Source organism: Xenopus laevis, chromosome 4S, assembly GCF_017654675.1.
Source record: "Xenopus laevis strain J_2021 chromosome 4S, Xenopus_laevis_v10.1, whole genome shotgun sequence".
Classification (NCBI taxonomy): domain Eukaryota; kingdom Metazoa; phylum Chordata; class Amphibia; order Anura; family Pipidae; genus Xenopus; species Xenopus laevis.
The window spans coordinates 105,522,497-105,659,237 of NC_054378.1; the positions used below are offsets into that span (position 1 = coordinate 105,522,497).

The 136,741-nt window shown below is 40.5% G+C and overlaps 1 protein-coding gene across 2 annotated transcripts; it reads left to right on the forward strand.

Annotated features, from left to right (window-relative positions):
- The first annotated feature begins 6,875 nt into the window (after positions 1-6,875).
- On the forward strand, positions 6,876-84,253 carry sema3f.S (semaphorin 3F S homeolog). Of its 2 annotated transcripts, XM_018261304.2 has the most exons (19): positions 6,876-7,531; positions 31,174-31,312; positions 59,040-59,200; positions 60,084-60,146; positions 60,619-60,738; positions 62,669-62,758; positions 64,247-64,340; positions 66,720-66,839; positions 67,358-67,497; positions 67,753-67,867; positions 67,975-68,044; positions 68,128-68,272; positions 68,647-68,869; positions 69,440-69,528; positions 71,313-71,354; positions 75,246-75,403; positions 75,569-75,636; positions 76,707-76,840; positions 81,859-84,253. In XM_018261304.2, the coding sequence occupies exons 2-19, from the start codon at positions 31,204-31,206 to the stop codon at positions 82,258-82,260; spliced, it is 2,343 nt and encodes a 780-aa protein (XP_018116793.1). In that variant the 5' UTR covers positions 6,876-7,531; positions 31,174-31,203; the 3' UTR covers positions 82,261-84,253. The 2 variants fall into 2 exon arrangements, with proteins under 2 accessions (XP_018116793.1, XP_018116794.1); XM_018261305.2 differs by lacking the exon at positions 62,669-62,758.
- Positions 84,254-136,741: the final 52,488 nt, after the last annotated feature.

Consider the following 136,741-nt stretch of genomic DNA (forward strand, 5'->3'; position numbering starts at 1 on the left):
GTTTGGACTTGTACCTGTGATAAGTGACCACTAGTGATGGGCGAATCTGTGCCACGAAAAATTAGCGAAACGCATTGAAGTCAATGAGCGGCAGAATAATTTTGACGCCAGCAACAATTTTTTATACGTGTGACTATTTTGGCCAAATGCATTAAAGCCCATGGGCGTCTGAATAAATTTGACCATTTTTTTTGACGCGTTGGATTTTTGCCAGCGAACTTTCGCCGTTGTTTATTTATTCGCTGGCGGCGAAAATTTGCCTCAAATTCGTGCCTGCCGAATATATTCGCCCATCAATAGAGACCATCCGGGGAAATGTACACAATGTACACAAATGTGTGCAGTGTGAGTACTACTAGTCAATTGTTTTCTCACAATGGCACAAGCATGATTCTGAATATTCGTTACACTACACAGGTCAGAGCAGTAGCCACTGAAGTAAATGGAAAGTCATTTCAGGCATTTTGTATCTCACTAGCAGAGAACACTCGGGAGTTGCACCATCTTCCTCTATAAAAATGTCAACAATAAAAATGAGACAATTATAATGTTTAATGCTGAGGGCCTATCTCACTCATTTCTACAATTAAACTCCCTGGACAGAGGATTATACTTTCCGGGCAATTTTAGCATAACCAGCAGTTATTAAAGACAGATGTTAAGTTTCAGCTGACATTGGTTAATGTAATTTAGGATCTGCTATTAGGAATATTGATGTTGTTGCTGCTGCCTTTGATGGGAATACACCCGTTATCTTAGAAATATTGGTATGACAAATATGTATTAATGCTGTGGTGCTTAACACCAATCAGTCACCGACATTGACAAGAGTACTTTAGTGTTCATGGAGAACTACAGGTATGGGATCCATTATCCAGAAACCCATTATCCAGAAACCTCTGAATTACAGAAAGACTGTCTCACGTAAACTCCCTTTTATCCAAATAATTCAAATATTTGGAAAAGTATTTCCTTTTTCTTTGTAATAATAAAACAGTACAGGCATGGGACCTGTTGTTCAGAATGCTCGGGACCTGGGGTTTTCCGGATAACAGCTCTTTCTGTAATTTGGATCTTCATACCATAAGTCTACTTGAAAATCATGTAAACATTAAATAAATCCAATAGGCTTCCCATAAGGATTAATTATATCTTAGTTTGGATCAAGTACAGGCTACTGTTTTGTTATCTCAGAGAAAAAGCAAATCATTTTGAAAAATTCGAATTATTTGATTATAATGGAGTCTATCGGCAAGTATTTTGTAATCCGTAGCTTTCTGGATAATGGGTTTGCAGATAACGTATCCCATACCTGTACCTTGTGGCAACTAAGTTATAATTAATTCTAACTGGAAGCAAAATTAGCCTGTTGGGTTTACTTAATGTTTAAATTATTAGACTTAAGGCTTCAGGTATGAAGAGCTAAATTACGGAAAGATCTGTTATCCGGAAAACCACAAGTCCCAGCTTTTTGGATAACAGGTCCCACACCTGTACAAAAATTGCTATATTCTTGCTGCCCAAAGGGCCTGCCATTCAGCAGTCAGGCAGTGAGCACATTAAAAGCCGAACAGGAAAAGGAAACTGTATGTATTACAGCATAATCAGAACTGGGTGTGGAAGAGTCCAGGTGCAATATCCACAGTATGGCTGCCCCAGAGGGCAGAGTGCTGCTGGGCATGACAGAACATCTCAGGAGGGTGTGGATGGAGCCTCTGAGTACAGCTGAGTGTGATCCTGAACTACCACATTCCTACATTCCAGTCATTGCACTAACAGCCTTTATTACATGTACGGCACAATGAAAAAAGGAGCACAATGAGGAATGACAGAAATTCTGGAAGTGTCCTCTTTTTTCAGCCGGATCGAGATACGTAACTGCTTTTTTTTCCCGTTGCTGCTGCTTTTTCTTTAGATAAATGGCACTTGTCTATACGATCAGCGTATGGGCATCATCTCAGTGCATACAACTGGTCTCATTGATACCAGTTCACACTTTAAGTCCTGAGGTTTCTCAGTGTGTTGTGTGTGTGTGTGTCTTGCACTTGCTTTGCAGTTATTTAGCAGACAACACATTGCCAGGGAGCATTCCCCCGTCACACACAAACACACAGGGCAGGTACAATGACAACTGCAAATTGCCTCGGTGATTGCCACACTCCTGTCACCTCTGCAGTGCTTGGCAGGCATCCCCAGCACAGAGCCAGGGTTAAGTGAAGAGCATAGGCCAGTTCAAACATTGGCGGAGATGTAAATATTGACAGAATAATTGTCACTAATTGCATTCCTTATGTGAGCCAATAAGGAGGGTAAAAGAGGAGGGGGACATGTTACCTCCCAAACACACAGGCTCATTACTTAAAGAAAACAAAGTGCTCTGTATAATACTCTGTATTATTTCTGATGGAAAACAAAAATGTCTGCTTTACTCTGCACTGGCCCAGCAGTGATTTAAAGGAATTGTTCAGTGTAAAAATAAAAACTGGGTAAATAGATAGTCTGTGCAAATTAAAAAATGTTTCTAATATAGTTAGTTAGACAAAAATGTAACGTATAAAGGCTGGAGTGACTGGATGGCTAACATAACAGCTACAATACTACTTCCTGCTTTTCAGCTTCCTTGGCTTCCACTGACTGGTTACCCTGGTTACCAAACAGTAACCAATCAGTGACTTGAGGGGGGGCCAAAGGGTCATAACTGTTGCTTTTGAATCTGAGCTGAATGCTGAGGATCAATTGCAAACTCATTGAACAGAAATGTCCCATGTGGCCCCCCTTCAAGTCGCTGACTAACTCAGAGTTATAGAGCTGAAAAGCAGGAAGTAGTGTTCTGGCTACTGTATTAGACATCCAGTCACTCCAGCCTTTATACATTACATTTTTGGCTAACTAACTATATTAGAAACATTTTCTATTTTGCACAGCCTATCTATTTACCCAGTTTTTATTTTCACACTGAACTATTCCTTTAAGGCTACTAAATCACTATACCCCAGTATCCCAAAGCCATTAATCCATACTTAGTTTATGCCTCCCTTCTCCCACTGCCCTCCTCTGACTTTTTCTCGCTCTATGCCTAATACAACCTCTAATTATATAATAACATGTCTGAGCATAGTGGTTACTTCAGTAACAGCAGGACAATAAACCACTACAAACGAGGTGACAAATACCTAATTATGCAGAGGTAACAAACACTGAGCCGTCCTTCTGCAGACCCTGTACATTATACAGTGGTGCTTAGATGGGGTTTGTCAGATTTTGATGGGTGAGTAAAGGACATTAATCCTAATGTGCTCTAGGTTCCTCACCAAAGGGGTTAAAGGATCTTGGAAATAATGCTATTCCTATATGCCATCTGTTGGGCTTATACAGTCCTTGTGTGTGAAGGACATCTCATTGGATGAAATGTGACAGGTTGGAGCTGTAGCGCTGTACACAAGATGTGACTTTCTGCTACAAATACACAGCCATATATACACTTGTGACTGTAGTTATTTTTCTGCCTGAAGGAAGGTCCTTGGTTCAGCACCACTAATGATTCCCTGTGGGTGTCCCAATATGAACAGCAAATTGCCGCAGGGTTAACAAGAAATAAATACCATCAGACCAAGCACTGCTCAGCCTCCTCTGCTTTCCTCAGGGGCAGTGCCACTTCTCTGCCCATTCTCTACTTTACTTCTACTTGCTTTTAATAATTACAAGTTAGGGGTCATTTAAAACCGTTGAGAATCGCTGCATTGCTTTAGTGGACCTGGATACATTCAATTAGACGTTACAGAACTATGTCAATTAAAACGTAGCCTATAGAAGTATTATAAATATTACAAGAAAGCATACATGATCAATAAAGACTAGATGCAAAGAACAAATGATGAAATGTTTTGATCGATGTATTGCTAAAAAAAAAGGCCATAACCATTGACCTTCCAGTATGCATAGCAATGCCATAGATTTGTTTTTTGTTTTATTATCATATTATGATATCAATAGGATCAAATTAGTGAACATGATTGGCTGACACCATTCTGGGCCTCCACTTAGAAAAACTCTTTGCATTATCTGATTGTGGCACAAGCTCCCACCACTGGGGTATTTTATTGAGAATGAAAAAATAAAGCTGGTGCCCCGCAGCTGAAATGCCAATTCTTGCACTCAATGGGGGGCATGTTTACTTAGGTCAACATTTTCACATTGGAAAGCTTTGCCATAATGTGCACAATTGCGTCAAGCGTTACTTCGCTACAGCTATGCATTTTCAGCAAAATTCGTCACTTTTTTGCTAATGAAATTTACTTACCTCTGAAAATCCGCCAGCGCTGGCTTTGCGCACATTGCAACACCTCGCCAGGTGTAAACTCGCATGGACAAAGCTAATTCAAGAATATACGAAGTTGCGCACAGGGTACCGAACGCTTGTGAAGTTGAGCTAGCGATAATACAATCAGCAGTTCGAAGTTGCACTAGCGTTGGCTAATTTGCATACCGCATGCAGTTAAAGTACAATGGACGTATATGTTGCAGCAAATACATTACACTACACAAGGCCAGGGAACCTTAATAAAATAAAATAGAGTTGTTATATTGCCCTACACATGTGCCCACTGTATAGTTTAGGTGCCATGTGTTATCAAAAAAAAATAAATTTATGATCTTTTTCAGCCTATCACCCTATAAAAAGGAAAAGACGCCAGCGTTTTTTGGGACTTAGAAACACTTTTAAATTTATATGGACCATGTCCTATCTACTCTATTACACTTCACTGGTCTGAGCTGGCGAAGTCAACTCTGGCGCAAGAGGTAACGTTCAGGAAAATCCGCATCTTAGTGAATTAGTGTAGTTACGTCCATTCACCAGTGTGAATATTCGCCTGGCGTTAGAATGCGAAGTAGCGTTAGAGTCTATCTCCTTCACTAGCGAATTTACGCCAGGGACCCTTAGTAAATTGGCGAAGTGGCAAAATGATGTCACTTCGACCTTTTGTAAATTTGCCCCTAAAAGTTTCTTAAAAGTTTCTTCATTAATGTACTTTAAGCTTACATCAATTTAAATATGGTGGCTACATAAAGGCCATAGGTCATATATATATATATTTATTGGTGATGTTGGTGAAATTGCTGGAAGTGGCCACTTATCATTAAAAATGTCCAAGGATTGGCTCTTGACATGAGCCCACCCTAAAACAAATGTGGCGTTTTAAAATGGTTAAAAAATTATTAATACTATATATGTCATGGTTACAACTTATAAACAGAATCCCACATTATTATTCAATTGATTTTTTAATGACTTTTTTGGAATACAGGATATGATGTCACTGACATAGTAATGTTGAGGATCTCGTTTCTTTGGCGAAAAGGGTAACATATGGGAAAATTAACATTTTACATATCCACAACTTCGGGCAACTTCAGAAAACGCAGCGACTTTTCATTATAGTGGATGGGAAGACACGCGGAGGCAGTTCGGGGAGATTGACGCCCCGAAAGAAGAAGAGGCGATTAGTCGCTGGGCGACAAAATCTTGCCGTATCTCCTCGTGTGAATTAACCCTAAGGCTGAGCAACAAATCAAATAACAGTACACATGGAGAGCCAACAAAGACACTTATACACAGTGCAACTCCATCCTCTTTCAAACAGGTTTTCAGTCTGGAGGTTTATGTCCAATTAGAATTAATTTATCCCAAACAGATTACATGGGTGACTGACTAATTGACCAAGTTGTCAGCCACTGAGTGACCAGCTTAGCCATGAGCTATCTGCTGCTTTAAGTAAAATAAAATGAAATAAAAAATAGCACATTCATCAAACAGTGGACTTCATATCATTAAAATGCTACACTTTCCAACTGTAAACCAAACCACAGGGGTTCAATTAAATCAGGCTAGGAACAACAACAGGTACTAAATTTGTTTTGTCTGTATTCCTTAACATTGCCTCCCCAAATAACTTAGTATTAGACCAGGGTTACGCAACTACAGTATTGTAAGGCTGAATCTGTTTTTTTTGGGTGTTATAGTCCTACAATAGCTGCAGAATGCCTATCCCTGGAGCAAATAATTCTATGACAGCCCTTGGTGGTTTTTGGTAGACACATCTGCATCTGGGATAACATATTACTGTATCCAGGTCTAATCTGCAGCTCTCAAGCTGCTGCAGAACTTCAATTCCCATTAGCTTTGGGCAATCACTGGCAATGCAGCAAAAACACAACTAAATATATAAACTATATGATTTATGAAAGATGTTTCCTTTTCTACATCTATGAAGAATCAATAATCAGTGTATTATAGACACACTGTGCACAATCAGACCACAGAACTAAGGAGGGAAGTGATAGAGAGGGGTGGGGTGTATAATCAAGACACTTGAACTTGGCACCCAAAGAAGTTGCCTTGCTAGAGCATGTATGTACCACACCCAAATCTTAATTTCTTGGAACTGGGGGGTTCCCTAAGAAACAGGGCAGGGTGGAAATGTATAAACATTAGATCATAACCAAGTTATTGTCTGTTATCAATAATACCAATAACAACAATGTCCTGTATATACATATGTGCGTGCACACGTTATACGTTATATTTATATGTAGGTAACCTGAATGATTCCCTGATTTTGGTTATTCTGCCCCAAAGTAATTTGTTATCTTTTAAATAAAAATGCTTTATATTGGCAGAAATCGGTAAATCTAGGACATGCAACAATGACCAATAGAAATGTGGCAAAGAAGTAGGAGGGCAGATATAACAATAAAACAGAGAATATGTTGCAAGACAGAAAGAGAGAGAAAGAGCAATCGAATGAGAATAGTTTCTTCGAAGGTAGATTTTAGATTCCTGCACCTTTTCTTCCCACATGAGGGATGGGCCAGGTAAGGGCACACAGTATGTTTTTTGCTGGGATTGGGGGAGGACCAGGCAGGTGAGAGGTGTGTGTGTGCAGGGGGTGGGGAGCTGTCTCTCTCTCTCTCTGGGAGGCTGGAGGAGGCTGGTTTATGTAAATATCTCAAGTTCCTGACTTTCTCAGCCTGGAGCTGCTCAGTTCCAGCGAGAACATTATCAAAAACGGCTGTGGGATTTGAGGCTGCCTGAGTTCCCTGCTCTGCGCATACAAGGCAAGGTTTTGGCTACTGCCCAGGACAGGTATCCAGCCTTCAGAGGAAAAGAAGAGCCCATTTGGATTTATCACTAGGTCCTGAATACTACAAGCCATAATTACAGAATACAGCAACCCTTTCAGGCTGGTACCCAGCACTACAACAAGCATGTGTTTCTGTCACTGTCCCACCAAAGTTTTTTCTTGTCTAATCTAATATTTTGGAGTGCAATTAAATTGCACAGATTTGTCTCTTGTTTTTGCTGTTTCTTTTTTTTTTTTTTTTTTTTTTTTGCTCGACCCTTTGGAATTGGACTTGGAGGATCTTACAGATTTTGTTTTCTGAGCAGCAAGTCCTGCTGTCTTTCTTCTTTTATTCTGTGGAGCCAGGGCATCTGCATAGCGTGGACAGTGGACATCGGGGGTCGTGTTAGGTGAGTGCAAGCTGTGTGTGCAATCAGGATGTGGGTTTATACCAGCGCTACTATGTTTCTTTTGGAGCCTGCAGCAGAGCAGCCAGTCAGATCCTCACTGCCTGTGGGTCTTTCAGTCTAGCACTCTTTCATGATCTATAGATTCTTCTATTTACCCTTCTAAGGAAGAGGGTAACATTTTCATTTGGAAAGGTTACCAATAGAAGGCTTTCGATTGGAGAACTTATAATTACTGTATTTATAAATGTACAGCAGTTAATCCTTTTTGTGCAGGCTATGTCTCCTTACATTGTCATTATTCTCTGCCTATATAAACCCTTACTTTTTTATGTCTTATTTTACCTGCTATCCAATTTTATTTTACTTCTGCCTCGCTCTCACTTGCTCATTGTCTATTATAAATGCACTTTTGCTCTCTACTATGAGTCATAATACCTGACAGGTTATATATCCGCTGCTGCCTTTGGCTGTCAGACTCTTTCCCTCTTATGCACTTTCATTCTCAATCACACTTAAATGTTCTGTACACTTTCTATCAATTCTCTCTGCTGCCTCTCTCCCCCTCCAGTCTCATTTTCCTTTCTCACCTATCTTCCTTCTCCCCTCTCTAGTCCTCTCCTCTGCTGCCCTCCCTTTCATTTCTTTTTCTCGCTCTCTCTCTCCCTTGCTGCTCTCTCATTACCTCTTTCTGCCTCTTTCTGCCTTTGTGTTGCTCTTTTTCAGTGATTCTTGTGTCAACAGAGGGAAGAAACAGAGAATCTGGGAGGCTGAAGGGCAAAGTGTACAAAATGCAGGCAGGGAGAGACAGAATAGGTAGTTGCAGAAAGAGAAGGGACCCAGAAAGCCTAATAAAGGTAGGAAGAATGAGAAGTGGAGCTAAATTAGAGCCTTAGACTGAGACGGCATTATCCTAGAGAAAATGAGGCACAGTGTTTGTAAACAGTTGAAAGAACAAGAAATATAAGCAATGGTATAATACATTAATAGGTTATTCTTCTGTTTTTAGCTCTCAAGCTCAGATGAACCCATTGCCACTCAAAAAGACAGACAAAGCATTGCTCCGTATTAAACAGACAGCCTGTAATACCCTGCTCAGCTCCAAGGGGTCCATACGGAATATGTCTCCAACTGCATTGAGCTTTGCTGCTTTTTGGGGGCTTCTACTGGTAGATCAATTAAAGGGAAAGTTTAGGGACCAAAGGAAAAAAAACGCACTATAAGACTATTTCAGTTTCATAACAAGGTAATATTACCCTTTCCTTTGCATCAGGTTTGCATGGATTTGGCCTTTACTCCAAAAAACTATTGGCAAAATCACCAGGGTTTATTAGAGATACAAGTTCACCTGTCTGAATGTTCTGCATTACGTCTCCTATTTATAACATAAAGAACAAGATAAGGTTCCATTGAACATACTGACTCATCACGCTCAGTCATTTTAAAGAAAAAATAAGTGGCAAGCTGGGATAGTAATAAGTACTGCACAAAAAAAATATAATTCTATTTGTCGCCTTGTATAATGTATGTATATATATATATATATACTCACACGTATCACTATATATAATTAATATTTAGCTGCTGCAGTATATCTGATTATGTTGGCTCTGGCAGTGAAAGAGTTACTTTATATTCATGGTCGATTTTCTTTTCCTCCTGCGCTTTTCTCCTTTTTTTCTGCTTTTGTTCACACTGTGAGATAACCTGTTTTATTGCACGTGGCTGAGAGAGGGGTGGGGGAGGTATGGAGAGACTGCCACAGAGAGAAAAGGGAGACAGAAAGGAGACAGCCACAGCACGTATATACAGTATGTGTGTCTGTGTTTATGTTTGCATATATATATAAATACATACATACATACATACATATATTTACATGTGCTCATTTAGTGAGGTAGAGTTGGCACAGGGAAGAATTAAAGGGAATAACAAATGCACAGTGGAGTCCAGCTGAACATTTTTGTAATTTGTAACATTTGTACATTTTGCAACCCAATATAAACTTTAGTACTTGAGTAATTCATACTCAACAATTCAACAATAGTCTATATGTAAATGCACGTGACCCATAAAAGTGATAGACACACCCCACAATACCCTCAGCTGACGTGAGTATGACAAACGGACCCACAAATGAGTGTAAATGCTGTCTTGTGACTGACAGTGGCCTACCTTTAGGAAAACTGCCATCCTATGGGGGCCACACTGCTACCCAATGAATGAAAGTCTCTCTATAGAGAGAGGCAGTGACTGTGTGTGGATATAATGACTAGCACTGCCTTTGAATGCACAAGGCTCTCCTTCAATAAGCTGAATTTCCACTGGCTGGCAAAACCAGTTCTGTGACCCAAAAGGACTTCCCAGAGAAGCTTTCAATCTAAAACATAGCATGAGTTTCCGTTTACTTGTGTGTCAAAGCCCATATATTACAAGGGACACTATTACCAAATGAAAAACAATAAATTGTACCTAAAGACCAAGTGTGTGTTATTCACTATAATCATCTTTTAGAGTGTGTGATATTTACATATATTAATATATTCAGTATATGGCATAGGGAAATGCATTTGAGTTGTCATCTTCTTTACTTTCAAACCATAGATGTTTCATAAACGTTTGTTTTATGTAATTTGTCCAGGCCCACATAAAACTGGCTATGAATAACATGCAAAGAAGACATAATATCAAATACATTGTTGTAGGCAAGCCTAGTCATTCAGCTGCCTAATGCAGAATAATCCCGACCTCTGCAACCCCTCTTACCTGTCCTGCAAGGTGAACAGATACCAACTGTATGAATTTTTTTTTGTAATATAGGCCAATACTATATGGTTTTTGAAATGTATTAAATAACCCACAAATCCTTCCCTGAGAGTTATGTAATAAAAGGTAAAAGGTTTATTACAGGCCTAATAGCAACCACTCAGCAGGTTGCATTTGCTGGTCCTCTATTTAAAAGCAAACATTTTTATTGGTTGCTATGGATTACTGCACCTGGGCAAACTTTGTGCCATGTATTATATCCGAGAACTTGATGCCACTACAGGGACAGTGCCCATTAACAGATAATTTGATAGTTTAGTAAAAAAAATAAATCACTATTTGGCAGTTTCTTTTGTGAATATGGAATTTAGCAAGATGTAATTAATGGATCGAATCTAATGATGGTTTTGGTATGTGACTAAGTTAATGCATACCTCCCAACTGTGCCGTTTTTCGCAGGACAGTTCCGATTTTGACAGCTCAACCAGCAGTCCCAGATTGTTACTGAAATGTCCCAACTTTCTCTTTGATCTCCTGCACTGAACAGCCAGAAAAAGATACTGCTTTTGGCAGAGCCCAGCATATGTGGCAGGTGCACTTAGATATATTTGTAACAATTTAAGAGAAACAATTGTAACAATTTAAGAAAAGCAAAGAAACAATTGTAACAATTTTAAGAGAATCAAACATACAATTGTAACAATTTTAAGAGAATTGTAACAATTTAAGAGAACCCAAGAATCAATTGTAACAATTTAAGATAAGCAGGTCTCTTGGTGAAACTGTGACTTGCAGTTTAAAGGAGAAACAAACCCTTAATTAAAAAAAAAAACTAGCTTCCCTGCCCCTGGGCAAATGCCCCTAACTCTTTACTTACTCCGTGCAGATTCTGTCCAGCAGAGTTCACGGACGCCATCTTCTTCTCTTCTGTAATCTTTGGAATGAGACCAATGCTTCGGCAATTTTCGTGAGTTTCAGAAAATTGCTCCAATTGCGCATGCTCCGATACATCGGCCTCATTCCGAAGATTACCGAATAGAAGAAGATGGCTGCCGTGAACTTCGCTGGACAGAATCTGCATGGAGGAGTAAGTAAAGAGTTAGGGGCATTTGCCCAGGGGGGAGGCAGCTAGGCTGGGGGGAGGAGGGAGTTGGGTCTATATAGGGTAGGGGGGTAGGGTTTTTGTTTCTACTTTAAAGGGCAATTCACCTTCATTAGCAAAACTGTAATAACACATTAAAAACCCCAGAAATATGTTCAAACTTTCATAACATGCCAAATTTTGTAAAATTAACATGGTAATTAAGGGGTGTGGCCACAAAATGTCAGTGGTTAAAAAAAAACTTTGCTACACTCTGCGTGAGAAATCTTTCTATTTCCAAAATGTTGGGAGCTGTGGTTAACTAAAAAAATGTGGTGCTTGCTTCTATGTAAGTTTGGTATCAATATGTACTGCATATATTAATGTAGTATTCTATTATTAAGTGCATAAGAATGCCAGGTAATACCGTAACACATGTTTCCATTGTAATGTTGCCTAAGACAAAGCAAGTATCTTCTTTATACTCGCCCTTCAGCCACAAACTTATTGTGGATCCGATCGTACAAATCATCGTATGATCGGACTTCCCCATCTCCCGACCTGCCACTAACCATTCCGATCAAATAAAGTAGAAAAGAACAGATGAGCCGATGTTCTGCCCCTGACAGCAATCGTACGAAAGTTGTGTCCGACAAAGCTGGTGACAGTCTCCCACTGAAAATCGTACGATCGGCAATACATGCAGAGATATTACCAGCAGCCGACAGAAATCTTTTAACTTGTCCGTTCAACCAAACGACTGATCTCTGCCGAACGAAAAATGTCGGGACTCTCCACACACGGTCCGAAAATCGTACGATCAGATCTTTGCGTCTATGGCCAGCTTTAGGCAGAGAGTTTCTATAATGACCATGTAGATCTGAGCATTAATGGCTGAAGCCCCATTGCCGTCATTACGGAAACAGCTCAGAAATCATCCAGTAACTAGTTACCTTGCCAGAGGCTGAAGTCAGTATTTTTATTTTCTTTTAGTTCTATAGCTAAGCATTATCTGCTAGAGGGGGAGTCTCAAAGAACACACAAGAGCAATGCAGAACTAAAACACACAGGGGGTCATTTATAAAGTTTGCACAGTGCATATTTTTCGCAAATGGTTGTATTGCGCATGTTTTTTGCTGAGCACTAATATATTGCACTGCTCTGCCCGTCTTTCCGGTTTTTGCGAATTCGCAGTGTGAATAAATTTTCGCAAATGAGACAGGAGTTTGCGCGAGCGCACCCAATGTGCGAGGTTGTTGTGCGCGAAAATAGCGTTAAATTCGCAGTTTGCAAAACTGTTTTGCGAATATTTTATCCGCCACCAAAGTTGTGGCGTAATTGAGTCGCAGAGTGTGCGCATAAAGATTTTGTGAATTGTGACATATTTATAAAGCCCCTTTAAGACATTCGCATTGTGAATAAAAAAATCGCAATTCTGTATGCAGCCTCTTATTCAGCTTTATAAATATAACCATGCGCAGGGCAAATATATTCACTTTGCGAACCAATCTGCCCTGCGCGAAGTTTATAAATGACCCCCACTGTGTGAATGCACCAGGCAGGGAAGCACTCGGTTATTCCCCCAGGCAATAACAAAGGATCTTCAATCTTTACAAATTTTTGTAAACTTCAAAACACCCGATCAAGCGATTATTTTGAAATCGAAAATTGCGCTGTGGTTCCTACAGAGATTTTCAGCTTTGAAGTAATAACCATTTAGAAAGTAGATATTATCACCTCAGGACATTGCAGAACTTTCCCAACTTAGTGGAGTGTGACGGTTGTATTTGAAGGGTACACTATTAATCCAACATGAAAATCAAATAGTAATATTCTCAGCTATAGATAGAAAAGATATTGTCCAATAATTAGATATTTTATTTGCTATTTCTTGCACTACAATACTTTCTGTTCCCATTGCTACACTGCGTAACATCAGGATGAGTGGAGCATACCTCCCAACTTTCCTATTTTCAGCAGGACAGTCACGCTTTTGACCGCTCAACCCGAAGGCACGGGTTTGTACTGGAAAGTCCAGATTTCTCTTCACTGAACAGCTAAAAAAAAAGATACATTTCTAACTTAATTGGCTTTTGGCAGAGAGACCAGAACATCTGCAAGGTACAGATAAGTTACTTTTTAACAATTTTGAGATAAGCAAATAAGTAATTGTAACAATTTAGATTACTGGTCTCTTGGGAGATGTTAGACTCACAGCTTAAAGGGCAAATCACCTTCATTAGCAAAACTGCTAATGATGCACATAGCATTGGTATGTTATTAAACTTAAAAGGCAACAAAACTCCTAAACACATTTTGTTGTATTGCTATATTAGATTCCAGGGGCAGATTCACTGACGGGCGCATTTTTGCCAGCGCCAGCTTCACACCCACCACCACTTTGCCAGGCGCAAATACGCTACAAATACTCTAATTCATTTGGTGCGAAGTTTTGTCCGGGATCATCGAACGCTGTCGACTTTTCGCTAGTGTTACTTCGGCTGTGCGCGCATTTCATAGTGAAGATACTTTAGCATTCGTTTGTGCCTAGCGAAACTTCACTAGTGATCTTGCGCTTAGGTCAATTTGCATAGGGTGGGAAATTTAAAGCTGTATGGACGTCTTAATTATAAATGTTGCTGCAAATGGTTTGTTACCGGTTTATATTACAAAAGTCCAGGGAACCTTTATAAAAACAAGAGAGTTAATATAATGCCCTATACATGAGCCCACTGTAAAAATAATGTTCCACATGTAATAAAATGTGTGGAGTAAACCGCTTACCCAAAAAAAGTAAGTTAGGACTTTTGCAGCCAATCCCGCTTAAAAAAGGGAAAAGTCGCCAGCGTTTTTGGAACTTTAATGCATTTTCAGCGCACATGATATGATGTAAGTGACCATTAAGGAAGATCTAGCTTCTTTTTAGCACTTGGCCTGGTCTGAGGTGGTAAAGTCAGCTCTGGTGAAAGAGGATACGTTCAGTAAAATTTGAATTTGTCGAGTAACGATCATTCGCCAGACGGAAAAGTTGCCTGGCGATATAGAGTGAATGACCGCTAGGGACGGTTCCACTTGCTAGTGAATTGACGTCTGCGCCTGTTAGTGAATTGGCGATGTCCCTGTGGGTGGCAACGCTGGCGAAAAGTTGCTAGCGTTAGACACTTCGCTTTTTAGTAAATCTGCCCCCATGTGATCTAGGCAGTAAACAGCAATGTTCGTTGTAGTGAGGCTTGATTTAGCAAGTGTGGGTTCTGCATAAGGGTCAGGCAATGACACGCAGCACAAGGCGACATCGCAACAGATTCTTAAACCAGCCCTTGCACACAAGTTATTTATAGTCCTATATACACTAATAGGAAACTTCTAGTAAAAGTGAATGGAATGTGATATCAACTACATCTGTATAGTTAACAACTTGTATACGATTAAGTTACCCCACCCCCCCAAAAAAAATATATATTTAAAGGGAAGCTTTAAAAATATTACATTTGGGGCAGGAGAATAAATTTGGGATGGAGTTGGATGCAACCTGAATTAATTAATTACAGTTTGGCTTTAACAGAAAAAAAGAAGGCCTAAATTCATACAGAAGGAAAAATCATATTGTATGGTCCGATGCATTAAATTACATTGATGTTTATTTAAGCTTATCTATATCATATTGTATACCTAACCAAGGACCTATCTGACACACAACATAGGCAGCAAATTAAATCTTGATCTCCTGGGTGCCTTACACTGTTTGGTTTCTCAGATCTCTTTTATCCAGACTGAGACAATTATTATTTTTAACTTACTCCGGCCCAGTGCCTAAAACAATATTTTGGAAAATCTCTGAAGCTGATGCTTTTTCTGTCACAGATATCTATCATTCTTTTCAACTTAAAACCAGACAACAGGCCCTTAAGCCTATGATCCCTGCGAGAAAAGATCTGATTTTCCTGGCAGGATTATAAACAAAATAAAAACAGAAATACAAGTGCAATTGGTTTTGATTTGATATAAAGAAGGAGGTCTATAGAAAGGACACAAAAAATAAAGGAGTGCCAGGTAAAAAGACTGGGTGCAGGGAGGGCTCACTCAACCTAGGACAGGTCTTCAGACTTTCTTTGTACAGCCCATTTGTTGTACCCCTTTTGGATTCCCCCTTAGTTTACAGATATATACACACACACAAACACACATGTTTATCGAATCTGAGAATGTGTCTCTGCGCTTAAAAAATCAACTTTAAGTCTGATCTGGTTGTGGGCCTAAGGGCGCAACAATCAAATCACAAGATCAGGAATGCAGGAGGTGAGATCAAGGACAGAATCAATGAACCAATGCGGCCCTTGGTCCAACAGGAATTTTAAGCCTACCCAATCGGCTTCTGCCCGATTTTCAGCCAGATATTGATCGTGGAAAGCTCCATACGCTGCCTAATAAGCTGCCAACTTTATCCGTCGACAGCTTTTCTCAACCCGTGTATGGCCACCTTAATAAATAAAGGTGACCATAGAAGTAACAATTACGATCTTTCTTTGAAAAGATCTTTCCAAGAAAGATCGTTCGCTTCAATACACACGTGTAGAGTTGAATCATCAGATATACAGGTAGAAACAATAGAATTCTACCTGTATCTGACGATTCAGCACTAACAATGGCCGATGTTTGGGCACCCGATCAAAATTTTCCGTCCAGCCCGATCGACGAGCCAACTGATATCCAAGTCTTCTGCCGATATCAGCTCTTTTCCCCACCATACACGCACAGAATATCGTACGAAAATTAGTTTGTAATTTGTCTGTGAAATACTTATTATTCCAGCAAACTTTTTGATATGAGTCAACAATGTGATATACACTATGTGCATGCACTACTTCATTTTAAAGTCACACAGATAAGTCTGTGGAACCCACGGGAAGGACAGAGACTAGTGATGGGCAAATTTGTCTCGTTTTGATTAGCCGAATTTTGCCGCCCACGTCAGTTCTGACACTCACATCAATTTTAACACCAGCGTTAAAGTCAATGGGTGTCTGAATAATGTTGATGCACAACCGTTTTAACACGCACGACTTTTCCGACACACATCCAAAAATGTATTTTTTTTTGCTGGCGGCGAAACGTGAAAATTTGCCGCAAATTCACGCCTGGTGAATTTATTCATTATTGAAAACAGTCTAAAGCAACACATTCAAACTGTGGCTCTCCAGCTAGACAGCCCTACCAGAGAGTATTGTTCTTTTTACAGGGCATAATATTAATTATGACTGCATAAATAGTTTAACTGTATAAAAGCACAAAATGTTCCTGTATATATTATTCAGTCCTGACCCTAGTAGGGCATCAAAAGGCTGCAATTTGCTGTCACTAAGTGATCCCACAGAAGCCCTACAGCAGTTCAACAATGACAGTGCAATTTAATTTGTGCACTTCACAGACTCACTCGTAAAATTCTGCTGAATGAAAGTTAATGGTGAGTGAGTTCATTCATAAAAGGCTAGTGAATGAGCGAAAATACATCTGACATTCCAGCCTCATCTAGGAGCCTTAAAATTTTGTTTAATCCCTGCCGTTGGCAATCTTGATTTGCAGAAAACCTATACCTCCAGTAAGGAACATAATGGGTTGATTTTTGGTGATTTGTATAAGAAACAACATTTATATTTTATATAGTAGTTACACATTTTTAGTATTGTTTTAGTATTGTCCTGAGATGCAGAACCTCTTTCTTATCTATATAAAGTTATGGCACCTGTTATCCAGAATGCTCAGAACCTGGGGTTTTACGGGTATAGGGGTCTGCCCATAATTTCAATCAACAAAGTATGCTAAAAAAATGATTTAAACATTGATTCAATCTATATTGATTTGCTACCAATACAGATGAATTATATCTTAGATAGGATAAAGTCCTTGGTACTGTTTTTATTATTACAGAAAAAAAAGGAAATCATTTTTAAAAACGTGCATTTTTTGCTAAAAATGGATTCTATGGGACATGGCCTTCGAATAATTTGGCGCATTCTGAATAACGGGTTTCCGGATAACAGATCTCATACCTGTACAATGACGTCATGATTCTTCTTTCTTGTGCTTAGTGGTAAAGAATACAGAACTCAAATGATATAATAGGAAATTCCAATGATTACATTGTTGCAATATAAGTTAATCATGTATTGTCCTATATTCTATGGCATTTTTTTTCTTTCCTGTTGATTGGAAGATCCAGCCGGCTATAAAAAACTAATAGAAATGTGTCTTGCCAGGGATTAATTGCTTTCAATTTATTCACTGACAACTCCAGGTATGGGACCTCGCTTTTTCCGGATAGTGGATCTTTCCGTAATTTTCATACCTAAATTCTACTAGAAAAATATTCAAACATTAAATAAACCCAATAGACTGGTTTTGCTTCCATTAAGGATTAATTATATCTTAGTCAAGTACAAGGTACTGTTGTTTTATTATTTTTAAAAATTTGGATTATTTGGGTAAAAGGGAGTCTATGGGAGACAGCCATTCCGTAATTTGGAGCTTTCTGGATAATGAGTTTCCGGATAACATACCCCGTACCTGTATTAGCAATGAGGCTGTCGATGGCCTGGCCCCTGTTATTCTCCAACCATAAGGATAGGACTGCAAGGACGTTTTCAGCGCAAGCTGCGACAAAACGCTTGCGACAAGTCGTATGCGACAAAAATAAGGTAAGTGAATGCATTGTCACATGGTGTCGCATCTTTGACCTGACGCAACACGACTGTTGGATGCAAGCTGCATCTGCATCCGACAGTCGGATCACGCCGAAAATGTCCATGTAGTCCTACCCTTACGCATAGCATCCAATCACTCCTCACCTGGTGTTGCTGTATTATATTAGGTGATGAAAGTGTCCTCATGTGACATTACTCTTAGCTAAGCAGGTTAGCTGAGTTGAACTTGAATGACTAACAATGGCATACCAAAGGAAATGGACCTGAAAAAATGCTGTATGTTTAAAGTTCATTTCATACAGAGGTGTATTCCGTCGCTGCAATTATTGCATTTGACTCTCTTTAGCGTCCCACTGTCAACAATGTACCGTGCTGACTGCCTCTTGCTTTGCTTTTACCCGGGTTATTTACAGGCCTTTAGAACACGCCTAAAATTCAGAGGAACAAATGACCATAACTTGAAACCTTTATGAATCCAAAAGGTCTGCTGCATTATTCAAGGTCTCCTTTTAACAAAGGCTTCTGTGATTCATTTGGGGAAGGTGACCCACGATGAATGTACAACTTTAGCAAAAAGCTTTTTAACTAAAAAACAAGTGGTTACTGCATCGACACTATTTCAAGTCTTGTAAAGAAAACATGTACTAGTGGGGTAGAGAAATGGTTCAAGACTGAACTTCAATGGAATCCTGTGATCCTCTCTCTTCTTGTTGTTAATTATTACCAACATGCCAAACAAACATACACCCGGCTTAAGCAAGCAGCTATTACTAATATATGCTAGAATTTAAACAACTGAAAGGGAACTCTAACCTTGAGATTCAATGCAGTCAGCTTCTGAATAGCTGTGGCTCTTTCTTTACAATCTTTGTCCAATGCTCTTTCTCTTCCTTTATATTTGCAGGGAAATTGTGATTGCAGTGCCTCTACACACTCATGCTTCACAGCTTTGTTATATTTTAGTTGCCTTTTTGATTATTTACTAAGGGGGCGCTTCACTAACTTCGAGTGAAGGATTCGAAGTAAAAAAACTTCGAACTTCGAAGTGTTTTTTGGGCTACTTCGACCATCGAATGGGCTACTACGGCCTTCGACTACGACTTCGAATCAAAGGATTCGAACTAAAAATCGTTCGACTGTTCCACCATTCAATAGTCGAAGTACTGTCTCTTTAAGAAAAAACTTCGACCCCCTAGGAAGGTCCCCATAGGCTTTCCTACGTTTTTTTGATCGAAGGATATTCCTTCGATTGTTGGATTTAAATCCTTCGAATCGAACGATTCAAAGGATTTTATTGTTCGATCGAATGAATAATCCTTCGATCGCACTATTTGCGCTAAAATCAAAGGATTTTAATTCCCAGTCAAATATCGAGGGTTAATTAACCCTCGATATTCGACCCTTTGTGAATCGGCCCCTAAGAGTAAATTCGTCCATGCCCAACAGATCTGGATTTCCGACTCCATTTCTGAGCAGTAAAGATGGACAAGAGTTGCCTCCTTTCTCAATCTGTAGGGTATTTGCAGATTATTTTGGGTACCAAATGCTTTTATTCCAAATAGTATGGTTTTAGCTCATTTGTTTTGCAACAGTATCATAAATGTTGATTAAATGTGCATTGCGTCTTATAAACTCTCTGTCGAGTTTCCATATACTGGACCAATTATTAACCCATACTATATGTTCAGGGGCCAGACTATATATAATAATATGATGGTTCCAAAAAAGTCTCTGCTATAGAAATCTCTTGGAGGGCCTGTCGTCATTCAGTTGGACACGCCTACTATATCCTACACACATACATAGGGGCACAGGGGCGTAACTACAGAGGAAGCAGACCCTGCGCCTGCAGGGGCGCCCAGGAGCTTTAGGGGCCCCATGAGGCCCTAATTAATAAACCATTACAATATATATTGGTAAAACAGGGCAACCTCTCAATTTGTTGGGGGCCCTAAAATTAATTTGCTGTGGGGCCCAGTAACATCTAGTTACGCCACTGTAGGGGCACATTTACTTAGCTCGAGTGAAGGATTAGAATGAAAAAAACGTCGAATTTCGAAAACCTACCGAGCACCGATGTTAGCCTATGGGGACCTTCCCCATAAGCTTCCTAAGCTTTTTTTGATCGAAGGAAAATTCTTTGATCGATGGATTAAAATCCTTTGAATCATTCGATTCGAAGGATTTAATTGTTTGATCTAACGATTTTTCCTTCAATCGAAGCATTTGCTGTAAATCCTTCGACTTCGATATAGTAAATGTAAATGTGCCCCCTAGAAACCAGTTATCCCGAAAGCTCCGAATTACGGAAAGGCCATCTTCCATAGACTCCGTTTTATCCAAATAATCGAAATTTTTAAAAGTGATGTCCTTTGTCTCTATAATAATAAAACAGTACCTTGTACTTGACCCAAACTAAGATATAATTAATCCATATTGGAAGCCTCTTGGGTTTATTTAATGTTTACATGATTTTCTAGTAGACTTAAGGCATACAGATCCAAATTATGGAAAGATCCCTTATCCGGAAAACCCCAGGTCCCGAGCATTCTGGATAACAGGTCTTAGACCTGTATATAGACAAATACCTCTGCACTCAACCTGTTAACAATATAAGAAATGATATACATATCTACAGAGAAAGAGAACTGAACACTGCAGAACTAGTTATCCTGTCCTTTTGCATTAAATAATGTGTTGTCATATCTGAAGACAAATTATGGGTCTGACCTTACTGACCATAGCGTTTTTTTTAGCTTTTACTGGATTACTGGCAGTCTGTTACATTATGTATCCCAGATTTCTCTAAGTTTTTATTTGAAGCTTCATATGGAGCTTTTTATTGATTTTAGTTTTCCAGAAAACATTACATTATACCATAAGGCACCATTTCTGTATTTTTACATTTTTATGACTTACCATATTTCCATTTCTCTGTTTCTAAATACAGAACAGTCTCTATTCGGATCATGGTAATTGTTATAACAATGAATTAGGAGATTTGTGTGTCAGGGTTAGATGTTAAATGTATCTGCATTTACTTTATTTTGAAGAAAAACAATGCTGATTGTACAGTTTTATATGTAGAGTGGGACTGTGGAGCTGTATTATTTCTTATTTGGTGGACGCTTTTCATTTTAGATTCGTTGTTTCACTTATCTTTCCTTACAAATCATTTTAGCTTTGCCTTAGGCCCTTATAGGTGTAACTGCAATAAATAATCTTTTTGTGTGACTTTTCCAGAATATTATTAAATTCCACACTGCAGAGTCATGAAGTTTCTCTGAAACAAGGTTGGATTACCCTGACCCTAAGATTTTTTTGGATGTTGCAAAGATACGTTTTCTTTGACTCCTACACTGGTAAATAGAACTACAACATGTTGGTGAGCCACTGAGACTTATTCTGTACCATGGCACTGGATTACTTATTTCTATTTCTGTAATACCACAAGGAATATCTTACCTTCCTGTATGAAACAATTCAAGGGATGTACAATTCATCATCTTATTGAAAGCAGCTTCCTAAAAAGAAAAATATATATTTTATTGTCATGGTAACATTAAATAGAACTTTTAATATGCCTCTCTGGTTTGCCAGTCTACACTTGTTGCTTCTGTTGTTGTTCTTGGCCATCAAAGGGAACATAAACATGCCTCAGAACTGCCCCGTTTTTTAGCGGGACACTCCCGATTTTGACAGCTCAGCCCATAGTCCCTTGTTTCTTACTAAAAAAGAGGAAGCTCCATCCTCTACCCAACACTATACTGAAGTGTGGCAGCAATTATACACATTATGCTAATAACATAACTCCCAACTGTCCCATTTTTCATGGCACAGTCTCGATTTTGACAGTTCAAACCTGAGTCCCGGGTTTCTTACTGAGATGTCCCAAGTTTCTCTTTTGATCTTTTGCACTGATGCCAGAAAAAGATACAACGTTTCTGAGACTTAATTAAAATAAGAGGCTTTTTGGCAGAGAGGCCAGAACACTGATCAGCTACACTTGGATGCATTTCTAACAATTTAAGATAAGCAAAGAAACAATTGTAACTATTTAAAGGGTTACTGGCATGAAAAAAAATCAGTTAATAGTGCTACTCCAGCAGAATTCTGCACTGAAATCCATTTTTCAAAAGAGCAAACAGATTTTGTTATATTCAATTTTGAAATCTGACATGGGGCTAGACATTTTGTCAGTTCCCCAGCTGCCCCAGTCATGTGACTTGTGCCTGCACTTGGAATTACTTTCTGGCAGGCTGTTATTTCTCCTACTTAATGTAACTGAATCAGTCTCAGTGGGACTTGGCTTTTACTATTTAGTGCTGTTCTTAGATCTACCAGGGAGCTGTTATCTTGTGTTAGGGAGCTGCAATCTGGTTACCTTCCCATTGTTCTGTATTTAGGCTGCTGGTGGTGGAAAGGGAGGGGGTGATATCACTCTAACTTGCAGTACAGCAGTAAAGAGTGATTGAAGTTTATCAGAGCACAAGTCACATGACTGGAGGCAGCTGGGAAATTGACAATATGTCTAGCCCCAGATTTCAAAATTGAATATAACAAAATCTGTTTGCTCTTTTGAAAAATGGATTTCAGTGCAGAATTCTGCTGGAGCAGCACTATTAACTGATGCGTTTTGAAAAAAACATGTTTTCCCATGACAGTATCCCTTTAAGATGGGCAGGTCTCTTGGGGAAACTGTGACTCACAGCTTAAAGGGCAATTTCAGTTTCATTATCAAAACTGGTATTACACATAAAAAACATGGCCTTAAAATCCCAGAAATGTGTTCAAACTTTAATAACCTGCCAAATTTTGTGAAATAGACATGGTAATTAGGGGCCATAAAATGGACATGGTCAAAATGGTGCCGCACTAGGCGCGCCTAATGTTTCTATCCCTCTTTATATTTTTCAAATGTTGGGAGGTATGCATTAATATTGTTTATTATCTAGGCATTTTTCGTGAAGGGGCAAGTAATGTACATTCTGGAGCACACAGAGAATTTAGACTCGCCAAGAAACAACTACTGTACCATTATATGTATCACATGTTATTTTATTTCAGTTGGCAAGTTGTATTGTTTTGTAGTGGCTCTTTGCAGAAAGGGGTTTGACATGCCATGTGTACTCTATAGAACTTTTATTTAGTCTCTGCCTGTTTGAAAGGTGACCTTACAACTCAACCTACTCAACCCTCACTTCAATGCTGAATAAATCATGAGCTCAATACAAAATAAAGTCATGGAGACGGAGTAATGTGCTGTAATTCCAACCCAGTGATGCACCCTCTTAATGCCACATCTGAGCAGGTCACATTTACTTTCTTGTATTTCACTCCACTAAAACGATTTTACATTTTACCCACTGCTATTCTTCTGTTACTCAATGCAGGACTATTACTACACTAACTGTTATACAGTATCTAGTACATTTCTAAACTATGCAAACCTATAAGATACAAAAGCTGACGGCTGAATTGATATCGATGCTCAGAGCTGGGCCAGGCGCCCTAGGCAACCTGGCCGGTCGTGGGACACTGGGCGTGCGCATGCGCGAAGTGCTGCTCTTGTGCGCATACGCGTCACGAGTTGCCACTCACGTGCATTCTATTTGCACACATGGGCGGAAGTGCAAATAAACGGGCAAATAGAAGAGACAGTTGGAGAGAGGGGACCGGACATGGGGTAGGCGACAGAGAAGCTTTTGTGCTTTAGGCACGTGCCTACTCTGCCTACCCATAGTTCCGGCACTGTCGATGTTAGTGCTATTACCACAACCAAACTATTTTACACAGTACACATGTATATCAAAAATTATTGGATTTGTATTGAATATCTACCCTGGTATGGTCCAGATACAAGTGCAGTATGTCAATTACAATTTCAGATGCAATTTTCCATGTTTTTTACCGAAAAAAATGGCGTTTCCACTCAGCATGTTGCATGAAACAAGCAAGATTCAGCTTAAATATTCATAGTGGGTATCCCGCCACTTCCAATCTGTGGTGTTTAAAAGGCATTTGTGTGTGTGATTCTGTGAGCCCAAGTCTGGAGCGTTCAGATTGGTGGTCCCTCCATATTTACCCAGTGAAATAAGCTCACTTCTTGTGATCCAATGGTATGTTCTGGGACATATCAGATATATTTGCTTCCATGACATAATATTGATAGGATAAAGAATTGTTTGAGAAGAATAATGTCACAACTAGTTGTGCTCTGTGTCACAAACTATCACTACCATTTGGAGATATTTAGTATTTTATCTTGGTTTAGGTTCCTCTACTGACTTGAGTTCTAGGTCTATGCCAGCAGTTGTTTCTTTTAAATTGTTGGTCTCTAATATGCACTGAATAGTTACATGTATTACAGGTATGTGTGCTGTACATGCAGTACAGGTATGGGACCTGTTAACCAGAATGCTTGGGATCTGGGGCTTTCCAAATAACGGATTATTCTATAATTTGGATCTTCATAACTTTAGTCTACTATAGAATCCTTTAATAAACCCAACAGGCTGGTTTTGCTTCCAATAAGGATTAATTTTATCATTGTTTGGATCAAGTACAAGGTACTGTTTTATTATTACAGAGAAAAGGGAATTCATTGTAAAAAATTTGGAGTATTTGGATAAAATGGAGTCTGAGACATCCATTCTGTAATTTGGGGCTTTCTGAATAACGGGTTTCCGGGTAACGGATCCCATACCTGTACATGTATCATGTAACAGCTACAAGCTTGTCATTCAGAGTACAAAAAAAACGCAAAAATACATTTTCCATGCATAAAATAGAAAAGAAGGAATCGCGTCTAGGTCAGAAAGCTGTCTGGCCTGTGGGGAATACAAACGTAGAAATATATGAATTGCTCCTCCTCTGGAGTAACAAAGATACATCCTCCTCTACTTCAATGATTTCCACAAACAGAGCCGGTTATCCCTGCGTAACTCCCTTCAAACCCCTCAATCCAGTCTACTCCAATCTGTCAGTTCTGGGTTTCCTGGCCTCACAGGACGCTGGAAAAGAAAACATTACATAGGAAACACTGGGGGTTCTGCATTGCTTTAAATTGCTCTCTCACTTTAGGCCTCTTATTCATTATACACAGTTTACATTTATAACTGTTCTATAAGGAGAAATTCTCTACCTCCCTATTTCAGCCAAAAAACTATATCCAGACCATACATTATTTTTTCTTCTTTTTTATTATTTCATGTCTACAGTACCTAGATTACACGCCCACAGTATTTGTTCTAATATATCTCTAAAACCTAAACTTTTAAATCAGACAAAGATCTGTCCGTCATTCAGTCTTCGTGTTTGGTAGAGTAGTTTGGCTGAATTCAATGCTAATATCTTATCAAGAATTGGAATGTTCCAAACTTCTGGATTTGTCCAAATGCCAAATACTACACAAAAGATTTGGCAAATATCAAACCAAATCTGAGCCCTAACCAAATCCGAACCCTAATTTGGGGAATCTTGCAAGCCAAAATATAATTTTTTTGAAAATGCAAAGCCAGATTTAAAAGAACCTGTGATACAATAGGGTGTTAATTGTTGTTTTTAAGTTACAATATCATCCGCTGATTCCTCATTTCAGCAGGTGGATATGGCACCAGAGAATACAGAATTGGAAAGGTGAAGCATCTCCCACTCACATACAACCGGATACAAGTATTTTTTTTTGGCCTGAACAAATAAATGAAGCCTATGTATATACACCTTTAGTGGAAATGACCACTCCAGACCTACTCTCCTTTCATGCTCCCTGTACAGCTCTTGTCTATGTAACCACAGACTCACCGAGTGCACAGCCTTCCCAACTGTAGTCCTATATCATTCAGGCCAAAAACAGGAGGCACTCCAGATTGCAACAGGCTGTAAAACAACTATACCTAACACATTTCGGGAATGACTCCTTTTATCATAAGCATCTTATTTTATATATACCTTAAGCTGGAGGCAAAGGAATAGCTTTCCTGATTATTTTAATCACATTGGCAAGTTGTCCAAATAACAAAAGTATCCAATGCAATCCCGTTTTTCCAATGTCTCTTCTAGATCAACACTATGTTTGTTAAATAAAGTGAGTGATCATGTTTTCCATGATTTGTGGCAGCATGACTGGAGGCTAAATTTCACCAATAAGTAGACTGCATGAAACACTAGCACATTTGTAACTAACTGTATGAGCATGTGTGAGATAGGAAGTACTGCATCATAGACAGAACAAGGGTCAGAGGAGGTAAAAAAAAACAGCATAGCAACAAGCAGGACAGAGGACAAAACCCCTTCCACAGTTACCACCACATTACTTAGGCATAAAAGTGTTCTTAAAGTAAATTAATAGAGCAATACTCCTCTTAGTGCCCATCACCTATTCCTTCATAGTTATTTGGCTCTTTTGTTGGTGTATATTAAATCTCTTTTGTTTCCAAATTCTTTATAATTCAGCATTGTGGTGACATGTCTCTTCTGTCTGCTCCCCCTTCCTTTGTGAAGACAATGTCTTCTTGTTCTGTTTGCCTCTCCTAGACTACTTCTTGTCACCTCGAGCATATCACAATACTGTTTGTCCTCCAAAAGTATGTACATTTCAGGCTCCTTTTCCAAACCTATTGCACTCACATTCTCACCTTATACTCATTTATATATATATATATATATATATATATATATATATATATATATATATATATATATATATATATATATATATATATATATATATATATATATATATTAAACACACTTTGTTTTGTAGACCTACCATATATATAGAACAACCATTTCCCTAAATTTAGTTTGGCAAAATAGGTTAATATTTTTAATTTTGTGTATGTTAGACAGTTTGTGTCAAGATGTCAGGATGAACTTTATATGTTCTTAAAGGAACAAAAAATAGAAATGCTTTTAAAGGAATATCAATAGAATGTAGCGTTGCCTTGCGCTGGGTGGGTTTGCTTCAGAAACACTACTATAGTTTATATAAACAAGCTGATGTGTAGCCATGGGGGCAGCCATTCAAGCACAGGATACACAGTAGATAACAGATAAGTTCTGAAGAATCTCATTGTACACTACAGAGCTTATTTGTTATCTGCTGTGCATTTTCTCCTATTTCAGCTTTGAATGGCTGCCCCCATGGCTACACAGAAGCTTGTTTATATAAACTATATTTACGTTTCTGAAGCAAATACACCAGTATTACCAGTGCAGCACAACAGTACATTATATTTTCATTAGTTTAAAGGCCTTTCATTTTTTGGTGTTAGTGTCTTTAAGGCTGCCATAAGTTCATGTCTCTAATTAATGGTACACTTGCTTTGCAAAGTAATCTATTACTGCCCAGTAATAATGAGTTACGTAGGGCATCCTAAATATGAAGTATAATTCCTCTTATTTTCTCACCAGGGAATGCCTCTTCTATAAATAAGATGAGGAAGGGAAGCAGAGGGTGGAAGGGTTAGAAAGAGCTGGAGAGAGGCAGACTTTGTTTGTTTTTGTTTTGGCTGATTTCTGTCACTCTTAGTAACCACGTGGCCTGTTCTTGAGGAAGCCAAATCACACATTGGGAAAGTGCTCGAAAATTGTGACCCTGCTACATGCAGTTCTTCCCTCTGGGATCTGTCTATTAACTGCAACTATACTGTGTGAGGAACAACAGATCATTACAGCAAACACTCGGAGAAATCCCTACACTGTTGAATTTTAAAGCCACAGTTTGAATACTGAACCAAGCCAGCTGAATTCCCCCTTTAAACATAGTCATTGTGAATGAACTTTTGCCAAGAAATAGAAAGAACCTTTTAGTGGCACAAAAATAAAAGAAGCAGTGACAGAATAGTTAGTAGAGAAAATAAACAATATAAGCGTTAATATCAAAAGAGTGACATAAATAATGACATAGACATGTAAGCAGCAGTCCATTACATTACATTAGGTTAGAAACCAAACTGGACAGCAATACTTAATGACCACCCACATAACAAACGTAAGGTTTAAGTGATAAACAAATTTGGGAATATTAATGAAGGACCAGACAGCAATGGGCCATCGAAAGCAGCTGCACAATAAATGATGTATTATACAATACACACAAATGGATCAGTTCTGTCATATAGAATATATGAAAGAAGGTATGAAAGATACAGTACTGGAAATATATTAACATAACAAATCTGTAATACAAGAGTGACAGTTAAACTGGGAAGGTGGCATTGGCAGATGGAACCCAGAACTTAATGAGACATAAAATAAATATTTTGAACATAAAGAGGGAGAGGGAATGGTAACAAAAATAGGGTTGCAGGGATGTAGTGTAAGAAAATTCAGACAGAAAACCGTAAAAACACCTAGAGATAAGGTGACAAACATAAGTGAATTACTGATGAAAAAGACTGGGACAATGGGACCCAAGAAGAAGTAAATGAAGTGTTAGGCCTTTGGAGGCAGTACTGGGATCTGAAACCCTAAGGGGTAAATTTACTAAAGGGCGAAGTGACAATTCCCCAGCTTTACTACTTTTGGGCACTTTGCCGATTTATTACCGGGCGTTGGTGACAATACGCTAGCGAAGGAGATAGACGCTAGCGTTGATTCGCACTCTAACATCAGGCAAATCTTTGCTATGGCAAATGGACATTATTCCGCAAATTCACTGAACGTTACCTCTTTCGCCGGACATGCCTTCGCCAGCTCAGTCCAGGCGAAGTGCATTGGAGTACATAGAACATCCTTAATCTTCAGTTACTTACATCATCATTTTTGATTGTTAAATCGTCCAAAAAACACTGGCGACTTTTCAGTTTTGCAGGGTGATAGGCTGCAAAAGGCATACATTTTGTAACATAGGGAACATTTTTTTAAAGTGGGCTCATGTGTAGGGCATTAAAACAACTGTATTGGCTTTATTTAGATTCCCTAGACATGCTTAGTTATCAGAGTAAATGTAATGTATTAGCTGCAACATGTAACATACAGACCTCCATTCAAGTTCAAATTTCCCGCTCTATGCAAATTAGCCTGAGCGAAGTCCTCAAACGAAGTTGCACTAGGCAGATTTGAACGCTAGCGCTTCTTTGGTTTGATGTGCGTGTATTGCGGAAGTAACACTAGCAAAAATATGCCAGCCTCTGACGCCCAGGGTGAAACTTTGCATTTTAGTAAATTAAGAGTTGCCTGAGCGAATTTTCGCCTGGCGAAGTGTTGCGATGGCTACGAAGCCATTGCTGGCGAATTTTCGACTGTAACTAAATTTGCCCTATGAAGGCAGTGGCAGTAGCTCATAGAGAAAATTAGAAGACATAGCAGACGTTAAAGCAATGCTTTACCCTGGTATTTTATTCAGTGATTGAACCAACTCTATATAATCCTGGTTGATCATTGTTTCTCACTCCAACTTTATATTTAAATACAATGCTTTTTTTTTTTTTTAAAAGAATGAAATCAAAACAGGTTGTTCAGTTTGATCCCTTTCTAAATGATTGTGCAATCTCTTTAATGTTTGCAAATATATGATCTTATCCAACACAAATTTGTACAGCATTTTTTTTAAAGAATGACTTAAGATAATATTTAGGGAAATCGTACATAGGAAATTTCTAGTCTTTTTGGCAACTTTTCCCAAAGAAAACATTCCCAGACAAAACACTTAAGGTGCCTCTGAGAAAAGTCTATAAGAATTGCCATGGTTATGACACGTCGGCAATTACCTCTTCGAAACCCATGAATTCACATACAACTTCCTAAATCAGGGTCATTCTCTAGTTCTGTAATGGAAATGCTAAGGGGCACATGTCGAAGTTAAAAAAACTTCGAAATGCAACCATCGATTTTGATACTTCGATAGACGGCCGTTTTCGATCTAAGTAAAAATCGTTCGATCGGTTAAATCGAACGATTGAAAAGGATTTTACAAAAAAATACTTCTAAAAACTTAGCCAAATACTGGCTATAGTTTCTAGGAGGTCCCCATAGGCTAACATAGCAATTTGGCAGGTTTAAGGTGGCGAAGTGTCGAAGTCAAAGTTTCCCTAGTCATGCATAATAAAGACATTTGGCACCATATACTCAAAAAAAATACTGATTCTAGGACAACTTAGCTGCTGATGAATTTCCATTCAGCTTGCCTGATAAAAAGTAATTCAAACACAAATGGATTTATATCACAGAATTGGGGGTTGGAACCTTCAGTGACTTATGGATAAAGACTCATGGACCATACTGTCAGAAATGATTGATCCAGTGTTGGACTGGGACACCAGGGGCCCACCAAAAAACCTTAGACCAGGGGCCCACCAAAAAACTTCAAACTAGGGGTCCACTCTCAGTACTATTTTCATCCTCTCCTCACTCAACCTCCATTCTCCTAGTCTCTTTTCTTTACATACTATAATCTATTATTCCATCTATTAAGCCATTTTTTCTCATAGAAATAAAGAATGACCACAAAATAGTCCAAATATTTAGCAGCATGAGGGGCCACTGACACCTGGGCCCACCGGGAGTTTTCCTGGTATCCCAGTGGGCCAGTCCGAAACTGTATTGATCTTAATGTGACCTATATAACTTCTAAACTACTCACATAAAATTTACTGAGTGAAATAGAAAAATTGTGTTTGTGGTTTACCGGTGAAGCAAAACACTGAAGTAAAAAGTAGGTGGGTTTGGAGGTGTATTGAGTGGCCAGAGAAACGTGTGTAAAAGGCCTTAGGGGTCACAACACACACGGATGCAAATATGGGTCCCATCTGTCCAGTAAGAATACTTGATTCCATTTTATAGGGAAGAAAGCTATTAGAGGTAAGGCAGCTAGATTTTTTTACAGAAACCAAGACACAAATACTATTTTTACACAGGAATTGAAAACTATGGAGTCTGAAGGAAGCAACTCAAATGAAATGATGTATGCATGTCATGTATGAGAGTCAGAGGTGGGGAAATTGAAAAACAAGTTAACTACTGATAATAAGGAAGAATATTTTGGACCTGGGCCCATGTGCATATAGAGTAATACACAGTAACAAAAAAAACGTTATTTTTGCCTTACCTTGACTTTAAAGCTGATAAATACTTTATGAATTCTTTATTTATAACAGGATCCCTGAGTGTCCTTCTGAGCTCCCGCCATGCTAGCTCGGGAACCAATCGTGTGGCTGTTTGTCCTGCAGACCTTATGCTCCGCCTTCTCCAGGGACTTGGCACCACCCACTCCACGCGTACAGCTGTCTTTCAGAGGTAAGTCTGAGAGAAACCAAGTCACCTGTTGAAAAAATCAGTCATGACGTCACTAATAAGTCCTTGACATTGATTTGCTCTTTCTGTGGAGTAATTTGTTTGCTCTTTTTGACATGTCGAGGAATGTAACTAATAAAATCGTGTGGATGACACGTCTGCAGGCGGGATTTGCACAAGGGCAGTACCAATGTAGTGGAGAGGAAGGGGTGCATTTTTTTCCCTATGACCATCGAAGGTTTTTACTCCTCTATGTTTCTGTTCTCCTTTATGCCCTGTGCCAGGTCAGGCCTTCTGCAATACCAGATAGCTATGGTCCAGTGGGATAACTAGACTTTTCTAGTCCTTCCCTGCAATTCTTTAAATGGAGGCCCGTTTGACCTATTGTTCTTGGGGCTAGGAGTTGCTGACTGCCAGAGGGAGGGGGTGGGGTCTCTCTAGTTGTTGACTTTTCTGGTCCATCCCTGCAAAGAAAAATGGTGGGGGTTCATGAATGTTAAGTTACATTGACCCCTTCATGGATGAGAGCTCATGGGTGCAGGCAGAAGGAGGGTGCTATGATGATGATGATGATGGCTTCTCCTACAGGGTCTGTTGATGTATTTACACCATTGGTGTGGTCCAATGTAGATGCCATACACATAGCCATTGTGTCTACTTGTGATCCTGCATACGGTGCGCTATGCCATTTGTATTTACCATAGTGCAGTTGTCATTACATGCCTAGAGGCAAGTACAGACTGGCAATGCTGTTGTGAGGTGCCATAAACAGTCACTGATCACTATGGGGACTGTTTAATCCTTTGTGTGTGTGTGTGTGAAATGCCAGGGCCTACTTGAGTTATAAATGTTACCTGTAAGACTTCCCTTGCATGTTTCAGGTATAGGTTCTAAGTTCTACAAATGAATCTCATGCAATTAAAGGGAATATTTTTTACCTTCCTTAGACAATGTCAATTTCACCCAGTTCACTGTCCGGCAACTCCTGAATGTTTGAATGAGATTCTCTGGCTGGTCTGAAACTGTCTCCTCTTTAATCGTTTTCTTATCTTAGCCCAAATTTCTCTCCTTTGCCTATTGAATCCCTCGCTAGTCTCTCTCTAATTTGCCCAGAATATTTCTCCCTTTTAACCCTTTTCTTCCTCTCTGCCTTATGTGTTTTTCCCCTCCTTCCCTCAATGTTTCCTTTACTCTCCCTCATCCCTTTTCTCTGTCTCTCGCTTTCTAGTAATGACTGAGTGTAGGGGGTCCCCTGACAGCCGCAGAACAAGTAGTTATAATTATCTGCCAAGCTTGGGCTTTCACTCTCCCACTAAGAGCTGCCTGTGGCTCACCAGCCTTCCTAACCTGATATTAGGCAAATAAAGCAGTCTCCCCCTCCCTTGTTTAGTTATGCTATTCATGCTGCCTCGCACTCATGTAAGGAGGAATATCTGTATACAAAATAATATCATTTTAATTATACATTCATGATGTACATGTGGCTTAATCATTATTCTTTACAAATCATTTACAAATTATTTTCCTTAATTTCTCCTTTGTGTGTGTGTGTATATATATATATATATATATATATATATATATATATATATATATATATATATATATATATATATATATTTTCTTAAGGGACCGAAATGTTGGTGATACATATGTTTTAAATACAACTTTTTTTCATATTCAAAGTCCCTTGGTGCTGGTTTTTCTTGTTTGTTTTATATATATATATATATATATATATATATATATATATATATATTATATTATAGTTTATATTTGCATGTCAATGTTGGAAAATTCACAAATGTATACAGCACTGCAGGAAAAACGTTGTCTTTAATGATTGTACTATTTAGCTTGCAGTACACTAGGAGGGTTTATAATGAAGGTTGATAAGAGGCAGAGGCAGACCAGAGCCACAAGCAGTCACACAAAAGTCCAGCCCTCATTTGGCTGTTTCAAACCCCTCCATGACGGTATTAAATGTGAGGTTCCAGCACCAAAATATAGACCATTCTCTGCTTGTTTTTCCTCTTTTAATCTAAGGCAGGAGGGGTATTATGTGCTACAGATTAGTGATGTGTGGGTTTACCCACGAGTCGGGTGGGTTCGGGCCGACCTCGCACTCTTCTTCACGGGTGGCGAGAGGGTGCAGGTTGAGCTCTTCTCCTGCTCTCCCTGCCTGTCACCGTCAAATGCCTGTTTCTGACTTCTTCTTTTATAGACGCTGCCCCTGCTCGCCCCTTTTGTGACTTCATCGGTGGGGCAGCGCGGGTCTATAAAAGGAACCCGTGCGTGAGTGGGTGGAGGGAGGGTGGATGGCGTGCAGGTCGGGTCGGAGACTCCAGCTGTTGTCTAGAATTTATTTTTTAATGTAATTTTCTCTGACCCATCTGCAGGTGCCAGACTTGATAACTTAGATCCATATAATACACAAGAGCCACGAGTATCCTGTAAAGCATATCTCTATTAACTGTGCTTAGTGATGTCATGAGTTATAGTGATATCATTTCTGTTACATGACTCACGGAAACTTCTGTAATATAATAATGTACCCCCTGTTGTAAAATATGAGTATATTTAAAGTCACCCCCTTATAGTTCCATGACCTGTATAAAAGCACATGGCCTTTGGCCTCATTCTTGTTATGGTCATTAAACTCATTGGTGATCTATAATATCCTTATATCTTATATTAGGGGGTACATGATTCCCAGTATAACATCACTTTTATGGTTCTGTGTTCCTCTTTAGTTAGACACCTCTCTCTTTAATCCCAGTACTGAATAGAAACAAGCTGTACCGCTTTATTATGACATTTTAGCCCCATGTAGGTGGCTCTCTTTTTATTCATCTCATTTCTCGCATGTCTTCCTATCTGGCACACGCTACTGTTTAGCCATGCTCAGGTAATTCTCTGCGCCAAGAGATGCCCCAGTGAGAGTTTATTGACTATAAACACTGTAATGTCATTTACATGTTAATTATCTCTCGAGCATTACAAGTCCATAATTAGAAGCTAATTGACACAAACACGATGTAATGGGTTTTCTTGGCTCACTGGTTTCAGAGGGGCCCAAATCACATTTATTTAACCTTTTCACTTCCAGACTGGCTGTGGATCCTAATTTCTTTCTTTATGGAGGTAATACTCACCTACTGTATATAAAAAATTATTCAGTATGAGCACAATAAACAGGAATTTCCGTGCAAAGGTATTCTGGTATTTTAATTGGAAAAAAACATTAATTTCTATCATAAAGCACTGGCCATGGTTTTGTTTTTACCCTTTCTCCCCCCACTCTTCTTACTGTAATGAGTAAGGTTTATTGTTAATAAACAAGCCACTCCCTTTGCGCAGCCAGAAAAGAAGGAATTCATTTAGGTCTATACTGTATGTCATAGCACATCAGAACGGGTTTTGTCTTATAATCCTTATGGTTTAATAGAAGCGTCAGCTCTTGCACCAGCCAGATAACCAAAAGAATATGATGTTTAGTTCACTTATAGCTAATGAAATATACACTTGTACGCTCCATGAGGATTGGTTCATTTATTAGGTCAAGAAAGAAATAAGCTCAATATTGTGACCCCTTACTTAAATCGTTTTGTATTTGTAACACAGAATCAAATTACTCCCAAAACCATTTAGTTGGGATTGATGATATTTGCTTCCCAGCTTGGTTCAGAGTCCTGCTTAGCCCATTTCTGTTGCCCACAGCAGGACCCTCAATTACACTATGAGATTTATGGCAGATTAGCTGAATAACATATGTTTGTGCTAGCCTACTTCTAAATCCCCGGATACTCAGCACTGCTTACTGATCCAGGGAGCCCTTCTCAGCCCACTTCACCAGATTTGCATTTTCCCTAAGAGCTTTCAGGGTAACCGTTCATGTATGTCTTGCATAATAACCTCCTGCATAGAAATGTCTTCTCTCTACTGGTAGTTGTTTTCAGGGAAATCCGGGATCTCTTTTGGGGCATATAGCTCAGCAACACATGTGCATTTCCACAGGTTTTTTTAGGGCTGGGACCAGGTTTTCTAGCCTTTCTATTTACCAGCAATACACCTCTGTGCTCATTTGCCATTGTCCCCAGTGCAGGAGCACTGACAGCCCATGCACTTACCTGCTGCAGTTGCAGCTTTTCCAATCTGTACACTAAACCTTGCAGGGATTAAACATTGGGGTAGACTGAAGGGAACAGCACAGTTGGGGAACAAGGCAGCTTTAAAGAATAAAGATGTATGGCGGGGTTTTCCAAAATATTCAAAAAGCAAAAGTGTATTATTAAGTATAAAGTCATTTATAGGGACAAAAAAGTGGCCTAATGCCTGTTGGCATAGGCAGCCAGCCATAGTCAGGGCTCTGTAGCACCTTATGCTCATTGGCATCCATAGTATGTATGTCTCAATGATGCACAATCTAGGGAGCATCCAAGAAGACACAAGCTAAACCCTTACTAATACTCTGTCAATTATTTATACCTGATGTATTTCCAGACTGGTACAGCAGTCCTAATTTGGTACAGCAGTCCTAATTGGACTAATTCTTTTTGGACTTATTCTGTTTCTGAAACTCTACTTGCTTTTTAAGATTTTTAGAGTATAAAGTCTTGGGTTTAAATTCTGACCGGCACTGTTGCGGTATATTTTTTTTTTCCTGTGTTTGCTTGGTTTCCTCTTGGTTCTTTGGTTTCCTTCCACAATTTAAAAACATACCAGTAGGTTAATTGGCTTCTGATGAAACTGACCCTAATATGTGTGTGTGTGTGTGTCTGTGCAAGGGAAATTAGCCTGTAGGCTCTGCTGGCTCTAATGTGACTGATTAAATATCATTCTATTTAAAGCACTGTGTAATATATCAAAGCAATGTAAATAAATAGATGGTAATAATTGTGGAGCTTTGAGTAGACGTCTGTCACAGTTTAAAATACATAAGCAGGTTTAATCAAGAAAATCAACATGCCCAAGCATGATCAGCGACCGCAATCCTAACCACCATTGACTTCAAATAGGATTAGGGCCCACAGCTTGGGCCCCACTGCCTGTGTTCTTATTGAAGACAATTAAAGAGCAGATCTTGAAAGGGTGGGGTGCTTTTTACTGCATATTATATATGAAAAGAAAGCCTGATGCATATAGTTGATATGAGCTACATATAGAAGGTATCACATTGTTCTTGAAGTTGCCTTCTATCAGGGTTTAGCATTGACTATGCCGGTGTACGGCATATTAAAATGAGGAGATTTATAGATTTACAGACTAACCCACTACAATGTATGTTGCATAGGGATTTATTTCTACTTCTTATCTGGCCCCAAGACTGTCATGGGTCACAGTTTGGGTTTATCAGTTCATCCATCACTTTTACAAAATCCCATAAATCTCCCCAGCTCCTAAAAAATGCTCCTGTGAGGGGGGAGAGGTGGGAGTGACAGCTGTCAGTCATCACTCTGTTGCTTACTGCCCTCCCTATTGTGTCTCTTCACTCTACTCTCTTTGATGGGGTTAGAGCTGGGGGAGGGGTTAAGTGAGTGGGTGTCACCCATCTGTCAGACATTGACACCCTCATTGTAACCAAGGACTGAGGGCATTTCTGGGATTTGAATTAAGTGGGATTTTACTCTATTTAAATAAATGAGGGTACTCCATGGGGTAGGGTAGGCTTTGGGCTCTTGGCCTTTTTGCATTGAGAAGTAAGTAATCCTCTTTGTAATAATATTAGCATATAAACCTTTTATAGCCAGGAGGGGGCTAAGTGCCATAATTCATCCACTAGAATGACCGACTGCAGAGTCTGCTGGACAATGGGCTTGCCAAGAGGTGTTTTACAAGACATACTGGTGCTTTCAAAACTATTACTATGGCAAAAGAAGCGCTGCTGTTGTGCAACTGACGGCACAGTAAAGCCATACCAGAAAAGACATTCAATATAAACTATTTCTATTATTAACAAGCATATATAAACCGCCTTTTGCAAGCAGGTCATTTGAAATATACCAGATAAAGGCAAATAGTACTGTCACCACAGCTGCAGGGTGCCAGGTATACACAAGGGCCCTCGTCGGAGGGGCGGATACCACCTTAATCATATTTGCTTCTTGGAGTCCTTTTAATTGGTTACCTAGCTGCATGTCTCCAAATGCTTGCTGTGCACTGTGGGATATAAATTATGATGTTTATATAGGGTTCTTGTGTATGATCAGGCCATTCTCCCACTATGCAAGGTCAGTACTTTGGAATGAGGACCCCACAACCCACCGGAAAAAGGATTCAGTGAGCCGAGACCCTGTACTAATGGCAAACCTAGAGCTACCATTAACTCTTCCTCTGTCAAAGAACCTATATTGGCTCATTATATTATGGGTTTGGATTATAAAAGTTAACGCTAATAGTTGTAGTTTCAATGTCTGGTAAATTCTCAGTGCCTGGCTTTACCTCTGGTGACCCTTTTGTGCAAATCCCACAGTCCTAGCCCTGTTTAACTCTGGAATACATATTGTCAAACCCTCTATTTATGTGTTCCTACTCTGTACACAGAAGTTGTAATCGTGCCCCACTTACATACAGTGTATACTTAACAGGCATGGGATCTGTTATCCGGAAACCCTGTTATCCAGATTGCTCTGAATCATGGGTAGGGATGTAGCGAACTGTTCGCCCGCGAACTAGTTCGCGCGAACTTCGACCGTTCGCATCCGCCGAATGTTCGCGAACGTTTGGGAACGTTCGCAGTTTGAGTTCGCGTTCGATCGTTCGACCATTCGAATTCCTTCGACCGCTAAAAATCGAACGATTTCCATTCGTTCGAACGATTGTAAGCATTCGATCCAATGAAAAGCATTCGATCGAATGGCTTCGATCGTTCGATTCGAATGAAAATCCTTCGATCGAACGATTAAAATCCTTCGATCGTTCGATCGAACGATTTTAGCTGGTGTTCGAAGTTCGCGAACTGTTCGCGAACGTTCGCATTTTTGCCGGTGTTCGCGAACGGCGTTCGCGAACACCAAATCGGCAGTTCGCTACATCCCTAATCATGGGAAAAGGGAAGGCCATCTCCCATAGACTCAATTTAATCAAATAATTCAAATTTTAAAAAAGGATTTTCATTTTCTCTGTAACAATAAAACAATAAAACAGTATCTTGTATTTAATCCCAGCTAAGATATAATGAATCCTTATTGGGTGCAAAACAATTATATTGGGTTTTATTAATGTTTATATCATTTATAGCAAACGTAATATTTGGAGATCAAATTTTGGAAAGACCCATTATCCGAAAAACCCCAGGTCCAAAGCATTCTGGATAATAGGTCCAATATTTCAAGCCACATACTGGCAATCTGTGACTTCTGGCAAATGCCAGAGGGACTGCTGTAAGATGCCATAGACAGTGACTATTTAGTCTGCTTTAGGGGGGGCCACCTTGTTGTACTCGGAATGCCAAGGATTATTTTGACTCCCAGTCCAGCCCTGTGCTCAAACCAAAAAGTTTTCAGAGCTTGCTGCATTTTCTTGTTGTTGTTCATGAGTACTAAGTGTACCTGTTGCCAGTGTCGGACTGGCCCACCGGTACACCAGGTAAAAATCCCGGTGGGCCCAGGTGCCAGTGGGCTCTCATGCTGCTAAACATTTGGCCTTTTTCATGGCCATTCAAAAAGGGGAGCTGCCCCAATATGTTTACATGTGTAAATGGGCATACATGCAGAAGAGGGAGCTGCCCCAAGATGCTCATATGTGTAACTGGGCACACTTGCAGAAGGGGAGCTACCCCAGGATGCTCACATGTGTAAATGGACACACATGCAGAAGGGGAGCTGCCCCAAGATGCTCATATGTGTAACTGGGCAAGGATGCTCACATGTGTAAATGGACACACATGCAGAAGGGGAGCTGCCCCAAGATGCTCACATGTGTAACTGGGCACACATGCAGAAGAGGGAGCTGCCCCAGGATGCTCCTGCTGAGCACACGCCGACACCTGCTTACACACTCTTGAAACAGGGGGCAGTGAGAGGCTGAGGGTAACTGATCCATGACTCCACTTCCTAAGACTCATTAAGTGCCAGAAGCGAAATGGCTAAAGCTTGCACAGCATTCCCAATAACTGGCAGACCCTTTGTTCACTTTGTGCACCTTTTTTATCTCTTCTTTTCATCCTCTATCTTATTTACTCCTCACTGCCTCTGTTTTTTTTAATCAGACTGCATCCCTCTGTAGTCTCCTCCACTGTCTCGCTCCTGCTTCCTCTTCTTCCTTACTTTTTATCTCCCCCTCCCTCTTTCTCTCTCTGAGCTGATTAAATGTGAGTTTGTCCTGAAAAGATAATTACCTGCCAGGAGGGATTGTGTTTTTATGTGCAAAGAAGCGTGAGTGTGTTAATGTGCGCGTTCAAGGAGCATGAGTATGTTAATCTGTTTGTGACTGAGGACTGTTTGCATTATACACAGGCAGTATTTGCATGCACATTTCACATGTTGGAACTTATAATAGACTTAATTTTTACCCCAAAGCAGTTATGGGTCAGTGTGAAAGTGTCATTTCTTTGATAATAAGGCGCATTACAAACTAGCTGCTGGTTTGGGTTACATCAAATCTCCAGCAATTAGTGCAGTGGTTTTTTTTATGCTTCTATCAGCTTTTGAAAGATAACTTGGAAAGGCAGCACAAGACTAATGATGCAAATAGTATAGATTATGTAACATTATAACTTGACCCTGTGCACCAAAATGCTTATATATCATGCACAGGCAGCGATAATTGGTGCAAACACGAAACAGTGCTATGTGCAAAAGATAAGGGGGCTCATTTATCATTGCAACATTACTGCCTGTGCAGGCTCAGTTATGTGGATTCAAGCTTCCAGCTGCTCATGTCTAGTCCGTTTACAGACTCTATATAAAAAGCCTAAATTATTCAGTAGGAACTTTTTTGAAATTGTGTATGTGAGGTTATAGGTGTACAATGTATGTGGCTATGTTGTTATTATAGTGCAGCATGCACAAAGGTAAAAAAAGATCCGATGTCCAAGTTTGGATGCAAAATTCAGTTTGTATTGGAGCTGTTCAGATAAAAGATATTTGCACCTATACATGCTTCACTGCAACTTGTTGGAGGTGGTAATGCACCCCTTCACCCTCCTTTGATGAATTACCCCCCATGAGTTACCCCCAGCCAGGCAAGTAATTCCAGTGTTTCCTTTGCAGGTTGTGTTAGTTACTTACAGCAACTGACTTGGTGCAAGTGAAAGTCGCTTACCGCTTGTGCTGGAAGTGTTGCCCTTCCAATACAAAATCTGGGGAATTAGCATGTGCCACAACTTGCATACAGTTTAGACACAATTTAGGTTGTATGTACCTGCAATTATCCAGAATTCTGGGGGAAAAACACTCCATTGTAGGTTAAAAAAGCCCACTCTGTTATTCAAGTTTTGGTGCAGAACAAACTGTACCAACTGTATAAACATCAATGTCATTGCAAAGGGCATTACAATTCTCTGTTCAATCTGTCTCTGCTGTTGAAAAGTAGGAGACGTATCTGTGGTTAGACTTTCATGTACAGGACATGCAGCTTTCATGTATGACGGACGTAAGAATTTCCGAAGCCCCACATTTTCGTGACGCATATTTTAGCATGGTATTGTGAGGAGTAGCTGAAATGTCATATAACAATATTAGCTTTGACAGATCCTTACATATACCAAGGAGGCTGAGAAATTATAACAGAACAATAAGGTTCTGCTTACTGTGCGGCTATATTTTGCTCAAAGCACATTCAACAGTGCCCTTTAAAAAGGAGGCCAGCATAGAATATGACAAGGACAGGGGTAAATTCAGAACATTATATACTGTAAATGTCATACCATGTTATTTTAAGGAAATAGGACATCTCTGAGATGAAGTAATTGCTGACGGCCTTGTATTGTGTTCTTCCTAAAAAAAAACAATGTCACACAGTAGGTAACAATATTATAATGCCTAATAAACAGAGAGCTCATGTTGTGCTTTATGCTGGAAGGTGTCTAAACCTTTGTCCTACAGTATTTAATGTCCCACCAGGGCAATGAGACCCACCATCATTCTTTTAACCACAATGCCTTCTGAAAAGAGCACCTATCTGAAATAACAGGCTACCCAGCTTTACATATCTTTATGTTGTAAAATTGCCTTAAAACTCTTCAGTAGAGTCCATTCATGCACTGGAAGAGGGCACAAGCATTCTATGGTGCCCAGTAAAAACAAGAAGCCCGGACTGAACTGTAAAATTTGCTGCAAGTCAGGTAGAGTTGTAGTATTGTTAGTTATGTTGTTATCTTTCACAGTACAGGTATCCGTTACCCTGAAATCAGTTATTCAAAAAGCTCCAAATTATGGAGAGGCCGTCTCCCATAGACTCTATTTTATCGAAATAATCCAATTTTTTTAAAAACAATTTCCTTTTTCTCTGTAATAATAAGAGTACCTTGTACTTGATCCAAACTAAGATCAAATTAATCCTTATTGGAAGCAAAACCACCCCATTTATTTAATGTTTACATAATGTTCTATTAGACCTAAAGTATGAAGATTGAAATTACAGAGAAATCCGTTATCTGGAGAACCCCAGGTCCTGAGCATTCAAATAACAGGTCCCATACTTGTATGTATGTATGTATGTGTATATATATATATATATGTATGTATGTATATATATATATATATATATATATATATATATATATATATATGTGTGTGTGTGTATAGTTCCAACATACCAGCATTTTCCAAGAATCACTAGACACCCATCACCAGTGTAACTTGCAACTAATTTCCCTTCCAAACATCCCAAAGAGCAAACCAACACTTAGATTACTAAACGAGAAGCCAAGAAACTTGCCAGTATGTTTTTGGACTGGTAGGAAACCAGAACCCACACAAACATGGGGTTTACATAAAATTAAATGCAGATGTTGCTTTAGGCTTATTTTAAACCCGGGACTCCAATGAACTGAGGAGGCAATGCTAACCTCTGTGCCAAAACTGGAATTTCTAGCGGACAGACTTAATAGATTCAGTCCCATAGTAATACTGATATGTGTAAGTGTATTAAAACGACACGTGTGCTTTAAATATGTATTAGCATAAACTACAAGACTAAAGGACCTTAGCCTCGTAATTTTTTACACGTATTTCCTATTTTAAAAAAATAAAGTTTATTCTATAAAAAGTCTTTGGTATTAATGAGGTTATGTAAAAACGTTGTTTGCCCAGGTGCAGTAACCCATAGAAAGCAATTAGCAGGTAGCACTTACTGGTGATCTGTTTAAAAGCAAACAACTCATTGGTTACTATAGGTTACTGCTCCTGGGCAAACTCAGTGCCTTTTATTACATACGGGGGGTAAGTGTCGTCTTTTCTGCTGCTCGGAGCCCCTTCTTGGATTTTTCCCCTGCAGCAGATGGCTTGTGTATTGTAATTGGCAGAAAAGGATCTAGTAGTCATACTGCAGCATTCTCCAGTGTCGGCCAAAATACAAAGGTCACCTGCTGCAATGGTTAAAGCCTGGAAGGGGCAACAACAACCTGCTGCCTCTTAAAAAAAAAAAAAAAAAAAAAAAAAAAAAAAAAGGAATTTCTTTACTCAAACTGTAAGCTTTTAAAAAGTAAAGTGGAGCAGCATCAGTTCCCAAACTGTTTGAGTGTAGACCTGGGCCCTAAAATATAAGAGGGTTGTTGGAGAACTCCAAGGTTGATTACAGTATAGTAAATTGAAACAAATGCTTAAAAAGGGGGAATGATCAGTGCACACTCCCTGACCCCAGGTTTTACTAATAATTCCTTGTAAATGCATATATTTTTAAAAACAGAGCTAGCCCCAGTAGTGATTAGTTTGAAAGCCCAATCTAGTCATCCATGCTCAGTATATTGTTTCCTTAAGCTGATGGTGTAACTATAATCAAAGTGGGATGAGAATCTAATGTTCAGATATCCTTGGACTGATTTATAATTATTATGTCATATCAAGAAGATTATCGGGAGCAATTACATTAATATAATGATGTTACAATGAAACGTTTATGGAATGTGCTTTTACTTGGTTTGTGAAAACCACATCCTGATATGTAATATTATGCGTCCATCACAATCTTTAGCTACAGGACTGCCCTGTTCCCTCAAATCAGTTGATAAGACGTACATCTCTGGTTCCGTCTTTACTTAGATCCTGTCATCTCATCAGACCATTTACGTACTTGGCTACTGCATATCTAATCTAGCGTCTGAAAAACAATATGGTGCCAAGAGTTGTACACAGAAATATTATGTGGCAATGGAAGATAGTCAACTGCCACTTCCTATAGATGAGATATATGGGTGTGGAGGTTTCCGTGTTTCCCATGCTACCACCCAGACTAGTGACCAGCATAGGATTTCCTCTTCCAGTAAGTGACTCACAGAGGTGTAACACATGTGTGACAGATTAGAAAGAGAAGAGACAAGACAAGGATGGAGAACCAATGCCAAATAACGGATATTTTGTATATCATTCAGAGAATGGAAGTCTTAAGGTGGTCATAGACGTTACAATTATGATCTTTTCTGGAAAAGATCTTTCCAGGAAAGATGGTCCATTTAAATACACGTGTAGGGCTGAATTGTCAGATATACAGGTAGAAACAATAGAATTCTACCAGTATCTGACAATTCAACACTAACAATGGCCGATGTTCGGGTGCCTTCAAAGGTGCCCAATCAAAAATTTCCAGCCATCCTGATCAACAAGCCGACCGATATTGGTTGGCTTGTCTCCTACCATACACGCACTGAATATTGTATGAAAATTAATTTTGTAGAATATTGTCTGTGCTCCTATCGCCACCTTAACTCTGCAAGGAACCAAACCATAGCTGAGTGGTTTATCTGAACATTGTTGTGACTTCCTAAAAGATCTCCAGGGTCAGTGACCTTTTCCTTCTATTGCCCACTTACATGGATTAAGCAAAGGATTAGCACCTTTTGACCTGTCCTTCTATAAAATGTGCCCAGATAAAACTCTCTTAGACCATTTATCTCTGGAATGCCACTTCTCACACCAGTGGCGTGTTTGTTCAATGGATTTTAGTCTCTGATTTAGATACCCTGTAAGTGCTGGGCTCAGCATGTTTATCCAGTGCTACCAGATAATGAAAGTATATAATAGAGGTCTGAAGACAAAGAGAAAGGCAAACGGCTTGTGTACACTCACCTTATGTACCTTTATTTCTCATAGGGATGCACCATATCAAGGATTCAGATTGGCATTTGGCTGAATTCAATCTTTTGTTTGCAAGATTTGCTTTAAACTATGTTGAAAACCTGACGAAACATAAGCTGAAATTTGGAGAATTGTGGTGAAAGGGGTATATACATTGTCATTCTTTTGTTTCTTTTTTATTTAAAATTTGCAGTTCAGTACTGCCTTAGATTTCCTTCTATTTTAACTTTTGCCTGAAAAATAAACACTGCAAACAGTGTAATACAGTGTAAAGTAGTATAGATCGAAAAGAAATCACCTGTGTAAAGAATATTGCCTTTTTATGTGCTTACATGGGGGTCAGTTCCTTCATCCTCGCGTATCATCATCTCAGGCAAAAACAGTTTATGTTGCTTTATGGCAGGGATTACAGATATTTAATTGGGGGGGGCAGCACCTCTTTAATACAGTAGAAAAATGCAAAGGTCCTAAAATGACACAATAAATTAAACACATTTTTAATATACACTATATTTACAATCAGGCCCAGAATCCCACAAGACAAAGGAGGAACAATTTCTTTACATGATAAGATTTCTTTCTTTAAAATGGGGCAAATTTTGGAGCAAAGGTATTCATTTATTACTGGGATTTCCTGGACATTTTAATAGGACAGGATGTTTTGGACATATTTTCACTCCTGACCTTCAGTTGGGATCATTTGACTGAATTATGGTTCCTGCTTCCTTCCTACTTTAGCTACTGACATTCTAATTTTGAATTTTCTCGTCCCTTGTGCAATACACAGTTATTTTAGAATAGATCATTACATGTACAGAGCAACATCCGCACATTCCATTTTCTATGTATGGCAATGTTTCCATCCAGTATTTTAATGTATGCATTGAGGCCTACATATGGTCCACTAACTACAGTATGTAATTATGATTATATCACATAGTGATATTGTGCATTAGGAATTTCATAGCACTAATATGTTGCCTCGTTTCTATCATGTACCGGTCTATCCCAATAAATTGAAGGACTGACTAATGCTTATACAGGGGTCCGCTCCAATTCTAATGCAGGAGCTGCCTGAGGTGGCTGCATTGGTAGAACAGAGAGCACAATTGCACTAGAGAAATGGAAATTTGGCCCCTAATTGTACCAGGAGCGGCTTTTTTGCCACCCCTGGTACCCCGCTTGGTGCTGCCGCCTTTGTCAGTGCTATAATATCTAAAACAGAGACTGTACTTGGAGCAGATATATTAGGGTATATTAAGGGGTGTCTGTAGCAACAAAAAATGGGCATCATATAAATGATGCATAGATGTATGGTTTCACCCCTAAACTATGTACAAAAGGAGACATGTGCGTGCCTTGTGCCGAATAATACAAAGGGATTACAGTATATACAATAATAGAGTAAAGAAAGGGATTGTAACTGTGGATAGCAGGTATAGTAGGGAGAGATGGTGCCTATAGTAACAGTGAGATAATAGTCTCTGGGAAGGGAGTGTGGCTGTGATATAGCAGGTATAGTAGGGAGAGATGGTGCCTATAGTAACAGTGGGATAATAGTCTCTGGGAAGGGAGTGTGACTGTGGGATAGCAGGTATAGTAGGGAGAGATGGTGTCTATAGTAACAGTGGGATAATAGTCTCTGGGAAGGGACTGTGGGATAGCAGGTATAGTAGGGAGAGATGGTGCCTATAGTAACAGTGGGATAATAGTCTCTGGGAAGGGACTGTGACTGTGTGATAGCAGGTATAGTAGGGAGAGATGGTGCCTATAGTAGCAGTGGGATAATAGTCTCTGGGAAGGGAGTGTGACTGTGGGATAGCAGGTATAGTAGGGAGAGATGGTGCCTATAGTAACAGTGGGATAATAGTCTCTGGGAAGGGACTGTGGGATAGCAGGTATAGTAGGGAGAGATGGTGCCTATAGTAACAGTGGGATAATAGTCTCTGGGAAGGGAGTGTGACTGTGGGATAGCAGGTATAGTAGGGAGAGATGGTGTCTATAGTAACAGTGGGATAATAGTCTCTGGGAAGGGACTGTGGGATAGCAGGTATAGTAGGGAGAGATGGTGCCTATAGTAACAGTGGGATAATAGTCTCTGGGAAGGGACTGTGACTGTGTGATAGCAGGTATAGTAGGGAGAGATGGTGCCTATAGTAGCAGTGGGATAATAGTCTCTGGGAAGGGAGTGTGACTGTGGGATAGCAGGTATAGTAGGGAGAGATGGTGCCTATAGTAACAGTGGGATAATAGTCTCTGGGAAGGGACTGTGACTGTGGGATAGCAGGTATAGTAGGGAGAGATGGTGCCTATAGTAGCAGTGGCATAATAGTCTCTGGGAAGGGAGTGTGACTGTGGGATAGCAGGTATAGTAGGGAGAGATGGTGTCTATAGTAATAGTGGGATAATAGTCTCTGGGAAGGGAGTGTGACTGTGGGATAGCAGGTATAGTAGGGAGAGATGGTGCCTATAGTAACAGTGGGATAATAGTCTCTGGGAAGGGAGTGTGACTGTGGGATAGCAGGTATAGTAGGGAGAGATGGTGTCTATAGTAACAGTGGGATAATAGTCTCTGGGAAGGGACTGTGGGATAGCAGGTATAGTAGGGAGAGATGGTGCCTATAGTAACAGTGGGATAATAGTCTCTGGGAAGGGACTGTGACTGTGGGATAGCAGGTATAGTAGGGAGAGATGGTGCCTATAGTAGCAGTGGCATAATAGTCTCTGGGAAGGGAGTGTGACTGTGGGATAGCAGGTATAGTAGGGAGAGATGGTGTCTATAGTAATAGTGGGATAATAGTCTCTGGGAAGGGAGTGTGACTGTGGGATAGCAGGTATAGTAGGGAGAGATGGTGCCTATAGTAACAGTGGGATAATAGTCTCTGGGAAGGGAGTGTGACTGTGGGATAGCAGGTATAGTAGGGAGAGATGGTGTCTATAGTAACAGTGGGATAATAGTCTCTGGGAAGGGACTGTGGGATAGCAGGTATAGTAGGGAGAGATGGTGCCTATAGTAGCAGTGGCATAATAGTCTCTGGGAAGGGAGTGTGACTGTGGGATAGCAGGTATAGTAGGGAGAGATGGTGTCTATAGTAATAGTGGGATAATAGTCTCTGGGAAGGGAGTGTGACTGTGGGATAGCAGGTATAGTAGGGAGAGATGGTGCCTATAGTAACAGTGGGATAATAGTCTCTGGGAAGGGAGTGTGACTGTGGGATAGCAGGTATAGTAGGGAGAGATGGTGTCTATAGTAACAGTGGGATAATAGTCTCTGGGAAGGGAGTGTGGGATAGCAGGTATAGTAGGGAGAGATGGTGCCTATAGTAACAGTGGGATAATAGTCTCTGGGAAGGGAGTGTGACTGTGGGATAGCAGGTATAGTAGGGAGAGATGGTGCCTATAGTAACAGTGGGATAATAGTCTCTGGGAAGGGAGTGTGGCTGTGGTATAGCAGGTATAGTAGGGAGAGATGGTGGATTTCCTTTTTCTTTCTAATGATAAAACAGTACATTGTACTTGATCCAAACTAAGTAACAGGTATGGGACCCGTGAAAAGCTCAGGAAAGGAGTTTTCCAGATAATGGATTTTTGGATCTGTAATTTGGATCTTTGTACTTTAAGTCTACTAGAAAATCATGTAAACATTAAATAAACCCAATAGGCTGGTTTTGCTTCCAATAAGGATTAATTATATCTTAGTTTGGATCAAGTACAAGGTACTGTTTTATTATTACAGAGAAAAAGGAAATCATTTTAAAAAAAAACTTGGATTATTTCATTATAATGGAGTCTATGGGAGACAGACATTCTGTAATTTGGAGCTTTCTGGATAATGGGTTTCAGGATAACGGATCCCATATCTGTATAATAAATCCTTATTGGAAGCAAAACCAGCCTATTGGGTTTATTTAATGTTTACTTGAGTTTCTAGTAGACTTAAGGTATGCAGATCCCAATTACAGAAAGATCAGTTATCCAGAAAACCCCAGGTCCAGAGCATTCTGGATAACAGGTCCCATACCTGTATATCCTTTGAGAACCTTAGACTTGAATCGGCTATTTGGTCTTTTTTCGATCTTCAGTTTATATTACAGTCCTCTCACACAAGTCTTTTGGGACTTCAGGGTACGGCCCTTGAAATAATTGTGGCTAATTATGAAAATATGTGTTTAAAATTCCTTCCTCCAACCCCAAAGTCAATTTTTCTTCACACAGTTTTTGGCTGGGAAAGGTGGTTTCCACTGGTATTATGAAAATAAATAATTCATAGCGTACATATTGCAGGCACACGATGCTGACGTTTGAAGCACAAAGCAGTAAAGTCTAGTGCACATTCCTTTTATTCAGCCTCTCCGTTCAAGTGCATGGCAAATGTCTTCTCATTGATATGGGACACTATCAAAGCAGCTGCTGAAATTCTTTCCTTAACAAGTACTTTTTATCACCTCTTCTTTTGTAGAAAAGAGCAAACAAAATACCTCATATTCATTCTGGTGGATTGTTCAATGTGCAGCAAAGGCTTCTAAGGATTTGGAAGTATTAAAAAGATCAGGTGCATGTTTATTAGTCACTTACTGGTACTGGTCTATTTCAATATCTCTGACAATATTCCTATTTCCTAGGAGGAAGTTATCTAACTTTTTTCCCCAAAGCTCACTCTGGAAAGAAGCAGTTAATAGGCTCTTTAGATAAACCTCAGATTGCTCTCCACCCATGTGATGGAACCCTGCCTGCCAGGCCAAGACTCATTGCTTTTGAGATGTCCCCATGTTATTCTTGGCTCCAGTGACGCCCGTGTGACGGATTTCTAGCACTTTGTACGCCTTTCTTCCTTCTGCTCCATATTAAAATATCTTATGAATCACTCCATTTACTCTTCATTTCCATTTTTACACTGGCAGTTTCCTCACTTGTGAGGTCATCAGTTAAAGGTCCCTTCACCCCCTACATTTTGCTGTAGTAGCAGTAGAACTCTTAGCTCAAGGGTGGTACCTTCCCAGCAAATAATGCATGCAGGTGGTCAGTATTGTCTTTCCAGAGAAGGTGGTAACCTTATCCCTGCAGTGACCCTCTCAAACTGTACCTGGTCACTATTACCTGCTTCTTCACTTTTAAACACAGCTACTGTTTATAATCTGTTTATCCCTAGTGAAAAATGCCCAGATATTCTATATAATCTTACATGCTGCTAGACAGGCGTGTGATTCAATTCATAGGCTTAACTTTTTAATGAACTACGACAACAATTGTTCTTTTCCCCTTTTCTTTCTCAGCTGTATCATTTCCTCCCAAAAGGGAAAGTTTTAAAGTCGCAGTTCTTCCAAGTGCCTACTTTGGGTCTCCCAACGGGAGTTTTCATTGGGTGTTTCCCTTTTCAATTTCCCGTATGATGACTGCCATTGCCAACTCTGCAATTTACTTTCAGAAGCTTAGTCCTTGTAACTGCAAGTACTTATTCATTTAGGAAGACTTTATACTTTATAAAAAATAAAAGAGTGATGGAGAACAATGGCAAACAGATGATGGCAGGGCAATGGCCAAGTACCAAGTCATAGTTATTCCTTCTTTTCATTCACCCTGTTATTATATAAATGATCTAAGTTTTCTTATAATGGCATAACTTGTATTTTTTTGTTTACCTTTGTTTTCATTTACTGCTTAATTTGATGCCAAAGAAAGCGTGAGATTTGGCATCAAATTTAATACCTAGTAAAATTGTGGCGTTTTTCCCCTTTGACGTACATGGCAAGTGGAAATGTTATAAATGTACCACACTATTTTGCCAAAGGTATCAGGACATCTGCCTGTCCGGCATCTTATTCCCCGGGTTTTATTATGAAGTTGGTCAGCCCTTTGCTTATAACCACCTGTGCTTGCTAGTATGGGTTTCCGCTTGATATTGAAATGTTGTTGGGATTTGCTTCCTTTCAGCTTCAAGAGCATTAGAGAGTTATTCACTGAGGTTGGGGATCAAGCCTGGCTAGACCTTGGTATTCTTATATCATCTCACAGGTGTTGAGTTGGGTTCAGATGAATGCTCTGTGCAGGACAGTTACGTTCTTCCATTTCCATCTCAGAAACCCAACTCTGTCCAAATTTGCAGAAATTAGAGGAATGATATAAAGACCCTAAGTGTTTTGTAATGGTGTGTCTTGGAAATCTGTCAGATTACTTGTGCAGCTAGACTGATGACCCCACCCAAGAACTATATCTGGTAATAAGTCATATCCTTCATCACTTTATTCTTGGCTGCCCAGATCCCCCTGCTTCATGCTTAAAACCATCTCACCCTGTGTTTAGCGCTTTGCCACTCCTATTAGAGTGCCTACTAAGGGAAAAACTGCTTAGACTGCTTTACAGCTGAAGCACCGAAGGTTACAACCAAAGCATTATTTACAATAAGTGACATTTGAAGGCCAAACCCAGGACAAGCTCATACATGCTTTGGTTGAATGTTGTTCATTGGTTGAATCTGGGCATGTGCAGCTCAAGTCGCTGATACCCTAAGGAGAAAGACATTTATTTTGTAACTGTTGTTGGAAACCCTCAATAGCATTATTTAAGTGGGGCTGTGCCTATAGGCACAACATGCAAGTGATGCCTTTTCTCTACTTGGTCAAGTCAGGTGTTAGGCTCCCTTGCATATAAAGTGTGCTGCATGCTGAATCTCATGCTTTCTGCACAAAAATAGACACAACTGTCTAGTGCATGCACTTTAGCTAGGATAAATCTGTGCCCGTTTGGTGCCTAGCTCTTAATTTCTTGATAGTAAATCAGCCCGTAGGCCTCTTTATTCAGTGCAGTGCAGTTTATTTGAAAGAACTTTGCTTTGTTCCGCTAAAGAAAAACACGAGAAGAGGGGTATTTTTATGTGCAGCCCCATTCTTTGTCTCTCTGGCACTGAAGTGACTTTTGTTAAGACTCTCCAGAGCCGATGTGGTAAGGAGTGTGATCTATAACAGGCTTCTACTTCCATGAATGAGCCTTGTGTGAGTGTGACCCCCAAGAGAGGTTAAGGAAACACTCTCACTGTGTGTGTGTGGTCTCTGGTGCACACTGTTGGCTTTGGTTAGCGGATGAGTGTGTTAAGGGGCATTGCCACTTCCCATGCTCTACTTGTGTTGCTAAAGGGAAAAATGTGTGCTGTGCTTCCAAGTCACACCTGCGCTGTGTATTTCATACACTTTCAAGAGATCTTGCACTGCCCATGCCACTTGTATTAAAGCAAGACGTACAGCTATTAACAAAACTACAAATCCCAGAATCCTCATCCAGCATTTCACAGGAGAGGGATGAATTCGGCATCTCCATGGTATTTATTTGAGTTGAAATGTGTTTGAACTGTACTGGGACAATGTTTGTCGTTAATGACATTCAGGGAAATGTATACAATGCATTTCATAGGCTTGCACATTATTAGCACTCTCCCTATTGAGAAAAGTAGAAGAATGACTACACCTGACCGGTGATTATTGTTTCACCCAATACATCTGAGATATGGGAGTAAATTTGTTTTAATCATCAAGTAAAAACTACAAAATTCATAGTTAATCACAAAATCCCCATACATTATATTTTTATTTTTTTGATTTGAAATCAATATACGACAATTAGACACTGCAAAATGAAACACTATCATCATTGTTATAGGCATCCTTTATAACAAGAAGGCTTTGGCTGGGAGTCCAGGCATGTTTGAGTACGATTTTGATTGGCATTATTTGCTTTCCCTTGTGTATCAAGGGGAAGTGTAAGCCAGCTGTATACCATGTGTACATCACTTGAACACTCGTTTTTGTTTGTCTTGGGTTGCCCCAGAAAATAATCCATTAGTCCAACCATTCTGCCCTGGCTCTGGAGAGTCTACCCCTTTAGTTTTGATGAGGTCTTCTCCAAGCTCTGTTGCAAATATCTTCTATTATTATAATAAATTCATAAATTCCTTCTTTATTCTGGATAAGCTGCTCCCACAATTTATTTCACTCAGTGACCCCTTGAACTTGAGTCTTGTAATGGTGTGTATTGTTTTTTGTATCATGCCTTTGGTTTCATGCACACTAGCAGCTGTCAGATTTGTCACACTCAACCGGGGCCTAGTAGTCACATCCCTTCCAATAAGGACATGACTCATAATGATCTGATTTAAATGGTTACGGTATCTATGGGTATCATGTTCCGAAAACTGTTTGGAAATCAGACTTCCGTGTAACTACATAGACATACATTTAGAGAACGCAATAACACTAGAGAAATTAGAGGAGATATATTGGACTCTAAGCATTTGAAGTGTTGTGTCTTGGAAATGTTTTAATTGCTAGTTTCTTGTGCAGCTAGACTGATGACCCCATCCACAAACTATATCTGGTAATAAGTCATATCTACGCCTTCTTCCCCCAATTATTGGCTGCCCAGATCCCCGTACTTCATGTTCAAAACGAGCTCACCCTGTGTTTAGCTCTTTGCCATCCCTAATAGATTGCCTACTGAGGAAAACCTCTTAGTCTGCTTTACAGCTGAAACACTCATGGTTGGAACCAAAGCATTATCTTTAATAAGTCAAATCTGAAGGCCAAACCCAGGACAAGATTATACATAGTCACAAAAATTTGCAGTCACATTGTTTGTAGTTAGATTGTGGTTACACTGTGACACCAACACTGTTTTACTCCATTGCAAATACCTTGAGGAGAGAAAGCCCTGTTGTGCAGGGTCCTTATGGGCCAGGGAATAGAGGCCTTGGTTTGAAAGGGTCTTAAATGATGATCTGTAGAACCCTTTGGGGATGACAGTTTAGAAGCCTTAGTGGTCTTCGTTTTCCTGCAGTGGCTTTTGAGTTACTGTGCAGGGGCAGATACTCAAACACATCAGTCATGTTGGGCATTGGGTCATAAGCTAACATGGAAACATACTTTCCCCATTTAGCAGACTAAATGGTCTGCTTTGGCTAATTTGCAAGATCACCTTCAAGGGTCCCAATGAATACAATCAATTTAATCTTTCCCATTAGATGTTTGCCAAGCATCCACTATAAAGGGTGCAGTGCATGATTACACATTCAGGGGTTAAGGGATATGGGTAGATAAAGGGTCTGGTTCTGGGTTCTATTAGGAGTATAATTTGGGTTGACAAGGAGGGGGCCCATTCCATGGTTCACTAGTTTCCCATTGGTATCTATTCAGTGTATATAGTAAATGCTACTTTCTATTATCCAGGGTGTGTTTGGGAGGAGAGATGCTGGCACTGCAGCTTTGTATAGATTAAATTCCTTGGGTTATCAGATCTGGAAAGGGTCACATAGTAAGTGTATCCTGGTACAGAGCAGACCTGACAGAGTTTGCATTAGCGATGCCAATTAGCAAAGTGAAGATACTGAAGGAGTATAATTGTAGGGGGATCTGTTTCATGTAAAGTCTTAAGTGTCTCCTCCTCGGTGCACACCCACTTATTATAAGACACTTTCCACCACCCTGGCCTTTAAACTTCTTTGTAAAGCATTACTACAGTAATTTACTAAAATAATCCTCTTACAGTGGTGAAGTGCAGCCTGGTGCATGTATTTGGATCAATAACCCAAGACAGTCCTCTGGAAAATCACTGTATTTTGGGTATGTTCTCCGCAAATACACAGATGTCCACGTTTTGGTCAAAGAATCGCCAAAACAATTATATTCTTGCACTATACTATATTCTTTTCACCTGTGATTCAGTACCCCAAGCTTTTTTAATTGTGCAACCACAATCATCTCCATGATCCCTTATAAAACAGTGGTGTTTCTTCCTACAGTATGGAATAATGACCCATTCTTGCTTCAGTTAATTGACTTAATCTGGGACACAATAGAGAAAGGTTAGAAAACCCAGAAGAAATCTAGCAATTACATGAGACCATGCATCATTAGTTTATTCTTTATTTTATAGAGTGCTGGCAAATTCTGCAACTCTTTATAGATATTGTCCCTCAATCACTGCCCCAGTGGAGCTTACAATCTAAGGTCCCTATCACATTCACATGCACTCAATGGTCAATATTCTTAGTAGGATCCACTTAACCTACCTGAATGTTTTATGTATGTGTGGGATTTATGTTCCAGCAGAAAACCCATGCAAGCATAGGGAGAGCATACAAACTCCTTGCCAACAATATAATTATATGGACTTTTTTGATTATGAGTCATACCCCAAAAATCTGTTTGTTCATGCTAGTGCCACATTTCTATATAATCCTAGTGAACTGATCTGTGAGTAAGCAGAGTTTCTCTAATGGGGAGTCAAGTGTGTCAGGATCCTATAGTATTAAACTGCATTGTACTGATTGGGGGATATGTATTACAGTCAGAAGGTTAGTCTATTCTTGCATAAACATCCATGGCCTCTAACCCCTCAAGAAGTCAATGACTGTACTCTTCTCTCCGGTTCCTAATTAGTGGCTCCTAGTCTAAGCTCTATAATTACAGCAGAATAGGCAGAGGCCAGAATGAACTTCAAAGCCCAGTGTCAACTGTCTTTGAGTAAGTACATGATGGAGCATCTTGACATCCCTTGGAATGGTTTGTCATTCTAGCCTCCCTGACCCAGGGACCGCTCAGTTCTGCTCTGTACAAGGCAAAGTTACAATGAGAAATGAGTCACGGGACAAGATGCTGGTCAGTTCTTTCCTAAAGGGAGGTCCATGCAAAATAACAGAAAAATGGTAAAGAAGACGAATCTCATCTCAGTCACCATAGGGAGACACAGAGAGTGAATAGCTGCAGTATTACACCATCTTTCCATCTGTCCCTCTGGGTGCCACTAATAGATTATGAAAGATTATGTCACCGTAGTTCTGCCAAACATTGCAATGCTTAACAACATATTTCCCCCCTTATACCCCTTTACTGAACACAGCCTGGCACTGTTGGATTGTTGGTATGAGAATATGCTTTATAGCCCTTGGAGCTATGACAATCATGATTTAATCTCCCTCTGTACTTTATGGGATCACAGACAAGACAACATCCCCGTCTATTCCAAAAAATGCTTTCAACCTCTCCCCCTCATCTCAGCCTGTTTCTCTCCTTTTGGAATTTGACCTGCTTTGAAGCCAGAACAGCCCTTTAACCCATTCCCTGTGCTTTAACATCCATCTTCTGTGATCTCTATCTGCATTATATTTATTCACTGACACATGACTGACACTCCTATGTATGGATTTGTGCCCTTTCTTTATTATTATTATTATTATTATTAATAACCTGTATTTATACAGTAGAGCACCAATATATTGTGCAGTGCTTCTTCTAAATGTTACTCCAGTTGTTCATTTTACCTAATCTGCTATGTATCTACTAGACTAAACGTGCAGTTATTGTCTAAATTTCAAATGTTAGGTTGAGGAACGCAATAATAAGAACTGTTTGTAAAGCAGGTTTATGAAACACCACAATTGTTTATTAAAAAGTTGTGTTTATTAAACACAATTACCAGTGGCATAACTAGATGTAACTGGGCCCCACAGCAAATTAATTTCTGGGGCCCCCCACATATCCAGAGGTTGTCCTGTTTTACCAATATATATTGAAATTTCTCATTAATTAGGACCTCGTGGGGCCCCTATACCTCCTGGGCTGCAGGGTCTGTTTGCTCTGTAGTGACATTCCTGACAACTACTATAGTTAAGTAATATTAACAGGGCCGGATTTACATAGCAGGTGCCCCTAGGCCCGCTGTCGTTCATCGCCCCGTCCCCTCCCCTTTATTCAATCAAATTTTCATCATTGGGACCAGAGAAATGGGGATTGGTGCACAGGATTTAAAAACTATTGTATCTCCTGCACCACCCCAGTGTTTTTGAACCAATGTTGGTGTGGTTGGGCAGCATGCCGCCTCCTAAAATCCTTCCGCCCTAGGCCCGGACCTTGGTGGCCTCTCCACAAATCTGGGCCTGAATATTAAACTATATGATCTTTGAAGATGCATGTAACACTCATTGCTGTTTCAATAGCAATGTTTTAATTGGGTCAGGCTATGGTGTTGTCCATGATATCTTTGTGAGGTCTAAAAATAACCAACAAACTCTTTTATATCTAATACAAAAGAAACACATGCTAAATCTGAGTCAGGATCTTCTGCACTTATGCATACTAAATTACTTCCAGTGCTAAAATGTTGCACTGATTTGAAGAGATTTGAAGAGAGGGTTGGTCATCAATATATTGCACGTGTGCCGGATTTTATATATATATATATATATATATATATATATATATATATATTTTCTCTTCTGTATGGTAATAGGTTTTGCCATATTGTTTTGTTCAGCTAAGCTATTCTTAAATAAATAAATAAAATAATAATAGAAGAATCAGATGGTGGTGATTGCCAGTAGAGGGCACTCTTGTGCTCTTTTATTTCTGTTTGTGCAGGAAGGCCTAGCCAAACTAAGTAATATAGCAAAGATTTGTATAAAACAATATACTGTATGAATGGTAAGTGTTATGGCTTGATAATTACGGTTTATTCGAGGAACGCTAAATTCAAAGTGACACCTCCGGTTAACAAAGGCTACTTTTCCTCTGGCTGTAGATCATTATTGCCCAAGTGGCTTCATTCCAGACACTGATAAGCTGCAGCTCTGTCCCAGTTAAACAGCTGGCCGCCGGAAGGTTGGGCAATCCCTATTTAAACTATGGTCTCCCACCAGCCGAGCCATTTAAACATATTCTAGCCGTATTTATTGTTCCTACAAAACTGCCGACAGTGCAAGGATTTTATAAATAATTATGGTTTGGTAAGGGAAAGCTAAAGCAGGGCATTGGCACAGTTAGTTGTTGAATTTAAGTTTTTATATTCATGACAGAGCATACAAATCAGCAAGTAGCTTTAGAGCTGTTAGCCAAACTGCCAAGACTTCTGAGGTATGCTGACAGATAGAGGCCCCATGAGTCATTGTTAGGCTGCCGACAAATATTCGTAGAGCCAAAGTGTTTTAATAAATGTATAGCACAGAGAAATATTCAGCCATGTGGTAAATGCAGCACTGATAAAGCACCTCAATGGTTTCATGCACTTTTTGTGTAGAATCTATATGAACTGTGATCAATTTATTATCCCTCACATTAATTCCCATGCTGTCCTTCCTCACAATGCTATGGAACCTGCTCCTTACTGAAGCCTTTCATAGCATTCTGTACAAAGATAGCACCACATTTGAGGGATCCAAAACAACAGGTTCAGAGATGGGTCAGTCTTTTTATGGCACTAATAAGTGTGAATTCCTGGTCTTTCACTTTTCACACTAGCCCAATTTCTTCAAATAATGGACACTTGGTCAACTCAAGGTTAAATGCCTTACCACAAGATGTTGATTATGGATCCATCGGCTGCTTTGATATTTCCCACTGCAGATAGGTTGAATATTTAGAGTTTCCTAAATGCTTGTAGGAGCATATCTGTGCACATTTCCAGGACGGTGATGTGTGGTATCATCATTATCAACTCAAGTTATGTTTTATTGTATGTTAGATTGTGGTGCAGGGAAGGAGTGGGAATTAAAGAGTATCAAGGCCTCCTACGTCTGTATGACATCATTCAACACAGCTGTTGTGGGCTTAGAACCCCTTCACACTTCTAATGAAGATATTTGGGATGTCTGGCATCCACCGGAGTAAGCTGAGATTACAGTGAGGGGGCTCACATGCCCAGTCCTAGCAATGTCTCTCTGTTTTTCTTAGATTTGGTGGGACACATGCTCCAGCCGTTTGTAATTCAGGAGGTTATACAGAGCTTGTTTAGCCTCTTCTTCCTACATTAGGAATGATTAAACACTAGTTTCATCATTTAATTAACCTCTAAGCCACTGATGCACCTGTAGTCAAGGGCACATCAGTCTCCCGCCTCTTATCTGTAACGCAGTTTGGTCCAGTATTGGCTGAAACATTCCTTCATATGCACGGCAGCAACATTAGAATGCTAACTTAATTTTTTAGGAACACTTTGAAAAACAAAAAGACTGGAATTGTCTCCTCCTTTAAGGCATTACCATATTCCAGTAGGTGATATTTGCCAAAGATGCAATAGAGTCTTATGCAATTTTTAAGCATTTTCTTTCATTTGTACTATACAAGGTAACTCCATAACTTTGTTCTTCTAGTCCATATCAGTCATAATTGACATTTATTACTTAATGATTTTATTTTATCGATTTTACTTAACCTGAATTTAACTTGTGCTGCATGTTACACTGTTTTTTGTGGTCCCATCAATGGATTTCACTGGTTTTACACAATTATATTCTGGTCCCATGAAAAAAGTTAAATAGTGGTTCTACTGTAAATCTGCACCATCTGGGTTTGTAGACTGGTTTGTTTCAACCACGGCTCAGTTGTACAATTCCAAGACCTTCATGTATATGTGGTTCACACTTTTTTGTCCAAGACAAGCTATTTAAAAATACTTCTGGGTAATTAATTTTTTGCTTAAGCTTCATGCTATGTTTTAACAGCTTATTTATTTTACAGATCTCAAGGCTTCTGGCACTGCTCACTTTCTAAGCTTTCTGCTGAACACAACAGACTACCGGATCCTACTAAAGGATGAAGATCATGATCGTATGTATGTTGGGAGCAAAGACTTCATTTTATCTTTGGACCTGCAGGATATCAACCGCGAACCTCTCATTGTAAGTATTAAATACTACAATGTATTCTTCTTGTGCATCAAATATATGCAACGGGACGCAGAAGAAAGCTGTACAGCTTTTAACCAGTGCATATGCTAAACAAAAAAACTACTTTTGACCATAAAAAAACCCAAAAAAGATACATTTGAGTAATGTAAAATGCGTTTGCTGATGGGATATTCACAGTCATGCAACAAATTATTTAATTATCAGTGTTCCTTCATTATGCTCTTGTATAATTTGTATAATTTGTATAATTTATGTTATGTGTTGATGATATGTCATGTTGATGATATGTCATGGTTGGTGGTCATGATTGGTTAGCCCCACATTGAACTAAAGTAACTTATCCGCTAAATTTGTGCAGATGATTTTTTTGGTCTACTTATTATTCTAAGCAGCTTGGTTAGTGCGGACAGCGAGGTATTTTCTTTTTCATCTACATTTATTTACGGCTTGTTATTATCACATTGTTTGGGCATTACAAGGCAGTGTTTGTATCCTACACTGTACAATCTGAACATCTCAACGAGTGACTTCATACTCGGCTAAGCCAGAATTCCTGAAGATCACATTTACATGAGTTGCTTTTTTGAAAGACAAAATGGCAACTTCTATAAGGCCACGGCATTGTTAAAATTCAGTGTATTGTGATTCAGTAGAATAATTATTGTGCTGTTTATTATTTTATTTGTTCTGTTTATTGTTTTAAGGAAACTTGTTGCTGTTACATGACTGGGTATGTATTGTATCGTTAACAAATATACGTGTGAAAGTGCCACAAATTTCAGTGTTGTTTAGGTCTGAATAAGCACAGTGGGGTACATGCACTGGCCTTTTTCTCTAAAGTTTCCTACCCAATTAACTGCCTCTTTGTCTGTAGATACACTGGCCAGCATCCCAGCAGAGGATAGAAGAATGCGTGTTATCTGGGAAAGACAGCAATGTGAGTATGACAGGACTGCAGATCTCAAAGTTTACAAGGGGATATGAGAGTCACCAAGCTAAGCACAACAAGCAGGTCGAACCAGGTCACACTGCCTATAAAAATATCCGTCTATCTATATCTATCTATCTATCTATCTATCATCTATCTATCTATCATCTATCTATCTATCTCTCTATCATCTATCTATCATCTTTCTATCATCTATCTATCATCTATCTATCATCTATCTCTCATCTATCTATCTATCTATCTATCTATCTATCTATCTATCTATCTATCTATCTATCTATCTATCTATCATCTATCTATCTATCTATCTATCATCTATCTATCTATCTATCTATCATCTATTTATCCATCTATCAATGGTTGGCAATTAGAAATCCTATGCTAGTATCACCCATGCATTTAAGCTGATTTTCTCAATAAACTGCGAGTTCTACAGTTATTCTCTGTTTCTCATTCTCAGGGGGAATGTGGTAATTTTATCCGTCTGATCCAGCCATGGAATAGAACTCATCTATATGTTTGTGGAACGGGGGCATACAATCCTGTGTGTACCCACATCAACAGAGGGCGCAAAGCTCAGGTACCACCAAAATAAACCTCAGCTAGGGAAATTAAATTACAGGGGCTCATTTATAAACACTGGGCAAATTTGCACCTGGGCATTAACCTACAGCAACCAATCACTGATTAGGTTTTTTCATCAAGAGTCAGGTTGAACATTGAAAGCAATCCTCTTATTGGTTACCATGAGTTAATGTCCAGGTGCAGATTTGCCCAATGTTTATAAATGAGCTGTACTGTCTTTGTATTTGGCTCAAAACCAGTGGAAAGTTAGTAACCTCAGCCTGCTCAGTGGGGCAAGTGTCAGTAACTTCACCTCTTAGTTGAGAATTGTCTTTCAGTAAAGAAAAGCTCTACAGTTTCCGCTTTTAGACACTTTGATTTGGATAAGGCCGTGGCATTTACTGTAACAGAAGGGTTACAGTATATCTCTGTATCAGTGTTTCTCAGAGTAAATACTTCTTGTTGTGCAGCAGAAAAGCAATATTAGGGTACTGGCAACACAAACACAAAAGGGAGCCTATTATTAAAGTATTATTATAGAAATCTTCATTATCAATGGTTTTGCACCTTGGTTAAGCAGTCTTAGAGCATAAACAATGTACATTAAATGGGCATGGTATATAATAACTAGTATACAGCACTTGTTGATAAGCTATTAAGCATTTAATAAGCATTGCAAAAACTCTGGGTATATATTAAGCAGTATTTGCCCATATTATATTCTAAGCAACTGTTTGGGACAAGCCAGAGAGAGCACAGAGTCAGGAGGAAGCAATACAAGAACACTGGAACTGGAATATGAAACAGTTCATAATATTGTGTCTGAAGTATGCTGTGTGTACACATGGAAAGCAGTTCAAGAGTGCTAAATGTGAGTTAAGAAGTACAACAGTCTGGTATGTGAGACATGAAGCATGGTGTCTGGGTTTGGTTGAAACTGAGATTGCCCACAGCAGTAAAGTAGCATTTAGTATAGGATGGAGAGCTCCTTGGGCATTTATAGAGGTATCTCATGTCAGATGACTACCAATAAAATGCACACTCTAGAATATGAGGTATAAAACATAAAAGTAGCTATAGTGTAAGAATTGAGGAAACCAGTGATCAGTCGATTACATACTCCGAATCACTGAATGTGGTTAGATGGCACTGAGAAAGAAGTACAGATGTGTCGGCTGTTGACCAAGAAGTGTTAGACTGTAGACGCGGGCATGACTGGAGAAAAATTTAGAAAGCGTCTCTAGTTTTTCTAGTGTTGGTAAATCTGCCCCAAAGAGTACACATGCCTTTCTGTGCTTGACTAATTGTGCTCACATAGAAGCCCAGATTTTAAACCTTGTGCTAGGATAATTATGCTCAGAGTTAAATTCAGCATTCAGCCAGAAATCTAAATATAAAGGACCCGGCACATCCCTGTTCATTGAGCTTTAGTCTTGGAAAGAGGTTTGCAAGTGCCCTGTGAGAAACTACTCTAGAATGTAATTAGAGTGTTTGTGTCTTTTTGCACCATGAGAAATAAAGAAATAAACAATGTTTTTTTACACTGATTGTAAAATATTGTTTTTATATTGTGTTTGTTCTGCATATACCTGTATTGCACACCTGTATGTCAGTGTGAATCATTTGTTATTGTTGCATTGTGTTCTGCATGTGCATCCTGTCTCCTGGTACCAGTTTAGTCTATGTGTCTATATGCATGTATCTGTATAACAAGTGTATGTCACATGCCTGCGCTCATTACATGACTTGTTGTGCCACATATGTTTCCTAGAAGCGGATCTGCATCCAAACTAACACCCAGTATTAGGGACAGAGCTTCCATCTGTGACCCTGTGTCTCCATCATCCATGTCATATGTCACACCCATATCCCTGGAGGTGTCCAACTTCCCGCCTCCTCTTGACCTTCTTTAGGTCTAACTCTTATTGCCATGCTCCTCTCCATAGGCCTCAGCGCTGAATCATACATTACTCCCTGGAGGACGAGGGAGCAGAGCTGCAGATTCCCTGCTCACCCCAACGCCTGCTGACCATAAGGTGGGGCCACTCCCAGGGGCCAAGGAGCACCCTTTCCCTCACCAAACAACATAGGAGTGACACAATATACCCTGTTTTATTCATGTGACTGACCCCTAACTCTTCAAAGACAATCACTAAAATATCTTTTGCAGAAGAGCCAATCTACCTTGTCCCCGACTGCATTTCCTAATGAAAACACATGCTGCCCATGACTGACCATGCTAAAGAAGAAAACTCTCATCCATTTGTTTCCTCTCAGTCCCTAACATTTCCCAATACTGTTTGCTTAAACCCCTGTTGTATTAGTGATCCAGACAGGGCCCAGAAACTAAAGCAATTTACCAAAATATGAAGCTACAGAAGTAAAGAAGTAACGTTGGATTAGGGTCCCCTCTTCCACAGCTTCATATACTCCCATCTTTCTGCTTGTTCTCTGAAAAATATGTAACCCAGACCAGCAGCTTAATCATCTTCACTCATCCCGGTACGCTCATATATCCCATCTTAATGTGCTTGGCAACTATCACATGAGCACCACCAGAAATATGTTACCATTTTGTTCCCCATAAAGGCAAATTCTGCAGCCCATCTTGTTCTTCAAGTACTGTAGATGCCCCCTTGTCCACAAATGGGCACCAAAAGAAATTTACCATAAGTTTCTGAAAACATCGGTACTAGATTGTAAGATCTAAAGGGCAGGGATTAAAAATGACTTTCTAGGCCAGAGCATCATCTATTTATCCCTTTATACTGAATGCAGCATAGACATGTCTGTTGTTTTACTTTGATGGCCTACGCTAGGGGTCCCCAACCTTTTTTACCCGTGAGCCACATTCAAATGTAAAAAGAGTTGGCGAGCAACACAAGACCCTTGGGGTGCCAAATAAGGGCTACTATTGGCTATTTGGTAGCCTCTATGTGAACTGGCAGCCTACAGGAGACTCTATTTGGCACTATACTTAGTTTTTATGCAATTAAAACTTGCTTCCAATCCTGGAATTTAAAAATAAGCTCCTGCTTTGAGGCCACTGGGAGCAACATCCAAGTGGTTGGAGAGCAACATGTTGCTCACGAGCTACTGGTTGGGGATCACTGGCCTACGCTATGGATGATCACCAAAATAAATGAGTAATGTTCCTAATGGTCCTAGCATAGCATGGAAACTGGGATATATCTACATACTGTAATGGGATCTGATGTCAGGATAAAAGGAGATTTTAAACCTTTTATTCTGACACCAGATCTCATTACCGTATGTAGATATATCCCAGTCTCCATACTATGCTAGGACCATTAGGCGTTTTAGAATTCCCTAAGGTGTCCTTTTTCATGCAGATATAATGTGCAAGGTAACCCAGGTTCATTTATACCGCCTCGTATTCCTGTATTCTCTTTCCACAACTTGAGGTCACCTGGAGTTACTCATAAATGATCAACTATGTTATGTACCAGCACGTCTACAACACGGAGTGTGATGAAATTCTGCTTTTTTTTTTCACTTTCTAGGATTATGTGTTTTATCTGGAGCCAGATCGGGTGGAATCTGGAAAGGGAAAGTGTGCCTATGACCCCAAGCTAGATAGTGTATCAGCCCTTATCAGTAAGTCAAATGCAAACTGTTAGAGAACTAGACATTTACTAGATCTCTTGCTATTCCGTATACTTCCCTATCGACAATAATAGAATTAATGTCTTTGAAATTGCAAATGTCTTTTGAAAGATTGCCTACCTTTGGGTCTCTTTTCTTGTTACCTTTTGACTATTCACTTTATCTTGGTCTCAAATCCGCCATTTAAAAGAAAACTATACCCCTGAACAATAAAGGTCTCTATAAAAATATACTGTACGAAACAGCTCATATGTAAAACCCTACTTCATGAGAATAAACCATTTCCATAATAATATACTTTTTTTAGTATTATGTGCCATCGAGTAATCCTAAATAGAAAATTGGCACGTTAAGAAGTACGGGCCATCCCCTGGGATCCTACGATTCAAGGTGCACACAAACAAAACAAACAAACCATACATGCAGGGCCGCTCCTGCTATGATGGAAGGTGAGAACCTTGCCTCAGGCAGCAGTGAGCAACCAGTTACAATGAGCGGCAAAAAAGCAGCCTCTTGTAACTTAAGAGTGGTGTCACACGCTAAGATTCCGGGGAGATTAGTCGCCCAGCGACAAATCTCCTCTTCTTCGGGCGACTAATCTCCTCCAGAAGAATGTAAATGGCCGGCGGGGTGGCACTCGTAGCACTTCATTTTTCAAAGTCGACCGAAGTTTCCGCTAGAATGTAAATCGCTGGGGGGATTGAACTCGGAGTGCTTTGTTTTCCAAAGTCACCTGAAGTTGCCTCACGAGGAAACTTTGGGCAACTTCGGAAAACGAATCACTCCATCCCACCGGCGATTTACATTATAGGCTGGAAGGTTTTTCGGGAGATTAGTCGCACGAAGAAAAGGAGATTTGTTGGTGGACGACTAATCTCCCTGGAATCTTAGCGTGTGTCACCATCCTTAACAGACAAATTTCCAGCTTTTAACAAGGGAATTCGGCTCAGCTAGTGCAGAGAGCGCTATTGCACTTATTGCACTAGTGATGCTGGCCTCTTTGACCCATTCCAATGCTGAATTTTAAGCACGGGGAGGGGGATTTGGGAAGGGGGTGGCATCTGGGCTGCTGCCACTTAATATTAAGTAATAATTTAGGAGCTATAGTTTTACTTTAAAATGGTTCTTCATGCTCTCCCCAAGTTTTCTGGATTAGTATATATTATCCCAATAAGATATAAAGGTCCTTAAATAAAAATGAAACAGAAAAACTTTTAAGGAAGTTGTATACATGGACATACACTTCAGTTTCAAAACGCAAACTTTATTGACAGACCTGTAGATTCATTCTGTAAATTTGCAGGTAGAAGATGAAGAGTTTTCCATTCCATGTATAGGTTTCAACTTGGTTATTATTAGGCCTAATGCCTATATGAATGGTATCCAACTTGTCAACATCTAATGATGCTCAATGAGACTCTAATGATCGCTGGAGCCTCACAAAGTGTAATCTGACTTACAATCACTTACATTCAAATAAAGTATACAAAGTACTTTGCTATATCCAGATGCCAAGAAACTGTCAATATAATACACTTTTATCAAGTGGTCTTAAAGGCTTTTAGGTTTTCGGCGGGCCTCTTAATATGTGCTGAGATCCAATAATTGTCTAAACTTATCCTGCAAGGGGGTTAAAAAGAGTATAAGGAGCAGCTGCAGGTCTAGGCGTGGAATGGAACGGAGAAGGACTTAGGACACTGGGCTGCCAAATCTTACTCCTGCTAATCCTCCCGCCCCCTTGGGAGGGACCCGCCATATGACCCCCCCCCCCCTTTGGTATCCCATCCTGAAGGGCTTTCGTTACAATCTGTGTTTTACAATCTCTCTAATTAATTAGGAGCAGCTGTCAGCTGTCAGACTGAGAGCTACCAAGATGAGCATCACACCATACACCACCTAGAGCTGTGAGCAAATATTGCTTGCTCCATTCAGGGCTTGCTCAAGAGAGTGTTACACCCTAGTTATCATGACTCCTTGCTACTTTAACTAATAGTTTCTAGAGGCTACCCCAAATTGACTACACCATATCAAGTATATTCTATTCTTGTCAGCACTATATAATTAAATGATGATGATGATGATGATTCTTGTATTAATTTCTATTCTGTACTTGTATATCACGTCACCGTAACTGAAGATAGTCTTTTTTAACTGTTCCAGAACTTTCCATATCTTCTCTGATATTTTAGTTTCAGATCCTCTCCACTTTCATGCTGTCAGTACCCTAGAGGGGTTATTGCTTGCTCTGCACTAGACACTTAATGCTGTCTGCATTCCTATATATCATATCTTATAACCTTGTTTTCAGTAAATGAAGTAGCTTTTTTTATTTGTGGTGTTACATGCTCCTTTGTCATTTGTTATCCATAGATGAAGAGCTGTACTCTGGTGTATATATAGATTTCATGGGGACGGACGCTGCCATTTTCCGAGCAATGGGAAAGCAGGCAGCAATGAGAACAGACCAGTACAACTCACGCTGGCTCAATGGTAAGTATGAATGTGGCCATTGCAATCACCGAATGCAAATGCCTTTGTGTTGCTCCCCAGCAGTGTGTCATTTGAAGATACAGTAGTTCACTCCAGGCAGAATTCTTTCTTTCCTTAAGGAGCACTAACAGTAAAACTGGGGTGTTTGTTTCAGAAAAGATTACTATATATTTATTATATATATTATATTTATATAAACAAGCTGATGGGTAGCCACGGGGGCAGACATTCAAGCACAGGATAAATAGTAGACAACAGATATATATGTAGAATTGCATTGTATACTACAGGGCTTATCTGTTATCTGCTGTGTATCCTTTTTTCCTTTTTCAGCATTGAATGGCTCTCCACACAGCTACCCAGAAGCTTATTTATCTATACTGTAGTAGAGTTTCTGAAGCAAACACACCAGTTTTACCAGTGTAGGGCAACAGTGCATTATATTTGATTAATTGAATATACTTGAATTTGTTGGTGTTACTGTTCCTTTAAGTCCTATGATGTGTTCATATCCACAGACCCGGCATTTGTCCACGTGCATCTCATTCCGGACAGCGCAGATCGAAATGATGACAAACTTTACTTCTTCTTCCGTGAAAAGTCTACAGATTCGCCTCACAGTCCCACGGTCTACTCCCGCATTGGACGTGTCTGCCTCGTGAGTCAAACCATTGGCCCTGCAACTTTTATTCCTAAGATAAAGCACAAATTTGTTGCACAGGCCTGTGGCTGATCTAGCAATTGGCACCAGCACTGGCTACTATGCCTGCCATAGTTTTACAACACTTAAATCAAGGTTTATGAATGCATCTAATGCACATTGTCAACCATCCATATCAGTTGTGTTGTGTGGGAGATTCTCCAGTAATTTCTGCTCTTCTGGTACATAAACTTCTTGTAATTACTTCTACAGAACGATGATGGAGGTCACTGCTGCCTTGTCAATAAATGGAGCACTTTTCTGAAGGCACGACTGATATGCTCAGTGCCTGGAGCCGACGGAATAGAGACTCACTTCGATGAGCTACGTATGTGTCAAATGAAAGCTTGTGAAATATTTTATGGTGTTACTGCTGCTATTCAGTAGAGGTGTACTAAGTTTTTTTGTATATTAACGTATTGTTTCTGTTTGCAGAGGATGTATTTATCCAGCAGACACAGGACAATAAAAATCCAGTAATATATGCAGTCTTTTCTTCATCGGGGTGAGTAGCACATTTTACCAGCCTGCTCTCTCTGTTACTCGTGGTGCCCTTTGCACACTCACCTTGTCCTTTGTTTTTGGCAGATCTGTGTTTAAAGGGTCAGCAGTTTGTGTGTACTCCATGTCAGACATCCGTATGGTGTTTAATGGGCCATTTGCGCACAAAGAGGGACCCAGCTACCAGTGGATGCCTTACACGGGAAAGATTCCATACCCACGACCTGGCACGGTGAGAGATGTTCTACTCTAATGTTATTGCTCAAGAATGCCTTTATCATGATCATTTATTTAGAAGTGCTGATATATTACACTATGCCGCAATCTATGCCTTATATCCTTTCCTTAAAAATCGGGACCTGGCACAATGGCCATTGTCTTCCCCCCTTAATCAGCCATGCCCTCTGTAAATCACTTATATGTTGTGTTTTATTTACTCAGAGCTGCTTATAGTGAGAAGTTGAACTAGGTATGAAATAGAGCACAGTGTTGATGCGACAAAGGAAATCCTCACTAGTTACATTCTGATCAGTTGCATCCTAATTTTCCTTATAAAGCAACTCAAGATAATTTATTTTGACCTTTGTATTCTACAATTCCATACAGTGTCCAGGTGGTACCTTCACCCCCTCAATGAAGTCCACCAAGGATTACCCAGATGAGGTGATAAACTTCATGCGCACGCACCCTGTCATGTACAATCCTGTGTATCCAGTGCACCGCCAGCCATTGTTAGTCCGCACCAATGTCAATTACCGATTCACAACCATTGCAGTAGACCAAGTGGATGCATCTGACGGGCGCTATGAAGTGTTGTTTTTGGGCACAGGTAAAATTAACATTATAATCCTTCCTTTAATTGTCACTCCAGTTGGACAAAAAAGCTTTTTTGTACTACGGCATAAATGAGTCTAGACCACACATGCAGTGCTTTGAATGTAAATATTGCAGAGCTTTTTCCTTGATGCCATAACAAAATCAATGTAAATATGTAGAAGTAGAGATTTTATATCTTATAAATTCCTTTTTTTTATACTTTTTCCGGAGTGTGAGCAGCGACTGTTATGGGGTGTTTTTATCAGTGTGTCCTAAACTTTGTATTGGACAGACCTGTAGCCAATCATAGTGTATGAATGTCCACAACTCTAGAGCCAATTTATTGGGGTGTTCTAATAGTATAGTCTATGTTTTATGGTACGTTCTGATTTCTGATTCATGTTGGTCATATTTGTTCTAAAATAAGCCTCTATACTTTTGTCCACTTTTGCTCACTTTGTCAGGTAGCCTTTTATTACCATTATCTCTTCTTCCTCTGTATTTTGTTATATGCTGTACATCTTGCCAATGCCCCGTTCTTCAGAATGTATCTGTTCTGAACTGATTTGTTATTTCTTCTCAGATAAGGGAACAGTACAGAAAGTGATTGTTCTTCCAAAAGATGACCTTGAGACAGACGAGCTAATATTAGAAGAAGTAGAAGTGTTCAAGGTGAGAACAATTTCCTGACAATAGTATTCCTCAAATTCTCTTGGGGACCAGCTGAGAGGAGGTTATGGGGGCAGTTTTCTTGCTTCTCAATGTGGCAATGAAAAATTATTATACTACAGGTATGGGACCTGTTATCCAGAATGCTCCGGACCTACTTTTTTTTTCCAGATAAGGCATCTTTATGTAATTTGGATCTTCATATTTTGTCTGCTAGAAGATCTTTTATACATTAAATAAACCCAATCAGCTGGTTTTTGCTTCCAATAAGGGTTCGTTATAGATCAAGTAAAAGGTATTGTTTTGTTAATACATAGAAAAAGGAAATCAAAACATTTTTAAAAATCTGAATTATTTGGATAAAATTGAGTATATGGAAGATGGACTTCCCGTAATTCTGAGCTTTCTGAATAATGGGTTTCTGGATAACAGATCCCATCCCATTCTTATTATGTGATAAAGATGTTTTTGGATGACCTTACATTCATTATACCAACATACATTGAAAAGAATAACTGGTCCACAATTATTAATATAACTGCAACTAAGCGGGAATCAGCCATGTTGCTCAGAGACTTAAAGGGGAAGTAAATTTCAAAATGGAATAAGGCTAGAAATTCTTTATTTTGTATGTTAAACATAAACATGAACTTACTGCACCACAAGCCTAATGCTTTCAAAGTTGGCCACAGGGGGTCACCATCTTTGTTTAACATCTTTGCAAGACCAAGACTATGCACATGCTCAGTGTGTCTGGGCTGCTTAGGGATCATCATAAATTATCAAAACAGCACAAGTCAAATAATATCTGCCAGAAGCCGATACAGCAAGACTGATTAATAATCAGAATATGCAGACTGCACTGGTCTTGTGTTGTCATGTAATCTAATGTGGTTTTTATAGTTTTTGTATTATTTAATACGAACTTTCTCCAACTCTGCAGAACCAGTGGCTGCAGAAAAATTCCTCCAAATAGAATCCAAGTTTATCTGTTTCAATCTGGTTCCATGATCTTTGTCCCTGCAGCTGGAGTTGGAAACAGTAAAGGGGATGTAAAGGCAAAAATGCAATACAAATCTCTACACAGTCGCCGACTGCTCTACTGGGAAACAAACAAAGCTGCTTGAGTTCTGCATGGCTGGGCAGTAAGGCAGGGGCTCCCCCTGCTGTTTATAAGTATGATTGTTTCCCTGCAGAGCAGTTAGGGACCGTCTGACAATTCCTATTCACAGCAGTAAATGAAGAGAGAATTTCACTGCATACAGTCAGGTTTCTTCTAAAAACAGTACACATTTTTTAATTAAAGTATATTGGAGATGGGTTTCTTTTTCATTAAAGAAAGTAAAAGTGGGATTTTATTTTTTTGCCTTTACAAGCCCTTTAAGGAGGCCATAGAAGCACCTACATTATTGTACGGAAATTTTCGTACGATATTCGGTGTGTGTATGGTGGAAGTCAAGCCGTCCGATATGGGCAGAAGACTTGACTATTGGTCGACTTGTCAATCCTGCTGGCCAGTAAAATTTTTATTGGGCGCCTTTGAAGCCACCCGAATATTGGTCATTGTTAGTGCTAAATCGTCAGATACAGGTAGAATTCTATTGTTTATACATGTATATCTGACAATTCAGCTCTACACGTGTGTATTGAAACTAATGATATTTCCTGGAAAGAGCTTTTCCAGGAAAGATCGTAATTGTAACGTCTATGACCACCTACTCAGCACCAGCTTCTTGTTCTCCTGTATGCATCTCATTATTTTTTATTCTTCTGTTCTACTTTCTCAGGTACCAGCACCCATTAAATCCATGAAGATTTCTACAAAGAGAGTAAGTAACATATGATATCTGGGTTTAACAATATCATTGCAGCTAACAAAGGATAAAGAGGATAAAGAGTTTGGGAAATTGAATATTGTTATTGGTAATGCAACACAGGTACCTTAATTTAAGGGTTTAAACACACGGGTAGATTTGGTGGAGATTTAGTCTCCTGGTGACTAGTCGCCTCTTCTGCAGGGCGACAATCTCCCCGAACTGCCTTCTCCCTGCCTGCCGCCTGCTATAATGACAAAACGTCAGCGCCAATGCACTCGCGACGCTTCGATTTCCAAAGTTGCCCCGAAGTGGCACCTTTGGGCAACTTCGGAGTGCATTGGCGCTGACGTTTAGTCATTATAGCAGGTGGCAGACGGGGGAAGGCAGTTTGGGGAGATTTTCGCCAAGCAGAAGACGCGATTAGTCGCCAGGCAACTAAATATTCCCGAATCTGTGTGCTTGAACCCTAAGAGTGTTCCATTGTTGTAAGCATGTCAGGCAAAGCAATATACAAGAATGCATTAAATCCTTTTTTTAATTTACCAAAGTAATCATCTCTACAACTAATCCGACCAAATCATTACTGTGTTAATTTAAAGAGGTGCCCTCTCACATTAACCTTTGTCTCCCCATCAAATGTGATCTTCCTATAAAGATTTTATTTTAGTTTCTTCGATTCATTTCATTGCTGACAAATGTTCCAACATATCTAAGTCAACCTTTGACTGAAATATGAAAACCTTCTTGGAAACGGTCATTTAAGAACAAGTTTTAGAGCAGGACTAATCAGATGTTAGTTTTGGGCAATACAACTTGCAGGTTGGATGCTTCCATTTTATATGCATTTAGCAAGATTAGGTTATTTATATGAGAAAAAAAAGTTATTGGTCTCTACAGAGAGGAGGTCAGTGACCCTGCAAGACAAAAGGAATTAGTAGTGAGCCAGTAGTCTGGGCAAGTGGCTAACATTTCTAGTTCTGTAGACTTAGGGTGGGGGGCATTCCATTTTTCCCACTACAGCCCGGTCACAAGCAAAGTGTACCATGGGAGACTAGAATTACTGATAGACCGGAGGAGGTCAAGGTCAGTAACCTAAGAGAAGGCTATGGTTATGAAACCAATGAACTTGCTCTTACATGACACAGAACAATGTATCAATAGCAGATGTGTAAAACATCAGTCGCATTTTTACTACACGGGATTCCTTACTTTTTAGCCTGCCATTCCCAGCACCTTATACATCTCCTTGAAGTTTATAGTGGAGGCAGCAACCAAACCAGACCACCTTTTCTAGTTGCCAGCTGTTTCTTTGGATCATAATTACACGTTTTCTCCTGTAATTTAAGACCACAAACCTATACATCGGGCACATTAACCTTGTCTTTTATTGCCAAAGTTAAATGCAATTCTCCTTTGTAGAAAAACTCATGCTGCCCCCCATGACAAACAGACAGAGCCTTAGCAAAAAGTGATATGCAAAGTTTACATTTCAGACTAATTGATTTTGTAGTGTACATCCACATTTGATCCCATGTCTATTAAACAAGTCACCTTGGCAAGTTCCACAGTGGGGCAAGTGACCTGTGATGCATTACAATAAAACAGCACAAGGACACAGACATTTCTTATAAGACACAGGTTTGGATTACAAAGTAAACCAAAATGTTGCTGCTGTTGAGAGTCTGGAAAATAAAGGAGGCCAGAGTCCTCTGATAAAAATCCCTTCTGAACATTATTAATAGGAATACTCTTCTACCTATACTTTTTTAACAGTAGCTACCAGAGCTCATGAACTATACAGTCACACCGGCACATGCTTTGATTTTTATTTGTAGAAGATGTTCTTCAATCCGAAGCCTCTGTATTTGCTTAATAATTGTGCTCTCATGGGAGCATATACTGTTTTTTATATATTCAATTTTATACAATTCTTATACTGTTCATTAAAGAATATTAGTCACTGGACCAATGGAACTTCTGCTGCTTTTTGCACATACTGTATCTCGCTAACACTCATCCTAAGGGAGGGGACAGTGAATGATACTGGGCAGACTGTTATTTTACTTATTAGGTGGTAACAGTGAGAGAAATTACAGTTTTGGATCTACAAAGAGAGGAAAGCATCACAAGTCAGTAGTATCCGTGGCCTTCATAGCTTTACAATTTATACAGTACACATGACCCTTAAGATGGCCATACACGATAAGATAAGCTCATTTGGCGAGGTCACTAACTGAGTGGATCTTTCTCCAATATGCCCATCAACGGCAGGGTTATATCGGGTTAATCCGAATGTTCGGCCCTAGGGATTACTGGATTACAAATAAGAGAATGGGCATCAATGGGATGAGGACCACATCAACTATCTGATGTGGTCCTCAATAGCCAGAAAAATCAAACCTCCCCGATCAATATCTTGGCCAGATATTGATCGGGGAGACCTGTCGGAAGCCCCATACACTGGCAGATAAGCTGGCGAATCAGTCTACGGGTAAGGGCACACTGGGCGATTCAGGGAGATTTAGTCGGGTGGCTTCGGAAAATAAATCGATGCGTGTGATTAGCGCCGTCAATTTTTCATTTTAGCCAGCACTGAGGGAAGGCATTCGGGGAGATTGGTCGCTGCAAAGTCGAGGCGATTAGTTGCCAGGCGTCAGTGTGCCCTTACCCTAAAGGATTGATATGGGAAGCTTTAATTTGCCCTTATGGCCACCTTTAGGCTAGTGTCAGTGAGGTTTCAGACTAGAGATATTCATAACAATAATAATAATAATAATAATAATAATAATAATAATAAAGGGGCAGGTTGGTGGGCCATTGGTGAAGTTAACGTGTTACAGCAATATAATCAGCATGTAAAGGCAAAAGGAGAACATCTCTAGAAGATCCAGCAGCTGCCAAACATGATATCAGCTGCTATTCACACGCACATTATAAGAGACTTATTCAGCTTTCCCACAACAGTAAATTAACTGTGGGAAAATCATCCATTCGACCCTGTGCTTTCTTATCTGGGAAGATTGTCTTGATTTATGTGGAAATGGACAAGATTAATAACAGAAACTTCACTGTTTAAAGGGAGATAGCGCCTATTGTTATTTAGTCTTATTTTGTACAGTTGAGACCCTCACTAGCAGTGTGTGTGTTTGCTCTGTGATTTACACTTTTAGAGGCTCATTTCATTAAGTCAACACTGACACCATTCCCAAAGGTGCTTGTGCCTATACATACATGATGACTTGCACAGAGTTGTACAGATAGATGCTAGCAGATGCTGCCATTACTGCCCCCTTAGACATGGCAATAATTCCAGGATTCCATGTGCCAGTTGCATCATTGAGCACAACTGACTTGCACCCAGTGAATAGAATGCTCATGCTATCAATAACCACCCGTTGGAAATACGTAATCCCCACCTCACTCCGCAGAATGATCAGTCCACATTAGCAGCAAGTTAAGTGATTGTAACAAAGCTGCTATTCTGTTAAATGAGAAGGAAAGGTTAAAACTAAGTAAGCTTTATCAGAAAGGTCTATATGAATACATTCGTAAATCCTCAAAGTAATGCTGCTCTGAGTCTTCTGTCAAAAGAAAACCACATTTCTTTCCTTCTATTGTGTGCACATGGGCTTCTGTATCAGACTTCCTGTTTTCAGCATAAACCTCTAGGGCTAGGGCTTGAGCATGCTCAGTTTGCTCCTCTCTCCCCTTCTCCCCCTCCCTCCTCCCCCCTTATCTGAGAGTTAGCAGGGAGAGACTCAAACAGGTGATGTCACAGCAAGCTAATATGGCAGCTGCTATCCTAAACAGACAAACAAACATTGTATATTAAAATAACTAATGTGTTATGCCTTACACTGTTTGATGATATAAATATCAATTATCATAATCTTTCTCTAACAGCAACAGCTTTACGTGGCTTCTGTGTCGGGAGTGACCCACCTGGCCCTCCATCGCTGTGATGTGTATGGTGAGGCTTGTGCAGATTGCTGTCTCGCCCGAGATCCTTACTGTGCCTGGGACGGGAAGACCTGCTCTCGCTACTCAGCTTCCTCCAAGAGGTGTGTACGTGGTGGGGCCTTGTGAGGGTTAGGGAGGGATTTGAGAATGTCATGCATTGGTGTTTTATGGGTCAATAATGGGCAAAATAAGGACTACAATATATTTTCTTTTATTTTCCCATCATGTCTTTCTTCCTCCTTGTGACTTGCTTTGGATGATCACAGACGTAGCCGACGTCAGGATGTAAGACACGGGAATCCAATGAGGCAGTGCAGAGGGTACAATTCAAATGGTGAGATCATGCAAACATTTGATACATCTATGACCTAACAAACATGGATACTATAAAAACACACACATGAGGGACCTAATACCTAAACATGCACATACAACACTAGCCACTTCACACACGGTGAATCCCACGCCTTCAGACATGATCACAAACTAAAGTTGCAGCATTGCCTTGTAGGGCCAGGTTAAATGGGTGATTTTATTTTCCCTTCTGTAGCCCACAAACCACCACACTGAACACATCATAGTACTGCTATGCAGAATGCTTGGGACCTGAAGTTTTCCGGATAATGGATCTTTCCATAATTTGGATCTTCATACCTTAAGTCTACTAGAAAATCATTTAAACAATATTTAAACGCAATAGTTTGGATCAAGTACAAGGTACTTTATCATTATTACTAAAAAAAAGGCAATCGTTTTAAAAGATTGGGATTATTTAATTATTATGGGGTCTATGGGAGACGACCTTCTGTAATTTGTAGCTTTCTGGATAACGGGTTTCCGGATAATGGATCCCATACCTGTAACAAGGAAACTGCCTGGTAGCTACTCCTCTAGGCCATGGGTCCCCATTTGCCAGGCCATGGACAGTCCTGAACTGGGCGCCAAACAATTAACATGGCACCCCGAATTGGACGCTGTTGCACCCAAATTGGACACCGACCCCCTCCTTGACTCCTCCATACCCCCTCCCTGACCCCTCCTGACCCTGCCCGAGCCCCCCTCCCTGAACCCCTCCCGACCCCCTGGTCCTTGGAAAAAAATGTGGCTCTTGTTCGGTCCCCAGGCCAAAAAAAGGTTGGGGACCCCTGCTCTAGGCAACTCTCTTGTAGAAATAACTGCCTTTAAGTGCAGTGTAATTCCCAAATATATAACAATGGCAAAATTACTGTAGCACTTAATAGGACACACACCTCAGCTATACTAGTTACATGCACTACTACACTACATACAGACAAGTAACTGTGCCCGTAAGCAACCCTGAGAGCTTTGATTACTTAGGCTTTAAGCTTAGCACTTCCCGCCAGGCATTCACGTTAACATCCACCCCTTCTCTCCCTCGTGCAGCCAGTAAGAATGGGGTGGACGGAGTGCAGTATGGAGTGGAGGGCAGCTCAGCCTTTCTGGAGTGTCAGCCACGCTCCCCCCAAGCCTCGGTGAAATGGATTCTCCAGAAGGACAACACTGATCGAAAGAAAGAGGTGAGAACATAAAGTAATGTCTATTACAGAGACATTGGCAAAGGTGCTAGTTTGGTATACACAGGATTGCCTCATATTAGAAGACTTTCTTCAAACAGAAAAGTATATTCTCTTTTGAGGATGATTTAATTGTTAGTAGATTCTTCAGATTCTTATAATAGTTACAGATTTGTTATATGCAGCCACACCAACAACCGCAAATCTGTGTGCCGATGCCTTTACATACTTTCTCCTTCTCTCTGTTTATCAATTATATGTCACCTGTTTATACCAAACACATGATATGTGCTATGGGCCAATTCATTCTCTGATCTAACTAAAAACTTGCCCTACTTGTTTTGAGGACTGTTTAGTTGCCATGCCTTTAAAGGAATAGTAACACTAAAAAATTAAAGTGTTTTAAGGGGTTGTTCACTTTTTTCACTGCTACCCATAAAATAAACAGTAATGTTCCCCTAACCCTGATAATCTACATTTCACTCCTTATATGTCTCTAATCAGCCTAATATACCTAATAAAATGTACCAAAAGATGCACAATTCGCTAGGAGGCATAGCTAAAAGTGAAGGATTAAAATGAAAAATACTTCAAAGTATTTTTTTGGCTACTTTGACCATCGAATTGGCTACTTCGACCTTCGACTACGACTTTGAATCGAATGATTCGAACTAAAATTGTTCGACTATTCGACCATTCGATAATCGAAGTACCGTCTCTTTAAAAAAAACTTCGACCACCTACTTCGCCACCTAAAACCTACTGAGCACCAATGTTAGCCTATGGGGAAGGTCCCCATAGGCTTTCCTAGCAATTTGTGATCGAAGGAAAATCGTTCGATCGATGAATTAAAATCCTTCGAATCGTTTGATTCGAAGTATTTAATCGCTCGATCAAAGGATCAAACTAATTGCGGTAAATCCTTCGACTTCGATATTCGAAGTCGAAGGATTTAACTTCAATGGTCGAATATCGAGGGTTAATTAACCCTCGCTATTCGACCCATAGTAAATGTGCCCTGTAGTGTTCGTATAAGATATGATTGTAACTGCACAAATATGAATAATAAAGCAGCCTTGTTACTTTGCCCCAAACAGATAAAGATAAAGCTAAGCCTTAATGTCTCCTGCTTTTATGGGAAGCATGTGTAGGTTTGCCACCTTTTCTGGGGCCGGACAGGGGGCCGGGCGGATGACGTCGGAGCCGGGAGCAGAGCCGGTGATGTCATGGGTGGGGCCGGACTGATGACATGGTAATCAGTGATTGACTGATTGCTGAGTCATTATTTTCAATCTCCTGTCCGAATTTTCTTATTTGGAAATCCGGACAGGAAGGTTTTACCCGGACAGCCCTGCCAAATACCAGGCTGTCCAGGTGAAATCCAGACAGGTGGCAACCCTACTCCCACGTCCGTTCTTCCGTGAGCACAAACATGATTCTCTTTATCTTATTTTTATAACTGTAACTTTTAAGATGAAGCAACCATGTCACAAATGATTTTCTCTTCTTCATGGGGAGTCTATGTGACTGATTCCTGTGGATCCAGGCTGAGCCAAAAGGGTTTGCCCCGGTTCCAAAGACACTTCTGACTATGTCCAGTATATATCTTTTTATTCTGCTCTCTGAAACGATTTTTGTATACAGAGAGCAGAAAGACGGGACCTACTCAAAAGTGCAAGAAATAAGGAGAAAAGTCAAGAATGGTCAGAAAAGGTGGCCTTCACTACCAGATATTGCAAACAATTTTTGAGATGTCCAGAATTATAAAAGAAGTTCTTACCCATTCTATATGGTACTTTTTTAAGTTATTGAGCTCAGGAATTAATGTTATTCCTAAACGAGCCCATACCTTGAAAGATATGCTATCATCTAGCCTGTTTAAAAAGAGGGTTCTAAACGAGATTTGGGGCCGCTTACATCAACAGGCAACTATAAATGCGGTAGCCGTAGATGTATTACTTGTAAACATATGAAAGTGTCCAAGAACTTTAAATCAACAGTTACGGGAAAGAATTTGACATTAATGGATACATTAACTCGTACACCCCACAAGTAGAAGGCTAAAGGGAAGGGCGAGAGAACACATGAGTCCCACTATGTTTTTATAACAGTACATACTCGTGCAAAGCTTTTAAGATATTTAAATTGACTCTTTTTTATTGATTGTAACATGTATAGACCTAGAATACACTGTTTTATATTACTTAAATGCTGAGTTGCGATGTTACTGGAATTATATTGGAAACAACAATGAATAATGTAAAGGAAATGGTACTAGTACCCTCTATAGGAGTAATACAGTAAGATGTAAAGGGAGTTGGGCTAACCCCATTGATTTTTGATTGGTTTTACGTAAAAGTGGGTGGGATCACCTGGGTTTAAATTCTGTAACATGATACTGACAAAGACACCTATGCCGGAGGGTATGAAACGCATAAGGTGGGCCATGTGGGGTCAATATTTACCATTTTAAATGTGATTTGTAATAAACTTTAAATTTTGAACTAAGAATTGAGCCTTGGGACATAAATCTTGGATATATATTTATAGCACAAAGAAACCATGTCAACCATGCATACATACATATAAACCTTAGTAGCTGAAAGTTTTTAAAGTCTTTATATAATGTTTCAGTTTTGCAAGTGGGCGTTATTCTGTTGGTTAAAAATAAACCTTTTAAGAATTGGAAACTGCTTGGGAAAGTGTAAATATCCAAAACACCATAATAAATCACAAAATCTCCCAGTGACATTCCACAACTGTGATCCAATAGGCTTAAAGTTCAGTGGGAATTGAACAAGTGGACAGTTCTATACCTAAGAAAAATAAGTCAAAGAAGAGAGACAATATGGATATATATAAATATCAATGCAGAACATTGTTTCCACGTGGTTTTGATGAAATCCCTAATCATTTGTCATTTATACAGAATAGAATTGCTGTATATTTTTCTTATGAACAGGTGATATGGTCATGGGATTGATCATTTGCCTCCTTAAAGGGATACTGTCATGGGGAAAAAAATATTTTTCAAAATGAATCAGTTAATACTGCTGCTCCAGCAGAATTCTGCACTGAAATCCGTTTCTCAAAAGAGAATACAGATTTTTTTATATTCAATTTTGAAATCTGACATGGGGCTAGACATATTGTCAATTTCCCAGCTGCCCCAAGTCATGTGACTTGTGCTCTGATAAACTTCAGTCACTCTTTACTGCTGTACTGCAAGTTAGAGTGATATCACCCCCTCCCTTTTCCCCCCATCAGCCAAACAAAAGAACAATGGGAAGGTAACCAGATAGCAGCTCCCTAACACAAGATAACAGCTGCCTGGTAGATCTAAGAACAACACTCAATAGTAAAAACCCATGTCCCACTGAGACACATTCAGTTACATAGAGAAGGAAAAACAGCAGCCTGCCAGAAAGCATTTCTCTCCTAAAGTGCAGGCACAAGTCACATGACTGGGGGCAGCTGGGAAATTGACAAAATGTCTAGCCCCGTGTCAGATTTCAAAATTGAATATAAAAAAACCTGTTTGCTCTTTTGAGAAATGGATTTCAGTGCAGAATTCTGCTGGAGTAGCACTATTAACTGATGCATTTTGAAAAAAAACATGTTTTCCGATGACAGGATGCATCAGAATGATGATGTTAAAACCTTTCTAGCAATTATTGCATTTAGTGTGACTTAAATTTTTTTAACAACTTGTCATCTTACGCCACATAAGGGCTCATTTACAAATGCGCCTGCAAGTGCTCAAAATTAGACATAATAAAGAATACATATTGCTGCCACAACACATTCTCCAGCACTTCCAATGTGTTCAACCTGGCTCTTCTGATGAATGGATTGAACAAAGGGGGGACTTTGGAGCTACCTCCATCGTAATCCTGGTGGCAGGTCTAATGTTCTATAGCAGGATTTAGAGCCACATTTCCAGTTATCATACCAGAATTTCAGCTTTTCAAGCACAAAGACATGGGCTCCCCCCTGGCTGGGAGGCTGCATCATAAATAATACCTTGGGTGACTATAATGCCAAGATTGCCCCTGGATACATCAGAGCTGCACCCAGTAAATAGGATACAAATATTTTTTTTTTTTTTTGAAAAATATTGATTTTCTTTGATTTTGAAAAAGTTCTAGTCACTGTTGGTCTACATTGGGACTTGTGAGCCTGCCTTCCAATGATGTGACTGTATCTTAAAGTGGCCATACACGGGCAGATAAAGCTGCCGGTATCGGTCCTTTAGACCAATTTGCAATTTATCTGTATTGGGGCTTCCAACGGGTCTTCCCGATCAATATCTGGCCACGATATCGATCCAGAAGGTTTAATTTTTCCAGCAACTGACCCGGCGGAGCCCATTGCTCCTTGTTGTAACCCCTAGGGCCGAATGTTCGGATTACCCCGATATAGCCCTGTCGGTGGGCATATCGGGGAAAGATACGCTCGTTTGGCATGTCGCCAGACAAGCGGATCTCTTTGTGTATGGCCAGCTTTAATCTGACCTTTTAATATGATCTGTTGTAGCAAACAGATTTCTGTTGTCCAAAAGATGGATCATCAGAGATGCATACCTGCAAAGACAGCAGTCAGATTTTTGGTAAGGATATCATCTGGAAAGATCCTTCTATTGCCTATATGAGCTTGTCGGCACAACCAAGATATTCTATCTCAAAAGGAATCAATATCCATGGCACAGTATTATCTGCCCCATTCAAATGAACAGATTATGGTACTTGTCATGGAGTTTTCATGGCATCAGAGTATAGACCAATCCAACCCGTACCGTCCCATTTGTAGTGGCAAGAATTAATAATATCCACCGGTCACTGTGCCAATAGGGGGGGTTAAATGTTTGGTTAATAATATTATTAAATATATATATTTTTTATCAATGTAGTGAGGGGGGGCAGACAGAATATGCCTCATAATCCGGCGCAGTTGCTTCCTGTTTTATATAGACCTGACTAGTAGATTTGAGATGATATCTAAAGCTTGTTGTCTTTCTTTAGCTCCGTTCTGAAGGTCGCTTCCTGAAGACAGAACAAGGACTCCTCATGCGCTCCCTGCAACTGTCCGACTCTGGAATATACCACTGCACAGCCACTGAGAATAATTTTAAGCACACTGTGGTGCGTGTCCGGCTCCATGTTCTGGGTGCTGACGCTGTCACAGCAGCAATCCTTCAACCAGAACCTCCTGTGGCCCTTGCCACCAACCCAGCTGGGCCCCCAGGGGCCTATGATGATTTAGTACAGCTTCTTTCTCAGCCTGAGATGGGGCTTCTCAATCAGTACTGTCAGGGATACTGGCGCCCTTCAGGCTCTACTCAGACTGATACAAAGGAGTTTCAGGACCAAAAACGTGCCAGGAATCGGAGAAATCATCCGCCCACTGGGGAACTGCAGACATGAAACAGGACCAAGCAATTCTAGGACCAACTATTCTTCATCTCCTTACTCCCCCCACATCTGGCCTCCTTTCTGGACTGACCTCTATTTTATTTTTTACACAAACCTAATTTTTTTTAAATATCATGACAAAAAAAACAGAACAAACTATAAATATATAAATATATAAAATATATATATAAAGAAAGAATGGAGTTTACTCTTAACTGAGTCTCTTAGACTTTATTTATTGGGGGAACTGAATTCCCTCCCATGCCAATTCCTCTTTTACCGGGGTGCAGTATGGACAGAGAGGATTGGTCCTAGTTTCTGAAATTATGTGACATTTCACCATTGGGGGACTCTTTACATCATGTGATTCTACCGAAACCCTGACGCTCCTGTCTTCTTTGCTTGAGGGACCTGCAGAGTGTCGGCGGAGTGTTACTGCTTTAATACTACCAGAGCCTGCAGATAATTGCACATAAACCCCTCTAAGACTACACAAACTGTCGGGTGTTAATCTGTCACCCACCAGTACTTCAGGAATCTGCAGATCATTGCTCCATGACCACTTCGCAATACAGTTTGCAGAGCCCCTCTCCATTATCCCCGCTCTGCAGGCTGAAACTTCAATAAAGAATCTCTGACAAAGATTTTGTCTCTGTTGTTACACCATAGACACCATGATGTGATGTGTGTGTCATCCCGCTTCTCCTACACTACGAAGTTTGCCCTGTCCAAGGCCATGTGTTTGAATCTCACCCCCATTTTTTCTCTTGGATTAAAATTGACTGCAATACTCCAAAGCCTGGAGTAGGGGAGGAGTGATAGGACCTCTGTATCCATGATGAAAGCTCAACCCAATTAGAATGTATGCATTTCAGAGCTCTATTCCAAGTCGATTAGGGTACATTATTATTGAATTACATATCCAAAAGCATTAGGAGATTTATTTGTCTTATGATGTGTGACTGCTTTCAGAAAAAAAGCAGATATAAAATTAAATTTGACCTAATTATATTAGCCATTGGCTCCCACAGAACTGAGTGTTTCAGTAATGTGTGAGTCTGCACTTTATACTCTTGGATTCCCTTTTCCATTTATTGGGCACAGTATTTTCTGGAAATGACAGAGACTATAATCATTATATGAGCTATAAACAATTCATAACAGGGGAGGGGGCAACACGGGATTGGGGAGGCTTGTGATTATGCTTAGTGATGTTCTACAGGGAAGCACAAACAAACAGCTGACAGAGGAATGTTATTTTATGCAAGTCTTCCTTTTTATATAGTGGACTATTTGTTATTGTATTGGATGATGTGTTTTCCCTCTGATGCCAGTTTTGTTTAAAATGAGGTATGTGTCCCTGTTGCCTGTGGATTAGAAGCAGGGAAGTTACCGGTAGCCTGAGACTGGCATTTAGGGAGGTTTCTGGTGAGTGCATTCTGAAATGTTTTGGAAAAGTCCAAATTGTGTGTTAATTAGCATGTAATGCGCCTGAATTGTTTGGTTATGGTATAGGAGTCAAGTCTGGTAATATCGGTACGAAATGAGTCAGAGTTAACAATATTATAGGTAGGGCATTAGTCCAAATGGTCTTGGTAACAAATGAGTCTGAATTGTGTGCGTATTGGTATGACATGAGTATAAATTGTCTTTGGATTGATAAGAAAACAGTCCAAATTGTCCATGACTATGTACTAATGAGAATGATTAGCGGGAAGCAACGCGTCCTAATTGTCTGATTGACAAGAAGAAACAAGTCACCGGTTTTTATGCGTTCGAGTCATCAGACGAATGACAAGAATCTATTCTTCCATTGTTCCATTTGTCCGATTTTGCCTGATTAACTGGATTAAATGAGTGCCTGTTGATTGGGGGGAAAATCAATTCCACTTTGTGTATTGTGAGAATAAACACAATCCCAGTAGGAATGAATTTAGGACAACTGAGAGATATCTGTCCTGGTGGTATCACTCGTATAGGTACAATGCTGATGATGGTGGAAGGTGTCTCTGTTGGCTAGAAAGAGGGAACAAATTAAGATGATAAAGGGGACAGGTTGCAGCATAAGTGGTTGAAAGCTAATTTAAAGAGATAAATGTACATGAGAACAAGCAAGGAGTATGGTGTATCTGGGAATCTGACCAGTGTTCCATAGAATATTACAGAAGAAGTTACTCTTGATGTAAGCACTTGTTTTATAGTTATAATGACATCATTGGCAAGTAGGCATGTTTGATTTTGCCCTGAAGGATTATCCTCAGAAATGGCATTGTTTTCCATATATTCACTCGACACGTGCAGCCCAACAATGCCGAAAGAGTGTGTTGTAGTATTTGTGCCTTAGGAGAAGGTCACATGCACTTGTCCTATTATCTGTGTGTTAGGAGGAGGTGGCAATGTGTATTTGTCCCAGTATTTGTTTATATGGAAGAATAGAGGTGCTTGCCATGATACCTGTATATAGGGATGCATCTAATCCAGGATTCGGTTCGGGATTCGGCAGGGTTCGGCCGAGTCCTTCTGCCTGTCTGAAACAAATCCAAATCCCAATTTGCATATGCAAATTAGGGGCAGGGAGGGAAATTGCATGAAGTCAAAAATGTTTTCCCCTTCCCACCTCTAATTTGCATATGCAAATAAGGATTCAGATTCGGTAGTGGATTTGGTGCATCCCTACCTGTATATTAGGAGTTTGGAAATGTATCTATTAGTGATGTACGGGTTGACCTGAAACCCACTGTGACATCAGTTGGGCGGTTTGGAGTTGAAATTTGTCCAGCCATTGGGAGGGTTAGAGTTGGCTGCGGGTCAGACTGGGAAAGAACCCTCCTCCACTGCTCTCAATGATTCCCTGGCTTGGAACCAGAGGTGGGCACAGAAGTAGAGAACAGAGTGAGAAGACGCAGGTACAGGTTGTGCGAGTCCTACAATGGTTAGGTTTTCCTGGTTAGGGGCAGGTGCAGGATAAGGTTTTACTGGTTAGGGGCGGGTGCAGGATAAGATTTTCCTGGTTAGGGGCGGGTGCAGGATAAGGTTTTACTGGTTAGGGTTGGGTGTGGGTTGAATTTATCCTGACCCACAAATCACTAGTACCTATACTGATGTCTGTGCCCCAGGAGAAGGTGAGAGCTTTGTGCCCTGAGATGAGAGGTAGTTGCACTGATATCTGAATAGTAGAAGGGAATTTGAGCTCCATAACCTGATGTCTGTGTATTACAAGAAGAGGATGGTTCTAATGTATTAGTTGGAGGTGAGGGTACATTTCCTGATGTTACTAAATTAAATTTGGATAGGAAGCATGTGTCTATATGTGTTGATTGGGAAGGGGTGAGTGTTGTCTCTGTATTAGTATTAAAAGGTGGTGAGAGGTAAGTGACTGTGTATTTGTTTTAGGAAGGGTTAGAGGTCAGTTTCCTGGTAACTGTGTATTAGGAGGATAAGGGTCCTTTATCTGTATATGTATTAGGAGTGGATGAGAGCGAGGTATCCTTATATCTGTATTAGGGCAGGACTCCACTGACTTTTCCGACGCACTGCGCAAAAACGCAGGCGTCACATCGGATGCGACGGAAATAAAGTAAGTAATGCTATTGTCGGATCGTGTTGCATTGCTGATGCGACACGACTTTCAGATGCAGACACAGCGTCTGCATCTGACAGTCGTGTCGCATCAACCGGAATCGTCCGTGGAGTCCTGCCCTTAGTGGGGGAGGGAGGTAAGTGATTAGGAAGGAGTGGGAGGTAGGTTTCTATATGTCATTGTATTTATTAGAAGATTAGAGGTACATGAATGGTTGTGTGTGTGTATGAGATGCAGGACCAATAATCTGAGTATAAGATGGATGTGAGAGGAATGTGCACTGATTTTCTATAGGAGATTGTGCTACGCATGATGTACCTTTATATAAAGCCGGGCTGAGGGTCTCTGCCTTGACATGTGCATATTACAAAGAGTGTGTTTCTCTAATGTCTGTAGCAAAGAATAGTGGGAACATTATATCTCCATGTCTGGCATGTATCTCCCAGGCCTGTATAGCTGGATATTCTACATCCACACTCTCCAACCTTTCCTGAGTATTTTTGGTTTCCTTGTCTGTAAATAGCGTTAAATTAGAATGTACTTATGTTTCTATCAGAGTTTAAGCCTGAAATGTGCAGTGAATTTTTTTTTCTCCTGTGGATGGACCAGAACATAATAAATCTGTTTTACAAAATGCGACTCTGGGGACAGTCTGTGCAAGTGGATCTAAATGCAGCCATAAGAGTCTGTGTAGCATGTTCAGCAATCGCTTGATATCTGCTCTACCCTTTTTCAGCGACCCCATCCAGAAAGGAAAGTGTTTAATATTTGGATCTGATCAGTGCAGAAAATACCAATCTGACTTTATTTTTAACCAAAACATGATTCAAATGATGAGAACTGTAATTTTAAGCCAATAGTTTGAGGCACAACAACTCATTTACGTTCCCATTGCTTTCAGTACTATTAAATGGTGTTTGCTGGCTGAATTCTTAATAGACCAGTATCATAAAAACATTTCTATAATAAGGTGGAGCTGGTAAGCCAGCTATTTTTATCTTATATTTGTAGAAATGTTTTCTGTCAAGGGGCAGTGTACAGGTATGGGATCCATTATCCAGGAAACCTGTTATGCAGAAAGCCAAATTATGAGATGACCGTCTCCCATAGACTCCATGTTAATCAAATAATTCAAATTCTTAAAAATTATGAAACAGTACCTTGTACTTGATCCCAACTAAGATATAATTAATCCTTATTGAGAGTAAAATAATCCTATTGGGTTTTAGCAGATTTAAGGTATTGAGATCCAAATTACAGAACGATCCCATATCTGGAAAACCCCAGGTCACAAGCATTATAGAAAATACAGTAGGTACCATACCTGTACCTTCTTTTCAACACTGGTTCAACAGAATGTAGATGGTGACTTTTAATTACCCTGAATGGCCGTTTTTTCCTGCGCTCCCCTGCGTGGCGCTTTCTTCCATTCAGGGGAATGCAAGAGTAGACGCACTCAATTATTGTGAAGGGGGTTGTACTCACACAGATGCATGTAAGCGGCAAATGCATGTGGGATGCAGCATGTTGCATTTCACCTGCATTTGGCGCATACATGAGTATGTGTGAGTACAGCCCCTGTCACAATAATGTGCGTTTACTCCTGCGCTCCCTTGCGGCTGAATGGAAGACTGAGCAACGCAGGGGAGCGCAGGAAAAAACTCTGTGTGTAAGAGCCCTAAAGGTGATACCTTTATTGGCTAACTAAGATGATAATCACAACAAGCTTTCAGAACATTTCAGCTGATTACCATTTGCTGATTATCAGTTTAATGGCAATCAAAGTATCACCTTTAAACCACTTTTGTTATGCTTTATATCAACGGTTCTACCCTTTAACCCTATAACCTTTGGTATAACCTTTGGTTATAGGGCAGGAACCAAGAGGGAAATGATTGGATGAGGAAAGTGACAGGAAGATTTAGAGGTGGCAGTGCCAGGAGGATGGCTAGTTCATGGGTATGTGGGAAGCTGAGTTTGGCATCTCTACCATAGTAGAGCAAAAGAAGATGCTTACACCATCTACACAAAATACACTATTTACCAATATTATCTCATATCTCTTTTTAATCTCTTTTTTAATTTCCTTTTAAACTCATCCTTTCACCTTAACCTTCTATGCAATTTCTATCAAAGGCAGAAAGACTCAGGGATCTATAGGGGTCATTCACTTATGCACACGGTTAGGTACTTTTCTACTTAATTACAGTGTACATCAGCACTTAATTAACTCAGTTATTGCACACTGTGCCTGAGAAGTCTAAGGTGAGCTGGTTGTTCAGCATGGAAGGAGAGGAGCCATGGTTATGGGGAGCGTTGGACTGCGTGTGTAACACAATCCCATGAGATAAAGCCAAGCAGAAGCTGCTGAAAGAACACCAGTGATAGAGCATACAACAACTTTATTGCAGGTAAAGTTGTTGTACCATGTTAGCAAGTAAAAACGTTGCAGGGCAACCCATTTGAAATAAAAAATAACAAAGTGGTGTAAAGGTGATACATTTATTGGCTAACTAAGATAATCCGAATCAACTAGCCCTGAAAATGGCTGGCGCTGGAGCGTCTGGCCCATACCCGGCCGTCGCTGGGTCAGTACATGAGGGGTAGGCCGCGACGAGTAGGTGGGTGCGGAAGCACCGGGCGAGGGCCGGGTGGAGCTGACACGGGTGCAGATCTTAGTGGTAGTAGTAAATATTCGTATTTTTATTGTTAGCCAATATACTGTAGGTATCACTTCTACAATACTTTTTGTATTTGTTTTTTTTTTATTTGTTATTTTTGCTAGTGGCTAACACGGTACCATCGTTTTTGTTTTGTACCTAAGATAATCATAGCAAACTTTCAGAACATTTTAGTTTGATTACAATGAAGCTGTAGTGTTCTCTGGTATATACAATATATATACCCAACATTCAGCTCATAGGTCAAATGACCAACACAAAGAAATATCAATCTATGTTTAAGGTGTTAAAGTCATTTACGAGGGAATCTGCAAGAGACAAGCAGATAAGGTACAAGATAATGTGGGTCAAAGAGGCTGAATATAAATTAGGGATGAATCATTGGAGTGTGGAATAAAAGGAATTCCATATGATCTCAGTCCAGATCCACATGTTGGTATTTTTGGCCTGGTACAGGACTTTCTTAGTCCACATAATTAGCCATAAATCCAAGGCCCAGGTTTAGTCTCTTCTCCAGAGAAAGTTTCCATTAGTTTCTACTCCTACACTTTTCTTTCATTATCTGTTTTACAATTGCCCTTAAGAACCAAAATGCTTAAATCCTTCATGGAGTGATGAGGGCCATTGTAATGATTTCCTATTGGTGTGTCCAGTTTTTTAGTGGTTACAGTGAATCGGTGGTGTATTTCTCTATCTCAGACTTTGCCCAGTCTCTCCTATATACAGTGCATTGTTGTGCATTTTATTAAGTACACCACATTGGAAGAAGAACAGTTTTAGTGGCCATGGATCTGTACTCTACACTAATGTGTCCAGAATTGGTATTTTGTCTGTCAAGATGTGTGGGCAGGTTTTGCATTGTTTTTTGCCACAGGGGTATGTTCCATTTTCGGTGCGGTGCAATAAGGCACTTCTTGTTATTAGTGACTTTAGGTTGGGAGGCTGTCTGAATGCTAGGAGTGGTGGGTCTCTGGGAATATGCTTTTGAGCCTCTCGCCCTTATGAAGTATGACCCTGTCGTTTCACAAAATAATTCAAGATTTTCATCCAACTATAAATATGAAACGGAGCTACTCCCCCACTCACATCTACTTTCTGGACACAACCATTCACATCAGGGAAAAGACTATTCAAACCACCATATATTGAAAGCCAAACCATCATATCTAATGTATAACAGCTTTCACCCTGACCACAAACACTCCATCATCTACAGCCAGGCGTTACGATATAATCATATATGTTCAGACACAGCTGAAAGGAATCACCACCTCAAAACACTAAAAGCAGATTTCATCAACGGGGCTACAACCTCCATGATTGTAGATCAATGCATTCATGCAGCCACCAGGATTCCCAGAAGTCAACTTCTACAGTATAAACAAAATCCTGAAATAAATCAGGTTCCCCTAGTGATCACATGTAATCCACAACTAAGGACCCTCTGAAAAATAGACGGAGATCTACAGGGTACACTTCATAAGGACGGGAGGCTCAAAGGCATATTCCCAGACCCACCACTCCAGCATTCAAACATGAATAACAAGAAGTGCCTTATTGCACATCTTGACTTCAGATAAAATACTAATTCCAGACACATTAGAGGAGTACAGCATCCACTACAACTGTTCTTCTTCCAATGTGGTGTACTTCATACAATGCACTAAATTCATAACGGGGGCACTGTATATAGGAGAGACTGGGCAAAGTCTGACAAAAAGAAATACACACCACCGATTCACTGTAACCAATAAAAAACTGGACACACCAATGGGAAATCATTTCAATAGCCCTCGTCGCTCCATAAAGGATTTTAGAATTTTAGTTCTTAAGGGTAATTTTAAAACAGATAATGAAAGAAAAGTGTAGGAGTAGAAACTAATGGAAACTTTCTCTGGAGAAAAGACTAAACCTGGGCCTTGGATTTATGGCTAATTATGTGCACCAAGAAAGGCCTGCACCTGGTCAGAAATACAAACGTGTGGATCTGGACTAAGAGATCATAAGGGATTCCTTTTATTTCACACTCCTTTAATTCATCCCTAATTTATATTCAGCCTCTTTAACCCACATTATCTTGTACCTTATCTGCTTGTCTTTTGAAGATCCCCTCATAAATGACAACAGCACAGCTTCATTGTAATCAGCTTGAAAAAGGAACTAATATGTTCTGAAAGCTTGCTATGATTATCTTCATTAGCCAATCAAGGTACCAACTTTATACCACTTTATTTTTTATTTCAAAAGGGTTGCCCTGTAACTGTGTTCCAACACTAAATATCCAAAAGTGACCCAACCCTAAGAAAATATGAAGGTTGTAAAGAATTATTAGATTAATGAAGAAAGAACTGGATCCATAGAACAAGCCAAGGGTGGAGCAGCTATGTATAGTTCTATGTGCAGGTGAGATGTGGCAGGAATAAGGACATTCTGGCTGGATTGGGAATTTATCAGCTTCAGAATAGATATGTTACTGTGCAGGGGTTAACTCTCGCAGCCACTCAATGTCATTGTGATTTATGTTCCTGGAGAATTCTCAGGCCCTAATGGCTTATAAACCTGCCAAAAATGATCTACCCTGGAGAGTTACATTTATGGAGGTCAGTCCTGGGGGAGGCAAAGTCGTCATCCAGCCAAGTGTTACCTGGAGCCAGTCTTGACTCACAGGACCAGTTTCCCTTTAACTTGTTTGCACCCTGGGATGGTCCTACAGCTACTCATTGCCTCCCGTCATGGCAAACATTCATCACTGTATGATACATTGTTGGGAAGAATTTTAGCCATCCTGAAGGGAAAATAGAGGAATGTTTATTTTAAAAAGGAGAAAAATAACATTTTTGAATAATGTACACTTTTTTTTTTAACATTGCCGTGTATAGATTTCCATTTGTAAGCACCACATCATTATACATCTGTTTTTCATCAGTCCAGAGAAATATACACAGGCAAGGCTTGCACACACACTTCAGACTTATTACTGGTTGTGGGAAGAGGTTCAATGTTATAGATTGAAAGAAATGGCTGTTCAATACAAGGGGGGGGATTAATTGCTCCACAATATCTGGGGCAGGGGACAGCGACTCATCTAGTGGATTCAGGTATTTTTGGCAAGGAACAAAAGGGTATATAGGAAGTTGTTTGTTTGTGGTTAGGTACCTCTCCATTGAGGTCAAAAATTCCCACTAGTAGTTGGCAACTATTGGGCTTAAACCAGTGTCATACCAAGAACACATTACCGCCCATGGGCAAAAAAACAAAAAGTTGTGTTTGTTGACATTACCAAATGGGGTCAGACATAATGTTTCCTCGCTACATAGAAATGGACATTAATCCAGGATGTGGCAGAGAACGGCATATGAGAGATTAAAGGACACATATACCTAATAAAAACTAGAGATTCAGCTCATAGGTACCAGGAGTGGCTTTTATGCCATCCCTGTAACCTGCCTTATTGGTGCAGCGCCCCTGAATATCGTACACAAACATCAAGGGAAATATGATAGAAATTCAGTTGTTTTTGATGCTATATCTACTTCTCATGAGTTACAGTGTGAGATAGCGGTAGCGGACACTCAACCCCCACCCAGTGCAATGGCCGAGTTGACATCCACAAGTTATACATAAATAGAGAATATGGCTAAAAAAATTAGCAGTTGGCACAAGTAGGGTTGCCACCTTTTCAAAAAAATTAGACCGGCCGGTGGTGGGGGCGGGCCGTGATGAAAAGGGTCAGGGTCGTGACATAAAAGGGGCAGAGCCAAGAAGCAGGTGAACAGTTTCCAGCAGATTGGGGGCAGGCCAATGGGTTTTTTTTTTTTACAAATTTACCAGCAACTTCATTACCTGTAAATTTGTAATACCGGCCCTGGCCTTGGCAGGTGTTTTACCGGCAACCCTAGGCACAAGTGAAAGTCTAAACTTGGAATCCAGTGATGTAACACAGTGATGACACTAATGAGTGTCTTGCCGACAATGATATTTTTAGTATTGCCTGTGCCTGGTTTTAAGAACATCTGACAGAATAAGAGATATGCGAGTTGTACCCATCAATTGCACAACCCCTTCTATAGATATTTGCCCTGTGTAAACTCGCAGGGGGGCTGAATGATCATTCGTATTTCATCACAATCATTTGTTTCCTTCCCAGAATTACCCTCTCTCTCCTTCCCACCGCCACAGCCGCCAAATTTTTACAGCATCTGTAAATTCCCGTGTTTATTGGAGAAAAAATAAAGTGAATTATTTACAGAGGGAGAAGTTGCTTCATTTAACAGGATGTCTAAGGGGAAGGGGGGCAGAGCTCTGAGTGTCTCAGTCTGGAAGGGACACCCTATGGCTGCCCCCAAGGGATAGGCATTGATTATTGAGACTTGAAACACAACTTGAAACAACAGCCATGTGATGAGTTGCGTTCTCCTTTGGCACCCGCACAACTAGTGATTATTATTATTATGGTGTCTATGAGATGAGTGGCCTCTAACCCTCCCCTGGCGATTCAGCTTTAAACAGTGTGTAGTGGCACTGGCTTCTTGGGAAGGGGTTACACACTGTTGATGCCTGGCATTGACAGGGTTAAGACGCTGCAGGCATGCCTTGCAACAGATGGCTGGAAATGAAGAGGTCAAAATGATTCCCATTATTTATAATATGCAGCAATTCAAACCAGAGAGAAGCACAAACTGTAAACACTGGATGATTTATACAGGCCTAGGCCAAACAAACATAGAAACACGCAGAGTTTGGTACTTACATCTGAGATCTGACCCCTGACCCAACACCCTCATCTGTCTTAATACATTTCATTGCGACTTGCCAAATCTGAAATTCCCTTTCACTGAAACTTTCACCCCAAACCTCACACAGAGAGGTCTAATGGAAACGCACAGCAGCCCTGAACATAGATCTTTTATCTATAATATTCTTTTTCTAATGCTTTTGCCTTATATTGGGTGCCTTGGGCTCAGTACTGCGCTACTAGTGATTGTGAGCTACATGCACATACTTATACCCCTATCAGCCCCACTTGTATCTAAAGCAAGCTCACCAGACAAGTGGATCTCTGCCTGATTGGATTAGCCACGCACTGGGCCAAGGATTGGATCATGTTGTAGCCTCCATTGGGGAGGACATATCAATGCACCATGAGGTTCCTAGGACCTGATGGAATTTTTAAACCTACCCATTAATATCTGGCCAATTTTTGCATAAATGCTCAGAAGTGCCAGTTTCTATATTTTAGCCATCTTGACTATAGAGCAGAGCCCCCATACCCAGACTGATAGTCTGATATTGAACCAAAGCAGATGTCACAACCCTATATCCAGCCATTGCTGGAAGAATGGAAAGCACTAACTAATAGGGATTTGTGTGCAAAAAAAGAATTATGAAGAACATAATGGCTGGTAATTGGGTATGGTCATATTTGAAGCAAGGTCAAAGGAGATGTCCTTCCATAATCAAAGAAAATTTAATTCTAAACAATTTTTAATATTTTTACGAGCACTGAGCAATTAACATTTTTTTTATCATTTTCAAGATATTAGCAGTTTTGATACTGCTAATGGAATGAATGTAAAGCAGCAGCGCCACCTGCTGTTCACATTCTGCACAAGAAAATGTGATTGTGATGTTGTTCTTGCTCAGAAAATTATGTCAGTGAGCACAGAAGCGTCAACTAACATTTCTCTGGTCAGTTCTAAGCATTGTAACCTCAGAAGGCTTTCCTTTTCTACTACTGGTTGTAGTTGGCCAGCAGGTGGTTGTGTTTCAGATTCATTATATTAGTCTCAAAATAGTTGGGATATGTGCCTTAGATTACCTTCTAAAGCTGGCCATACACGGAGAGATCCGCTCGTTTGGCGACGTCGCCAAACGAGCGGATCTCTCTCCGATATGCCCACCTTGAGGTGGCAATATCGGGCTGATCCGATCGTGGGCCCTAGGGCCCAACGATCGGATCCTGACAAATGTGAACAGGCGGTCGGATCGCGGGACCGCATCAACGAACAGATGCGGCCATGATCCGACGGGATTCTGGCCGACTTTCGGCCAGATCTCGATCGGGGAAGCCCGTCAGGGGGCCCCATACACGGGCCAATAAGCTGCCGACTTGGTCTGTCGGCAGCTTTTATTGGCCCGTGTATGGCCACCTTTAGTTGGAAAGTAGCGTAACTAGCCACCATAAGGCCCGGGTTCAGGATGTGAGCCTGGCCCTGGTAGGCCCCCCTCATTCAGATTAGCCCAGGGGGGCGCTCCCAGAGTGTGTGCTGAAAAATTCTCTGTCCTACTGCCCTAGATAATTCTTATCACGGCTCCAGCAGACCTCAAGGGGGTGCAGACCAGGGCTCACACCCGCTATACCCCCAGTAGTTACCCCACTGTGGGTGGTTGCAAAGTAGTGATGTGTGGGCCCCACCCCTTTTGTGATGTCATCAGTGGGGCGGCTCGGTGCGGGTCTGAAGTGTGGATGCGGGCAGCCGCGGGCCAAGGGAGGGTGGGTTAGGGTTTGGTGCGGGTTCGGGAAATCCCTAGTTAAACCCTTGCCTGGCGTAACAAAGATCAGTCAATAAAGAAGAAATGCTGCAGCACTCCTTTGTGCAAAGTGAAAAGGTGAATTTATTCTGGTCAATGACCAGGCAATAGTGCCTTTATCTTAATAAATTCATGGTTAAATGCCTGGTTTGTAACCATGTTTTGACCAAAGTGCAAAAAGGAGTTCATTGTATAGGTAGTCTAAAAAGTACTTATCTTGAAATTAAGTAATGGAGTGATTACCCTCTGTAAGCTCATGGAAAGGTGGCATATCACAGCTGTAATTCAGGCTCCTCTGCTATTGGCTGGGATGGGGCAGTGTAGCAGCCAAGCGGTTAATATGTGCCCAGGATTGGTGGAGGGCCCTGTAGAGGGGTATTAAAGGTGAGCCTGGTTACTGGTAACTTACCTGCCTCTTTCAGCGTCACTCCTGCAAATAATCCCCACCCTCCCTCCCTATTAGATGAATTCCTATTATAATGAAATCTTATATGGAAGTATTTAAAAAACAATTGTTGCAAATTGTAGAGTAAATGAGGCATTATTTTATTATTTTATTTATTATTTTGTTAAACACCTGCCTGTTGTATGGCAGGGAATTAAGCAAGGGTTCGTTTCACGACGGCCTGCTGGAGAAGTTAATCAGAATTTACTTTCAGTAAATGGTTAAAATAACCAGTAAATAAGTTGCGGCCTTGTATCTCTGGGTTGGTATTGGTGCGTAGACCACCTACCTTTCCCAGGTAAATTGCAAAAGCTCCCTGAGCCTTCCTTTCCAAGGTTTCCACATTTCCTCTAATTCAGAACCAAATCAGAATGACATTTGTTTTCGCAATACAGAAAGCATTTTTTTACCATACATTCCTGAAAAAAGACATTTATAGATTTATAGAAGCCTGGGAAGAAATGCAACTGGTAAATCATTATCTTTTTTTTCTCCTAATATTTCATCACACAAAAATGAACACAATGAAATAAAAAGATGAATGTGCCCTTAATAGCTACAGTTTCAACTTCTTACTGGCAAATAATTGATATACGTCTTGCCGAAAGATCCATGGATCCATGCCCATTAAAGTTCTTCTATACGGCACTGGGTGCCCCAGCTGATAGAATGCAACTCAAGCTTTGTCTTCTGATGACTTTCATTTATTGCTGCATTTCAGCCACAGCCAGACAAGAATAAAATCTATATATAACCCTGGACCCTGGGCCACATTGTTTATTTACCCTCCAGAACTGTATTGTGTTGCTTTGTGTGTATAGTGCCACAAGGGTAAAGACGCAATAAATACTGAGTAGAAAAGACAAGTTCTGGGAATTAAATATAAATGGAAAGAAATCACTGCCCCCGGGAGAGCCTATAACTTAGGAGAAGCAACGTGTGAGAACATGGAATACAGAGCAAATAGAGTTATCACAAATCATCTGATAATGAGCTTTTTAGGGCAATATATACATTTATATATACATTTGTCTTTCAGCGAAGTTTTAAATATTGTATGCATTGTCCTTTACATGTACAGCATATCTACCATTTTACATTCTTATAAGGCAAATAGCAGATTTAGACACCCCATTCTGACGGTGGATTCTCCCACTATTTGTTATCTATAATAACCCCTCCTACGGCAGCACCAAGCTTGTCTGCCCAAAAAAGACATGTACTCATCCATATCATCTAATGGAAATGCTTTTCTGAGCACTTTTACAATTTTCATAATTTTTTTCTTGATCATGTTGTCCACTGCAAATATGTAAGCTGTTCTGTCTAGGTGGGGGAAGCGCCAGGAGATGCTTCCTGCATCAGCAAATTACATCTTTGCTTTTCTGTCTGGACCCAGTACACAACAATGGTAAACTGTTCTAATATTGGGGAATGAAAAATTAAAGAATAATAATGTAAATCTCAAAAGTGAGATTAAGATGCAGTTACATTGTAGTTGTTTTCAACATGGACCCCATGCAGATCAGGATTTAGAGACTTTTATGTTATAAGATGACTGAAGTGACTGATACTAGCTCGGGGGCTCATTTAGACTGCAGCTGCAGTCACACAAAAATGTACACAGTATTGTACTAAAGCCACTCTTTGCACTTCTGTATAACCGGGTTCTATGTGGGTTAATCAGTCCAGTCTCCTGTTCAGGTTTGTGCATATCGACGCAGGGGAACCCTGGAGCTTACACCACCTTTAACCTGGAGATAGTACTAGGTTTCCCACAGAGTGTGGTTTCCCACAGAGGCCAGCATCAATACAGGCAATGGGCTGCATCTAAAGAATCAAACACATGCTTTATTTTGACACTGAGTGCCTCAACTCATGGTATTCGAAATTTTCTAATTTGCTGCAAAACACAAGCACAGTTGTGTGTGTTTTGAAGCATTGGGCAAAATTGCTAAGTATCCTAGTCACTCGCATGGCAATAAAAAAAGTACGGTCTTGCTATCAGGGGCTGAACAATATAAAATATGGGGGAAGCAGGCTTAGCAGCTGCTGGGGGACGCTGTGACGTCCTGACTGATGTGCATTACAATATACTGTACTGTGCCCAACCCAGATCCACTGACCTGCATCCCAACCTGCACCCGCCACCCCGATATACACCTACTATGGACCTGCTACCCAACCAAAACCTACCACCCTGCTATACCAGTACTCAGACCTGTTACCCGACCCACACCCACCGCCCTGCTATGCCTCTTACCCAGACCCACTACCCAACCCACAACTGCCACCACAATATACCCCTACCGAGACCTACTACCCAGGTCTGGACTGAGAATTAAAATAGGCCCTGGTATTTCAGGTATACAGAGACCAATCAGCCCACACAGAGGCCCAAACAGCCTCCACCAATCCAATAAATACTGACTTTCTATGGCACCTTATAGCAGCCCCACTGGCATTTGCCAGAACCCACAGATTGTCAGTCCGGGCCTGCTACTACCCAACCTACACCCACCACCCTGGTATACCCCTACTCAGACCTCCTACCCAAACCACACCCACCACCCCGCTAAACCCCTACTCAAACCTGTTACCCGACCCACACCCACCACCCCACTATACCTCTTACCCAGACCCACTACCCAACCCACACCTGCCACCACAATATACCCCAACCGAGACCTACTACCTGACCCACACCCACCACCATGCAATAACACTTCTCAGACCCGCTAATCCGGCCCACACCCACCACACCATTATACCCTCTACTCAGACCCACTACCCACACCCGCAAAGGGTTTACTTACCATCTGACCCTGGAACCCACTGACCTGCGGTGACATCACTATGGTTTGGCCGTGGCATCACACCTGAGATGGATCATCCATGTAAAGGAGAGTGGAAGGGAGGGCTAATACCTACAGCTGAACCAGATACCCATGAAGAGTGCCCGCAAACTGCCGGTCTGTTGGTGAACCTGGAACATTCTTCCAAAAACCCAACCTCTTTGTAGTTATTTCCACGGGTACCTGACTCACTTCAGGTCTCTAATTGGAGGCCTTAAACATGATTTTGCTGTTCAGCCCAGAACTCTTTGGTCAATATACCTGTTGTATGTGTTCTTGTATGTTAATTGTATGCACCCATTTATTATATGATGCTGCGGCATTTATAGCAACATGTTATTGCTATTATTGTTAATAATAATATTAATAACAATAATAATAGAAACCATAACATTGTGTTGTTTAGCCAACAGGAATCATAACAATAGTCCGTAATAGATTGTAAGTGCTTCAGGGTAGGGACCTCCTGAGTTGGCCCATTAATCTTTGTAACTGTGTTTAGATTACAGTTATTTACTGCAGTGTTTGTGCCCCCTCTGTGCTATCCATGTATAGAGATGTCGCGAACTGTTCGCCGGCGAACTTGTTCGCGCGAACATCGGGTGTTCGCGCTCGCCGGAAGTTCGCGAACGTCGCGCGACGTTCGCCATTTTGGGTTCGCCATTGTTGGCGCTTTTTTTTGCCCTCTCACCCCAGACCAGCAGGTACATGGCAGCCAATCAGGAAGCTCTCCCCTGGACCACTCCCCTTCCCTATAAAAACCGAAGCCCTGCAGCGTTTTTTCACTCTGCCTGTGTGTGCTGAAGAGATAGTGTAGGGAGAGAGCTGCTGCCTGTTAGTGATTTCAGGGACAGTTGAAAGTTTGCTGGCTAGTAATCGTTTTGATACTGCTCTGTTATTGGAGGGACAGAAGTCTGCAGGGGTTTGAGGGACATTTAAGCTTAGGTAGCTTTGCTGGCTAGTAATCTACCTTCTACTGCAGTGCTCTGTATGTAGCTGCAGTGGGCAGCTGTCCTGCTTCTGATCTCATCTGCTGACTGCTGCAATAACAGTAGTCCTTGTAAGGACTGCTTTTATTTATTTTTTTGTTGTTTTACTACTACTACTACTACTACTACTATAAGAGCCCAGTGCTATTAGTCTAGCAGTGTTGGGGAGTGGGACTGGTGTGCTAATCTGCTGCTCCTAGTAGTTCAGCAGCACCAACTTTAATTTTTTTTTTTTAATATTCATTTTTTTTTATTTTACTTTTTTTTATTTTACTACCGCTGTAGTAGTGTATAAGTTGACCTTTTAGGCATTATTTGCCCTGTAGGCATTATTTGCACACTGTTTTCTTCAACCCGCCATCGAGCTGTGTGACCTTGTTCACATTCTGTCTAAATATCCATAATATTACCGTCTCCAGAAAAAACACCGGAGTCACTTTTTTCAAGCAGCCATAATATATTTTACGTAATCCGTATCCACCGCTGTAGTAGTGTATACGTTGGCCTTGTAGGCATTATTTGCACACTGTTTTCTTCAACCCGCCATCGAGCTGTGTGACCTTGTTCACATTCTGTCTAAATATCCATAATATTACCGTCTCCAGAAAAAACACCGGAGTCACTTTTTTCAAGCAGCCATAATATATTTTACGTAATCCGTATCCACCGCTGTAGTAGTGTATACGTTGGCCTTGTAGGCATTATTTGCACACTGTTTTCTTCAACCCGCCATCGAGCTGTGTGACCTTGTTCCCATTCTGTCTAAATATCCATAATATTACCGTCTCCAGAAAAAACACCGGAGTCACTTTTTTCAAGCAGCATTCATATATTTTACGTAATCCGTATCCACCGCTGTAGTAGTGTATACGTTGGCCTTGTAGGCATTATTTGCACACTGTTTTCTTCAACCCGCCATCGAGCTGTGTGACCTTGTTCACATTCTGTCTAAATATCCATAATATTACCGTCTCCAGAAAAAACACCGGAGTCACTTTTTTCAAGCAGCCATAATATATTTTACGTAATCCGTATCCACCGCTGTAGTAGTGTATACGTTGGCCTTGTAGGCATTATTTGCACACTGTTTTCTTCAACCCGCCATCGAGCTGTGTGACCTTGTTCCCATTCTGTCTAAATATCCATAATATTACCGTCTCCAGAAAAAACACCGGAGTCACTTTTTTCAAGCAGCATTCATATATTTTACGTAATCCGTATCCACCGCTGTAGTAGTGTATACGTTGGCCTTGTAGGCATTATTTGCACACTGTTTTCTTCAACCCGCCATCGAGCTGTGTGACCTTGTTCCCATTCTGTCTAAATATCCATAATATTACCGTCTCCAGAAAAAACACCGGAGTCACTTTTTTCAAGCAGCATTCATATATTTTACGTAATCCGTATCCACCGCTGTAGTAGTGTATACGTTGGCCTTGTAGGCATTATTTGCACACTGTTTTCTTCAACCCGCCATCGAGCTGTGTGACCTTGTTCACATTCTGTCTAAATATCCATAATATTACCGTCTCCAGAAAAAACACCGGAGTCACTTTTTTCAAGCAGCATTCATATATTTTACGTAATCCGTATCCACCGCTGTAGTAGTGTATACGTTGGCCTTGTAGGCATTATTTGCACACTGTTTTCTTCAACCCGCCATCGAGCTGTGTGACCTTGTTCACATTCTGTCTAAATATCCATAATATTACCGTCTCCAGAAAAAACACCGGAGTCACTTTTTTCAAGCAGCATTCATATATTTTACGTAATCCGTATCCACCGCTGTAGTAGTGTATACGTTGGCCTTGTAGGCATTATTTGCACACTGTTTTCTTCAACCCGCCATCGAGCTGTGTGACCTTGTTCACATTCTGTCTAAATATCCATAATATTACCGTCTCCAGAAAAAACACCGGAGTCACTTTTTTCAAGCAGCATTCATATATTTTACGTAATCCGTATCCACCGCTGTAGTAGTGTATACGTTGGCCTTGTAGGCATTATTTGCACACTGTTTTCTTCAACCCGCCATCGAGCTGTGTGACCTTGTTCACATTCTGTCTAAATATCCATAATATTACCGTCTCCAGAAAAAACACCGGAGTCACTTTTTTCAAGCAGCCATAATATATTTTACGTAATCCGTATCCACCGCTGTAGTAGTGTATACGTTGACCTTGTAGGCATTATTTGCACACTGTTTTCTTCAACCCGCCATCGAGCTGTGTGACCTTGTTCACATTTTGTCTAAATATTGATAATATTATCGTCTCTAGAAAAACCACTTGAGTTACTTTTTTTCAAGCAGCATTCATATATTTTACGTAATCCGTATCCACCGCTGTAGTAGTGTATACGTTGACCTTGTAGGCATTATTTGCACAGTGTTTTCTTCAACCCGCCATCGAGCTGTGTGAGCTTGTTCACATTTTGTCTAAATATTGATAATATTATCGTCTCTAGAAAAACCACTTGAGTTACTTTTTTTCAAGCAGCATTCATATATTTTACGTAATCCGTATCCACCGCTGTAGTAGTGTATACGTTGACCTTGTAGGCATTATTTGCACAGTGTTTTCTTCAACCCGCCATCGAGCTGTGTGAGCTTGTTCACATTTTGTCTAAATATTGATAATATTATCGTCTCTAGAAAAACCACTTGAGTTACTTTTTTTCAAGCAGCATTCATATATTTTACGTAATCCGTATCCACCGCTGTAGTAGTGTATACGTTGACCTTGTAGGCATTATTTGCACACTGTTTTCTTCAACCCGCCATCGAGCTGTGTGAGCTTGTTCACATTTTGTCTAAATATTGATAATATTATCGTCTCTAGAAAAACCACTTGAGTTACTTTTTTTCAAGCAGCATTCATATATTTTACGTAATCCGTATCCACCGCTGTAGTAGTGTATACGTTGACCTTGTAGGCATTATTTGCACACTGTTTTCTTCAACCCGCCATCGAGCTGTGTGAGCTTGTTCACATTTTGTCTAAATATTGATAATATTATCGTCTCTAGAAAAACCACTTGAGTTACTTTTTTTCAAGCAGCATTCATATATTTTACGTAATCCGTATCCACCGCTGTAGTAGTGTATACGTTGACCTTGTAGGCATTATTTGCACAGTGTTTTCTTCAACCCGCCATCGAGCTGTGTGAGCTTGTTCACATTTTGTCTAAATATTGATAATATTATCGTCTCTAGAAAAACCACTTGAGTTACTTTTTTTCAAGCAGCATTCATATATTTTACGTAATCCGTATCCACCGCTGTAGTAGTGTATACGTTGACCTTGTAGGCATTATTTGCACACTGTTTTCTTCAACCCGCCATCGAGCTGTGTGACCTTGTTCACATTTTGTCTAAATATTGATAATATTATCGTCTCTAGAAAAACCACTTGAGTTACTTTTTTTCAAGCAGCATTCATATATTTTACGTAATCCGTATCCACCGCTGTAGTAGTGTATACGTTGACTTTGTAGGCATTATTTGCACAGTGTTTTCTTCAACCCGCCATCTAGCTGTGTGTATTATCGTTTCCAGAAAAACCAACTGAGTTTTTGTTGTTGTTGTTGTTTTTTTTAAAAATAATGCCAGGCAAAGGCAGGCCGCCACGCAGAGGCCGTGCTAGGGGCCGTGCTGCTATGCAATCCTGTGGCCCTAGCAAATTGCCCAGTTTTAAAAAGCCAATGACCCTGAACTCCCAAAATGCTGAAGAGGTAGTTGACTGGCTTACACAGCACACCCCATCCTCTACCGTTTCTAACTTTACCACAACATCCTCCTCATCCTCCACTGCTATGGCCACCCCACGTAACACTTCCTCCACCACCGGTGCCCCTTTTTCACTGGGGTCAGAGGAGTTATTTTCCCATGAGTTTCTTGAACTGAGTAATGCGCAACCATTATTGCCAGAAGAAGATGAAGGAGATGAGGACCTTACACCAGATTTAATTCTGGCAGAGAACACGATAGAGATGGACATAATGAGTGATGAGGAGGAGGTCCCCGCTGCTGCTTCCTTCTGTGATGTGTCAGAAGAAATTGATGCATCTGAGGAGAATGATGATGAGGAGATTGATGTTTTGTGGGTGCCTAGTAGAAGAGAGCAAGAGGAGGGTAGTTCAGATGGAGAGACGGAGAGTCAGAGAGGCAGTAGGAGAATAAGACTTAGAAGAAGCAGGGAGGACAGCCCGCAGGGATCAGTAGGGCAACAACATGTATCGGCACCTGTGTTCAGCCGGCCAACGCACCCGCCATTGCCGCCAATACCGCCAACTCCGCCAACTTCTACTGTTACCGCCAGATCGCACACTTCCAAAAAGTCAGCAGTGTGGGATTTTTTTAATGTGTGTGCCTCTGACAAAAGCATTGTAATTTGCAATGAGTGCAGTCAGAAACTGAGCCTTGGTAAGCCCAACAGCCACATAGGTACAACTTCTATGCGAAGGCACATGAGCGGCAAGCACAAAGCACTTTGGGAGCAACACCTCAAAGGCAACAGGCAAACTAAAAGCCACACTCCTTCTGGTCCAGCATCTTACTGCTCTACCTCTGCTCTCCTTGACCCGTCTGAACCACCCTCCACTCCGCCTTCCACCTTGACCACCTGTTCCCATTCCCAGTCATCTGCCACCAGCCAAGTTTCTGTGAAGGCCATGTTTGAGCGTAAGAAGCCAATGTCTGACTGTCACCCCCTTGCCCGGCGTCTGACAGCTGGCTTGTCTGCACTCTTAGCCCGCCAGCTTTTACCATACCAGCTGGTGGACTCTGAGGCCTTCCGCAAATTTGTAGCAATTGGGACACCGCAGTGGAAGGTACCCAGCCGCAATTTTTTTTCTAAAAAGGGAATACCACACCTGTACCAACATGTGCAGAGCCAAGTTACCGCATCTCTGTCACTTAGTGTTGGGCCAAAGGTCCATATGACTACTGACGCATGGTCCTCCAAGCATGGTCAGGGCAGGTATGTCACCTACACTGCCCACTGGGTGAACTTGGTAATGGCTGGGAAGCAGGGAATGGGTAGCTCAACAACAACAGTGGAGTTGGTGTCACCGCCACGGATTGCACGCGGTTCTGCCACCACCTCTACTCCTCCATCGCTCTCTACCTCGTCTTCTTCTTCTTCTTACTCTGCTGCTGGGTCCTCCTTCTCCTCCTCCACACCTGTGCACCCCCAGCTCCCCCTAGGCTATTCGACGTGCCAGGTACGCCGTTGTCACGCTGTCTTGGGGATGACGTGCCTGGAAAGCAAAAACCATACCGGATCTGTACTCCTGTCATCTCTGCAGTCACAGGCCGATCGGTGGCTGACCCCACACCAACTGCAGATCGGAAAAGTGGTGTGTGACAATGGAAGCAATCTGTTGGCAGCGTTGAGACTAGGCAATTTAACACATGTGCCCTGCATGGCACATGTGTTAAATTTAATAGTCCAACGTTTTGTCTCCAAGTACCCAGGATTCCAGGACGTTCTCACCCAGTCCAGAAAGGTGTCGGCCCATTTCAGACGTTCCTACACAGCCATGGCACGCCTTGCTGACATTCAGCAGCGCTACAACATGCCAGTCAGGCGTTTGATTTCTGACAGCCAGACTCGCTGGAATTCAACGCTCCTTATGTTGGAACGTCTGCTGCAACAACAAAGGGCCGTCAACGAGTACCTTTTTGAACTGGGTGGTAGGACTGGATCTGCACAGCTGGGGATTTTTTTCCCCCGTTACTGGGTGCTTATGCGCGATGCCTGCAGGCTCATGCGACCTTTTGAAGAGGTGACAAATATGGTCAGTCGCACCGAAGGCACCATCAGCGACCTAATACCCTTCGCTTTATTCCTGGAGCGTGCCGTGCGACGAGTGACAGATGAGGCTGTAGACCAGCGTGACGAGGAGCTGGAAGCGCACGATTTCTGGTCGGAATCACCAGAACGAACCCAGGCACATGCTGCAACGCAGGGAGAGGTGCCAGAAGTGGAGTCAGAGGAGGAAGGTGGCTTTGTGGAGGAGGAGGAGGAGGACCAACAGGAGCAGGCTTCCCAGGGGGCTAGTGGTGACCTTTTGGGGACCCCTGGTCTTGTACGTGGCTGGGGGGAGGAGACCGTGGATGATGCAGTCCTTGATAATGAGGAAGCGGAGATGGATAGCTCTGCATCCAACCTTGTGAGAATGGGGTCTTTCATGCTGTCATGCCTGTTGAAGGACCCCCGTATCAAGAGGCTTAAGGAGAAGGACCTGTACTGGGTCGCAACGCTACTAGACCCTCGGTACAAGCATAAAGTGTCAGAAATGTTACCAACATACCACAAGTCCGAAAAGATGCGGCATTTACAAACCAGCCTGCAAAACATGTTGTACAATGCTTTTAAGGGTGATGTCACTTCAGGAACTCATCAACATTCCAGGGGCAGAGGTGCCAGTAATCCTGCCACGAGCACACCTGCAAGGACAAAGCCCTTTGGCCAGTCTGTAACGTCAGACATGCAAATGTTTTTCTGTCCAAGGCAGCGCCACAACCCTTCTGGATCCACCCTCAAAGAACGCCTCGACCGGCAGGTAGCGGACTACCTGGCATTAACTGCAGATATCGACACTCTGAGGAGCGATGAACCCCTGGACTACTGGGTGCGCAGGCTTGATCTGTGGCCAGAGCTGTCACAATTTGCCATGAACCTCTTGTCTTGCCCAGCCTCAAGTGTGCTCTCAGAAAGGACCTTCAGTGCAGCAGGAGGGATTGTAACTGAGAAGAGAACTCGCCTAGGTCACAAAAGTGTCGATTACCTGACCTTTATTAAAATGAATGAGGGGTGGATCTCGGAGGGTTACTGCACGCCGGAAGACTTGTTCTGACTTCTATGCAGCTGTCCTTCTCTTCAAGCCTCATGACTCCACACACAGCTGTCCTTTAGCGTCCTCCTCCTCCCTCCGCCACCGTTACAAACTAGGGTGCAAACCCTACTGGTTTAATTTTTTCTGGCCTCTGTGCTTCAGTGGCTGCGACCAAAAAAATGCCTATTTTCTGCATTTATATGACATAATTTTTCTGGCCTCTGTGCTTCAGTGGCTGCAACCAAAAAAATTTATATTTTCAGCATTTATATGGCATAATTTTTCTGTCAACTGTGCTTCAGTGGCTGCGACCAAAAAAATGCATATTTTCTGCATTTATATGGCATAATTTTTCTGGCCTCTGTGCTTCAGTGGCTGCAACCAAAAAAATTACTATTTTCAGCATTTATATGGCATAATTTTTCTGGCAACTGTGCTTCAGTGGCTGCGACCAAAAAAATGCATATTTTCTGCATTTATATGGCATAATTTTTCTGGCCTCTGTGCTTCAGTGGCTGCAACCAAAAAAATTTATATTTTCAGCATTTATATGGCATAATTTTTCTGTCAACTGTGCTTCAGTGGCTGCGACCAAAAAAATGCATATTTTCTGCATTTATATGGCATAATTTTTCTGGCCTCTGTGCTTCAGTGGCTGCAACCAAAAAAATTTATATTTTCAGCATTTATATGGCATAATTTTTCTGGCAACTGTGCTTCAGTGGCTGCGACCAAAAAAATGACTATTTTCAGCATTTATATGGCATATTTTTTCTGGCCTCTGTGCTTCAGTGGCTGTGGCCAAAAAAACTGGGCAAACAATGCCTACAAGGTCAACGACGTTGACCTTGTAGGCATTGTTTGCCCAGTTTTTTTGGCCACAGCCACTGAAGCACAGAGGCCAGAAAAAATATGCCATATAAATGCTGAAAATAGTCATTTTTTGCCATACGTTGACTCAACGTATATGGCAAAAAATGACTATTTTCAGCATTTATGTGGCATATTTTTTCTGGCAACTGTGCTTCAGTGGCTGCAACCAAAAAAACTGGGCAAACAATGTCTACAAGGTCAACGTATGGCGAAAAATTACTATTTTCAGCATTTATATGGCATATTTTTTCTGGCAACTGTGCTTCAGTGGCTGCGTCCAAAAAAACTGGGCAAACAATGTCTACAAGGTCAACGTATGGCGAAAAATGACTATTTTCAGCATTTATATGGCATATTTTTTCTGGCAACTGTGCTTCAGTGGCTGCGTCCAAAAAAACTGGGCAAACAATGCCTACAAGGTCAACGTATGGCAGTTGTTTAAAGAGAACAGTAGATTACTAGCCAGCAAAGCTACCTAAGCTAAAATGTCCCTCAAATCCCTGCAGACTTCTGTCCCTCCAATACAGAGCAGTATCAAGCAGATTACTAGCCAGCAAACTTACTATCATCTGTCCCTGAAATCACTAACAGCTCTCCCCCTACACTATCTCTTCCAAGCACACACAGGCAGATTTTTCAGATACATTTTTGCCCTTGATCCCCCTCTGGCATGCCACTGTCCAGGTCGTTGCACCCTTTAAACAACTTTAAAATCATTTTTCTGGCCAGAAATGTCTTTTCTAGATGTTAAAGTTCGCCTTCCCATTGAAGTCTATGGGGTTCGCGAACCGTTCGCGAACCGCTCGCATTTTTGCGCAAGTTCGCGAATATGTTCGCGAACTTTTTTTCCGACGTTCGCTACATCCCTATCCATGTATAATAAAAACATACAGAGCGGAGTATACAAGTAGCACTATATAAATAAAGATACATACACATATGTTCATGTATTCTGCCACAGCACATAACCAATTAAAATGAGCTCTGGCCGCGCTGATCGATGCATAGGAAGCAGTAAACTTCAGTAGCAGTAACTAATAATGTGTACCATTTGTTTGCATTATGGGCTCCCTCTATATTACTCACCACTTACAGATGCAAATGAAATACATTTTTTCCCTGATATTGTTTCTTTTTAAGCTTTTATGAGCCCACACATCCGAGTGGAAAACCAATGAGGGGGGCAGGAGAAAGTAAACTGGGCCGACAGCTGTATTTGTCAACAGCATCATTAGCCGTGACAGTCATTAAGATTGCATTCTTTTTTATAGCCAACACTGGGCCTTTAACTGAAAATGTTCATCATGTTTGGGTCACTGGGCAGCAGATGCCATGGTTTTTTTTTCTATTGATTTATTTAAGGCTACTGAGTGCTGGCAATAAGCAGCTGGAAAGCATGGTTCCCTGGCTGGGAGAGTGAGGACACATTCCCATGGACACTTCCATGCTGGCTGATTGCTGGACTTTCTTTTGGATCAGATCCTTCATCTGGGAATTCTGCGCTCGTGCCTGGAAGCACAAATGATTCCTTGGGTTATCAAGTTCAATGGCCCTGTGCCTACAAAGACCAATTGCAGAGATGAGGAGGCTGAAAAATGGAAGGAAAAGAAAGAAAAGGCGGCCTGTCTCTGTGTGAAGTGCCGGAGCCACAAAGAGAAGATTGGCACTTACTTATGTTGCATACATTACAGCAACAACAAAAAAGACCATGGGCAGGACTACAGAAAAATAAACCAGACTAAATAAATAGCCTTTAATCTTGCAGAATTAACTAAATGGCTAAATTAGAATTAGAGATGGAAGTGAGACCGAGGGGGGAAAAAAACACTCCAGAGCCTGACAAAGGGCATTTGCTTTTGGCTATATATAAAAATGGTGCATTTTTATTTGGTTTATACTTCTGCTAGATTAAAGGGCATGTGCTTTTAGAGGAGATTTACATCTGAATTTATTTTCTTGTTTCCTTTTGGGACATTGCCACTGCCCTAAGGCATTTGCAAGGGCACATTAAAAAGGGAAAACAAAATATATGTAAACTCGGTGATTTCATTATTTCCTCCTTCAGTCACTGCAGGGTATGGAGCCTTTTTAGCTTTGCTGCATATTGATCGACGGTTGCTCTTTTTATCTGTCGCTAATAGTTTACAGCAGAATTTCCTGAACCTTCTGGGCTGCAGTCACCCCATGGAGAGGCCCAAAGCAGGGGTGCAATTATACATGGGACCCTCAGTGTAGCGGCAGTAAACAGGCATGCCAAGCAATAAGGATGATTGAAGGGGATGCACATTTTGTACCTTCACCCGTTATGCTCTGGTTCTGTTACTGATTATACATGTTATACATCCCAGACACTCTGCTCTTCCTCCAGATGAATCCTGCATCCATCCTATAGGAGAAATATGCACCAGACAATGTCAGTGATCTGACACAGCTTCTTAGCAAACATACTTATACTTGCTTTAATTTACTCCTCTCTTAGTAACCTCAACCCTGGCATTTGTGATTCAGCAGCAGATGAAAAGCCTCTGACTACAGAACCCTCATAAACTGCAAAATAAACAACATAAAGGTATAAAGGCAAAATGCACATACATTTGTTTAACATACAAACTGTGTTTCATACTCCCACTCATACTCCTACTTGAATTCAAACTGCATCTGCGTGGCCATTGCCCTATTGCCCAATAGCTGATGAAATAAGGAAGAGATTAGATTGCAATCATAACTGGAACCTCATATTGCTAAAGTGCCTAATAAAACAAGAAAGAAAGAAAGAAAGAAAGAAAGAAAGAAAGAAAGAAAGAAAGAAAGAAAGAAAGAAAGAGAGAAAGAAAGAAAGAAAGAAAGAAAGAAAGAAAGAAAGAAAGAAAGAAAGAAAGAAAGAAAACTGTAACCTCTTATTGCTAAAGTGTCTACTAAAATACCCTCGAAAGAAAGAAAGAAAGAAAGAAAGAAAGAAAGAAAGAAAGAAAGAAAGAAAGAAAGAAAGAAAGGACGAAAGAAAGAAAGAAAGGAAGGAAGGAAGGAAGGAAGGAAGAAGGAAGAATTGTTCAAAGTGCCTAATAAAACAAGAAAGAAAGAAAGAAAGAAAGAAAGAAAGAAAGAAAGAAAGAAAGAAAGAAAGAAAGAAAGAAAGAAAGAAAGAAAGAAAACTGTAACCTCTTATTGCTAAAGTGCCTACTAAAACACCCTCGAAAGAAAGAAAGAAAGAAAGAAAGAAAGAAAGAAAGAAAGAAAGAAAGAAAGAAAGGACGCAAGGACGAAAGAAAGAAAGAAAGAAAGAAAGAAAACTGTAACCTCTTATTGCTAAAGTGCCTACTAAAACACCCTCGAAAGAAAGAAAGAAAGAAAGAAAGAAAGAAAGAAAGAAAGAAAGAAAGAAAGGAAGGAAGCAAGGACGAAAGAAAGAAAGAAAGGAAGAAAGAAAGAAAGAAAGAAAGAAAGAAAGAAAGAAAGAAAGAAAGAAAGAAAGAAAGAAAGAAAGAAAGAAAGAAAGAAAGAAAGGAAGGAAGGAAGAAAGGAAGGAAGGAAGAAAGAAAGAAGGAAGAATTGTTCATCATTTTTCTGTTACTTTCATATTCTTTCTGCTTTGCTTTCTGATTAAAAACCAATAACTACTGTATAATCTCAGGATTTTGAGATCATAGAATGTATAGGATGTCCACTGGGAGAGAATGGCCTGTTATAAGAATGGAGAAGAAACTTAGTTTTGCTTTAGATATGAATGAATGTGTTATATTTGTTATATTGTATAGAAGAGGATAGGTATTTTGGGACAGTACTCTTTTCACATTCATGTATCCACATACTGTACATGGAAAGAATAGAAATATAGAATAATCAATAGAATTATATATAAATGACTATGAAAAGACACATGATCAGGGATTCATCTGAAGGGGGCCTTATGTAGGTTCCCATACTTAAAGGGATACTGACATGGGAAAAACAATTTCACATGACCAGGGGCAGCTGGGAAATTGACAAAATGTCTAGCCCCATGTCAGATTTCAAAATTGAATATAAAAAAATCTGTTTGCTCTTTTGAGAAATGGATTTCAGTGCAGAATTCTGCTGGAGTAGCACTATTAACTGATGCGTTTTGAAAAGAACATGTTTTTCGATGACAGTATCCCTTTAATTACCCAGAGGCACCAATAAATGACAGTTGGGTGAAGATAGCCACAAACCTTATTTTAGTGTTGTGGGTGGTAGAGGCTGGCTAAATAATACCACTAGGCTGGCAATATTTTGGGCAAAAAATTTAACGTTTTGATTGGTCCCCTCAGTATTTTTGACACCACATTAGCAAGATCCCATGTGGCAAATACCATGACCCCCACAGACCACAGAAATTTAACGACAGATACTCAGGGCCAAAACTAGGGGTGGGCAGAATAGTCACCTGCCCAGGGCACAACAACAGGGGGCTCTGGCAGGTGCCCGTTGAACCCTCTGCCTACCCCTAATACCGGTTTGCATTCTCCATGGTTTCCAGGTTCGGCACTCTTGCCTCTTTTCATGCACCCCAAACCAGGCTCCTTGGGAAACCCAGGCACCCCCTCCTCTCTGTGCTCACATGCAGTGTGTCACGCGGGTGCCTGGGTTGCCCAAGGAACCTGGTTTGGACTGCCCCGGCAGGCACTTTGACTAGAGTTAAGGATTTTCCCAGTATTGCTTTTTCCTGGGGCAGTAGGTGTTTCATGGGTATGTATATAAAAAACATTAAGATGGCACAGCAAAATTTGTGCTAAATCAATCTGGTTTATTGAGCCCCCTTACTCAAATGCTGTCCTTGATGGATTTAAATACATACATACACAATGTCAATGTAAAATGAATGCCATGTAACAGTCACATATAGGTCCTTCTATAGAACAGTTATGTGGCTGCGGAAGAAAGTGAACTGTGAATCCAATTTCTTTCCAAGTCAGTCACTAGGTGATTGTATCAAGGAATTCTATAACCAATCAAAAGATGAATAGATTAGTTAATGTATTGTATCATGTTTAGTCTTCACAGTAGAAACACAAAGGTTATTAAGCAACCCTAAGAGCCAGAAAGTGAATGTAATGTGGCCAAACATGGTAGCCGCCAATACTACTGTGTATAACTGTATTCTCAGACCAAATACGCGGGGTCCGTGGGGCTCTACACAGTTGGCGTTCTACAGTTAGGTAGGGGGTAGAGAGCAACACTTTAAAAAAGAGGGTGGGGATCAGTTTAGTTTTCCTTTAAATTCTTTTTAAAGTAAGTTCAAAATATTTGCACAACTTATGGAAACAAATGTTATTATTATTTATTGCAGAAGGATATAAATGCTCTCTTTGCCTAAAGTTGGCTTTCTGAGCAGGCGGCAACGTTCCAAGGACACTGATCTGATTATCTTGTTTGTCGCAAGGGTCGCCCTATTTTTAGCTGACCCTTTGGGCCTTATGAGAATTGCCACTCAACGGAGTCCTCGGCCCCTTTTCTAGCTGGATTTGGATATATTTGGAAATGAATGTTTGATTTAAAGATGGCCATGGAAAAAAAAATCACTGCAGAAATGATAAACCTCACAAAGCCACACCTGCATCCATGGGTGGATTTTCATTAAGGCTTGAGGAAGCTAAGTCTCCCCAAATCTATCTGTTACATTAAAAAAGTTTAAAAATAAAAAAAGTTAACTGAAAAGAAAAATTCCACTTTAAACCAACCATATCATGTGAATGGGCAATTTACACAGTAAATAGACTGCAAAGTCTCTGACACTCAAAGAGAGCTTCATAGAGAGCAGCAGAACTGAAGCCTGCTATAAGCAGTTAAACTGTATGTATAAACTTGCTAAAATCTCAGAAACCAATGAAAAAAGAAAATGGAATAAATGGAATAAAATATTTTTAGCCTCCCCAAACAAAACAAAAATACCCTCTGCATATGCCTACATCTATACATAAGTATACTGGATATTGTCTCGCCTCAATATGATCAAGCAGTAATTACCTATACAGGGCATCTCTCAGGGTGACAGCAGAACTGGGAGGTAGGGGGGAAAGTGGGAAGTTCCTGGCAACTGTAATGCTGTTACTGACAGCCCACTGATTAGTGGAGTCCTTGGAGAGCTTGTTCTTCACGTTTAATGTATGCTGTAATGTGGCAAAAGCCTGGATTGATTGATAAAGAATAAAAAGCACAACTTTATTTACAAAGTGCAGGGCAGGGTGTAAAGTGCAAAATACAGGCACACAGTCAGTGGCATAACTACGGCATGCCAGGAAAAAAAATCTTCAAAGAAACCCAGGGTGTAATACACAAGGTATGGAAGAAGCTTATTACTGTGATGCCTTCATAACAGGTAGACAGCGGTACAACCTTTTCTCCTCTCATCTCCCTAACAAAGACTGCTGTCCCTTCCTCTATCACTGCCAGAATGGCCACTGTATTTCTTGTTCCTGTATGCTTTATTCACTATTCAGCACTAAAAACTTTCACAGATCAACTGACTCACTGCCACCTAGTGGCCAAACTAATTATACATTAACCATTACTTAACAATTCACATTTCACCCCCTTACAGGCACTTACCTACCTGACCCTCCCTCCATGCACCCGCCTGCTTGCCTGCTCGTGTCTTCTGCTCTCCAGCCATTTGCACCATGTAGGTAACATTTTAGCTGGCGAGGGGGAATTTCTTACAGCTATGATTGAAGTAGACATCTCTAGTTACACCGTCATTAGTTTTGCTCATTTGTGGCCTTCCCTGCACTTTGCAGAACAACCGCAGGTCTTTCCACTCCAAAACCGACCACAGTTTCATTAGGGATAAGCGGGGTTAGGCACTGATCTCCTCCACCGATAACTTGAGTGTATGTACCAACACGATTAAAAAAAATAAATAAAGATGTAATGGGAGGTAATTTTATTTGAATTAAAACAATATACAAAATCAAACATTACAGAAAAGGAAAAAATATGTAATGGGAACACGTCTATTGTATGTTTAATCATTATCACTGATAATGATTGCCACTTTACTTGATGGCAGTGTCCCTGTGTGCTTTTGTTTGTATACAGCTCCCAGAATATATATATATATATATATATATATCTATATATATGTTGGTACAGTGAACGCACTCCTCCTGGGTATAATTCTGTCGATGGTGGTGCATTGGTCAAAGCTTAATGTTACAATCCAGTAAATGGACCCACACTCGTTCATATAAGTGAAATAAATGTGTTTTTATTCACAGGTTCATTTCCCAATGAACCTGTGAATAAAAACACATTTATTTCACTTATATGAACGAGTGCGGGTCCATTTACTGGATTATATATATATATATATATATATATATATATATATATATATATATATATATATATATATACTGTATGTATATAAAACTCCCAATTTAAATGGTCGTCGAGACCTGGGGATCTGGATAACCTGTGGTAGCAAATTTCCTACATTAATTGGCATAGCAGTGACTCCTATTTGTCCACCAGTGGAAGATACAGCCCCATCAATCTCACTTTGCATTATCATTCCATTATCTTCCCTGTCACACAAAGTATGTGATCTCTTGTGTGTCATTGAGCCTGTCCAAGACATCAGCAAACAGATCATAACATGCCAGTTCATCTTCTATCCTGCTGGCAAACATGTCCGCAATAGGGCAAGGTTATTTTCTTATTTGGAGCAACACTTATTTAATATATTTAATTCAGGTCAGCCTGTGTTTCATATGCATTACGCCCATATCAAATGACCAGAGATGCCCGTTGTGACTTGACTGTTTAGACAAACATCACACCAGGTGACTGAGGACTCCAGATGTAGCTCCAGAGCAGACTATTGCTCAGGCAGGGTGCTCATTTCACCCACGTGACTCGCAGTCTTGGCAACAGTCTTTGGTGTAGAAATGTCGCTGGAATTTCGCCCAGTATGACATTAGCCCTAAGAAAAAAAAACAACTTATTGTAGGATTTGCTCAGTAGTGTGCTATTAGAGATTAAGGCTGGAACAATGCTTACTGACTTGTAGGAACAAAAGTAAGCAAACAATAACCACTTGGCAGGAGAATGCACATAATTATACATTCATGAGCAATTGTGAGATGAGGGATTTCTTTGTGCATATCTGTATATAAAATACTTTGTCATTCCTTTCTGTTGAGTGCATATTTATGTCACTTTATGGCTTTACCATTCAGGTAGGAGTCAATCAATTCTGATGAGATATTAAATCAATCCCGCTGATGGCTTCTCCTGTCATCGTGGACAATTGGATTTCTAGTTCTAAGTGATGTTAACCCCTTGCCCAAAGAGGTACTTGGATGTGGGTGCGACACTCAGGAGCCTTCACCCAAAGAGGCACTTGGACGAAACAGTTGGAAATCTATTTAGCAACTACATGTTCATGTTAGGAGGATGTTCTTCCAGTAGATATTTGGTTGATGGGCTCTCCAAGGCTTTGGAACATGTAGCTTCTTGATCTCCAATTCTCATTGGTATGTTTGAACATGACAATCGCATACTGAGGGCTACTCCTGCCATTTACCATGGCTGACAGCTGAAAGAGCCCCGGGGCAATCTTTGAGTTTCTAGCAGTGATCAAAAGCTATACATGCACCGCAGTCACATGAAGATATTTAAAAAAGCAGAAATCAATAAAGCTGAAGCAGAGTCCAGAAGGGATTGTGTACCTAAAACACTTAATTTGTAGGTATCAAATGCTTTGTTAGGGGTAATGTGCATCAAAGTAACACCTTGGGAAGGCATGGCTAAATTCCAGGCATAGATCAAGGCAAAGAAGATTACAGGAGAAGAGGTAAGATGTTGAGCAAGAGTAGAACCTCGAAGGCAAATAGGAGATTGTTTATCCAACACAATTACATTATAAGAGGGAGAAGGATTGTATATGCCTTTATAGCTCAGTGAAAGTATTTAACATAGAAGGGTACCACCCAGCTCCCACAAATAAGTTTCTTTGTAGTTCATGGAAAGGATTTGAAGTAGAACAGTAACTCATAGCACCCGAAAATATATGAAGCTTAAGACATCTGAAAATCAAATGCTTCTTTTAATGGTTCCTTTTGATGTGCACACCAGCTGTCGAGCAATTATCAGTATAAATAAGGTTGTCAAACACCTGCATGTTAGTGCTTGAGGAAGGGCAATCAAGGCCCCAAACACAGGGAACCTGTGGAGAAAGGATGAGAGGACTGACTATACACAGCTGGTTGCACGAAGCAGCTAAGCATGAGGCTGGAAACCACCTCTGTATATACTGTATGGAGTAGCCACCAATCCAATTGATAACAATGCCATAAACCCCCTATGAAGTCCCCAAAAGCATATCTATGCCTTCTTTAGGACTGAAGGTAGTCTTTATAAATGATATATAATGTATATGTATGTATATAATTTCTGCTTAGAATAAACTTATATAGTGAATAAAGTACCCCCTCTTGTAAAATATAAGGATATTATTAGTTACCGAGGAGTTTCATGACCATATAAAAACACGAGGCCGAAGGCCGAGTGTTTTTATACAGGTCATGGAACTCCGAGGTAACTTCTAATATCCTCATATTTTACAACTGGGGGTACTTTATTTATTATAATACACAAATTTTAGTGAGTCATGTGACAGAAATGACATCACTACTCACCGTTTATAACTGATGACATCACTACTCACCGTTTATAAGGATATAATTTACAGGATATTCATGGCTTTTGTGTATTATATAAAGATATAAAGAACATATAAGATATATAAATATATAAAGAACAAGTAAAGGTGCAAATGTTGCTCATGCTGATGCCTTTTCATCAAAGGTACTTTCATCTAAATACACTCTTTGCCCTTCTGTATGGTTGCGCTAAGACTCAATACATCCCCTGACCACTTTGTCAATGAACGAAAGGAGAGCACTCACCCACAGATTAACTGCTGATAATTATTTATTATTCACACTGCTTAACACACATACCCTGGCCAGTCTGTTTTGGTAAATGGTATGCAATTGTGTCTATCGAGAATGAGTAATCGCCATGGGGGAAATTTACTAAAGGGCGAAGTGGCTAACGCTGGCGAAAATTCACCAGGGTGACGTCATTACGGCACTTCGCCGATTTACTAACAGCGTAATTTTGCTGAGTAATTTTGCCAAGGAGATAGACTCTGGCGCAACTTCTCACTCTAACGCCAGGCAAATTTTCGCTCTGGTGAAAGAGCGTTACTACGCAAAATTTTTGATTTTACTGACCGTTACCTCTATCGCCAGACTTGCCTTCGCCACCTCAGACCAGGCAAAGTGCAATAGAAGTTCCTCAAAAAAATAGACAGAAGTTCCTCAAAAAAAGTTGAACATTTTTCTAAGTCCCAAAAAACGCTGGCGTCTTTTCCTTTTTACAGGGTGATAGGCTGAAAAAGGGGCACCCTCCATTCCCCCTACATTTGATAACATATGGCACCTAAACTATACAGTGGGCACATGTGTACTGCAATATAACACCTATACATAATTTTATTAAGGTTCCCTGGCCTTGTGTAGTGTAATGTATTTGCTGCAGCATATACGGTCATTGTACTTTAACTGCACGCCATATGCAAATTAGCCAACGCTAAAGTAACTGCGAACTGCTGAGCACATTTTCGGTAGCACAACTTCGCCAGCACTCGGTACAGTGGCGTAACTACCGGGGGAGCAGGGGGTGTGATTGGGCCAGGGCCTGCACCCCCTCAGGGCCCCCCCGGCAGCTCACACGCCACTCTTCTTCTAAGGTAAATGCGGCTGGAAAATTGGCCGTTTCCTGCCGTACGGAGGGGGCGGGGCCCGGCTGCACGTCCCGCACCAGGGCCCGCCCCCCTCTAGTTACGTATCTGGTTCGGTACCCTGTACGCAACTTTGTGATCTTCGTGAATTATCATTGTCCGGGCGAATTTGCGCCTGGCAAAGTGTTGCAAAGTGCGCAAAGCCAGCGCTGGCGAATTTTTGACGGTTAGTGAATTTGCCCCTAAATGTGATGCTAGTTCCTAGATTCCCTAATCTAGTCAGTGCACCAGACTTTTACCTAGTGCCAGCCCAAGTAATTCTTGTCTCCACTGAACCCCACACTGGTCAGTCTTTCAACGCTGGGAAATCTCTGATTTAGCTGAAATGTTTAACACTTGACAAAGGGCCACATGGGCTCGAAGTAAAATTCGTATGCACTCCCTGGCCTTTCTGTGATGCAATAATCTGGTGCTCAGTCCTCTAGGGAGACGGCACTCCGCTTGATCCACAGGAAACAAGCAATTGAGGAAACGGCACACAGAAATTAATGCAAAAGGGGAAAGACCCCTATGAATTTATTGTGTCAAACAGCACAACGTTTCGGGGGCTGGCCCCTTCGTCAGGTGATGACGATGATCACCTGACGAAGGGGCCAGCCGCCGAAACGTTGTGCTTTTTGACACAATAAATCCATAGGGGTCTTTCCCCTTTTGCATTCATTTCTGTGTGCCGTTTCCTCAATTGCTTGTTTCCTCATGGGCTGGAAACATGTTGTGTGGCAGATAAATACTTTTTGAGAAGTTAATCTCTGCTGTATGCGCCTAGTCTTGTACACTCATTATTTGCCACCGCATCAACACTCTGTTGGCTGAGCTCCACTTACTCGCACCCCCCTTCTAGGGTTGCCACTTTTTCCGGAAAAAAATACCGGCCTTCCTACCTATTTATCTTTTTTCCCTATTGATAACATTGGCATCAACCATCATTTTTACCAGCCAGGCCGTTAAAATACCGGTCAAGTGGCAACCCTACCCCCTCCAGTCCTATACTTGCTCACTGCCATTCCACCACTTCCACTCACTTTCAAAGAATTTTGAGTATACCAGGGCAGGGAAGAATGCTGTTTATTAAGGTAATATGCAATCATTTTGGTGGAGAACCACCCTGAAGCTGTGCTGTGGCTGCTTATCCTGCTTTCCCCTAGTTCTGGTCCTGTTTTCACCCAAACAATCACATGATAATTGTGTTTTAATAACGTAGTGCCCAATCTGGAAATATTATCTGTACCTTAGTTCATTTTGCAAAAACATGTACACACAATTGCGTTTGCTTTGATGCATTACACTCACTTTGTGATAGAAAACAATGCATTATGGGTAAGAAATGTGCCAATTTGCATCTGAAAATTACATTTTGCCCATTTCATTGCCTTCATAAAGGACCCTTCTTGTGTTTGGCAGGGGCCCACAGATATTCTGTTGACTTTTTGGTTTGGGTTACACAGAGTCCATAACTTCACCAGATGGAATTTTCTGTTTGCTTTCCAGCAATTTTCTTTTGCCTGTGAATCTATGAATGTATGATGTGTGTATCGAATGTATCAAAAGAGAGTGTTGCAATCACAGATGGGGGAAATTCTTTTTAATGACTGGCAGATGAGAAATATCAAATATTCAGCAACAAACTGCAGGATGAGAAAGGTTCTCTATGTGATTCCAACGCACAGCCCTGGCTTCTAGGGAAGAACAAGGCCTTTTTAAGCTGAATATTGAACTGAATATTGACACCATGCAGAAATACATACAAAAAAATGAAAAACTTCCAATGTTTTTTCGATTAGAAGAAGATTGTTAGAGTCCCAGCTACAATATGACACATCTTCCCACAGACAAGTAGGGCTCAAAGTAATAACATAAGGGACACACTGGGAAAAGGAAAGGGATAAGGGTCACAGCAGGCAAAAGGCACATTTAGAAGCTCTTTTAACCCTCAAATACAGTATATACAGTATAAGTCAGGCCAGACTCACCCACGCTACTGCCCTATAAGGTGTAGGGATGGATGGTTGCTAATGACATAAACCTTTAAGCATGTATTTATCTGTATATAAGCTGTGGGGCAACACAGACACCTTTTCTAGTGTAAAGAATTATAATGAACCGTCCCCACCATCCCCACTAACAAGGAGAATGGTTGGTTAATGGGGGTTTGTGCAGAAAGTTATGGAAGCTGATTTGGAGTACAGGTAATATTTCTGTGTTTTCAGCTCAACTCATGGCAGAAACAGCTTTGCAATACAGGCTTACATGCAACCCCAAAAAGTAAAGTATACAATTAAACTAGTGCCTTCAACTGAGACAACATGGTATGATCCGCTCATTAGCAAGATTTCCAAGCAAGTCAATAAGTACTTTATTTTGCACCAATGTGGCTGGCTAAAGTGGCATAAGCCAATCGTTTGACCCCTATGTCCTTGATCTGGAGGTATTGAGTCTGCAGCTTTTATATGACCAACTGAAGGGGATGCCTCTACCCCAAATACTGTTAATGTTGGGTTCCTGCACCAGTGATTATTCCTATACTTACCCCTATAGTCAGCCCTTGGGGAAAGTTATGACTTCTTGACTTCCTAGTCCTAATTTTTTAAAAAAAATCTTACAGCAGCTCCTCTAATCCTCAGTAGCGTTCACTAGCATGATTTGGGCTGAAGCTGGAGTCACAAAAACTCCTTTAAGCCTCAGGGGGAACAATCCACTATTCTAGAACCCCCTCTTTCATTGTGTGCACATAGAGCTGCCATAAGAGTTTTTCCACCGATCTTCCCAAATCTTACAGCTACCTTACTCAAATTAACAGGACTTATCCCACTAGGAATAACCAGTATATTTACCACAAACACAACAATTGTATAAATATAGAATATTTAAAATGCATTTTAAGAAAGTCTCCATAGATTACAATCACATTCATACATTTTTTTCCTCTGCAAGTTCACAATTCAAAAAGTCTCAGGTAGTTAACGTTAATTCTCCATTTCCATCTCCATTCTGGCAGAGTTCAGGCAAAACACTCACAGCAAATGGATTGTACCCTGTTTGCAGTTTGTTTTGCACTTTGCAGTTTTCTTACACACCTTTAATCATAACTGGCATTAAGGAATCCCTGCAGAATGCCATATATATGGATGTTTTGAGTGAAGGTAACACGCCACCTTTACCATGTAATACAGTCACTCCATCCCTCACATCCCATCTGCAGACACCCTATATATTTGCTCACGGTTGTCTAGACATGAAAGCAAATAGCAAAATGTAAGTGAACTACAAGCACTCCCACTGCAGTTTATAAAATGAACAAGTAATCCAGTCTTTATATTATTATATGTGACAAAGATCCAAATACAAAATGATGGTCCAGATCTGCAGACGCATGAAGAGAGATACTGGCATCTAGTGTATAAAGCATTGAACTGCACAGCACATGTAATTCATTAATACAGCTGAAGACTAAGATTACCAGAGTGGGTTGATGAAGAGGTCCAAGAAGGAGTATCCTACCAGTCAGTCTCATAGTGAATTGCTAGCTGTGTAATATGATACAGCCCATTGGGTGACATATTGAACCTGCAGAACTGCAAAGGACCAGTGAAACAGATATGGATGGGAAGAGTCAAATGAAGAGAATCTTGGAACACCAAGGTGTAAGTACATGGACCTTACCAGTTCTATGTAGTCTACAAAGTAAATCAAGATGCTATAGAATGGGCTGGGGAAGCAGCTGCTACAGGTCTGGAATTCCCCATTAACGTCCTTCCACGTTTAGATGGATAGATGGTCTGGGGATACTATGCCCCTGTTAGGTGGGCTAGCCTACCATGAGCACAAGTGCAGAATGCATAGTGCATATTTTAACTCACCATATTTTTACCCACAATGTAGCTCTTTCCTCTGTATCTGTACTCCAAATTCATAGTTTTGCAGCTGAATATCAAAGTGAACGAAATGTATAGTTCATTTAAAGGTGAACGTCCAGCTTGAATTGGTTTTGGTGGAACACTAAAACTGGCTATACATGCCCAGATCTGTATGGGAAGTATGTCTAATTTTGACCATCCTGTCCTACCATTTAGCCACTAGTGGGTCCATTAAGTGTGACAATTCTGTGATCCAGAAGGAGAAGAGGAATCAGATCTCTGCTGCAAATCCTCACTTCCCACTGTTCAGGAGGTCAGCTCAAATTAACAAAACAAAGCGAAGGTGGATACTGTGCAGATCAGGTCATCTTAGGGAATAAGCTGAGACCCCTTACTTCTGGAAATGGAATGTCCCTGTGCACCTACAGATACAAGCATAGGTACCAGAATAGATTGCTTGTTTTGCCTTTTGGGGTCATACCAATAAATTTGCCATAGTATTGTAGCACACCTGTAGTTGGGCCTGAGATAATGTGAGATTCATCAGGGGCGGGGCGATTGGTTGATCATCCCGTCAATCACAGGGAATCCTGCCCGGTTTTCCTAATTTGGAAAACAGGTAGGCAGGTAGTTTTGACCCGGACATCCCTTCAAAAAAACGGGCTGTCTGTGTCAAAACTGGACAGATGGCAACCCTAATTAAGGCCCAAATGCTGTTCTGATGTGTATTTAAAGGGCATATAAAGTCTAAAATAGAATAAGGCTAGAAATGCTGTATTTTGTATACTAAATATAAACATGAACTTACTGCACCACAAGCCTAATCAAACAAATGATTTATGCTTTCAAAGTTGGCTACAGGGGTCACCATGTTGTAACTTTGTTAAACATCTTTGCAAGACTAAGACTCTGCACATGCTCAGTGTGGTCTGGGCTGCTTAGGGATCGTCATAAACAAAGCTGCTTGAGTTCTGCATGGCTGGGAATTAAGGCGAGGGCTCCCCCTGCTGTTCATAAGTATGATTGTTTCCCTGCTCAGCAGTTAGGGACCGTCTGACAATTCCTATCCACAGCAGTAAATGAAGAGAGAATTTCACTGCATACAGTCAGGTTTCTTATAAAAATGGTACACATTTTTTACACATGGAGATTTTCCAGTGTAGCCTGCATTCTAGCCCTGTAGCCATTAATCAACCATTATCTACCGTTTCTGGAATGGCTAAAATAGTCAGTATAAATCAGTAAAGTATTAGTCAGTAAAGCTGTGAAATTTACATTTCCTTTCACTTTCAAACCCTGTAAGATATGAATCACATTCACTTCTGTATATCTATGATTAGTCCGTTGATTGCAGGAAAAATGTATTATTCCTTTTCTCTATATAATTAGAAAATTATTATTATATCAAATATAGACAAAAATGTCTATTCTTTATTTTTTTATTACTTCTTATTTATATATTTAATTCATTTTTATTATTTCTTTATGTATATTTTGGCAGCATGGTACTCAGTGCTCTATAGCAACCCCATGTAATGGGTGACATGGCAGCTTAATTGTTACCAATTGCAACAATGGGCACCTCAGTCCTATTTCAACCTAGTCACTATGTGCAATGTGTTTATATTTTCTAGGGGTGTGTCAAATCCACTATTTCAAGATTCAGACAAATCTAGGTTTGTCAACTTTTAGCCTGGTGGACACCGGGCTGGGGGCAGGGCCGTGATGAGGAGGGGGTGTGGCAGTGACACGGTGGGGGCGGACAGTGATGTCAGGGGCGGAGCTATAGTGCGGCGATTGGCCGGTAGCCATGTCAATCATAGGGAATTCTGCCAGGTTTTCCTAATTTGGAAAACCATGCAGGCAGTTCAAAATACCAGGCTGTCTGGGCAATTACCAGACTAGGGTTGCCACCTGTCCTGTTTTGACCAGGACAGCCCATTTTTTTGAAGAAAACCGGGCAGGATTTCCTATGATTGACACGGTGATCAACCCCGCACCTGACGTCACGACCCTGTTATGTCATCGTCCCTCTCCCATTAAATCACAGCTCCATCCCCTGCCCAGAGTTAGATGGGCCAAAAGGTGGCAACCCTATACAGAACCCTTCACAAAAGATTCTGCCCAATACCGAGCCAAATCTTAATTTACATATGCAAATTAGGAAAAAGAGGTGTGAAAGAGCATTGTGTGTTTAAAAAAAATCTTTATTTCCTTGTGTGTGTGATGGAAAGTCACATGATGTTGGGATTCGGATGGCAAAACAAATCCTGGATTCGGTGCATCCCTAATATTGTCTCCATGTGTCTCCAGAATTACCTAAACATTTTATTTGACTACAGATGAAAATGGACTCTTGTTTAAAGGAACAGTAACATCAAAAAATTATAGAGTTTTAAAAGAATGACAATATAATGTACTGTTGCCCTGCAATGATAAAACTGGTTTGTTTGCTTCAGAAAGAAATTATTATAGTTTATATAAACAAGCTGTTGTGTAGCCATGGGGGCAGCCATTCAAGTGCAGGATACACAATGGATCACAGATAAGTTCTGAAGAATCCCATTGTTATCTGTTGAGTATCCTGTGCCTTTTCTCCTTTTTTAGCTTTGAATGGTTGCCCCCATGGCTACAGCTTGTTTATATAAACTATAGTAGAGTTTCTGTAACACACACACCAATGGCATGAGTGCAGTACAATCAGTACATTATATTCTCATTACTTTAATTTTTTGGTGTTGCTATTCCTTTAAGCTCCACAGGGGCAGAATCAAACCCAGAGTTGCACCACCATTACCATCTGGTGCTCAAAACCTTTTGCTTTTCTTTTTTCTGCACATAAGTCATAAATGTTATGGCACATCCCAACCTGCCTGAACCTTGAATTTGCTCCTTCTCTGCCTGCCTATTGAACTATTGCCTGGATTTGACTAGGTTTACTCATGTTCCATTTTTGGTTACCGCAAACTTGGACTTTAACCCAAGGCTTCCTCCTTGGTTCGGACTTCTTCTAGGAGCTGATAGGCCCCTGACAGGGTCCAAGTGCTGAATTCCTTCCTCTTTAAAAAATCAGAGCTGGCTCTCTTAATCTTCTATGAAAGATAAGCCTGAGACACAGTTGGCTGGTTTTATTGCTCACACGAGGAATGTAATATTCAAACAAGTATTTTGCAATTGAAGCCAAGTAATAGGCAATTTGGCAAAGAACTGTGCAAGGCTTCAGTGTTACTATATCAACCGCTCAGAGACTGATGGTGAGATATAGGGCTATCCACTGCTCTTAGTGTATTAATATGTACTAGGCATGCCTGAACTCATGGTTCAAACTGTATAATGTAATTAGGAGGCTAATGTGCATTGATCCCAGTGTGAAAAGTGCTAGGTAGAACACCTATAGCCATTGCTCTCACAGGATTATTATAATTTGAAGGATAACATTATCCTCTAATATTAATAAGAAAATAGTTTTTGACTTAAAAAAAGCTGCTGGTCCCAGTTTTCAACCAAAAAAAGTCAGCTTTTTCCTCACCTGCTTATGCATTCTGTGTACAATGGTTTTAATATACAGGTATATATGATTGATTGCTCATTGGGATACAGGCATGAGGCATGGTATACGTTATACGGAAATCCATCATCCAGAAAGCACCGAATTACGGAAAGGCTGTCTCCCATAGACTCCATATAATCCAGATTTTCAGACATTATTTCCCTTTTCTCTGTAACAATATAACAGTACCCTGTATTTGATCCCAAGTTAATTCTTATTGGAAGCAAAACCAGCCTATTGGATTTATTAAATATTTACATGATTTTCTGGTAGACTTAAGGCATGAAGATCCAAATTACGGAAATATACGTTGTCCGGAAAGCACCAGGTCCCGAGCATATTGGATAACAGGTCCCATACCTGTTCAAGCTTATGTCTTGCAGATTTGCACATTGAGATCTGCTCTTTTTCTGTTCTCTTAACCCCAGGTGTCTCTGGTTAAGTGTCAATAAGTTGGCAAAACACACAGTAAGATCAACCACTTACTGTAGAGAATGATGACACATTTACATGATAACTGCTATCTTAGAAAGATGATCATTGGTATGAAAAACTAAGTGGCAAACTGACCATGCATGTAAAGGCTGCTTTTTGGAACAACATGGAACAGCATCATTTGGCAGTATTGTTCTATGTTGTCTCTCTACACAAATAAATAATTTCAAACCTGTTTAGTGAAATTGAAGAAACAATAAATATCAGTGGGGCACAGATGTCTTTCCTTATTGTCCATTGGGCACACATCCTGAAACTACTCAAAACCTTGTATCTACTGTAAGTGATGATGGACAGGATTCTGTGCTGTCATGTTGACTTGATATATATTTGCAATTTAAGCCAGGGACAGCGAAGCAAAGCTGAGTTTGGTTACGTATAAACACAAGTGAGCCCGCATTGAAAATCTAATATTTTTGCCGGGGGGCCTGGGCCCATAAAATTGCGCCAGTGTTCATAGAAAACAGAAAGTGTGGTCTGAGTCGTAAGCAAGGGCCACACAAGACCTGTTTAATAGATTGTCAAAACCAAAAAAAGAAACTTTAAGGACTGTGGAATGCCAAATAAAACCTGAGAAATCTTTTATTCCAGATTTCCAGATAGAATATCCCGATTAGAGTGCGCTTATGCAACAGATGTGAGCAAAGGCAGACAAGGAGCACATATGGAGGGGGAATGTGCGAGAGGAATATGGAAACGAAAATACAGCTATTCTTCAAACATAAAAGAAATGGCAGAAGTTCTGAAAGCTTTAACATGTTCAGGAAACTGGCTGGAAGGACCAGATGTGCAAGTATAATTACAGTAACAACCTTAGTTTACAAACAAGGAGAGGTCAGAACAGAGACACCTTATCAGAAGATCCATTTTCATTTTTTCGACTGTCCCGTCTGCCTTGTCTTTCCTTGTCATTAGAATGTCTTTCAAATCATTTTTTTATGACATATTACCACTCTAGAAATCCTACATTCCCCCATTTCTCTGTATCAGTTATAGGCAACCTTTGGCCTTTCAGCTGCTGCAGAACCACAATTCTTAACACGGCTACTGACAGTTCAGTTGGGTTGGGAAGGTTCCTGTTACAGTTATGGCCTCTTCCTTCAACCACCAACCACATAAAAATTTGTGCCCACCAATTGCTGAAGAGCAATAAACCATAATTTAGGAGAGCGATCCAAGGAATAAAGCCCCTTAAACAGATTATTTAAGCATAATTATTTAAGCATAATAAAAAAATTATCCCTAAGCATGGGAATTGGGAAGGGGGATTCAGTCATCTGGTAAGGAAATTGGGAAAGCCTCAGATATATTAAACGGTAACAGGAAACAACTGTGAGCAAAGAAATTCTCAGGGTTCAAAGAATACCAACAATTTCATACACATGCTTTAACTCTACAATGGAGGTTCCCGCTGGCATATGTTGTTGCTTCAAGTTCTGTGAAGTTTAAGGAAAACTATATCCTAAAATACGTTAAGTCTAATTACCAAGACAAATTAAAGGCTTAGCTTTGTCTGCTTTTTTGGGATATGCAGTTATCATTTGATGTTTTTCTAGCAGGGAATAGTGAATTTATGCCAATTAATTCCCTTCGGAACATGGATTATATTTGCTTAAACATCTTTCCACTTGTTTAGCTCTTCATATGGTCGTCGTTAAACAAACACCGCATGAAGCAGAATGTGATGCCAACAGCCTTTCATTATTCTTCATTTACAATCAATTTTATTGATAACAGTGAGAAGATTGGGGGGCACCAGCTTGAGGGGACAGAAACATTCACTGAGTAGGAAAGAGTTCAAGAAGAGACACCTGGAGTGCCACTACAATACAGAGATGGCTGACATCAGATTTATTTTTATCACATGAAATCTTTTGATATTTCTTTTTGTGCAAAATGATCTCCCAAATCTTTAAACTACAGTTAAAGTTTATAATATTGATGTATAATATATATGCATGGATGGGTTTAACTCTGTATAAGGGTGCTACACAGGTACTACAGAACTTGCTTTGTTTTGGGAGTTGTATTGCAGAACTTTCATAGGCTAAGCATAGCTGGTGGACACTAAAGGGACCATTGTTATAGTATGAACTCTAGGTGCCCTACATACTTTTGAGATCAGAACATGGAGCCTTCAGTTCCACCAGGGCTAAATCATGTAATTAATCTTTTTCTTTGAACATACATGGAAGACCATGGGGGTGGCTGCCCCATGCCTACACAACAGCTTGTTTATATAAACTATAGTTATCATCATCATCATTTATTTATATAGCGCTGTCAAGATACGCAGTGCTTTATTGCAGTTATAGCAAACAGGCAAACTATAGTTGTGTTTCTCAAGCAAAAACACAATTTTACCAGTGCAGGGCACCAGTACATTTTATTGTCATTCCTTTAAAACACTCTAAATGTTTGGTGTTACTGTTCCTTTAAGTACAAACTACTTTTTTGTCTCACTCCCCTGTGTGTTGGTTTTGTGTTTGAACAGCTGAGCAGTACTACAGGGAGTGGAGACAACGGCTGATATAGGCTCCTGAATATGAAAAGGGACTTGTCCATTAGAAAAGAGGCGGTGAGAACAGTGGTCTGAGTGTTGCTGTTCAGCACTAGCCTAGGGATGCACCAATTTGATTCCAGCATTCGGTTCACAATTCGCCCTTATTCAGCAGGATTCAGATTTGGCCAAATCCAAGTGCAAGGCCAAACCAAACCCAAATCCTAAAAATCACAAGGAACTAAAATAAATGTTAACCACACAGTGCTCTTTCACTCCTCTTTTCCATAATTTGAAAATGCAAATTAGGATTCGTATTTGGATCAGTATTCGGCTGAACCTTTTGTGAAGGATTTTGGATTCGGCTGAATCCTAAACTACTGGATTTGGTGCATCCCTATTCAGCACAAGCAACAAATGGTATAATATTTGTATAAGTACAGAACAAATATGGTCAGTTTAAAGGGATACTGTCAGAATGAATCAGTTAATAGTGCTGCTCGAGCAGAATTCTGCACTGAAATCCATTTCTCAAAAGAGCAAACAGACTTTTTTATATTCAATTTTGAAATCTGACATGGGGCATATTGTCAATTTCCCAGCTTCCCCAAGTCATGTGACTTGTGCTCTGATAAACTTCAATCACTCTTTACTGCTGTACTGCAAATTGGAGTGATATCACCCCCTCCCTTCCCCCCCCCCAGCAGCCAAACAAAAGAACAATGGGAAGGTAACCAGATAACAGCCCCCTAACACAAGATAACAGCTGCCTGGTAGATCTAAGAACAACACTCAATAGTAAAAACCCATGTCCCACCGAGACACATTTAGTTACATTGAGAAGGAAAAACAGCAGCCTGCCAGAAAACATCTCTCTCCTAAAGTGCAGGCACAAGTCACATGACTGGGGGCAGCTGGGAAATTGACAATATGTCTAGCCCCATGTCAGATTTCAAAATCGAATATAAGAAAATCTGTTTGCTCTTTTAAGAAATGGATTTCAGTGCAGAATTCTACTGGAGTAGCACTATTAACTGATGCGTTTTGAAAAAAACATGTTTTCCGATGACAGGATCCCTTTAAACAATCACTTTCTATTCCCTATTCCTTTATCTAATGGATGAATGGCATTATATTTGTAAGGTTGAACCTTCCCCCCAGGCTTTACCTATAAACCAAGATGACACCAGAGTGAACCCAACTGCCCCCATACATTGCCAGGTTAGTGTTACCCTCTCCATAAACAAATAGCTGCAGGACAAGGACTTATAACCCTGCGGCTCCTGTACAACTAACACTCAACAGCATTAAATCAGTGACAGCTGGGAAGCCCCAGGTTGCACTCTCACAGCTCTAACATTATATGAGCATCAGATGTGCCCCTCGCTGCTTCTACTTTTGATCTGAGAGTTATGTGAGATTCATGTTGTGTTTATATAAGGAGGGTAGCAGAGAACCGAACCTGGTTAGGGTGAGACAGGCTAATAGGAGCCAAAAAGCCCTTCACATGCAAGACTTGCAGTGTAAAGCCTTCTTAAAACAGAAGATATTTACTTGCCTCGTGCCATATATATAGCACTACATTAATACCCAAAATGAGAGGCGTTATGGGCGGAGACATGTAAGGAGGGTGTCACACTGGCCATAGTAAATAGTGAGGAAAACTCTTGGTACTGAATGTTTTTATGTGAATCTCATGAATAACTAAATAGCAATTAAGGGCTCATTTGCAAAGGGACAATGCAAGTGCTGAAGCAAGGCTAAGGGACACAAAATTTCACCCAATGGGGTCCATAAACATAACAGTTGACCCTGTACCCATGGCAGGTACCAGCTTATAAGAGAGGCTTATATATTATGGATTTGTTTATTGCTGTCACCTATATCAGTCACTGGATGGCTCCCTGGGTCTGGAAATCATGAAGGCAGTATCGACAAGGGTGTCTGGGGCTGCCACCCCAAGGGCCCCTGACGAATCAGCCATGGAGGCCTCCACTACCCTTGCACAAATTCCTTGGCCACACAGCTTACCACCCCCCCCCCCCAACATATCTCTTTGCTGCTTCTGCCAGATGCTGCAATGTTCTGTGCCTGCAAGTGCAACATGTCATGGTCACCGTTCATGAGCTTGAGGATCGATATCTCAGAGAATTGCCCAGGTGTGAGTCTTATTATCCAACATTATTTTAGATAGGCCAGATAATGCTATTGGAGCTTCTTATGAGCTTACATTAGTAACTGTGAGATGGTAGACCAGTTAATTAACTTACATTCCCAGTACAACAAAAGATTTAAAGGAAAGGTAAACCTCTTTTGCTTGGAGTACACTTTTGAGTGCTTTTTTTTATTTATATATATAGTTTTTAAGATATTAACACTGCTAATAAAATACATTTGAAACAACAATGCCACCTGCTGTTCAACAGACTGGACACAGCTGGTCCTGGAAAATATTTGTATTATTATGCTTCCATCCTTATTGGAAGCAAAACCAGCCTATTAGGTTTCAGTGCCAAACATTATACCAAGCACTCGTGGGGGCCATTTAAAAAAACGCGTTTCCCCAAACAGGGGGTGCCCTTTAATTAGCTGCAAAGGTTTATATTAAGCTCATGTTTGCTGAGGGATGTGAGCAGCATCTAAATCAGCTGGACTCTTGCAAAGTGGATTTATGTTTAAGCAAAATATGGAAATGTGCAATTAGATTTTTTGCATTCCGAACTGGGACACCGCTGGGTTTGGATCATCATTTTAAAGGCCTGTTTAAATCAAGGCCCTGCCTGACAGTGATGAATAGCTGCTCCATGGGCAGGCGTAAAGCATGCCTTGAACACTGGGAACTGTACAGCAGCAGCACAAGAGCCACAAAATGTATTTATCACATCAGCTTGGATAATTCTGCAACCTGAAATGTAACTGACTTTCAGCATTTAGTATCTGTTATTATGCCAATTCCAGGCAGCATCCTTTACTTTATTTGATTATTATAACATTCTTTTTCTTACAAACACACAAAGCAGATCTGCTGGAGGCACCGGCATGGAAATAGAAATGCTTGTGTGCGGGCAAGAGGGATAATAAGGTTGAGTAACAGTGGTACTTTGTTGCCATCTTCTGGTCAACTTGTAAAACCAAAAGGATTCTGTTTCCTGCTAAGCTATATGAGTTTAGCCTAAAAAAAAATATAGGGGCAAATTCACTAAGCGCCGAAGCGCCGAACGCTAGCGTTACTTCGCTAGCATTTGTCATTTTCATTACTGCGCAAATTCACTAACGAATGCTGGCGTAGTTTCGCTAGTGTTACTTCGCACCCTTACGCCTGGCGAAGTTTCGCTAGCGACGTAACCAGCGCCGATTCTGGGGCTGCTGCCGCCTGAGGCAGCAGCCCAGGTGCCGCCCCCCTCCTCTCCCGCTCAGCGCTTAAAAATTAGCGTCGGAGCGGGTTTCAGGGGGCAGTATCGCTGGTGCATTGAGCGCAATAGCGCTCTTTGCACTAGCGGAGCCGAATTTCCGGGTTAAAACCCGGAAGTTCGGCTCTTAAAGTTACAAGAGGCGGCTTTTTGCCGCCCCTTGTAACTGGCCGCTTGCTGCCGCCTGAGGCAAGGGTTTCACCTTGCCTCATGGCAGAAGCGGCCCTGGACGTAACTACGCAAATTCACTAACGTGCGCAGTGTACTGAACGCTACCTTTTACGCTAGACTTCCTTCGCCACCTCAGACCTGGCGAAGTGCAATAGAGTAGATAGGGATTGTTTCAAAAAAAGTCAAAATTTTTTCTAAGTCCCAAAAAACGCTGGCATGTTTTCTACATTATGGGTGATAGGCTGAAAAAGATCGAAAATTTTTTTGGGGCTCCCCTCCTTCCCCCCTACATTTCCTGACTCATGGCAACTTACCTATACAGTAGGCACATGTGTAGGGCAAAATAAACATTTTTATTTGCTGATTTGAAGGTTTTCTAGGCATTTGTAGTGCTGATACGTATTCCTCCATTGAAATTTGAATTTGGCGCCGTATGCAAATTAGCCTTCGATAGCGTAACTTCGCTTTACATAGCGAATCAACGCTAGCGCAACTTCGCAACCTTACGCTACCCCTGAGCGCAACTTCGGATTTAAGTGAATTTGCAACGCGCTGTCGAAACTACGCCTGGCGAAGTGTGGCGAAGTTACGCCTGGCGCAACTACGAATCTTAGTGAATTTGCCCCATAGAGAGAGAGAGAGGGAGAGAGAGAGAGAGACATAATAATTACCCCCTACTGTAAATTATAAGAATATTAGAAGTCACATGACCATATACAGTAAATTGCCTTTTGATAAAGCTGCTCGCCAAATGTGCATCAGAGCAAGATTTGACTCACTACCTGAGAGTGATTTGAGATTGCGAAAGCATTTTAGCACACAAACTTTCCTTGATTTTTACCTTATTCTATTTTCCTTCCAAGGACTGATGGGTTTGCGTTTTTTTAAATGTATAGTAGCCTCTTTCCAATTGAGAACAGGAAAGGTGAACTCGAGACTGCAGCCATTCAGCTTCTGCCTTCTCCCACTTTGTGATACTCCAATGGACTAGAAAAAAACTAAGCTAGATTCTACGGGAGTAACTCCACTAACTATCCATTTTCAATTTTCATTGTTTCTAATCAAGCAGTAACTTGGGATACTGAAATGACTGACTTTATTAAACATATTAAGCTATTGGATACTAGCACTGGTCACTTTATAATTAATGAATTCTTACAATGAATTGATGTGGGTTATGGAGTGAAATAATTGAATTAATTGAAAAGCACTTGCACTTGATAAGTAACTGCACAGATGCACAAAATAATTTAAGTTTTTATGTGAATTGATCAATTACAGTACACAGAGTTGATGGGGCGTTAATTCATTTTATATAAACACTTAATTTATTCATTATTTAAATTAATTTATTGATCAAGTGTATAAATTTCATAAAGGTCATCAAGAAGTGGCAAATTGTTATCCGGAATTAATTTAGTATCAGTGAAATGAATTGGTCTTTAAGAGAAATTTATCCAAGTGTTATTGAAATGTATTGCTAAGTGGGTGTTGGTAATTAAGATAAACTATACAGTCATATACAAGGTTTCTTTTACCATCTCTCTTTTTTAATCACGACCATATAAAGGCTTGAGGCTGCCAGGCAGTTGCTTCTATAGAGGTCATAGAACAAGCTCAAGGCATAACACAAACAGGATAAACACAAGGGGTTTGGATATAAATGTGCCTGTCAGCTCTTGGGGTTTAAACAAGATCCTTTCAGACAATGGCTGCTACTGCAATGCTGCAGGAGTTAAAACGGGGGATATTTAATTTAATTTTCTATTGTGCAGAAAACAGGGGGGGAGTAAAACAATTATATTACACTATTGTTTTGTTAACAGGCAGGAGTGATCCTGAACATTGTGCCGCAATATCGCTCTCTGCACTAGAAGAGCGGGGTTTCCAGTTTGAATTTCTAGCTCTTTAAATTACCAGGAGTGCCTTTTTGAACTCATTTTCATACCTCCCAACTGTCCTGTTTTTCACAGGACAGTCCCAATTTTGATAGCTAAACCCGCAGTTCTGGATTGTTGCTGAAATGTCCTGACTTTTTCTTTGATCTCCTGCACTGCACAGCCAGAAAAAGATACAATGTTTCTAAAATTGAATTGCCTTTTGGTAGAGAGCCCAGAAAATATGGCAGGTGCACTTTGATACATTTGCAACAATTTAAGATAAGCAAAGAAACAACTGTGAAAATTTAAGATAAGCAGGTCTCTTGGGGAAACTGTGACTTGCAGCTTAAAGGGCAATTCACCTTCATTAGCAAAACTGTAATAACACAGGCAAGGTTCTCATCTTTATAAAAAAACTTCCAGTGTAAAACTAATAAGTAGTACCAGTGTAAAACCAATAAGTAGTACCAGTGTAAAACCAATAAGTAGTACCAGTGTAAAACCAATAAGTAGTAAAAGTGTAAAACCAATAAGTAGTACCAGTAGTACATGGGGACTGGGTGTTCATGCCCCAGACCTACAGCTCAAGGTGGAGGTATCCAACCAAAGAAGAATATGGCAGGTACTCACAGATCCCACAAACAGGCTCGTAAAAGAACTGAGAACTTTAATTTAGGCCACAAAGTAAATTAATACATAGCCTTATGCGTTTCGTGCCATCCGGCACTTAATCATAGGCTAAACAAAAGGCAGACAGGCAGGCCCGGACTGGCAATCTGTCGATTCTGACAAGTGACAGAGGGGCTGCTGTAAGATGCCATAGAAAGTCATTATTTGGTGGGCTGGTGGGGGACTGTTTGGGCCTCTTTGTACATGGAATGTCAGGGCCTATTTGGACTCCCAGTCCAGACCTGCAGACAGACACACCAGATATATACCCCAGACCCAGGCCACCAATCACCAGGTTCTCCCTTCCCTCATGGCAGGAGAGACGCTCACCCCTTACGCCAGACTGCATCGGCCCATACACTCGAGCTGGCTTTAAAATCTTTAGGACAAGGATTTGCTTCTTAGATGTTCTTTATAATTCATTATTATTTGTTGCCCGTCACATATCTGTTTATTAGGTAAAGTGCCAGATCCCCCTGGGTGAAAACATTAGCATAAAAATGAAAGTGTTTGCACAGTGCTGATCTTAAATATTGTAGCACGCATAATGACTTTCAGTTCAATTAGAGACCCTCTTACTGAGGCATGTTAATGCTGACACCAAAAATTTCAACTAAATTTGCAACTAAAGCTAAAAACAAATAGCAGAAAAATAAGCAAGCTTAGCATTTATACAAATTGCTGGTCTTTCAGGTGTTGGACAAGAAAGTACAGTAGAGAACAATAAATGTGCTGACACTTTTGGGCTAATTTCTATTGGTGTTTTAGTACAATTGCAATCTAACCAGAATAACATTCATACCGTGTTGGGAATTTCCTATAGGGGGTGGTTACATGGGTTCAGCCATATCAAGTAATACAACTTTGATTGTTGGATAGACCCCACCAGTTGCGCTTACCATTAGTGCTGCTATCAGAGACCTCCTGATTTCCTGATTGCAAGGGCATAGCATGCATAGAACCACTTGCGACCAATTGAAACAATCAGTTGAACGGATCTCTTGCAAAGAAAATCTGGTCTGTTTATTGGAGATGTTTTTTTCTTGCAGTTTCCAGGGTGGCTCACCAGGACATAATGTCTACTTCAGTAAGCACAGACCAAATCTTAGGTTCTAAAATTCATTGGGGTACACCAATGACATCTTTAAAGTGGACCTGTCACAAGACATAAAAAGCTGTATAATAAAAGTCCGTTTCAAATTAAATATAAAATCCAAATTATTTTTTTATTAAAGCGTGCATAGCTGTAAACTCATTTAAAAATCTAAGCTGTCAATCAAACATTGACTGCCCCTCCTCTATGCCTTAGGCATAGAGGCGGGGCAAGCAAATAAAGCACTTGCTAGATGTCACAACTCTCCCCACATTCCCCTGTTTTCTTAACCGTTTAATTGTGTAGCCAGGGCATGGGGATGGACACCAAGTCCCCCATTCTAGTGCACAAACAAGATTCTGAGATGATGCAAGACTTGCCTTAATACCAGTGTCCCCAAAATGGCTCCTGCCTGCTTGTTATAATTACGAGTTCCCAGACTAAAGGAAACAAGATTCAAATAATGTATACAGTGTAATTAAAGTTTATTTTGCTTGACTAGTGTGATAAAATATGATTTGGAATAATTTGTTTGGGTGCAGGGTCCCCTTTAACTACAGCCCCACAGAAAAGCACTCCCTGTTTTGAAACAGTATTTTTATAATGTCCATAATGGAGTTGAGCCTGCAGTGTGTGCAGTTCAGGTGATCTCTGTCAGGTTTTAAGAACGGACCTTTGCTAAAAACCTTAGATCTTGCTAGATCTTTGCTAAAAGTAATTCAAATTCCCAGATGTCTTGCTACATTATCTGGTTATATACCTCCTAGGCTAAGTAGGGCAATTTTGGGATTCTGTATAGTAAAGCTATGAGGCTACTGTGATATTGTTCTGTACCTACCTTATTTTTTTATACCTTTATGTCCGTCATCATTTCGGAGCTCTTTCTTGAATGTTTTTCCTTGGTGTCAAAGTGAAATCTGGGTACAAAATGTGAGATCCCCTAATTATATGCAATGGGTAAAGGTCCCTATGGGAGATTTCTTTGTCTATTTATAGAACACATGCATCATCATGATGGGCATTCACTACCTGGTGCTGTTCAGAGCCAAACATAAAAACAAAGATGGATGTGGCAATGGCAAGACTATGTGAATTCTGCTTTACATAAACTGCCTTTTCTACATGTGGGTATATACAGGTGCAACATACATACTCACTTATAGTCATGTATGTGGCTTATATGTATAATGTGCCTTCCATGACTCCATGATTATACTACTGTGCACAGGTTAAATATTAATTTATTCAG

Excerpts from the sequence above, each read along its gene's own strand:
- sema3f.S (XM_018261304.2), top strand. The coding sequence starts at position 31,204 with ATGCTAGCTCGGGAACCAATCGTGTGGCTGTTTGTCCTGCAGACCTTA. Across the intron at positions 69,529-71,312 it reads AAGAAGTAGAAGTGTTCAAG|GTACCAGCACCCATTAAATC; the intron begins GTGAGAACAATT and ends CTACTTTCTCAG. Across the intron at positions 71,355-75,245 it reads TGAAGATTTCTACAAAGAGA|CAACAGCTTTACGTGGCTTC; the intron begins GTAAGTAACATA and ends TTTCTCTAACAG.